Raw genomic sequence first — 144,179 nt, 5'->3', positions numbered from 1 at the left:
TCAAGTCGCTCTTGAACATGACACTTTCACTTCATCTCTATGACTACTTGGGTTGGGTTATCTGTTTGATGGTTATCATACCTATGGTATATCATACCATCCATTACTTTGTTTTGGGCCAATGCTGCCAATTCATTCAGTGTCGCTGACATGTTCAAGAGAAGTCACTCAGTTAAAATTCATCCTTTGCAATACTCATAAACCTTCATTTTCATGACCGCCATTCCTAAACCTTGTGTTGTCAGTCATATTCCATCTCCAAAAATCATTACACTCGTTTTGTATCATTGATGTGGGATACATCAAGGCCCTCCTATGATGAGTCACTTCTTGTCGACATCAGCACATTATCCAAGAAGTTGACTTAGAAAAACCCCTTCAGTACCTTGAGACTTGCATACATCAATGGCAAGTTTCTCGCTTCCGGTAATAGGTTGACATCATTGGCCTTCGACCAAAATACTTTGCATGGTGTTCGACATCAAAACATCCATTCACAACATGTAGAATGTACTGCAGTACCTTGAGGATCATTATCATTATCGGTGATTTCTCTCACGTATGTGAACAACTTACATCATTGGCTAGTAATCAGACAATGTCTTCCCATGTTCAACTTCAGATCACATATTTGCATGGTTAGACTCATACTTGAGCGAACGATTGAACGAGAAAGAAGACCCCGGATCTAGTTGTGATTTTAGGAAATGTACCAAATCATCCATACAATGGCTATACATTGATGGTCATCCTATCATGGGTCTATATCTGTAGATGATTGTCTATGTACTTGTAATGAAAGTTTATATGCTGAGCATGGGTATGCCTTCCCTTGGAAATTCATGAGAAAAAATCAAAATATCATGATATTATGTATTGTAATCGATGCAGGTCACCATCCACTTCGGAACCTCCTCATCACATCGTAAAGCATATAACTCGACATTATTATTTTTGATTTCATGCTTTAGGGGGCAGCTATTACAGATCTATTTGGGCACATCACTCCCATTATTCAGATCAGTACTATTGGGGCTCATTAAACCCTAATTCAGTTGCTACATGCCCTAGACAAGTCAACACTTCGAATGCCTCCTTCCCTGAGAGTTTGTTGGCTTGAATCCCTCCATAAATTCCTCCTTGAGGGACCAGTGTAGCCTTGGATAGGGGTAAGTGCACTTTAGTGCAGGTAGGCCCATGTCAGGGTGCTTTCTACAGAACTTAGGCCCACTTTGATCTGTGTTGAGCAAGATTGAGCGAAATTCACATAGGGTTTTGGGAATATTATTATCTTCTGGAGCCATCTAGAAGATTCCCACACTTATCATCTCTTATGAGCTCGAAATTGGATAAGGAATGAGTTAAGTAACCTCCTATCCTCTCATCTCCTCCTCCATGGAAACTAACTCTTAGTTTGGAAGGTCATTCAATACCCTCATTTATGACCAAAACACCATCATATGCCTATAAATTGAGCACTCATCTAAGTGATCAGGGGCTGGACTTTGAGATTTGTAAGGAGATAGTGTTGGTGTGAGGATTGAGATTATAAGCAAGTATTGTTATGTTGCCGGAGTGATGTGCTATTGATGTGATGTTGGTTGGAACCCAAGCTGGAAGAGTGAAAATGGATTGGACTTCATGGTTGTAATTCTTCCTTCTACTTAATAAAGTTGTTTACACCTTTTTCCATATGCTTATCTTGATATATGATGATTATATGTGTAAATGCTTTCGATTCCATTTGCTTATAGTAGATAGATCTCTCACTTTGATTGGTTTTTGTCCTTTTTTTATGATTGCAAGTACTTGTCGAGCGGATTAAGTTCGAGAAGGAGCAATGAGAGCCATACAAAGGAGACAAAGGGAAAGCAAAAGATAACAAGTGGTCCCCTTGTCTTATTTATCTTCTATAGAAAAAGGTTAAGTGATTTAAATCTGTTGTTCCAGGTGTAGCTACCCACCTAGGGAAATTTTGTTTATCCATAAATGCAAAATTCCACATAACAAGGGGCACATCCTTTGAAGAGTCATGTCAAGCTTACATAAGTCGACTTTCCAGATTGTTAACTTTTGACATATTTTAACTTTAAAAATAAATTTCTCTTTAATGGTAAATAATTATAGGGCATATGAATACTCATTAGAAATCTCTTGACCTACTCTACAAGTTGGTGTAAGCAATAGTTCTCAGATATTATTCTAATGTCAAAATTATTTTTTTCCTTTGAGACTTTAGGGTTTGGAATCTTGAATAGTCATGGGTTTATGGATTTATGGAATATTTTACGGATTTAGAATAGGGATTCTTCAAATAATACATCAAGGGTTCCTTAGATCCTTTCTAGGGATTCATATGTTTAGGGCATCATGGTAATGTAGTCTTAAGGTTTCATCATTTAGGACATAGGGCTAGTGTTATATTTGGAATATTCATTTGGGGCTTAGGTTTTTATTTGTGAGAATTGGCTTAAGGTAGCAAGGTTAGGTCTACAATAATTCTAGGGCCATTATTGTCACAAACCTATTAGGATTAAGGAATCATTCATGTTTAAGGAAATGGCTTCATCATTAAATAAAGAACAAGGACATGGGAATCATGAGCATATTTAATAGGTATTTTCTCTTAGAGAATTTTCAACAAGGCTAGGGAACCTAGGGTTTATGCTAGGGTTTCATAAATGCATATAAGGAATTGCCATCATCAATGACACATAGGGATAGCTTCAACAATGCTAGACATGACATCATATTGACATCAATGTCAGCCTTATCCAATAATCTCCCCTTTGTCATTGATGGCAATACTCTCCCCCCTTTGAACATTCTATCCCCCTTTGAGATCAATGTCAACTTCTTCATATGGTGCTCCCCATGTCATTGTGTTGATCCCCCTGTCATTATGTTGCTTCCTATTGTCTTTAGAATTATCTTTCTATATTTTTTCTTTTGGAGTATCATGGGATATATTGACATCATTCCCACCAACTCCTTTTGAGTGGATTATCCATTTAGCGATCTAACATCATTATCTTTTTCCCCAAGGAAAAATCGTAATTTTCATTAATAATTTGAAAATTATATTTCTAGATGCTTGAAGAAGAATATGTTGTAATGTGTGGAGGTCCACCTTCAGATGTTCTTGTACAAAAAACCCCATAGGGTATTCTAGGAATAATTACATAATTACAAGTCAGATATAGATATATACATAAAAAGTTGTACTAGATGCAAAAGTTTGTCTGTAGCTCAAAATACCCATGAAATTAGGGCCTGACAACCCCTTGTATCCTCTGATCAATGTATGGGTGATGGAAGTACTGATAGAAGTCTGGTCCCCTCTGCTCTTGGATCAGCCATAGACCCCTAGGCTGGATCGCGACCTCCTTGGATAATCGGTCGGAAACCTAATTATGTTCCCTGTAGATGTGATGACAACAGATGGAATCAAAATGTGATTTCAAAAGTAAAGCATCATCCAGAATATTCCTGAGTGTGTGCACATGACAGATAGATATGTTGTTGAACCAGTTAATGATGATCTTAGAGTCACCAAATATTTGTATATGCCTACACTCCTTCTCTAATGCAAAATACAAAAGATGTCTGAGGGTGATCAATTCTACAAAATTGTTAGTTCTGATGCCCAAACCCATCTGAATTTTGAAATAATGATTATTAGATAGATGAAGGAGGACTCCTCCTCCACAGTCATTCTCCCAAGAAGATCCATCAAAATAAGCCCATGGAAGGCTCCTGTTAATGGCTCCAGGGATGATAGTTCTCTGTGATGCAAGTCTTTCATCATATGTGATACTATTGTATAGAGATATAATATGAGAAGAAGCCTAAGTCCATAGAGGTTCAATGCCCATAAAAATAAATTTGTTTCTAAGCATCCAAATAGACTAGCAAACCAGAAGAGGGAGGTTCCTAATTTTAGAGGGATGGGTAGATGTCCACCATGATTGCCATGTCTCAAGGACGATGTCCCCCTACCATCTTAAGGTAATAGAGAGTGAGTTGAGAACCAGAGACTAGAAAGGTAAAATGGAGAGACAGTGAAGGAAAATATGGTCAATTGTCTCAAAATCATCTCGACATAGAACGCACCAGGGAGGACCATCAAATGAGTGCTTCAATAAGTTATCTCCTTTAGAGGCTTTATATTAGAGGAAAATCCATATGAAAAGTTTGGTTCATGGCGGGGCCTTTAGTTTCCATAATACACTCCACCACCAGTCCATAACAGGGGCTTGTGACCAACATAAATGATAGTATAACCATCCTTAGGATCATAATTTCCATGCTTGGCATGAACCCATATGAGTTCATCCTCCCCATTAGTAATCCTAACATGTGATTCTGCAAGTGCATTGATGTGTTTGAGCGAGTCTAAATTCCAGATGTCAGGAATGTCTAATTGTAAAGAAGATTTCCATGCCTATGAAAGAATATTAATGTTCATTGGATCTGCTATTTGTGCAAGGTATGTTATATCAACATTAGATAATAAATGTATGATATCAAGAGGAAGCCTATATGCGTTACAGCAGTCGGATCATGGATCCATACCAATGCAAACTGGAGAGCCAAACCTTATTCTCCATGCCAGTCCATCACAGATGTAAGATATGGAATTTAAAACAACTCGCCAGATGGTTGAGATACTTGAGAGGTTCCAATAAGGGAGTCTGGCCCAATTAAGGAGGTGAAGAGGCCAAATATATTTATGATAATCCACCTTTGTCCATAAAATTTTAGTAGTGAGGAATTGCCAGCCAATATTGGAAGTAAGTGCTTTAGAGAAGGAATCAATATTCTTCATACCCCAACCTCCCCATTTCTTAGGTAATGAAATCAGGTCTGATCGAAGCCATGCATAGATGTGGCCATGTTGTTTTCCTTTCCATAGAAATCTCCAACACATCTGTTGAATTCTCGTCAAAATCCCCTTAAGTATCCAAGCCATGGACATCCAATACACTGAAGTGGATTCCAATATTGATTTGATTAGAACAAGACGCCCTAACATAGAAAGATATCTGTGATGCCAAATATTCAATCACCTTTCAATCTTGGTAATAAGGCAGGTCCAGTTAACAATTTTATAATGAAGAGGTTTGAGTCAAAGCCCAATATATTTGAATCCATCATCAAATGGTAAGAGTATATAGAGAAATCTCTGGCAAGAATAATGAATCTCATGAGGTGAGCATCTAGCAAATGAAATAGTAAATTTCCTGTAATTACACTCCATACTAGTGGCTCGGCTAAATAATTGAAATATAGTGAGAAATTTTGATGAATCACCAATACCCCCATTAAGAAAAATTAAAACATTGTCAACAAATAGGAGATGTGTAATAATGCAATTATTGGTGATCTTGGTACCTTGAAAATGGCCAAGCCTATGTTCTTTAGATATGAGTTAGCTCAGGCCTTCCATAACAAGAAGAAAAAGTAGGGGGGATAGGGGACAACCCTGCCTAAGGCCATGCTCAGCATGGAAGAAAGGGGAGGTTGATCCATTTATAAGAACACTGTATGAAACCTTGGTAATGAAACACATAATCTAGTTGATGAAGTCCAGGGGGAATCCCATATGAGTAAGGAGCATTCTCAGGTATAACCAACTGATATGATCAAAATCCTTAGATAAATCTATCTTGAGGATCATTCATTTAAGTCTCTTAATCTTGATGGAGTGTAGGACCGCTTTTGTTGTGCCAATAACATCATGAATTTGACTATGGTTTAGAAGGGAAAATTGTTTAGGTTAAATATGGGCAGATAGAATAGGTTTGAGGCGATTAATGATGATCTTGGAAATAATCTTGTAAATGCAGTTATAGAGGGAGATGGCTCGAAAGTCATTGAAAATATAAGGGGAATCAATTTTAGGTATTGAAGCAATGAAAGTCAAGTTGAATGTATCGTACATTCGACCACTGATTCGACATTCCTCAATGAATTGAAGTAGATCTTTCCCAAGTAAATCGAAAAAATTCAAGTAGAATTCAATCGTCCAACCATCCGACCAAGGGATCTTATCCTTTTTCAACCATTTTAATGTGCCCTCCAGCTCTCCCATAGAAATAGGCTTGTTGAGGTCCTCGACTGCATCATGATCAATGAAACAAGGAAAGAGACTAGCCACCCTGATAATCTTAGCAAGAGATTATTCTTGAGGGGCCTTGTAAAGCTTAACAAAATGTGATGAACTAAGCGATGCAAGTTGATTAAAGGTGTGAATTCTCTGGCCTTCCTCATTAGTCATCTGCCATATGGTGTTGATCACTTGACGCCCATTTGCAAAATGATGATAGAACTTCATATTATCTTCCCCAGCTTGTAACCAGATGGCATGACTCCTGAGTCGCCTTGTTCCTTCTCTGTCTTTTAGAATCCTATTCCTTTCTACCTCAAGCTCATTGAGATGGGATTTAGCTTCAACAGATGAGTATCCTCTCCCATCAACATCTTCCAGACTGGCAAGCTCAAGTTCAATATTGAGTAGATTGAGGTCATCCTTCTTCCTCTTGTCTTTGGCCCAATCAATGGTTAATCTCTTAAGTCTAAGAAGGTTGTTGGCAAATCCTTTAGAGATAGATCGACCAGAATCAGGGGGGTGAGCCTTCCAAAAGTCCGAGACCATTTTGATGTAGTCCATGTCTTTTAACTAGGTAGCATTAAACTTAAAGGGGCTTTAGGCTTGCGGGCATGACCAACAATCTCAAGATAAATGGGGGAGTGGTCAGATAGTCCACCTGATCCAACCCATTGTTTGTAGATAGAGAGAGACCCAATAAGAGGTTCTTTGATGAGAAAATGATCCAGTCTTCGAGCTAGCATGGCCTCTCCAGTCCTTTTGTTCCTCCAAGTAGGTTGAGGTCGAGCCAAGGGGATGCATATGAGTTGATGATTGTCCAATATAATTTCCAAAGTCTTTGATAAGGGGTCAATCTGAGCATTGTGTATTGAAAATATCAACAAGAAATGATAAAAATAGAACCCAGAATATTCTATGTTTAATTTGTCCTTGAATTAAAATTGTGAATTAAAATTCGAATTTAGTCTCACCAGCTACTTGGAAATAATTTATTAATTCATTGTCGATTAATTAGTTGGAGAAATTCAAGTTAGAAGTCTTTCTGAAGTCATGCAACAATTATCCCTTAACTAAGGAGATAAGATTGAGTTATATTTGAGTTGTAATTAGTTAGCTCAGCTTACTGAGTTAAGTCCAGTTAAATTAGTTCCAAACTGTTTGAGGAACTAATTGTGAGTTATCAGTCAGTTGATGCATGCATGCACTCAACAAGTGTACTATAGATAACTGAATATTCCCTCGTCAGAAACTCATGCATGTCTATTCCGAGAAAGATCCAGTTGAACTAAATGTCAAGGACAGTGTACTATCAGTTGCATGTTTTCTCCTATAAAGGAAACTCATGCATGTAGTCAAGAAAGGTTCCTTGAGGATTGCATAGTTTTCATAGGGTGTGAGATCAGTGTTCCACTTGGTAACAGCAGGATCACCCAAGAGAAACTGTGCAAGGAAATAGGAGCTTGGAGGGTAGAGAAGAAGGCTTGTGAGAAGCTGTTGTGACCACTAACAACCCCCATCCTTCTTTAGTATTAGCAATAACACTAAAGAAGTGGGGACCCTTAGTAAAAAATTCAAAAAATTTTATAAAATTTTTTGTATTATACTCCTCAAAAAATACATCGCACGGAGAAGAGTGAAACATTTCTTTATGAGCACAATAAAAAACTGCGAAGAAGCGACGCGAAATTCATCGCATCGCATACATTAAGAAGCACCCATAAATGAAAATCTTAAGAAATCTCTGATGGCCGATATGCGACATCGCATATCGCAACATCACATAAACAACACACAATAACTTAACAAATTGCAACGATAAATGCGATCTTGCGATAAATGCGATCTTGCGATAAATGCGATCTGCGATTTTGCGATGCTGCGGTGCTGCGATCTGCGCGATTTTGTGCTAAACTGATCAGGAAACTCTGCGATAACACATCTTGATAATGCGATCGGCGATGATGCGATGCGAGTCACTGAAATCACCCATCTCAAATTTTCCTCAGCTCAGCGTTCAAGAAAAGCTGTCCCTAAACCAAAAATTGGGCGTGCGCCTTAAAAGAAATTAATGAATGTACGCCAAAGTATTCATGAAGGATAGTTTTTTGTTTTTCGAAGAGTCAGTTCACTGTGGGTGTCATGATTTTATACATTCGTAGAGCTTAAAGCTTTCGTGTCAAAATTTATTATCACTACTCTTTTCCTTTGCGTGAACTGTAGGAATAAAAAATAGGAAACAACATGAAGCAATGTGCAGGAAACATCTAAGGAAAAAGGGAAAGTGTCAATGCTCAGAGAACAGAGAAGAGATGCCCTCATAAACGGATACCGCATGCAACAGAAATGCAGATTTCAGAGTATTACTGAACAGATGCTGATATCAATAGGCGATTCGACACTCAAGGTCAAAAGCTCACAAAAGCAGCATGTTTACAAAATTCTGAAGCTTATGCCCAATAAAGGAAAAAGCGCTAAAGGCGGAAAACGCACCAGAAAGGCCCGGATCAAAGAACGGAGGCAGTTTCTAGCGCTAATCGTGCATCGCTAAGAAAATTGTTCAGTAAGCAAAGTCCCTAACTTGCTTAGTCATCCACGAGTCCGGAAACCGAGATAGCAAAAGCAGAGGCAATTTAAGAGGAATTTGGGTTGTTACCAAGTATATACATAGTAAATTCGCCCAACCAGAAGATGATTCCCAAAAATATCTTCTAGTTTACTAAAAGTGGTGCCAGCGCTTGCCATTTCTATTTTCGTAGCCCAAGCAAAAGCAGAAGACAACCAGCCGACTCTTCCCAGGCAAATGTTACATGCTCGCAACACTAAGGAGCAAATGCAGAAATAGTTAGAAATTAGATTCAATTTTTAGAAATAAGTTTGCTTAGATAAAGGGCGGTCATTTAAACCGTATCCTAAATTTATGTAATTAAGTTATTTAGTTAGCAGTATTTAAACCCTTCTCAGGCATTTAGAGAAGGGTCCAGAAATTTGTCAAAAACTTGTCCTCAGAACATGCACTTTTGCACCCTCAGAGGAGGTTTTGATGAATGAATGGATCAAGGTTTATTAATGTTTGCATTTGATATCTGCTACTAATGTTGCACTTCTGTACTCTTGGTAGATTTTAGAACAAGTAGAGATAAATCATCGTTGCTTGAAGCTTATGAGTAGAACCAATCATAAATGGTACTTTTATCTCTTGGCCATTTCTGCTTATATTCTTAAAGTGATATACAGTTTTTAGTTGTTTATATGTTATTGCATGAATGTTTGAGTTACCATTTGGCACTTTTGTACGGTGGAGTCATTTATTTATGTTTGATATATGAATAACTTATTATGCGATATGCTGTTCACAACTGTTTTGCCTAACTTTTTATGCAAAGTGGTTCATCTTAATTTATTTCCATTCTTATGATAGCTGAATGATCTTTATTACCAGTTATTATTTGAAATCTCTTTAGATCGCATAATATAAGAAATACATCCCGGGTTAGCATAGATTAGATGTGCTTTTTTAATTAGATTACAATAGCATAGAATTAGATTAAAGTAGCTTAGATTAGAACCCTTAGATCAACATCATCCAACTTTGCACACACACACACCCTTAGATTGGGAAACTGGTCCCATTATCCCCAGTCGGACCCGCTACACCAAACAGATAAGGAGCTGCCAACCAAGGTCCGGATTGGGTGGGTATCCCCCTTGTTGTCGACCCGATTTTCGGGGCTTCAACATATTTGGCACTAGAAGGAGGGCCTGAACTATGAATGGCACTTAAATCAAAATCTAAATACCATTCTGAGAGTAAATCACCCTCATCATCGCCCCCGACTTCTCCAGTATATTTGAATTCAGAGTCAGAAGTCACTCGAGTATCAATCGCTACTACACACCCTGATATTTCAGACCAGTCTACCATTAAACCTCCTGGAGTTGAATCTCTGATTCACAAACTTCAGGGATTTTCCATTTCTCCTCAGAGGTCTGATAAATCTCAAAGCAGTGTGACTTCGCAGTACAATCCTGCTCATCCCCTAATCAGGTTAAAGAGTGAAAAATTTGGCATCCAGCCAACTGATTTGCCTCTTCCCACCAGGAAAAGAGCGAGGGAATCACCACAAGAGTCTGACAGTGAGACTCTTTCGTCTACATCGCCCATTTCAACTACCTCACCGCGAAGTCAATCACCCACACCTCCATTCCAAACCATCATCCATCCATCTACCGGGACTCCCACAACCCCTCTTCAATCATCTACGATCATAGTATCCTCATCTTCCCAGCCACAGAGATCATCTTCTGCAATTTTCTCTACTAGCAACTCAACGATGGCCCAGTCTCCATGGAACAACCCTGGGGCAGTTTTAATGCTTGCACCCTTGAGTCAAATACTGGCCCATCCTGAGAAATGGCTGCCCAAATTCAATCCAGAAGCAGGCATGCTAGCAGAAGAACACATAAACGATTTCATGCTTTCTATCAATCTCAACGGAGTTACTAACGAAGATGTTGTTGTTCGGCTTTTTCCCTATACACTGCAAGGGACAACCGGGTCATGGTATTTTTCATTACCCTCCGGGTCTATCGCAAGTTGGGATATCTTCCAGAATCAATTCCTTATCAAGTTTGATGATGACAGATCAACAACAACATTAATCAATGACCTATCCAATCTTAAGGCCCAAGCTAAAGAACCTATCAAAGATTTCGATTTACGGTTCAATAAAATTCTCAACAAAATTCCCACTGCTTCTCAACCCAGCGAAGAAGTACGATGTGAATGGTATATTACTGCTTTACCATCAAACATAGCAATCTTCGTGGATAGAGCGAATAAAACAACCTTAGTTGAAAACATGACAGAGGCGATAGCAGTAGAGAAACGCGTAATAGCCCTGGAAAAGAGATCCGCGATAGAGGAATGCAAGTCTAAAAAAGTCACCTTCAAGGAAGACTCCAAGAAGAAACAAACAAAAGACCCTTTCAATTTGGAAGGATTGCAGAAAGTATTAAAGACCATGTCTAATGAGATGGTTGACATAAAAAAACAAGTAGCATAAACTTCTTTAAAAAAGCCCTACAGAGCTTTTAAAAGAGGTCTTTCAACGGATGCAAAACCACCCAATGCCATCTCCAATGCTGAAACTGAGGAAGAGGAAGAGGAAGAAAGTGCCACTGAAGGGCAGACCGATGATGAAGAAGTTGTGGAATTACAAGGAATGTGGGATTTCATCCTCCCACAAGAAGAAGATCAAGAAGTATTTCCGGTTAGCACACGAAGCAAAAATCAGCTTGATCCTCCCCAAACTACCCCTAAGCAGAAGAGCGCAAGCCCTACAACAAAAGATAAAGTCGCAACAAAGAAAACAACTACTAAAGCGACTCAATCTAGCCCAGTCCGAGCAGATCAAACAACTCCATCAAAAACACTGATAGTGTCGGATGAAATGGAGTACAATATTATTGATGACATGAAAAAGACTAGGGCTAATATTACCCTTTATGAATTGAGCAAATTGAAGCATCAACAGAAGATAATGATGAAAGAATTACATGCTGTGCCTATTGTACCTTTGCCTACCTCTGTACTCTCTCAAGCTTCCCACAACATGGGAATACCTCCAACTAACGCAATCAATAATATTGATCCAAATGATATCGCCTTGATTGGAGGAAGATCAAGATCTCACACTCCCCCATTTCTTCTCACTTACGAGATTTTCAACAAAAATGTGCACAATTGTTTGGTAGATTCCGGTGCTTCATCGAATATTTTACCCAGATCAATATGTGCTAAGTTAAATGTTCAACCACAAAAATCCGCAGTGCGCATAGTTCAACTTGATCGATCTCAAGTCGAAGTGATTGGTGAAATTAATCAAGTAACCATAAGATTGTCATCTAACCCGAAGGTATGTCAGGTTATTGACATTCTAGTGGCTGATATCCCAGAATTCTATGGCTTAATTGTTAGCAGGGATTGGTCCAAAAAACTCCATGGATACTTTGCATCTGACTGGTCACACATGTGGTTACCCTACAACGGTAAACCGAATCAAATAAAGGTTGAACGAGAGTTACACCAAAAGTACATAGTAACGGAATTAGAGGGAGAAAATGAAGCAGTATCATAGGCAATTACTCGGTAGATTCTTTTCTCGGTAATTTCAATGCTCACACATCACCTTACTTAGAAAATTCAGTTTTGTCCCAAGTCGAAATTTTTTCCCAAACTGATAGTTCAAGGTGTGTTAATTTTGTAGATGAACCTGTAAATACATCTTTGTTTTGGAAATTATATTTCGATGGCTCTAAATCTAACGAAGGAGCAGGAGCAGGATGCGCTCTGATTAGTCCAGAAGGAAACAAGACCATGCTTACGTGCAAACTCGAATTCAATTGCACAAACAATACAGCAGAATATGAGGCCTTGGTGCAAGGCCTATACAAAGCAATCAGGTTAAACGTCAAGTATCTTCAAGTCTTCAGAGACTCTGAGATTATCGTCAAACAGGTACATAACACTATACATTGCCTATCAGATCATTTAAAACACTATCAATCTTTAGTACAAGATCTGACTGAGAATTTCATAGCATTTAATATTTCTTCAATCCTGAGACTCTAAAACGCAAGCGCAGAACTTTTGGCTAACGTAGCCTCTAGGCTTATTCCCTCCGAATACTTTAGTCCAGATAGATTCTCAATAGAATTCATCTTTAGACCGTCCATCCCTAACAACATTACAAATTGGAGAGTATTCAATGACGATCCTGATATTGTAAATTTCCTCACTTCTGAAGGATCCTACTCCAATCAGATAATTGACGAAGACCATCACGATCGAAAAATACAACAAAATAGCACTGATAATGCTATACCTAAATTGGTGGTTAAGTTAGAAGATTTATACGATTTGAAAAACTGGTTTAAAAGATCTACCAATTCAAAGCTCTACAGTCCAACTCTGAACTACGAATTAGTAAACCTAGGAACCGATGATAAACCACAAAATGTTAATCTAGGCATCGGCCTAGTCCTCGAAGAAAAACTAGCATATATTCGTCTTTTGAGACAATATAAAAATGTTTTTGCCTGGAATTACGATGAGCTAAAGACGTACGACACTTCTATCATTCAGCATACTATTCCTATGATTGACAACGAAAAACCTATCCAACAGAAACTGAGAAAGATCCACCCCAATTTAGAAAATCAGATAAAAACTGAGCTAAATAAGTTATTAAAACCGAGAATAATTTTCCCCGTTAGACATTCCAAACGGGTCTCCAATATGGTACCCGTTAGAAAGAAAAACGGAGATATTAGAATCTGTATCGATTTTTGGAATCTTAACAAAGCCTGTCAAAAAGACAATTTTCCTCTTCCACCTATGGAACAGATATTACAGGCAGTAGCAGGCTCAGAACTGATGTCTTTCTTGGACGGATTTTCAGGATATAATCAAGTGCTGTGCATCCCAATGATCAGTTGAAAACCACATTCAGAACTAAATGGGGCACATATGCATATCGGAAGATGCCATTTGGTCTGATTAATGCCAGCACTACATTTCAGAGAGCCATGGACATTGCATTTAAGGGTTTAGTCAATAAATCTGTAGTGATTTATTTGGATGATATAACAGTGTACTCCAAGAAGCGAAGCGATCATCTCAAAGATTTAAAACAAATTTTTCAACGATGTTTAAGGTATGGGATTTCACTTAACCCAAAGAAATCTTTTTTCGCATTAAGTGAAGGAAAACTTCTAGGATTCATAGTGTCAAAATCCGGTATTCACATTGATCCTGACAGAATCAAAGAAATCTTTGAAATATCTATACCTCATAATAAAAAAGCCATGCAATCTTTCCTTGGTCAAATCAATTTTGTAAAGAGATTTGTCCTAGATTTTTCACGAATTGTGTCTCCTTTGCAAACCATGATTAAAAAGAATTCAAATTTCAAATGGGGTCAAGATGAACATGAAGCATTAAACCTGATCAAACAAGCTATTATTAATGCTCCATCTTTAGCAACCCCGAATTTTTCAGAATCTTTTGTTTTGTACACATTTGCCTCAGAGAAATCATATGCTGCGATTCTAACTCAAGCCAATCAAGAAAAAGTGGAAGCTCCAATTGTGTTTTTAGCTCAAATTCACAAGGTGCTAAACTCAATTATTCAGACGTAGAAAAACAGGCCTATGCTGTTTTCAAAGCGATCAAATATTTCAGACCTTTCTTACTCAAAACCCACACTAAGATCATAGTACCATTTCCAGCGGTAAGAAATCTTCTAGTACAGAAGGATATGGGTGAGAAAAGAGCAAATTGGATCACTACTTTACAGGAATAAGACCTTGAGATTAAACCAGCAAACATTGTAAGAGGTCAAGGCTTCTGCAAAATGTTGGCTGGAGCATCCCAAATCTCTGAAATTTCATCCGAAGAGATACAAATGTATGAGGTAAGCCTAAATGATGCAGAATCATTGTATGCTGATATCATTTATTATCTTAAGAACGGGTATGCTCCATCACACCTGGATCACACTAAGAAAAGAGATCTGAGATTGAAAGCTAAACAATATCAGCTCATAAATGATATTCTTTTTAGAAAGAATTATGATTCTGTTCTTCTTAGATGTCTTGAAAAAACTGAAGCTGAAAAAGTTTTGCAGGAACTCCACGATGGACCAGCAGGAGGACACTATGTTGGAGATGCTACTGCACATAAAATTTTACGTGCAGGATATTACTGGCCTACGCTATTCAAAGATTCACACAGTTACGTGAGGAAATGTCAAGTCTACCAAACTACTGCTGGAAGACAAAAGAAGTCGTCCCTGCCACTACAACCGGTAAACATCGAGCAACCATTCAGCTAGTGGAGCTTGGAAATAATAGGTGAGATCGTTCCTCACTCTTCTAAGCAGCATAGATACATCCTCACGGCAACAGATTATTTTACTAAATGGGTAGAGGCAGTTCCTCTCAAGACAGCTAATTCTGAAAATATTATCGAATTCATAGATCAATTTATAATCACTAGGTTTGGATTGCCAACGGCTTTAATGTTTGATAATGCATCATACTTTTCTGGAAATGCAATGACTGAGTTCGCACTTAAAAGAGGGTTCAAACTAAAATATTCGGCCAATTACTATCCGCAAGGTAATGGGTTAGCTGAGTCAACAAATAAAAACCTAATCAGGATTATTAAAAGAACAGTTGACCAAAACCAAAAGAATTGGCATAAAGCTTTGGTAAATGCTTTATGGGCAGATAGAATAACAAAAAAAGCTTCGATCGGCACTTCCCCCTTTAATTTAGTTTATGGGAAAGAAGTGGTTCTTCCAACTCACTTAGTCATTCCCTCTTTGTCTTTAATACAATACATTGATGAAGTGCCTACTTCCTCCATACAACTAAGAAAAACGGAAATAATCAATTTAGAAGAGCAACGAGAACAAGCTAAGAAAACCCATGCTCATCATCAAGTGCTAATAAAATCCTCTTTTGATTCAAACATAATGACCAGAAAAAATTTTTAGATGGGAGATTTAGTTTTAAAATGGGATAAGGCTCATGAAGAAAAGGGCAAACATACAAAATTTCAAAAGATGTGGCTTGGTCCTTTTCAGATTGTTAAAGTCATAGGTCCATCAACGTTTGTCTTATAGGATCTAGCAGGTAGAAGGGATTCTTTCCTGTTAATGGTCAAATCCTTAAAGTATATTTTCCATAGAAGATTATTCTTCTATTTTGTAGAATAGTTTTGTTTTTTCTTTTCTTTTTCATAATAAAACCAGTTGTTAATGGTTACTATCGGTATTCGCGAAAAGACACCAATTCTCTTTCAGATTTTGAGCTTTTCGCTTGTATAAATAGAAATTTTTTGAAAATATGATCTTTATTATTGACAGATACAGTTAAAAACTTTAGCCTAGATATGATACTAGTTTCAACTTCAAAAAATTTGATGAAAGCAACCTTTAGCGAAGGAATTGTTTTATATCAGCACAATGAAAGGTATCAATAACAAAATAAAGATTCTTTGTAAAACTGCTGTTTTCAAACTCTATTATTGTCGTCCAGATCTTTCTTAAGGAAAACAATGATTTCCTCCCTGTTAAAGAAAATCGCAGCATTCAGAGGGACAATCCAAGAAACACTATATCTCAAAGAATAAGAGGTCTCATCACGAGCCGGATTATCATGATCACAGATATTATAACTTTGCTGACTTTTCCAAACACTGTCCATCAAAACAGGGCAATGACTCAAGATTGTTTAAATCAAAAGACAAGGGGTCTCATCACGAGCCAACTTGTTCAGCAAAAGTGTAAATCAAGTGAATGACTGTGTCATAATTTGGCTACCAAACCAAGACATTGTGTTACACTAAAAAATGTCACCATGACTATTTTCAGTTAGTATGGCTCCATCCACTGTCATACTATCCTCCTTGGCAAGTCTCATGCCTCTGCTCTTCATGTCAAACTCCAAGAAAGAGAGAAAAGTCATTTAAAGTTAATTATCTGTGGTACGCAGTTTCTCTTAGCCTTACCTGCGTGTACGCAACCCAAGTTCATAATACCTGTGTACTTGTACGCTCTGTATGTAAAGCAATGGGTGCGTACTCCTGTAAAGGTCAAAAAGCGCAAGTTTCACTCCAAAAAAGTTACTTGTGGTCATTTCTAGAGTCTTCTAGAAGCTTGTTTGACGTGTATGAAGCGCCTCCAGATGGTTCATGTATCCCTACCAAAGAGGAACTTATCCCATCAAGAGGGGAGCTATCCCATCCAAAGAGGGGCTTATCCCATTGATGGTGGACCTGAATAACTTCCTCTAGAGCACTATAAATATAGGCATTGGGCCAAAGGGAGGAGAGGTTGAAAGCTAAATATTCCTAAGGGTAGATGCTGCTGGAATTAGGACTTCCTTGTAGAAGCTTGTGAGGAGAGATTACCATCTTTGCTTGTTCTATTTGGAAGTGGGTGAGTTGATCAAAGTAAAGGAGAACTCTTGTGGACCCTAGGAGGGACTTGCACAACACCAAGGCTCAGGTTGTAATGGTTCCTTTTGTTACCTTTTAATACAAATTAGTCCATTCTTCTCAATAATTTGTTATTTATGAGTTGTTTCATATACGCCTTGGTCTATATGTTAAATATGTTTTATTTTATGTGATATTCAGGTGCTATTTAATCGTTTGATTGTTAGTGAATGCAGGTTTCGAAGGGAAGGAGGAGCTCATCCGGATCAATGAAGCTGGACTACTACAACAGCGTTGGGTTACAGGTAGGATCTAAACACTTGATTTCTCATATTGTAAAAGCATATTTAGAGAAGGATTGCTCTTATTTGTCTTGTTTGTCACTAGAAAGTCTTAGGCTTCTAGGGAGGTCGGTTGTGTCTGCACTAACGACTCATTCCGTGTGACAAATTGGCGACTCCGCTGGGGACTCCATGAATGTGTTTGAGTTCTCTTTGATTTGATATTTTGGTCTGAGAAAAATTGCTTGTTTTCTGATGTTTGGCTGTCTAACTGTGTATTTGGGTGGGTTAGCTTAGAGTCAATTTAGATTTTTATTTTTCTTAGCTTTGCCAGCAGTACGCAGTCTTTGAGTTTGACACAGTGCGTACTTGTACGCACTGCGTCTTTGTGCACAGGGCGTACCTATGCCTGTGTCAACAGATCACCTGCGTACCCCTGTCAAATTTGAGAAAATTTCATTTTTCCTCTTTTTGCTCTTTAGATTTTGTTTTTAAATTGTTTTTACTGCCCAGATCCATTTGTTTACTGTCAGAGATCTTCACCTGAACTTGTCCCGTTAGTGTCGAGGGTTTTGATGGAATTCATAGGGATTTTGCCTTAGGGTTTGATTTTTTAACCGGTCCTGTAGTGACTTTGGCGTTAGAGGTTGTCAAACTTTGGATCTCCTTGGTTTTGGTCAGTCCTCTTAGGAGTCGGGCCTGTCATAGAAGTCACCCTTGTGAGAGACCTACCTTTGTGTCTTCTCTTTGCGAATCTCGAAAAGTTTGTTTGTTAAAGCCTTGAATTCCATTCTTGAGAAAAAAGAACAAAAAGATTTCGATTTTGTTTTTTTGATTAGTTTATGGTTCTACATGAACTGATCCTTAGTTGCATTTTGACTGAGTAAAACATCCGGGAATTATCCTTGTAGGCTTTTGTCCTCATTATTTTTTCCTTTTAGGTAGATTTCCTTTTAATTTGCTTTTGATTGAATTTGATTTGATTGTTTTAGATTTGTTAAATTTTATTTGATAAATAGTTTTTATATGCTTTATTAATATAGAAAAAACACAAAAATTCTTTTGGAAAAAGTTTGCTTTGGTAGCGTTTGTAGACTTTTGGGAGAAAAAGGAAATTTCGTAGAGTAATTAGTGGTCATGAGTTGTGTGTTTTGAAAAGATAAAGAGATTGTTTCTTTGATTGTCTTTACTAAGAAAGTTGTTTTCTATAAAATTTGCATTTTCCAACTCTCTTAGTTAGGAGATTCATTGAAAAAAGAAAAGTAGTGTAAATCATCTTAGGTGCATCTTTGTAGTGGTTGCGAGTTGAGTCTACACACCACCAGTTTCATCTCCACTACCTTTTGTCTTTAAGAAAAACCATAAAATTAACGCTTAAAGTAAAATCAACTTAGTAACTTTTATTTATTAGGGCTCTGAAACACCAATTTAGATCAGGCTAGTGTCTTGGAGTAGGAGAGTAATTAACTCTCCAAGACAACAAAACCAAACAAGTAGCTTATCTTGTGATAGAATAAATCCAATTGTTTTATTTGTACTCTGGGAAAGCTCCTCTTAAAGGAGAAGCACGAGCTCGTGTCCGAACCAGTGAGGGGATCAATCCTCCCTCATTGGGAACGACGCCAGATACGCACGTATTAGAAACGGTAAACCTCGGATTAACGATTGTCGAGGAGCCAGGGTCACTTGTCTATAAACCTTGGATTATTGTCAAGGAGCCGGCAAGGGGATTGAGCTTGATACTCTGCCCTTGCGTGTTGTCAGAGTGTAGACTGTTCCCCCAGGTGCATTTGTTGCTATTGGTAACCTTAGTGACCATTATCTTTAAGATTCTACCGAGGTGACGGTGGAGGGAAGATCCCACTGTACCTGGAGCAGACGTCGGCTAGACTCACTTGGATTTTCCGGGGGGTTCACTTCACTCGAGATGGTTAAAGTGGAGGAACTTGTGCCGGTCTATTCATTAAGCAGGTTGCCGGGGTAACTGTTCCACCCGCCACTTCTGTACTGAATCCGGCGATGTTGGGTTTCATCTCCAACTAGCATTTTTGGTTCGGAAGGCTACTGTTTATGCTTGGTTTGATGCCCTAGATTTTTTAGGCGTGTGATTCAAATTTGTTTGGTTCTTTAGAGACTTTAGGTGGTTTGCTTTGATATTTTACTTTGTTTGCATGTGCAGTAGTTAAAAGTTTTTAACTGTGGCGGAATTACCGAGACAGTCCCGTCGACTTCGGGGCAAGTCTCTTGAGGTTGTTTCTATGGCCGAATTGTTGAGGAAATCCCGTAGACTTCGGGGTGAACCTCCTCAAGACGTCCCGAGTCATTACGAAGGTTTGAAGGTCCTTGTAACTCCTCCTAGTGGCAGTAGAGTAGGTTCACCTGAAGAAGGAGAGTCGTCTTTGGTAGTCCATCCAGATTACCAAGGTCTAGAAACAGGTTATAATCCTGAAGCAGTTGCAGTTTCCGAGCTTGCTGGTAGTTTTTCATCTACTAGTGATATAGGTGAAGAACCTGAAGTATCTGAACCTGTTACTCCAACTTCTAGTGTACCAGATTCACCTAGGGTAGAAAGAGTCATCACCGAAAATCTTCCTACTGGTTTGATAGCTATTGAAGAACTTGCTCCAGAGGAAGAATTAGGCGTATCTATCCTTGAAGATCAACCTACTATTGATCTAAGGGAGCGTGAATCTATCTTTTACAGTCCTCCTAGAAGTACTACTTGGTACCTTTCGTTAACCAATTATTTAGACAACTCAGGGATAGGTTTTTCTCCACCTCGTACTCCTTTTCCACTTGGAGGTATTTATACTCCTGTAAATATGTCTGGTCAGTCGTCCGTGTTCACTCAATCTCCTGAATCTTTTTTGCAAGGCGGTCCTTCTGTTCCCGCCGGGTATCAGTCACTTTCTAGTACCTTTGCGGGGGCATCTCCTCAACCCATTGATCATGGGTTATTAGCTGGAAACAATGGTAATAAACCGTTGGGTGTAGGGGACATTTACATGATGTCAGGTTCAGTTCCCGTTTCTCAACCTCAAGGTGGCCAATTACCGCCTGGGGGGCAGCCTCAATTAACGCCTGGGGGGCAACCTCAAGGTACACAAATCGTGTCTGGGGGGCAACCTCAAGGACAGTATGTACCCATAGTACAATACATGCCTCAAGGTCAACCCCAGCCTCAATATGTACCCCAAGGTCAACCTCAGTATCAATATTTACCTCAAGGGTATCAACCTCAAGGTCAAGGTCAACCCCAGTATCAGTATTTACCCCAAGGTTATCAACCTCAAGGTCAATACTCGAGTCAAGGTTTTCAACCACCTCAAGGTCAGTCATATGTTCAAGGTATGGGAACTGTGCCTTTCAGTTATCAATCCTATCCTCAATCCGGTTATGGATCTCAGTATCCTCAACCTGTTACGGGTCAATACCCCGGAATGATAATGTGGGATCCATCACAAGGTCAACAGGTGTTGCAGCTAAGTATATAGTTGGTACCTCAAACTGGACAACCCGTAGTTTCTGGTTCACCCCAGCAACCGCAACCTGTCCAGTCAAATGTTCAAACTTCTGTAACTTCGGTAGTTACTCAGTCACCAATTGCACCTAGTACTCCATCTCAAACGACTGCTGCAACTACTGCAACATCTACTGCACTTACTTCTGGAGTATCGACAACTCCGGTTTCTACTGTCTCTGCAACCACTCCTCAGACATCTTTACCGTTGTCCGGATCTACGATTCAAACCACGGTCCAGATGCCTGTAGGGCAGCCTGGTTTAAGTACTGTTGTAACAAGTCAACCTCAATTTACCTATCAACAGTACCAGGGACAGTACCAATTTGGTCCTGCTGTCCAACAACTAGTTTACCAGTATCAACTGTATCCTGGGTACACTTATAGCGAACCTCAACAACCCCAGTACGGTCTGGTTAATCCTGGTTTTCCAGGAGGATATAATATCCCGAATGTGATTCCTGTTCCAAGTTATCTTGGATATCCTCCTCCTGGGACTGGTCTTGTGACCCAGAGTTTTAGAGATCCTAACCGACAATTACCGTTTATCGCAACTTTGGATTTACCAAACTTGATGCGCCTAACGAACGATCCAATTCAATATCTTCCGTTCTGGCCGCCAATGCCAAATAAGTTGCCCAGTGATATACCCAAGTTCGAAGGTAAGTCTGGAGAGGATCCGTCAAATCACGTGATGACTTACCACCTCTGGTGTGCTTCAAATTCTATCTCGGATGATTCGATCCGCTTACTTCTTTTCCAGCGTACGTTCATTGGTCTCGTGACCAAGTGGTACATTGAGTTACCACGTGCCTCTTTTTACAATTTCAGCCAGTTAGCTACCTCGTTCCTAACTCATTTTCAGTTGCCGGTCAGATACGATAATGGTACTGAGTTATTAACTTCATTAAAACAATCGACGTCCACTTATATTTCCGATCATATCCATGAATGGAGACGTCGAAGACGTTTAGTGAAAGTTTTTATCCCGGACCAAATCTTAGCTGAATGGTTTGTAAAATCATTATTACCGAAGATTACTGAAGATGTAGCTAAGGCCGGAGTAGTTACTGAGGAGCAAGTCATTGCTCAAGCCCAGTACCTTGACTTAGTTTACACTCAGTCGGGTACGTTGCACGAGAAGATCCCAGATCTTCCTAAATCGAATCAAATCGCTGCTGCTCCTTCGGGGTCTCATGCTGCTGATGGCATGATTGGTACGGTAAATACTAAAAGTAAGAAGAAATCCTCAAAGAACTCTTCTCCAATAATAACCTTACCAGACTCCCCGACAGGAGAATCTTCTCCTGAAATTACCGCCGACATTCACGCTGTAGAGTCATCTACGGCTAAATCAAAAAACGGTGGTAAGAAGAAAGGTAAGAAGAAGGACAAAGCAGACAAGGCTCCAAAGGAGAAAAAAGAGAAGTTGGAATCTAACGACGAAAAGCGCAAACCTCGCTATCCTTGTTTAATTTGTGAAGAAGATCATTTCACAAGAGATTGCCCTCATCAGGCGGAGGTTGTGAAAATCGTTAAAGGTTCCCCAACTCCTGCTGTTTTGAAAGATCCATTTCCAAAGCAGGAGAGTAAAATGATAGGTTCTTCCTCGAGTGCCAGTGAAGAACCCATATTGATGATGTCTCATGTACGGATTGCGACTCGATCACAAGATTATGGTAGTAAAAGTCCTGTTGATGGATCGAAAGAAGCATAATCTTCTCGTTCAAATCCATCAACCTCAGCTCCCGGTTCCGATCCACTACAGATCGCGAAACCTAACCCTGACTTAGTAATAAAACCGCCCACCAAGGGTGTACTTCGAAGGTCTGCTTTCAATCCACATGCGAGAGCGGCCCAGAATTACAACATTGTTGAGGATTTGGCTGTTTCACCCTCAGCAATGTCGGCTTTGGAAGTGCTGCAATCATGCCCAGCACAGAGAAAATTACTTTTGTCTGCTATAGGAGCTGTTGATGTTCAGGACCCGAACCTGATAATCTTTGATCTAGAAAATAGTACACCGCGTCTCCCCCATCAGATGGCTTTCCAGATTCCAGTGATAGTAAAAAACAGGCCAATTCATTGGACTGTAATTGATGAAGGAGCTTCTACGTGTATTATGTCGATTCAGTGTTGGAGATTGCTTGGCTCTCCTTCACTGAACCAATCCCCGACGATTCTTAAGGCCTTTGATGGCCGTGGGTTCCATCCGTTTGGCATTCTACAGGATTTGCCTATAGGGGTTGAAGGAAAAACCGTTAGTCTGGATGTGGAGGTGGTTGATGCCCCTCTAGACTACAACCTTCTTTTGGGTCGTAGTTGGTCTTACGCTATGATAGCGGTCGTGTCATCGGTCTTCAGAGTTATAAAGTTTCCACACAATGGTAAGATCGTGATGATAGACCAGTTGGCTTACTTTTCATCCGACCCAGCCTCTTCAGAAAGTATCCAGCATGTCGGTAAAACGACTATCCCTTACAAGGATGTTGGTGTAGGATTAGTTAAAGATTTCGGTTTACTGGGAACTTTTCCTTTCCCTCCAATCAACGCAGACCCTTCATTCGCAACCATTCATATGATTACTTCAGACACTATTATCTATGATGATCCTTGGATTGTCCCATCTGAATCTGAGATAGACTCATTCGGTAATGCAATGCCTTTGAGTCCATATGAAATTGCTTATGAGGCCGTGCAGTCTTTTTCCGACTTAAGTTCAACCCAAATCGACCAAATGAATGTGGTCCGTGAAGAATCACTTTTCACATCGACCTCAGAACGGATAACGTTTCCTGAAGTTGTGTCATCTGACGAACAACTTCGCGAAATCCTAAGTGTAGATGATCTACGATGGGAAGATCTTCATCATCGATCTTTGTTTTTACCTGAGGGTGATGACTTTGAAAATGGTTTTTCATCAATTTTTACAGCTGAATATGTCAAGGACGCTCAGAATCCCATGAAACATCCTGATTCAGAGTTGAATTTGGGAAACATTTCCCAAACTATTGCCATTGACATCTCAGTTAAAATCGGAATCATTGAGAACATTCATATAGGTGCCTCGTGTACAGATGACGAAATTCAAACATAAAAGGTACTATTTCAAGAATTCTGCGATGTGTTTGCCTGGTCCTATGAGGAAATGCCAGGAATTGATCCCTCCATTGTTGTTCATGAAATCAAGACTTACCCGGACGCTACACCCGTTCGGCAACGTCTGCGTTAGATATACCCTAGGAAAGCGGCGGTAATTAAAGCAGAAGTCGAGAAGCTGTTGAAAGCAGGTTTCATTTATCCGATCCCGTTAACGGATTGGGTATCGAATATTGTTCCGGTTAACAAGAAACAAGGAACAATAAGAATATGTATCGACTATAGGGATATAAATCGTGCTTGTCCAAAAGAAAACTATCCCACACCCTATATCGATCAAATAATTGATGATTGTGCCAGCAACGAAATATTTTCCTTTATGGACGGTTTTTCCGGTTACAACCAAATCAATATTCTACCTGCCGATCAACCAAAAACGGCTTTCATTTGTCCTTGGGGGACATTTGCTTACTGCAAATTACCTTTTGGACTTAAGAACGCCGGAGCCACTTTCCAATGGGCAATTTCTTATGCGTTTCACGACATCAAGCACATTGTGCAACCTTATCTCGATGATTTGCCTGCTCTTTCTTTACATCGAGCTCATAACCTTGTCCACTTACGCGCTATTTTTATGAGGTGTCGGCATTATCGAATTCGGTTGAACCCACACAAATGTGTCTTCTGCATAGAAGTGGGACGATTGCTAGGATTTGTCGTTTCAAAAGCCGGTATCCACGTCGATCCCTCGAAGGTCGAAGCTATCATCAAATTGCCTCCTCGTTCGAGTTTGCGCCAACTCCAAATTTTTCAGGGGAAAGCAAACTTTTTACGTCGATTCATTCCTAACTACGCCGAGGTTACAAAGGGTTTCACCCGGTTGTTGAAACAAAACGCTCAATTTTCTTGGGATGCGATAGCTCAGAAATCTTTTGATGCACTTAAGCACGCATTGACCCATGCACCGTTGTTGCATCCTCCCAACTACAACCAGGACTACTTTTTGTATCTCGCCGCCTCCCACTCCACGATTGGAATGGTCTTAGTTCAGGAAGACGAATTCAGAATGGAACATGTGATATATTATCTTAGTAGGACGTTAAATCCCACTGAGCTAAAATATTCGCATGTGGAGAAATTGGCCCTGGCAGCTGTTCAAGCTGTCCAGCGTTTTCGTCATTACATTCTTCTCCGTAAAACTACAGTGATCTCGGATTGCAACCCTATGATCTATATTTTGACTAAACAATTGCTAGGGGGCAAGTACTCCAAATGGATTGTTATCCTGCAGGAGTTCGATTTGGAGTTCGAGAAGTCCAAGTTTAAGAAATCCTTAGTTTTTGCGGAATTGATGTGTGACTTCCCGCGTACTGACACGGAAACTGTGGTAGAGGAACCCATTGCGGACGAATCTCTGTTTCTCATCAGCACTTTAGATCAGTGGTGTGGAGATATAATCATCTATCTCCAAACCCAATCCTTTCGGCCCAAAGCTTCAAAGTCGGAACGTCGGAAAATTTGTTTCCAGTCCCAACAGTACAAAATTATTGGAGATACTCTTTATCGTCGTGGGGCGGATTTAGTTTTTCGTCGTTGTTTAACTCATGAAGAGGCAGAAAGGGTTATGAATGACTACCATTCTGGAGCATGTGGCGGTCATATGTTTGGGTATGCCACAGCTCAGAAGGTGTTGCGTGCTGGCTATTTCTGGCCGTCCATGTTTAAAGATTGTATCATTGCGGTCCGAAAATGCCACAGCTGTCAAGTGTTTGATCACAAGATGCGCGCACCACCTGCTCCTCTCCACCCTATAATTGCCGTTGGTCCTTTTTCTAAATGGGGTATCGATTTTATTACATGTAACCCTCACTCGACCGGGGGGCATGCGTATATCATCCTTGCGGTTGATTATTTTACTAAGTGGGCCGAGGCGATGCCTACATTCGAGGCAGATGGCAAGACAGCTGCGATTTTCGTATTCAATCATATTATTGCTAGGTTTGGTGTCCCACAAGCGATAATCACTGACCATGGAAGCTATTTTCGAAACATTATGATGACCGAACTTACAAGCCAGCTTGGTTTACGTCATGATAGTTCTACTCCTTATTATCCTCAAGCAAACGGTTTGGTTGAATCCATCAACACAGTTCTAGTCATCATGATCTGATGAATCATTGGTATTCATCGGTCGAATTGGCATAACATGTTATTTTCAGCGCTTTGGGCGTACCGAACCTCAGTAAAAACATCAACAGGGTTCACTCCTTTCCAACTAGTTTATGGTTTGGAAGCAATGTTGCCCATTGAATGCGAAATCCCATCACTTCAAATGGCTATCGAATTACTCCCAGCTACTTCTAAAGAGAAGAAGCGTCCGTTATACTTAGCTAAATTAGATGAGACTCGACGTGACGCTGCTTTGGCAATCGAGACTCACGCAAAAAGGATGAAAGCTCAGTATGATCGCAACGTGACCCCTCGTAATTTTTCGGAAGGAGACCTAGTGCTATTGTATGATCAAGCTAACGATAAATTAGGTGCTGGAAAATTCGTTCCCATGTGGCATGGGCCCTACATTGTCAAGCGAAAGCTAGCAAAAGGGGCCTATGAGCTGGTAGATTTTGATGGGGACTCTTTGGGTAAGCCCAGAAATGGACTTTACTTAAAGAGGTATTATGCTTAAATGGTGGGTATGGAGATTCAGTTAAGTTTAGTTAGGTTAATTTTTTCTTTCTAGCTGGTATGTTTGCTTAGTTTAGACAGTGTGCTTAGCTTAGAGAGTGTGTTTTTCGTCGTTATTCTGGCTTATCTTGGTTTTACTCTTGATATTGCAGATGTTGACGCCTCTCCAAACGTACATTGGATTTGCTGATGGTGCTTGTCGTAGTACACGGAATATCTCTTCCACAGCTTGGGTTATCTATTCGCCCTCTGACGAGTTAGTTTCTATGCATGGGGTGAGCCTCGGTCAAACAACAAACAACATTGCAGAATACAGTGCAGTGATTGAACTATTATCTGAATCTATTTCATTTGGGATTCGGAGTTTGATAGTGAGGTTAGATTCTAAACTTGTTGTATTACAGCTTAATAGAGTCTATGCCATTAGAAATCCAGTGTTATTAAGATTGTTTTTGAGGGTGTGTCTCTTGGAACGTGAATTTGATTACATTGAATATCAGCATATTCCAAGGTCTTTAAATACATTAGCAGATGCAATGGCGTCTCGAATGTTAAATAGACATTTGTAACAATCATAAATGTAAATTTATAAACATTTCATCACACATGTTTAACAAAATAAGCCAGTAATAATGATATATATAGATAGGAGTGTGTCAAAAAATATACATTGTCTTCGATCATAGGTTGAAAAACACCTTATGATCGGCAAAAATGATAAGTACAAAAAACCAAAAATGTCATATGTGTCTACAAAAGTGACTAGCCAATCACTGGTGGTGCTCTCTATACGAGACCACTGCCCGCGCTACCCTACACAGGAACCTCCTGAAAGGTCTCGGGACTGCGACCACATAGCACTGAAGTCAGATAGGAATGTCATCCATAGTCGTCTCTGGTATGCCTGCCGTGAGACGCTCTAAGTCCTGTTCCAGCTCGGCTAAAGTCTGTGCGGCCACATCCTGTGGGGCCGGTGCTGGTACAGCTGGTACTCTTATCTCAAAAGCCCGGAGATTGGCCAGACGCTGTGGGCCTACATCTGCATTTTGAAAATTTTTGCTGTCAGTTTTGAGACGATATATAAAAAAAAATAAAATAGATAATTTAAAAAACTTGTGAAAAATGAAGTACCTCTGTCGTCCCATTGTTCTCCCTGTGGAAGAACCATGTCCGGATCATTGCGAAAATCCATTCCGGCATAAGCAAAATCCTGAATCGCAAAGACCTGGCTCTCCAGCTAGTGAAAGTAACCATCAGGAAATCGAACAACTGCTGCTCCCTCATCAGGATGTCGGGCCATTACCACAACCCATCTCGTCAACTTAGGCTCCCGAGGAGGCCCAACTGGAACTGTAAGATGCTAGGGGATCAGCATTGGAACTCTCTCTAGGGCAAAGCTCACAACTAAAGGCCCATTTGCAAAGGTCTTCAGTTGTCCATTCTTTGCCCTGGTTAGTTGGCCCTTCATATTGGCCAACACAGCATCGCACCAGTTGAAAATGGTGCCTCGGAAGCAATCTATATCCATCCGCATTTGGGAACCAGTGGCTATGTGTAAAGCGGCAGCGCCGCAAAGTCTGGTAACTGTAAAGGCAATTACCATAAGTTCAGGTCGGGATATGTATTTGATTTCTATCCCCTTATCCTGGTTTTGATTGTTGCACCACTCTAGCCAGAGACTAGCAAGGGATTGGCCACCCGGCCTAGTCCCGAATAGAGAGAGTTGCTCGCCCCTGTTAGGCAAGCCAGTGAGAAAGTATATGTCGGAGGACTCTATCTCGAGCTGGTGTTCTCCGATGTAAAAACATTGATCCTGAATGTTCCACCTTTCAACCAGCCACTCTAAGAATGGCACCTGGGCCCTCATGCCAGGTATGGCCCAGTACTTGTAGAGACCGCATGCCTTTAAAGCATCAATGGAAGGTTGATGACCTATTGCGGCCAAATCGACATCTTCGTGTTCTCTTTCATGCCAATCTAGCATGGTGGGCAGTCTACACACCAAAAAACATTGATTAGAATTCATAAAATAAAAATTTGATGGTTGATTTTTGTGTTTGGGGTTTGAAAATCCGCTTTGCGCGGAGTACGCACCCTGCGTTCAGAAAACAGAGCGGCGGTACGCAGCTGTTCTGAAGGTGGGCTGCGTACTCCGACCTTTTTCCCATATACGAAAAAGTCAGGGTATGCAGGTCGCCCATGGGGCACCTGCGTCCCCCGAAAAGCGGACCCTAAAACCCAAAACCCTCTAAAAAATCAAACTAAGACTTGAAATGAAATTCTAAATGGATGAAATTGAAGAGGAGGATGTTGTGAAATACCTGAAAGAGACGGCGCTCGATTCTGACGGTCGGATTCTCCGCAAAGTCCACGGGAAGTTTCTTGCCAAAAGCCCTTTCCTCAACCTCAACAGTAAAATGGTAAAAATGACATGGTAAAAAGTCTTTTTATAGGTTTTTTGGATGAATGAATGCTAAATTTGTTTATTTTTCACCATGGAAGGATGTTTTTCAATGTATTTTTGCCCATCTTAAACAGGTATGAGTAATGTGTTGTTTTTGTGCAGGACAAAAGGACTTTAGGGTAAAATCATCATTTTTCACGAACCAAGAAATCAGAGTCATCTTTTAAGCCCTTTTCTGACTCCTAAAACATGAAAATATTTCCGAGCGTTTCTTTTATACTCGTTAAAATGGAATTAAAAGATGGTCCTCTTATAGCCCTTGTCTGACCGTGAAAACACGAAAAGATTGCCGGGTTTTTGCCGTTTCAAACTCGATATTGGAAATAAAACGACGTGTCCTTGATCGCTTTTTACTTTTCAGGTCAAAGGCACTAATCATGAAAGTACTCCTTGGTCGTAAGATCAAGCGGTTCTCTCAGGTATTATTTTATACTTTTTCAGGCTTGGGAGACACAAACTTACGAAAAAGTTCACCTTGGAGTCTTCTTTAGTTTTTTCAGACTCTCTAAAATTGAAAAACGACGAGTTTCTCCTATACTGAACTCGTTAAAATTTCACAGTAAAGGACCTGTTCGATTACAAACAGGAACAGACCACTCCTTCTTAGGGTCCGAATCTAAACTAAGTTGGACTCATCCAAAGGATGAGCTTATAATCAAGCATATGTTATCCTCCTCAAGCTTGTAAAAAATAAAGAGGTACTTGCCAGAAATGGTGGGGGAAAAGAGAGAAGAATGAACCTATTTGTTATCCTTTGTTACAGAAGAACCTTATCACCGCTCTTGAACACGACACGTTTCATTCACCTGGGTTGGGAAATCCTTTGCCTTAAAGCTGATAAAACCACTTTGAAAGTCTTCAACTGTTTCTGGGTATTAACTTTGGGTCAATCGCCACCAAGCCATCTGTCATGTCGTTATGTGTTCAAGAGGTCTCTGCAAATAAACCATTCATATGCAAAATACTTGTCATCCATTTGACCATCCCTGAGTCAGTCCTTACAGCAACATTTCTTCAACTTGAATAATGATTTCGTGTTGTGGGCTTGCCTGCGACGAGTCGCTTTCTATCGACATCAGCACATTATCTAGAAAGATGACTTAGAAATCGTTAGTATCTTGAAGTCTGCATGCATCAATGGCAGGTTTCTCGCCTTTGACGACAGTTTACATCATTGACTTTCGATCAAAGGGTTCCGTGACGTGTTCAACATCAACTCATTCATTCACATTTCATGGATTGTACTAGGTACTTTGAGAACCATTGACATTACTGGTGGTCTCTCTCACACTTGTTAACAGTTTACATCATCGACTGGTAATCAAGTGGTTTCTACCATGTTCGACATCAACTCATTTATTCACATGGATAGAATCGTACCAATTCAGGAAGTAGAGATGAAGACCCTGGATCTAGTTTCCACCATCCAGGCTGCGAGGAGTTTTGTATTCATTATATAGTAGACTAATCATAAATAGATGGTTGCGTCCATACTGTGTCTACAAAAGTCTATGATTGTGATGTACTGCAAAATCATTCTTGTATCAGAGCAGTAGTTAGATTGTTAGTTAAAGTTTTCAATCTGAGTATGGGAATGCCTACCTCAGCGATGATATCACCTTATATATGTATTTTGTGTTGAATATTTGCAGGTTCTGACCGGGCTCTCCACAAGATACTCCTTGAAATGATAAAGTACTTCACCCTTCCTAGATCATAAAAACCCTAATCTACTACAGGCTTCGCACTTTAGGGGGCAATCTGTTACACTAAAAAATGTCACCATGACTATTTGTAGTTAGTATGGCTCCATCCAATGTCATACTATCCTCCTTGGCAAGTCTCATGCCTCTGCTCTTCATGTCAAACTCCAAGAAAGAGAGAAAAGTCATTTAAAGTTAATTATCTCTGGTACGCAGTTTCTCTTAGCCTTACCTGCGTGTACGCAACCCAAGTTCATAATACCTGCGTACTTGTACGCTTTGTATGTAAAGCAATGAGTGCGTACTCCTGTAAAGGTCAAAAAGTGCAAGTTTCACTCCAAAAAAGTTACTTGTGGTCATTTCTAGAGTCTTCTAGAAGCTTGTTTGACGTGTATGAAGCGCCTCCAGATGGTTCATGTATCCCTACCAAAGAGGAACTTATCCCATCAAGAGGGGAGCTATCCCATCCAAAGAGGGGCTTATCCCATTGATGGTGGACCTGAATAACTTCCTCTAGAGTACTATAAATACAGGCATTGGGCCAAAGGGAGGAGAGGTTGAAAGCTGAATATTCCTAAGGGTAGATGCTGCTGGAATTAGGACTTCCTTGTAGAAGCTTGTGAGGAGAGATTACCATCTTTGCTTGTTCTATTTGGAAGTGGGTGAGCTGATCAGAGTAAAGGAGAACTCTTGTGGACCCTAGGAGGGACTTGCACAACACCAAGGCTCAGGTTGTAATGGTTCCTTTTGTTACCTTTTAATACAAATTAGTCCATTCTTCTCAACAATTTGTTATTTATGAGTTGTTTCATATACTCCTTGGTCTATATGTTAAATATGTTTTATTTTATGTGATATTCAGGTGCTATTTAATCGTTTGATTGTTAGTGAATGCAGGTTTCGAAGGGAAGGAGGAGCTCATCCGGATCAACGAAGCTGGACTACTACAACAGCGTTGGGTTACAGGTAGGATCTAAACACTTGATTTCTCATATTGTAAAAGCATATTTAGAGAAGGATTGCTCTTATTTGTCTTGTTTGTCACTAGAAATTCTTAGGCTTCTAGGGAGGTCGGTTGTGTCTGCACTAACGACTCATTCCATGTGACACATTGTTCTTTAAGAATAAAAAAGGAAAAAGTGTCAATATGGATTTTTCTTTGAAGGTTGTAGATAACCTTAAACAAGATAAAGGATCATTGCTGGGTAACAGGTAACCCTGTCAAGGCTATGGACGCCTGCTGGCAGCAGAGGCTCTACCTACGGCAAACGAGCATATTTTAAGGCTAGCACACAGAGAAGACTTTATTTTATCTTTACAAGACCAAGTAATGGCTAATATAAATACAAGGACAAGCCTGAGGAAGCAAACAATTAGAATAGAAAGAGGTTGAAACAAAATATCATTGATAGAATAAGGCATAATGTACTCTATCTGTCCATAACAAAGTTTAGATTTATGAAAAATTTTCTGTTTTGGAAGTTTAAAAAATTCAATAGAAAAGTAGAGATAACTGGTTCTTCCAAGTGAATCGCCATTGTTGTGACCACTAATAACCCCCCTCCTTCTTTAGTATTAGAAATAACACTAAAGAAGTGGGGACCCTTAATAAAAAATTCAAAATTTTTTATAAAATTTGTTGTATTATACTCCTCAAAAAATACATCGCACGAAGAAGAGTGAAACATTTCTTTATGAGCACAATAAAAAACTGCGAAGAAGCGACGCGAAATTCAGCGCATCGCATACATTAAGAAGCGCCCATAAATGAAAATCTTAAGAAATCTCTGATGGCCGATATGCGACATTGCATATCGCAACATCACATAAACAACACACAATAACTTAACAAATTGCAACGATAAATGTGATCTTGCGATAAATGCGATCTTGCGATAAATGCGATCTGCGATAAATGCGATTTGCGATTTTGCGATGCTGCGATCCTGCGATCTGCACGATTCTGTGCTAAACTGATCAGGAAACTCTGTGATAACACATCTTGATAATGCGATCCGCGATGATGCGATGCGAGTCGCAGAAATCACCCATCTCAAATTTTCCTCGGCTCAACATTCAAGAAAAGTTGTCCCTAAACCAAAAATTGGGCGCGCGCCTTAAAGGAAATTAATGAATGTATACCAAAGTATTCATGAAGGATAGTTTTGTGTTTTTCGAAGAGTCAGTTCACTGTAGGTGTCATGATTTTATACATTCATAGAGCTTAAAGCTTTCGTGTCAAAATTTATTATCACTACTCTTTTCCTTTGCATGAACTGCAGGAATAAAAAACAGGAAACAACATGAAGCAATGTGCAGGAAACATCTAAGGAAAAAGGGAAAGCGTCAATGCTCGGAGAACAGAGAAGAGATGCCCTCATAAACGGATACCGCATGCAACAGAAACACAGATTTCAGAGTATTACTGAACAGATGCTGATATCAATAGGCGATTCGACACTCAAGGTCAAAAGCTCACAAAAGTAGCATGTTTACAAAATTCTGAAGCTTATGCCCGGTAAAGGAAAAAGCGCTAAAGGTGGAAAATGCACCATAAAGGCCCGAATCAAAGAAGGGAGGCAGTTTCTAGCGCTAATCGCGCATCGCTAAGAAAATTGTTTAGAAAGCAAAGTCCCTAACTTGCTTAGTCATCCACGAGTCCGGAAACCGAGATAGCAAAAGCAGAGGCAATTTAAGAGGAATTTGGGTTGTTACCAAGTATATATGCAGTAAATTCGCCCAGCCAGAAGCTGATTCCCAAAAATATCTTCTAGTTTACTGAAAGTGGTGCCAGCGCTTGCCATTTCTATTTTCGTAGCCCAAGCAAAAGAAGAAGGCAACCAGCCGAATCTTCCCAGGCAAATGTTACATGCTCGCAACACTAAGGAGCAAATGCAGAAATAGTTAGAAATTAGATTCAATTTTTAGAAATAAGTTTTCTTAGATAAAGGGCGGTCATTTAAACCGTATCCTAAATTTATGTAATTAAGTTATTTAGTTAGCAGTATTTAAACCCTTCTCAGGCATTTAGAGAAGGGTCTAGAAATTTGTCAAAAACTTGTCCTCAGAACATGCACTTTTGCACCCTTAGAGGAGGTTTTGATGAATGAATGGATCAAGGTTTATTAATGTTTGCATTTGATATCTGCTACTGATGTTGCACTTCTGTACTCTTGGTAGATATTAGAACAAGTAGAGATAAATCATCGTTGCTTGAAGCTTATGAGTAGAACCAGTCATAAATGGTACTTTTATCTCTTGGCCATTTTTGCTTATATTCTTAAAGTGATATACAGTTTTTAGTTGTTTATATGTTATTGCATGAATGCTTGAGTTACCATTTGGCACTTTTGTACGGTGGAGTCATTTATTTATGTTTGATATATGAATAAATTATTATGCGATATGCTGTTCACAACTATTTTGCCTAACTTTTTATGCAAAGTGGTTCATCTTAATTGATTTCCATTCTTATGATAGCTGAATGATCTTTATTGCCAGTTATTATTTGAAATCTCTTTAGATCGCATAATAGAAGAAATACATCCCGGGTTAGCATATATTAGATGTGCTATTTCATTAGATTACAATAGCATAGAATTAGATTAAAATAGCTTAGATTAGAACCCTTAGATCAGCATCATCCAACTTTGCACACACACACACCCTTAGATTGGGAAACTGGTCCCATTATCCCCAGTCGGACCCGCTACACCAAACGGATAAGGAGCTGCCAACCAAGGTCCAGACCGGGTGGGTATCCCCCTTGTTGTTGACCTGATTTTCAGGGCTTCAACAGAAGCCAGGTTTGCCTATGAGCATCCAAGAGGATTGTACTGAGAGTTGGCTAGCTGTGAGAGCTAAGGATTCATATAATTCTGATGTATTTCCACCTTGTATGATAATACAAATAGTGGGTTTTTTAGCTGAGGCTTTCCCATGAGTATTTTCTGTGTTTCATGTGCATTGATTCTTCTTCTTCTGGTTATATGTGTTCAGCTCAATCTTGCTCAATATTTAATCTTCCACAGATTGCTTGATAGTAGAAGTAGATGATAGTATATTGCATTATTGAGTTAATATACAATCAGATTTTCTACATAAGTCTAACAGAAAGATTTGTAGAGAATTTGAAGAATTTCTACATTGTGCCCCTAGGACTCAACATGGCCAATAGAAAAATTGAGATCTCCACCAAAAATAATCTTGTCATCTTGCAAGAGAGATAAATTGAGGAAGTGGTCCCAAAAATCAGCCCTCTTGTTGGCTTGTTGGGGCCTGACCCAGTTTCAGAGGTGATTTAGCCAAACAAATCCTGGTATTACTGGCCCTTTCAGAAATAGTCCATGGAGTGCGGACTGAGGTCTCACCGAAAGTAGTATGGGAGGGTGCTAGAACCAGGTTTCCACACCCTGGGAATTTCCGATGGGTTCCAAGTGGTCCATGGTTCAACCCTGCATGACCTTTGCTGCACACACTTATCCATACCTCGCAGCCTACGCTACTTCCTTCGCGCAGCTCTACTTAAGGGATGAATGCTATTTTTGGGTAGCACAAGCCTAGTGGAACGAGTATGGGGTGTGAAGCTCAAAATTTTGGGTAATATTAGGATAAAAGACTCCGCATAAAGCGTGGAGCGCGAACTATAGGAGGTTGAGTTAAAGGGTAGTCCACCCGAAAATAATATAAAGAAATAGTAATAGAGTCGGCCCGCGAGGGATCGTGGGCCAAGGGAAAGTATAAATAGAGCGTGGCTCTATGAGGGAAAAGTAGTTCTTTTGGAGGATGGAATGTAATGGGTGAATAGTCTGAGAGCAATTGTAAGTCCGAGTCGAGGGAGTAGGGTAGAAGGTAGAGGCTCTGCAGCTGTGTGTGCAGAGGCCTGGAAAGTCCGCAGCTGTATGCATGGACCCCTGTCGCTGAGTGTGCAAGGTGGATCTAGATGTATTGTTGAAGATTGATAATAAAGATAAGTTTCTTTTGAATTCTGTGTTAATTTTGGTTTTACTCTTTTATAATAAACGAACTGTTATGATCTCGGCATTTGCTACTATTGAATACATGTGAACTGGGTTAATCTTGATGCGTGAAGTAACCAAAAGTAATAAATGTTTGCTTAAAGACCGTTTAACTATATCAAACTAGTAATAAGTGATTCAATCTATAATAAGTGTGCTAAGGGTATTCCGATCTGCATGGATCTGATGCAGTGCGAGGCTGCAGAATAGCGCGTGAGCCCCAAACCACATATAAGACATCCCCAGGGTGTGGAAACCTGGTTCCAGTACCCTCCCCTGCTACCTCGGGTGAGACGTCAGTCTGCGCTTCGCGGGTTGTTGTCAAAAGGGTCGGTAGCTGCAGGATTTTTTTAGCTAAATAATTCTTCCGAACCTGGGTCAAGCCCAAATAAGCCAACAAATGGTTCCATTTCCAGGACCAGGGTCTGCCTAAGGGGTGTTTGGTGTGAAAGGCAGGGATGCTAGAGAAAAGAGTGACGAAAGATCAGGATGATAGTAATGGTGAATGCCATCTAGTTACCAGTATTCAAAGGAGGAGGCAGTGAAGATCCGGAAAAGTTTTGGTTTGTATTGAATTCAGTATGGAACGTGCAACAGATCATGGATGATAGTATCAAGAAATCCATCTTATTCATCACACTGCAAGACTGAGCGCTAACATGGTATATGAAGTATTCAGGCATCAACCCAACGATGGGGATAGCGGACATCCACATGGAATTAAAAAAGGAGTTTAGCCGGCCAAAATCGGAATCGCAGTTGGTCGTGGGATTCAAAGAGATCACAATGATGCCTAGTGAGACCCTGTGGGATTTGGATCAAAGGTTAAAAAGCACTATTCATGAAGCCAACATGACCCTGACGGATGCACAACACCTTGCTTGGTTCATCACATCACTAATGCCATATTTGAAATCGGCTTTGTCACAACAGAATATCTCAACCCAAGCAGAAGTGTTGGAGGCAGCAATGCAGCTGCACGAAACCTCGATACAGGACCCAGGGTTGGGAGTTCAAAAAATCTCAAGCAGAGGAACATGATATTTGAGAAAAATTCACGCCGCATAGTTGTTCTGCTAGATCCAATTGAGGGACCCCGCTACACGGAACCTATGCGCGATGACGAGCAGGACGAAGCATTGGATTGCATCTACCAAATTTCTGCACAAAGGCTAATAAAGGGTATGGTAATGGAGGAATGGAAAATTTCACAGGGTTACGTGGAACCATACACCGATGATTTAGAGGAAGAAGACAAGCAATGGAAGAACATAATGAATGGGGCAACTACTTTAAACTGCAATATACTAACAAAATCCATGTACTGTGTTAAAGCTCAAGACTGTGAGATGCCAGTTTATGACGGGCTCACAATAGTAAATGAATTCCTGGAGAAGTTTGAGAGCGCAGTACCAGAGTACCAGTGATTTGATGCGCTCAAATGGGCATTGCACATGACACCGACACGATGGTGGGGTACCCATGAAGAAACCTTCACAAATTGGTGGAGCTGTAAGCGCATTATGTAGATATGATTTGGGAAGCCAACGCTCCAACTAACAGAGAAATATGATGGGCGAGAGAATCCCCACATACACCTGAGCAAATGGACCAAAGCCTATGGCGAGGAGCCACAACCAGAACGGGTGCACTTATTTTATCATACCTTGGATTTCATCCCAAGGAATTGGTATACTGAAATAGAGCTCCAGGATGGCACAGGGGAATGGGATATCTTGTGCGAAAGGTTTCTGTCAACATTTCTTTTTGAGGATCAATGGATGGATACAGTGGATGATGCATTAAAGCTAGTAAAGACCACAATTTTCAAGATGCCGCTAGAACCGAAAGAAGTTGTGCAACCAGACTGGTCGTGACAGCTAAGTCGGGCCTTGGAATGTTACAATGTAAAAGTAGAAGGTGACGAGGATGATCCGTGCGACATCAATATACCAAAATCTGAAGGAAGTCGAGAAGTGCGTGGCCCTGAAATAGAAGATCTAGGTGTCGCAGCACCATTAAAAATGAAACAAGTGAATATTAGAACAGAGGAAGAATCGAAGTATGCTACGCTCGGGGATTACTGGGATGACGCTACAGTGGTTAAGAAACACACTGATTGGACCGTCTTTGGCCTGGTTAAGAAACATACTGAGAGCTTACGATTAATGTTGGATACTTGCCTTCGACACTAGATTGTGCTCAATCTAAAGAAGTGTACATTCCTTGTTCCTTTCAGGAACTTACTAGGCCACTTAGTTTGTAGGTAAGGCTTGATGGTGGATCCGACAAATGTCATACTAGGTCTGCAAGCACCCCGCACTGTCAAACAGCTACATGCTACACTAGGACACACTGGGTACTACCGGAAGTTCATAAAAGGTTATGCCCAGATCACAACTCCAATGGAACAGTTGTTAAAAAAGGATGCCACGTATTGTTGGAACAAGGAATGTAACAAAAGCCTAGAATTGCTGAAGGAAAAAATGGCATCTACCCCTATCTTGATCTTTCCAAAATGGGACGTGGAGTTCCATGTGCATGTCGATGCATCGTGTATCATGCTAGGAGTAGTACTTACTTAGGAAGGAGCAAAGGGAGCTGACCACCTGATTGCGTTTGCAAGTCGAAGGTTGTCGAAAGCTGAGAATAATTACTCTACTACTGAGTGAGAGGGATTGGCGATGGTGTACGCACTCCAGAAGTATCATCACTATTTTCTTGGAGGACATTTTAAAATGTATACTGACCACTCTGCGCTAAAATACCTAGTGAATAAGCTTGTGTTGGGGGGGCGCATCTGTCGATGGTTGTTGTTGTTTCAGGAATATGATTTTGAGGTTGTTGTAAAGCCGGGACATCTGAATGCAGGTCCAGACCACTTATCCTGGATTGAGACAGGCGAGGAACCCACGAGTTTAGAAGAAGGACTCCCAGACGACCAATTGTATACAGTGCACATTGAGGATGGCCACTTTGAAGATATAATCTATTTTTTGACTACCGGCACTGCATCGCAGGGGTATTCTCTGCAACAGAAGAAGGAATTGGTGACATGAATAGCATATTTCACTGTGATTTCCGGCCATCTCTACAAAATGCGCCATGATGAGATATTACATAGATATGTACCAGAGTTTGAGCGAGAATAGATCCTTGCTGAAGCACATGGAGGGGTTGCTGGCAGACATTATGTGGGCCGTGCCACAACCCAGAAGGTTCTTCGCGCCCGATTATGGTGGTCCACCCTACATCAAGATTCAAAAGCATACTGTCGGGCTTGCGATGTATGCCAACGAACAGGCAAGCTGTTGCGAAGGGATGAAATGCCACTTCAACAACAGGTAACACTATAGCCATTTGAGAAATGGGAGATCGACTTCGTTGGGCCTATTGAACCGTGAGGGAAGATGGGCATGTGCTATATTATCACTTCAATCGAATACTTGACCCAATGAGCAGAAGCACAGCCAGTTAAGGATTGCATAGCCACAACAGTGGAAAAGTTCTTGTTCAAGAATGTGTTGACTAGGTTTGGGTGTCCTAAGATTCTCATGAGTGATCGAGGAATGCATTTTTTGAATGAAACCATCAGTGCGCTCACTGAGGAATTCCAGATATATCACCAACAGAGCACACCATACCATCTGCAAGAAAATGGGACCATTGAGGCATTCAACAAAAATTTGGAAACCGCGCTGACTAAGATCTACAATGCGCAATGGAATGATTGGGACTTGCGCATCCTTGTTGTGCTATGGGCATACTGAACCACGTGCAAAAAGTTGACAGGCTAGACACCGTTTCGACTAGTCTATGGTAAGGAGGCTGTGATGCCTATGGAATATATCATGCCCAGTCTACGGATTGCAGCAGCTACAGGAATGGCAGATCGTGGGACCTTGGAGGAAAGGCTCACACAGCTCGACGAACTGGACGAAGAACAATTTCTGGCGGGATTTCATCAGCAGGTACAAAAATAGCGTGAGAAAGCATGGCATGATCGCCATATCAAGGTACGCACGTTGAATAAGGATGATCTCATATTGTTAAATGACAGTAAGTTCAAGAAATTCCCAGGTAAACTCCGCATGCAATGGTTGGGACCTTACGTCGTTAAAGAAGTAACTGATGGGGGCGCAGTTTAGCTGGCTAAGCTCAACGGAGACCCCTTCCTGGGAAGAGTGAATGGTAGTTGCCTGAAGCTCTATACAGGTAGGCTGACCACCTAACTAACTGTTCCAAGGAGAGTCTCACTGCTCCGACCAGTTGAGAGAGAGTGAGGGATGATAAAGCAGTCTGGGGGAAAGATGCACGGGTATTAGGGTGCGCATACATTTTGCCAACAATCATGGGCGTGGCTCTACAGACAAAGCTACACAGGTGTGCCGCTCAAAGGAATGATGACCGTTAATACCACTTTTCATGACAAGAGGGCTGCATTATGGCAAAAGGGAGCGGGAAGGTTACATGAGCTGGAACAAGTGGCAAACCAGGAATTTGAAGTTTGCAAGGCTTATAAATCACCATGGGGAATCTGCTAGGCAGCCTATGCTTTAGAAATACAGATGGAGTTGTTCATCATCTCTGCACCAGGCATGCACCCGAAGGTAGTAATCTGTCTGAGGGAGGAGCAGGGCTCTCTAAGGAGTCTGGTATTGACAGCTATGGGTATCTCGCAGGCTGCAACATCACTAGTAGGGGATGTACCGGAAAAAAGGGAATGCAAAGTAGAATTGGTCCAGATGTCATCGCCCCGCCTAGGGGCAGGATGGCACACTACAATAGAACAACAAAAGGATGGACAGATAGTGACCATGGGTGCATATGCAGTTAATAAGGCACCTCTAATGGTTCTCGATGATTGGGATCATGCGGACAACAGCTAGGCTATTGAAAAATTGCAACACATGTTGCAGCGGACAGCACGAAGAGAAGATACGATGGTCAGAAAGGGCTATGGTGGTACTAGGAGGTACCATATGCGGCTCCCCCACTCATGCTAAAATCCTCAGAGGGGGTGTTTTGTATTAACTGAGCAGAGCAAAATGAGCATCATCGGTTGTGAGATGTGGAAGAAACACCGAAGCAGGAGACGGATGAAGCATTACAGGAGACAAAGCAGGAGTAGCCAGATGACGAGTGCCACTCAATGGGAGACGAACCACAAATCCAAGGCAAAGTGTATAGCCACACTAGCAAGTGACTCAAGACGAGTCATGATGATTGTGTTGGGGGATTGTTGGGTAGCGCAAGCCTTGCAGAATGAGTATGGGGTGTGAAGCCCGAAATTTTGGGTAATATTAAGATAAAAGACTCCATGGAAAACGTGGAGCACAAACTGTAGGAGGTTGAGTCAAAGGGTTGTTCGCCCAAAAATAATGTAAAAAAATAGTAATATAGTCAACCCGCAGCAGGATTGCAGGCCAAGGGAAAGTATAAATAGAGCGTGGCTCTATGAGGGAAAAGTAGTTCTTTTGGAGGATGGAATGTAATGGGTGAATAGTCTAAGAGCAATTGTAAGTTTGAGTCGAGGGAGTAAGGTAGAAGGTAGAGGCTCTACAACTGTGTGCACAGACCCATGCAGCTGAGTGCGTAGGGTGGATCTAGATGTATTATTGAAGATTGATAATAAAGATAAGTTTCTTCTGAATTTTGTGTTAATTGCGATTTTACTCTTTTATGATAAATGAACCATTATGATCTAGACATTTGCTACTATTGAATACATGTGAATGGGGTTAATCTTGATGCGTCAAGTTACCAAAAGTAATAAATGTTTGCTTAAAGACTATTTAACCAGATCAAACTAGTAATAAGTGATTCAATCTGTAATAAGCGCACTAAGGGTATTCTGATCTATGCGGATCTGGTGCAGCGTGAGGCTGTAGAACAGCACGCAAGCCCCAAACCACATCCAAGACATCCCCAGGGTGTGGAAACCTAGTTCCAGTACCCTCCCCTGCTACCTCGGGTGAGACCTCAGTCCATGCTTCGCTGGTTGTTGCCGAAAGGACTAGTAGCTATGGGATTTGTTTGGCTAAATAATTCTTCCGAACCTAGGTCAAGCCCAAATAAGCCAACAGTTGTGAATTTACATTATCACCCAAGAATTCACTAATATTCCACTATTAGTTGATTAAATTAGCTTATCTGTATGCTTTCATTTATACTTAACAATATTCACCATTCATAAAACAACGTGCAGTAAATAGATAGCATAATTGCACACGATATCAAACATGTAATAAATAAGAACAGATACATGGAATTCAGATAAAATTCTCTTTATTATTCTTCTTACTTGGTTACAGACTGAACTCCACCCCGCGCACTTAGCTGCAAGGGTTTGCGCACTCAGCTGCAAACGCTACTAGGCCTATGTGCACTTAGCTGCAGAGCCTCTTCCTACTACTATGACCCAAGATCACTTAGAATTTTCTTTTTGCTTCGCTATCTCATCCTATCCATTAGATTCCCTATCTCCTTATTCCTTTTACAACTTAGAGCCTCACTCTATTTATACAATCTCATGGCCTGCGGACCATGGGTAGGCCAACTTGACATTACATTACGTTACAAAACTTAGGGCAGAAAACCCTATGACTCAACCTATACTTTGCGCTCCGCGCCCGCAATTCACAGAGTCTTACAATACACTTGACCCAAAACTTGTGATTTTAGCCCCAAAACATGCTGTGGGGGCATTACATGCCCAACAGGCCCCCAACACAAACATCGTGACTCATCGTCAAGTCACTCTGTTGGCGCGGAGATCTTAGTGTGAAGTCCCTCCAGTTGGTTCCGAATGACCTAAATGTCAACAATGCGCTGAGCTACTTATCTACTGAACCTGTTGCATTATTTCTTCTGAATTCTCTATTTCCAGTGTGTTGTACTCCATCTGTGCATGCATTCCTTGAATCTGTGTAAGCTTTCCTTCAACCTTCACCGTGATTGTGAAGGCTTCATCAATTGACGGCTGGAAGTGCACTTTTAGAATTGCTTCTTTGTGGCGTGCCGCATCCACCTGCTCCTTTAAATCCTTGGCCTACTGCATCCTTGCAAGCCACTGACTAAGGACTATTTTCTGCACAGTCCCTCTAATGTTGTCATACTGTTATTGGAGTTCGCATGCCTCGGTCTCTAGCTGCTAAATGTTGGGGTCCTCCTGCAATGTAGTGAGGACCTCCAGCGCCTGCCCAACATGCTAGTACAATAGTGCACTGCACCTCCAATCTCTTCCATCCCTACTGTAATAGCATTAGTGCACTATTCTCTGACTTTCGGGGGAGTGGAAGGTTGCACCTTCAACCACAGCTCGACGATTTGGAGATTCAGCTCCAGCTGCACCCTTGTCGTCTCTTCTCTCGTCGAAGACTCCACTTGCCAACTTGTGGATTCATACTTCTACTGGTAGATCTGCTATGATAGCTAGCTCTTGGATGCGCCGAAAAGTGTCATCTACTGTGTGCACCAAGAGTTGATTCTGTGACACCAGCTTGTCGCGCTACAAGCTAACCTGTTCTATATTAATCTTCTGCTCGCTTAGAACCTAGACTGCGCAGCTCTCTCTAGCATAGAGTTCTACTGTTATCCCATCCTGCAACTGATAAAGTGTGTCGCAGGGAAGGGAAACCAAGTTAAGGCTAATGCCTTTCATTGTATTAAGTGCCATCTGATCTGTTGTGCTCTCCGAGACTAGCGCTCCCTCTGGCAATGTTATCATATTGGCCATCTTCACGCAGAGCATTTGTTCTACTGTTGTCGTGCCTGTTGTGATGTGGGTAGACAAGGTACTCTCCCGTGAGGGACGCACTTGTAATTCCTGCAGTTGCGCCCTTAGGTCCCCCAACACATTCTGCTACTCCGACATGACTTCGTGGAGCACTTCCTTGGTGACATCGCGAACCGTCTCGCCGATGTTGTAGAGGTCACCTTCCGTTAATGTGATCAGGTCGATGGCCAATTTGGAGGCCTTGACCTTTTTCTGTGAACCTGATCTCTCTGCGACACGCGGCCTTTTGAGTGGGGTGGAAGTTGTGCCTGGGTCTGCGCCCTCTCCCGCAGGGTCTGTGTCCTCTGTCTCTTCTTCTGTAGACAATTCTTGGCCTTCCCCAACTTACAATGTTGTGGCCCCTACTGTCTGCACTGTTGTTGCTTCTTTGGCTGCCTTTTTCTACCCCGCTACTGCTTGTGCTGCCTCGTGGACTATCCTTACCTCGGTTGCCACTTTTTTGTTGTGCTTCTTCTTCGCCAGCTGTGTAACATGTAGCTTGGCCTCCTCCTTTCTTTTCTGTGTTGCCGCCTTTTCCAATTCTGCTAAATCCAAGGCGCACCGCTGGGGAGGCCATGTATCTAACACTGTAAAATTTACATCATCCATGGCGATGAATGGGAGCTTGGTCCACTGTTGTGTTGGATCTTTCCATGCCCTAATGTAGACATTGTGCATGTCCGCCTTCAAGTTTGCAAAACTCTGCAGACTATTGTACACTATGGGGGACAAGCGCGTCCTCCTATTGATCCATATGTGAATGCTTACCTCCATGAGCACCCAAAAAATATTTGTATCATGAATCTGCTTCATGTCCTTGGTAGCCCAGAGCAACGCGTACTTCGCCACCTCGGGTAAGTCACGCTCAATCTCCGGGAACTGGCTGTCCTCTAGTAGTTCACCCACAACCAGCAAGATGGACAAGAGAAACCACGTGTAGTGGAAGGTCTTACCCTACTCTTGGGCTTCCTTGTAGTTGATCAAAAATTCCTCACAGAGGAACTTGGCCCAGTTGAACTAGACCCCCTTTGCGCATTGTTCAGCCAATGCAATCATCGGCGCTGGTACTTCATTAGCACGGCATTTTCGCATTACCTTGCTGGCCAGGAGTTGGGTGGCTACGTACACCCCTTTATCCTTGATAATGGTGATGGCATAACCCCTCTTTTTCTTTTCCAACTTGTATTTGGCCTTCATGGCTTCCGCGAGGGCCAAATCGCTGCTTTTTCCTGCTATTGTCGTGGGGTCTTTTCCCTTACAGGGAAGCTGGGAAATTCAGTGGATGAGAGCCGCACTAATGGGAATAGGCTCCTCCAGCCATAAGTACCCATTGTGCACTAGGCAAAGCAGCTACCTGATGACAAAAATGGTGATGGGCATGCGGTGAAAGTGTGGTATCCATAGCAGATGCAGCATCCTAGCCTTCTCCACACTGCGTAGCCATTTTCGTGGCTCTAACAAAATTACTAGCCCCTCTGTGGTTTGCTTCATGAGGCTTTCCATCTCTAAGTGTGGGAACTTCCCGCTGTCGACAAGGTCCCAATCTTCAAACTTCATTGTGGAAATGCAGCCCAAGGGCAAGCCCTCAAACACAATTCCATTAGGAAGGAGCAGGGTCTAGAGTGCGCTCTTCGTGGCATCCAGATATTTTGGTATCTTGGTCTTCCCTTTTCACGAAGGAACGTACTCAGGAAATTTCGCTGCAAAGCGCATCGGCTGGATATCCTCCTCTACTTCCTCTGCTTCCTCTACCTCAGTGATCAGAGCCTATAAGTCCTCCTCCTCTTCATCTGACTCAATGGTGACAACCTTGCCCTTTTCTTCCATTGAGAGCTTACCGAACCCCGGATTCCTTAGGGACATGCGAACTAATCCCGCGGCCTGCTTATCTTTCTTCAGTCTCGGCGTCCAGGGTGATTTCAAGATTTTCGGTGACCCCCCAGTCTCTTCAGAAACATCATGTACCGTGTGGGTCAACGCGGCCTCGCTGGTGGTTCCTTCCTCAAAGCCCAAACCTGGCCTGGTAGCCGTCATCTTGTCTGTCTTGTATGCAGTCTTTCCCGAACTTAGGGGCTAAGATGTCACTCAATGCTAAACACTCCGTGTTCTAATCAACTACTCAAATCTCAAGTGAACAAGTGTTGTCTCGTGCCTAGCCTTTGGAGTTTTATAGCACCTTTGGAATTCAAATTCGACCGTTCCCCCCAATTTCGGGTCATTAATGCTTTCTTGGCGGCAGATTTTCCCAAATATTGTCCATAATTCACATCTTAAATGCCTGCCACCTGCTCCATTTGGCCTTAAAGCGGACATCTCATCATGAATAGTGACACCAATGGTCACTTCCCAGCTTATCCGCGCGGTAGCACTATCCCTCATGTGCGGGCGCGAAGCTTGTGATATGTTGATTCTGTGTGTAGGTCCCTTATCGCGCAGTTCCAAAATATACTTCTTTATAGTCTCGCGCTCTCTTTCAACTATCTGGAGCGTTGAGACAGTACTTCCTATGGCTAGTCAGAGGGTCGCAACATTTGTGTGAGGCTTCAGTATGTCTTCCCGCATAGTCCGCGCGGAATCCTCAATTGTCCTCGCGACAACTAGCACCACACGTTCTATCATATATAGTGTGCTCCTATGGTTATTGCATTTGGTGAGATGCGGTCGTAGCCATGGCAACAGAGTCATAAATTCTTGGCGATAATCTTCTAATTCATTAGTATGATCATCCACACCTTGCCTTGTCACCCTTGGTCTATCGACGCGACATGCTTACTTGATCTCATTTTCCAGCCTCTTGACCACTACATCCATCAAAAGGCTTTTCTTCCTCAATCATACCCAGTCTTTTTTGAGTTTGTTAAGTCTAATGTTCCCTCACCAAATGGCTTCCTGAAGCCTTATGTGTTCGACTTTGTGTAGCTGTGTGATTTCTTTGTCCTGAGCTTCGCGGACTATCACATCTGCAGGTGCTATTACATGTGAATTGCATTTTTCATTTTCTTTATAAATTACGGTCCTTACTCCATTCCACACCTTTGGAATTATTTCCACGGTTAGGGTTTTGCACATGGCCCCGTGGGCCCATCGGATCGTTCGTACGCGCAGGTCCTAATCAGTGCATCTCACCTGGTGAACCTTGTTCAATACTTCACACACCCTATCAAATGCTTCCTCTTGGATAATTGGTGACACATGTCACCTTTTCTGCTACTGTGTTTTGTCCTGATTCTCTATTCTGGGAGTGGTGTGCGCTGGTGCAGGCTGTATGGAATATGTTTGTACCCATTGGGAAAGGTGGGCATGCAAGTTGTCCTAGCCCTGGTGACTGGCTCTCATCCTGAGTTGGGGTTTTCCAAATCATAGGTGCATCATCCTTCTGCATCCACGCCAGTCCTCAAAACTTCTTTGATGTGTACCCCACCATCGTGCGGGCCTTGTGCGTAGTGCTCACTTCAGAGCAATGAACTACTCCTGTTCTTATACTACGCTATCAAATTTGTTTAGGAATTCATCTACCGCTATCAACCTGTCATACCTAGGCAGATCCCTTTCTTCTGTTGTTACACAGTGCAGTGACCTTATCATCATGTTGCAATTGAGTGTGGTTACTTCATGTAACTGGTTCTGCCATCATTCTACTTCTTTATCCGAATCCGAAGTGTAGGAGTTGTTGCGCTCCCATGAAATCCTACCATCTGCTGTCAGATTCACCCAATCATCTTCTCTCGCGGTTATCTTGTAAATACAGTCGAGGTCATCATCATTATCATTGTCGTGCACCGGTTTAGTGTATCGCGCTCCTTCGGCTGGATCTAGTGGTACTACTACGCGTAGTGACTTGTTTTCAAAGATCATTTTGCGCTTCTTCAGATTTATGACTCTGTTCATATTTGTGGCCCAGTTTATTCCTAGTAGCGCGGGATAGGGATTACTATTATCCATAATCTCTATTACTTCAAAATCTGCCTACGTGCTCGCACCTTCAATATCTATTGTCACCCCTTGCAATCTTCCCATGGGCAATATCTTCTGTTGGTTCACCATTCGTAACTGAATAGGAGACCATTGTAGCGTGGGTCTACCCATGCGTTCCCATGTTTGTTTTGGAAGTACATTTGCGTTCGATCTGAGATCCTGGATTACCTGATCCATTTCATGCTCACCAACTTGCGCAATCAACCTCATTTTCCTTCCTGTGTGCAAGGCATTCTTTCCAAGTTTCTGGACCATGCACGGTCCTCCTGACCCAGCGCACCTAGTGATAAGTTCTTGTAGTCCTTTTACTGCCTTGCTGTGGCGTAGTAGTTTCATGCATGTCTCTAGAAAGGTAGTGAGCATTGAAGGATCCATTCCTGGTTCTAGTTGATCCTTACTACCGGAAGTGGAGGCCTCTGCGAAGCTCTTCTTGGCTTCCATAAATGTCTCATTCATGCATTCTAAATCAAATTCAGGTTCCTTTGTAGGAGTCTTGCAAACCCACGCACTTTTTTCTGACTGCTTACCTTTATCCTCACCAGTGGTTGTACCGCTCCTGAGCATCATGTTTACATTCGGGTCCTCTTCACGCGGCTCAGATCTCATCATCTGCAAATTCTGAGTTGGAGGGGGCTGAAGTACCCCTTTTTCGCGCAGTCTTGCTATCAATGTAGGATAATCTTCTGCCTCATGATCAAACTGAGTACAATATAAACATGATTTCCTTTTTGGGTTTGTACAATCACAGGCATAGTGTCCTGGCCCTCCGCAATTGTAATAAATTAGTTGTCCGCGACCCCTTCCTGGTCCCATTCCACCTCGACCTTGACCACGCCCTTGAAATCTAGCACACGTCATTCTTGCATTTGGATCAAGAGCTCACGTTTCGGTCTGTACCCTGTAGGCAGGATTCTGATCCATCATTAGTTCGTAGCTTCTACAGGTGCATTCATTATGTCCTACTGACCTACAGAAGTTACAAAACAATTTTTGGGACGTCTGCGTATACTTCTACAATAGATGACAATTATTTGTAGTGTGTTTTCCTCCTATGTGACAGATCGTGCACCATAATGTGGGTGTCGCGCTTGGTCTTGCATGTGCCTCTAGTCTTAATGGCATCGACCCTCCTCCTGCCAAGTAATTCCAGAAGACAAAACAATAATCCTTGTCATGCCCTTGGACTTTGAATTTTATGCACCATACCTCCTCATGCACCTCTGGCCGTGATGTCCTATCCTATTTTAAGCTCTGCATCTCCAAACACAAATTTTGCAGTTGCACGTGGATTTTTTGGACTCCCAGACCAGGGTCTTGTATAGGGGTCTCATGCAATCTCATTGCCATCTCCAAAGCTTCGACCCGGGCTGGAAAGTTTTTGTTGTGACAATGTCATCCTTGACTGTGATGTTAGTGATGCTACAAACCACGCATGGTGCTGCCCATCCGTCAACGTCATGTTGGCTTCGCGAATCATACCCTTCAGTCTTTGGAATAGATCCCACGGGGTCTTGCCCAGGAGCATTTTGATATCCTTAAACCCAATGATTGAGTATGTTTTCGAATTTGGTCTGCTAAATTCCCTATTCAGCGCGTTTTGGATATCTGCGATCCCTACGTTTGGATGGTCATTAGAATGCTTGATGTACCATGTCAACCCGCGGTCTTGAAATGCACTAACTAGTGTTTCCTTCTTGATATTATCATCTGTTACTCCTTGTGCTTCCCATACAACTCTTACCACAAACCAAAATTGTTTTGGATCCTCGTTTCCTACTCCCCTAAATACCGGCAATTTTATCACGCTTTCCATATTAAATTATGGTGGTGGCAGAGGTGGTGTGGGCGAAGTTGGAGGTGAAGATGGTGAAACAAGTTGTGGTGTGGATGGGGGTGGTATGCATGGAATTCGTTGTCTTATTAGACTGATCGCGCTCCTTGGCGAAACCCTCACGAGCTCCTCCTCGCTTTCCCGTGGAGGTGAAATCAAGGGACTAGTCTACAATTCTTCGTTACTTTCGTTTCTATAGATCCTCCCGCATCAATTTATTCGCATAACCCTTTTTTCACACAGTATCATTTTAATCCAAGTGTTCAAATACTTAATGTACTTACCTCGCGGTCCTTTGAGGAAACGTTGTTCCGCCTCGCTGTAACTGACTATTGTGTCTACCGTGAACTCAGTGATAAATCCTCCTATAATTCGATCGAGCCAGTGGTCCATAGCGTGTGCGAGCTTCTCTTCTGATGCTTCTAGTTTGCGCACCAATTCAGGAGTCCACACAATTGGCTTATCAATCCTACACATTCCCTGACTATCTGCTAGCTTCGCGATCCACTCATACAACTTAGAGGGAAAGGATGCAAAGAAAATTTCATGGATTTCCATATATAAGTAGCGCTCCAATCACTGTTCCTTTAATACTCGTGGATTTCTATTTTCCTGCACTGTGAACTTGTGAATCTTCTTATCCAACCACCCTTCAATTTCTTCCTTTGTTGGATTCCAGTGGCATGACATCAGACATCCCTTATGCAGTTCACGGTCGCAGCAATGGAACCATTTGTTGGCTTGTTGGGGCCTGACCCAGGTTTGGAGGTGATTTAGCCAAACAAATCCTGGTACTACTGGCCCTTTCGGCAACAGTCCATGGAGCACAGACTAAGGTCTCACCCGAAGTAGTATGGGAGAGTGCTAGAACCAGGTTTCTGCGCCTTGGGAATGTTTGATGGGTTCGAAGTGGTTCGTGGTTCAACCCTATGCGACCTTTGCTACGCGCACTTATTTGTACCTCGCAGCCTACGTTGCTTCCTTTGCGGAACTCTACTTAAGGGTTGAACGCTGCGCTTCTATGTTATCACCCAAGTCTTCACTAATATTCCACTATTAGTTGATTAACTTAGCTTATCTGTATGCTTTCATTTATACTTAATAATATTCACCATTCATACAATAGCGCGCAGTAAATAGATAGTATAATTGCACACAATATCAAACATGTAATAAAATAAGAACAGATACACGAAATCTAGATAAACTTCTCTTTATTATTCTTCTTCCTTGGTTACAAAATCGACTCCACCCTATGCACTCAGCTGCAGGGGTCCACGCACTCAGTTGTGGATGCTACTGGGCCTCTGCGCACTCAACTGCAGAGCCTCTTTCTACTACTACGACCCAAGATCACTTAGACTTTGCTTTTTTCTTCACTATCTCATCCTATTCATTAGAGTCCCTATCTTCTTATTCCCTTTACAACTTAGAGCCTCACTCTATTTATACAATCCCATGGTCTGCGGACCATGGGTAGGCCGACATGACATTACATTACATTACAAAACTTAAGGCTGACAACCCTATGACTCAACCTATACTTCGCGCTTCGCACCCGCAATTCGGAGAGTCTTACAATAGACTTGACCCAAAACTTGGGATTTGAGCCCCAAAACATGTTGTGGGGGGATTCCATGCCCAACACCTCTTATGACATGGGCCATACAAATTGATCAATCTTAGATCCTTCCCCAATTCAGATGAGAATATATCTGCACCGATGAAGCCAACCCTGCCCTAGATATTTAAAATCTTGACAGATATGGGATTGAAGTCAAAAGAAATTCCCCAAGATCGCCCTCGAACATCTAGGGCTTGGAATTGCCACCCAAGGACAAGGGATTCCAGAACAGGGATAATCAGGTCAATAAGCCCTAGGGTTTCTTGAAGGAATATGACATCCACCCATTCAGTTTCCAAGAGTCTTTTAAAGGCTTTTTTTGAGGTCTAGCCATCCCACGACAATTAAGGGATAACCACTTCATGGGGGGGGGGGGGGATGACAGGGTGTTCTATGCTCTAAGTACCTAGTTAATAGATAGTTGTCTACCTTCAGCCACATCTATACCAGCTTGATGGATGTCTTTAGAAATGGTGGAATGTTTTCCAAGGGTAGTCTTGGAGAGCTTGGGAGGAGGGATGATACCAATACCACAAATTTCCAAGGAAGAATATTTGTCCAAGGAGAAAAGATTGTAGGAGTGGGATGGACGCAAAGCATCTGATGCCTCAATCAAAGGGACAGATGGGGGACGATCAGGGAAGGAGAGAGGCGTGTAGGAGAAAATGGAAGGAGGAATAACTGAGGGACAAGTCAGAGGAGGAAATGAACATGTAGAAGATATGATACTCTAAGTCATAAAGGATGACAGAAAAGTTACAAAAAGAGAGAGATATGATACAAAAATACAGGATTAGGGTTACTCGATGAGAATGTTGCTGCAACCACTGCACGAGACCTGGCAAGAGGAGGTGAGGGAGGGCGGACTGGTGCATTCACTTACCTTTTCTCCTGAACCTTTGCCTTTGTCTTATTTCCAGGTGCTCTGGGTGTTATCACTTAGAACCATAGTTCATGTATGTAATGTTGTCCACAAGGTTCATATAAAGGTTTTCAGTTTTGTGAATAGGTTTATATGTGTGTGTCACTTTGAAATGTGAATTTCAAAAGGTATTGATGTAAGTTCGTGTAAGAAAAAATCGTTAGATACCCTCCATCATTGTCAGTTAAGACATGTCATGTCATTAGTACTTTGCGCAGTTTCGCAGCGCATGTTTGTTTGGTCCATTTAGCTGCGCAATGATGATTCCGTCTTTTCGCAGCGTACTGTTTATCAGCCATTTCGTAGCGCGTTTTGTTAAATTTGAACTGTCTGCGCTACGAAATCGGGGTTTCAGGGTTTTTGTAGCGCTTGTTCTTGGAATGTCAAATCTGGGAGGGGTGAGTCATAGGTCCGTTCATGTTTGTCAGTTGATGTCATCTCCCGGTCATGATAAATCATCATTCCGCCATAAGGTCCAGAGTCATGCATATGAATGTCAGCTTAAGGGATTTTATGAGGTATGGTTATGTCATAATGTGTTTTCATAATGTGTAAACATGTTTGCTGTATGAGAAGCCCAAGTTCTCATTTAAAGGGATCATTGCAAGCGAGCCTGCACTCCAAAGTCGAGATTGTTTTCGCGCTGTAGCTGCCATTAGTTTCCTGTGCGAAAATATCCGAAGCAAGATGGAAAAGAGGGAACATCGATCCGGTAAGTGTTTGAGGACAGAGCCGGAGGGGTTAGATGTTACTCTCGGGGATGAAGGTGTAGCAAGAGCCTTTCGAAATGCTGGTTGCTGGAGGTTCTGCGAGAAATTGAAGGGAGGACATGCAGAGGTAACGAAGGCTTTCGCATTGAATTTTACTGGACTGAATTCAAAGGTGTCAATGTTAGAGTTTCCTGTGTCTCCTAAAGCTATTTCCACTGTCACTGAAATTCCGAGGGGTGGTCATGAATGGTTCAAAAACTTTAAGTTCGACATGAGTCCCTGTAAAGAGTTTTTGAAGGAACCTTATGTAAATGAGGACCTCACCAAAGCGGTGCCAAGGAGTTACATAAAAGAACATTATGCTATGCTCCTCACATGCATCCAGAAATACCTGACATGCGAGGGAAGGTACAATAAAGTTTACTCCTACCACTTCAAACTCTTGTTGCATTTCATAGCTAAGGTTTCAATAGACATACCTTTCTATTTGTTCAGAAGCATTAGTAAAATGTGTGATAAAATCCAGTTAAAGAAAGATGGTTGTGAAACATCCCTGTTTCATCATGGTTTAGTAAAGTTGCTGGTGTTGGATGCTTTACAAAAGATTGGCAGAGATTGGGATTCATTTGTGTTTATGGCCGGCTTCCCAAGCAAAACAGGCCTCACTCCATTGCCTGTGAGGGAAAGGGAAGAAAGGAGTGAAGAACCCACTTTGGCTGAGCTTAGGAAAGAGGTGACTGACCAAAAGAAGCCTAAAACCAAGTTAAGGAAATCAGAGAAGTCTGTGGCAGCAAAAAAGACACCTAAATCATCAGCGCAGGAAACTCCTAAGCCATCATCTAAAGAGACACCTAAATCATCAGCAAAGGAAACTCCTAAGTCATCATCTAAGGAGACACCTCAGTCATCAAAGCAGAAGATCCAGAAAAAGAAGGATGAAGCTAAATCAAGTGAAGTTGAAAAGATTTCAAGGGTGAAAACCAGAGGTCAACTAAACAAAGAGAAAGGTAAGTCAATTACTGTGGAAGAAAGCCCTATTTCAAAAGGCAGTTTAAATGACTTACTTGAAGCTATTGAACTTGAGCAAGATCAGCCAATACAGATTGAACCAATAGAGTTTGAGCAAGATCACCCAGTGCAGCCAATGCATATTGACCTCACTCAATCTTCACCCGAAAGTTCTAAAAAACCAAGAGCTTCAAAAAGATTGAAATTTGAAGAGCCTAGTAAAGAATATGCTTTCAAGCCACGTAGACCAGTCACAAGAAGACAAATGAAAGAAGTGGAGAAAGCGCAGAAAGAGAAGGCACCTTTAAAAGTGCCTAGTACAGATGTACTTGAGGTTTTGACCAGAACAGTTCAAGCAGCCAAAAGTAAAAATAAGGGTAGTAGGGTCATCATCAGCCAAGGTGGAAATGTCATTGCTATCAAGCAACAAGCAGGAACAACACAAGAAGAAGTGCCTCAGATTAAAAATGTTTCTAAGGAAAGGGCAGTGAGATATGAAAATTATAAAAGGGCTGTGATAAAAGGCAGAACAAGTTTAATGAGCCAAACTGACTCAGTGTCTGATGCATATGTGTGGACGGTGCTAGCTCTGAAGCAGGCAAAAATCATGAAACAGATGAATACAAGCTTAAGAGCAGAAAACAAGGTTTTGAAGGAAGAAATTAGCATTTTGAAGAAGAAGCTAGGTAAACTAGCTGATTAATCCAAGGGGAAATTTGCTTTTCAAGTTTTGATAAATTTTGGCTGTCATCATTTCGAAACTTTTTGGAGCCCTTACACCTGTACAAAATAGCTGAAGAAATCACGGAGTTAAGTCATCAGTGCTTTAAAGGTCATATGCTTTGTTTTGATTACCTACAGCAGTTTCATAGCGCGCTACGAAACTGCTATAGATGACTATTTATGTGAAAAAAATGAAATTGATGCTGAGGTCAGCAAATCTTAAAAGGGATGACTCGAGGCCAGCATGGAGATTATACAAGGCTATCTAAGCATTCAAAAGGTGACAGGTGTGAGTATGTAAGGAAAAGGTGAAATTTTTGTCTTTGGTTAAAGTCTTCCTAAAGTTACTTTATAGCCGAAATATTAGGGTTCTGGTAGGGTTACCGAAATTTTGAGTGGTACACCTGTTTAGTTCACAAAGTGTCCAGATCATAAGGCATATTGAATTATGCGTGGTTATTAGAAGAAGTAAATGGCTTGGAGCATAGTCTTTTAATGCATGAAGACTAATGGGAGGCAGAGACCGTGAACATAGGACACAGATCCTCATCAGTTGATGAGTCATCCACATATCAAGTATCCGAAGCTGCTCATTCAGTGAATGTTCCTCCAGCATGTCTTGGCTATTACTGAAGTGATACAGGTGTCAAATTTCAAGAAAGCATCAATGCACACGAGGAGATAGACTTAGAGTTTCAATGGGAATGGGACTCTATGTTTTCACAGCGCAATACCTTTGTAATTAATTAGTTTGTTTAGATATGGATAAGGCAATTAATGATAGGATTTCGAGCTCCCTTCATGCTTGTTGAGGAGTCTCAAGTAGTTGTATTTTGGTTTTCCTATATATAGAAATGACTCTGATGTAAAAAAGGTTGGACATTTTATACAAAAACAGAGTTATTTGGGCCAATGTAAAGACTTGTTACAGTAATAGTAAAACAGTGGTTGTTTCTTCTCAAGATTCTCAATGGATTATTTTGTTCAAATATGATGGTGGTGTTTTCTCTTATATGTTCTTTTACAGCCTTGTTATAACATAATCACTCAGAATTCATTTCTAATGCTCTGACTTCCTGTATGTTTGGCAAGCTGTAGTTTGTGTGAGATATGTTTGAACATCTAATGCAAAGAGCCTTGACTTCCATGAAATGACTGTGCTGTTGTTTATTAAATGTGTAAGACTCCATAGCCCAATGAAGACCGATTTGATATGTGTTCAACCAGCTTTGTTTTCATGAATTTGTGAAGAGTTAGCCATCTGTTGTTGTAATTGATTTCTATCAAAAGTCTGTGAGAGAGCCCTCTCTGACTAGGAAGGCTAATTCCTAGTCTAAAGTCTGGTTGAAAGAGTTACATAGAATCTTACTTGGTTGCAGCCCTTAGTACTGATTTTGTGATAACACTGGGCACCCGCGTTTCCTGTGAACTTGACTTATTTGCCAATCCGATGTTATCAGGTGCATTTTCCGAGGAGGAGGTTGATAGAACCAACAGACATTCCTTGTGCAAATGACCCACATTATGACATTGTCTGCATCTAAAGGGAACCCCTTCATATTCAAGTATCTGGATATGAGTAAAATGCTTCCAAAGTAATGTTATTTTCTCCTCCAAACCATCCCGAGTGCCCAAATGGACCAGAATATAGGCCAACGACATGTTTCCTGAGACATTATAAGATTTTTCGTAATCCAGATAGGTTCCAAGAGCATTTCCAATGCGGGTGAAGATGTCTTCAGACCAAAAGTGAAGCAACAGACTTGGTAAACGAATCCAGATGGGTCCAGCCCTCAATTTCTCCTTCTCCGCTCTGGATCAAACATGGGACTCCACTGATTGAGTAGGACAAGAGCCATTTCAATGTGCCAATATTTCGAGACCACCCATGAAGTGTAATCCACTCACTAGAAGCAAAGAGCAAACCACCCACATGAGAGCGTAGTGACCGATGGAAATTCTGAAAGTATCTGTCCCCAAATTTCACTCATCCATTGTCATAATTACGCTATGGAGTATGTGCGATCATGAACTCTCCTGACCAAACCATGTTTGTAGTATCAATAACATCCCCCATCTATATCCCTTCTCCAAAGTTGAGGGAGATTCTCTTGCTCTTGGATTTTATGCACTTGGATTTCTTCACGGACTTGGAGGACTTGTCTTCCTAAGAAGTGGAGGAGGGTTTGAGGGGAGTATCCTAAACATCATCAACCCTAGGATCAATATTTCAAGCAGATAGGTTGATAGGAGGGCCTTCAAAACAACCAGATGAGAGGGGAGCAGAGACTTGATGGGAAAAGGGTGCAGGTTAGATGGAGGAGGTCCAATAGGGGGAACTGGGGAAGGGAAAGGATGACCTGCATCTGATGGAGGGAAGCCAATAGAAGGGAAAGTAGAATCATTTCTCAACAGATAAGAGGGAGTAGTGGAGTCCAAACAAGTAGCCAAGAAGTGTAGGGATGTCGGAGAAGGGGGAGGATAATCAGAACCCAACTAGGGAATCGATTCTATACGCGAGGAGTAGGTTGGTCGCGAGGAACTAGGTCAGGTAGGGTAAGCTGATGAGTTGGCCCTAGGGTAACCATCATTTGTAACCAGAAGAGTAGAAAGCGATGCAACCAGCAAGGGAGAAGGTGAAGTTGTAAAGATGGGCACATAATCATATGGGTCATCCGTATTGTCTACCGAGTCCTCCTCCATACCTACCGACAAACAGTGATGGGAAGATGAGAAGTGATACCGATCCTGATGGCAGGTGCCATAAGGTGCAAAAAAGAGAGTGTAGATGAGTCCCCGAGTCTATCGCGGTGCAAGGAGTCAGAGCCCCCTCTGGCAGCTGCAGCTAATGGAAATCTTAGCCTAATTTGGTGTCCACACCATTATCTTAAGGAGGGTTATACTATATATATATTTCCCCAAAATCAAGTTTCCTTCTTGTATATTCTTTAGGTACATTATCAATTGTCCTTATTGTTGTGCATCTTAGAGAAATTTTTTCTAAGAAAATAGTTTGCCATTTGTGGACATTATCAATATATTTTGATCAACTTTTCATAAAGAATCCTTCAACAGTTTTGTATAGTTGATATCAATTTGATTGGCCCTTCTACTTTGGCTACACATCATTTCTCCCTTGTGTTTCCTTTTCCTTCATGCCTCCACTCATTTTTCCTTTGGGTGAAATCTACATTTCTTCTCATGACATATTTTTCTTTTTGTCTTGTTGAGAAGGTTGAATTATGTATTTCTTCCCTTTTGGTTGTCTTTTTGTTATATTGTATCCTTAATAGTGTCCTTAACTTCTTCAAAGCTTTCCATCTCTGAATCTCTCTTAGACTTATATTCCTTTATGCCTTCATGAGGAAATTTCAAACCCTTTCTATTAAAAAAAGAAAGCTTGGGCTTTTCTAGCCAACCCTCTAGCAGCCTTAATTCTTCATCAAAATTTATCAACACTCATTTGTTTTCTACTTGGCTATCTCTATGAGCCAATTCTACTCCTTGTTGAAATTTTTTTATTTGTCATATTCATTCTTTAATTGTTGCTCATTCACTTTTGTCATTTTTCTCTATTTAGCCACCTTTTCAACCTCTATTGTTGATATTATGACTGCTGCTACATTTCTCTGTGCCTATCAACATCTTTAGATCAGAATTCTTGACTTTAACTCCCCCTAACAGTGTTCATATTTTCCTCTTCCTGAAAGGAAGGAATTTGTTGGTCTTTGCCTATGGATGAATATATATTTTTTCAGAAACAGAAATTGATGCCTTAATCATTCAAGGCACACTTAGGCTTTTCCTTCTTTGGTTCAACATGTTTCCTCCTCCAAGCTTTTGTGACTTTTATCTATGTTGGACTAGAGATTATTCAAATTGTCTAGATGCCCAATTTAAATTACAATTTTGAGCCATATGTCCATATTATGACACTTAAAGCACTTAGTCTAAAACATGAAAGAGAGGGCATAGCTTTTGTTGGTGATTCTTGGAGTATATTTATGTATTTCTTTCTAGGGAATTGATGGGAGTCCTCATAGCTATATTTATTATATGCCCTACAATCCTTTACCATGTGCCCAACATTTTTACAAGAGTAACAATATCCATAAAACAAAGTTTGATACATGGGATATGATGATTTCCTAGGTGCACCTCTGAAGTTGTTCTACCTTGAAGCTCATTGATGGAATTTATTGCTATTTGTGGTATCACATCTTCTCGAAATATAGGTCCTTTTGGTTTAATTATGACTCTTTTACTTGTTGATGATAGAGTTCGGTATATTTGAAGTATTTTCACCACTTTCATACCTCTTCATTCTTTCCTTTTGATACTTCAGGGGGTACATTATTTTGGTTAAAAGGCTCACCTATATAACCAAGACTTTATTTGTCCAAAGGTGATATTAGATGGCTGAGTATGTTATCCAAAACTTAAGAACTCTTCAAGTTCTTGTTCACCAAATCAACTTCTTTTCTTAGAGTGAAAATCTCCTCTTTCATCTTTTCACAGTCTTCATCTTTCCTTGCTAGTTGGTTCTCCATTTATTCCTTCATTCTTATTGCTTCACATGTTTGTAATTTGAGAGAGATGACTTCTAATTTCATACTAAACATTTCCTTATCCCTTTCCTTTAACCAACAAGCCATGATTTTCTTTTCCTTTTTTTCTCCTTTTAGTAGGACCAATTCTTTCTTTAGTTGCTTATCTTTAGCTCCTTGAATTTGTTTCCTTGTTTCTTCTAGTTGATTTTTTAGAGAAGTGACTTATTCTTTATACTGGCCAATTTCTACTTCAGCTTTTCTCAATTATTCAGACCTTTGTTTAAAATAATTTTTCGATTTGTCTACTTGAGGACTCCAATCCTCTAGGGCTCCAACCTAGTCTTCTTGAGGACTCCAATCCTCTAGGGCTCCAACCCTCTATTTCAATTCTTCAAGATAGGTACAAGTAGTGTTTCAGGACTTCCACTCTCTTCTATAAAAACTTATGATAGTCTTTCCAAGATTGCTTCAACAATGCCCTCAATAAATATCCAGAAACACTTAGTTCATCAATGACAACTTTAGTGACCTTAGTAGGTGTCTCCAAGACTCTTCATGATACCCAAAAAAAATACTCCAAGGTCACTCCATGAGGGCTTCAATCATGCCTCAAGGTCTCCAAGAATGCTTCAAGATCAACTTCTAGTATGCTTCCAATTGGCTTCAATAATCTACCCCAAATATGATCTTTGAAATGGTCTCCAACAAGTTCTTTAAGAAGTCTCAAGTATTCAAGATTCCTACTCCAGAGCGACTCCAAAAACCTCTTCAAACCCTGCTTCAAGAAGTCTTCATGAAAATGATCCAAAGGGATCTTCAATAGATCTGCACACTGCTCTTACAAGGTCCTTTAACAATACTATGGTAGAGCTCCAACAATTATTTCAAAGATGATTTCAACAAGTCTTCAAGATATACTCCAAAACCAAGTCTTCAAACACTCAACATGTCAAGATACAAATATATGTCAAGTAATCCTTCAAAATTTTCTTCCTAATCAATATGTTTGCACACCAAATCTTCTATGGACTATCCCAACAAGGTGTCTTTTATGATACTTGAATGAAACCTTAAATAATGCAGATATTGTCACTAAAAATATGCTTCAAAATTCTCACATATAACCTCACAAATATTCTCTAAAACATGCCAAGGGTTCCTTCAATTTGTTCCAAGTAATATCCAATGCCTTTTTTTTAAAGTGAAGTCAAGATTTCAAACACAAGTTCCAAAAGTATAGGTCTGATCTGCAAGACATATTCACTGTAAGGAAATCCTAATATTGTTCTTCCTGCATAATATTTTACTATAGAATAATCCTAACCCTTTGTGGAGGAGAAACCACCTCTGCAATTTTCGACATAAGACTTGGCATATAACCTTCCTTGCATACCTCTTACTTAGTTACATGAATCTCATTCCTATGAAAACTTTACCTCATAAATTCTCGGTATTTTTTTGCCAACTTAGATCCTCAACTCAATGTCTTGTGGCTACCATAGTTCGGATCCTGAGCTCAGGTCTGTGGTCTCCTCAATATCCCAAACACGTCCTTCTTCTCCATATCAAGTATGCTTCTATAGGTCTGCTTCTTCTCATAAAATATTCCACGGATCTGTAATACAAGTGTCTCTCTAAGTCTAAAAAAGAATTCCTTCACAGGTTTGTAAATATCTCTTTCTTCTTCTCTTCACTGTCTTGTGCTTCTTTTCCTTTCTTATCCAAATTTTCTGAGATTAATTCATACTCATCCAAAATACACATTATGATATATATATATATATATATATATATATATATATATATATATATATATATAGATATATATATATATATATATATATATATATATATATCTATATATATATATATATATATATATATACATACATACATACATACATACATACATACATACATACATGTATGTATGTATGTATGTATGTATGTATGTATGTATGTATGTATATATATATATATATATATATATATATATATAATCATTTTTCATATTTGTCATGTCAAGCCTACATATGTCGGCTTGCTAGATTTTCAATTTTTGACATATTTTAACTTTAAAAATCTAATTTTCTTCAATGGTAAATAATTATAAGGCTTATGAATACTCATTAGAAAGCTCTTGACCACCCCTACAAGTTGGTGTAAGAAAAATTGATCAAATATTGTGGTAATGTCAAGAGTAGTTTTTTCTTTTTAGACTTTCAGGTTTGACATCTTGAACAATTAGTGGTTTATGGATTTATGGAATCTTTTAGGGATTTATGTGCATGGCATTAGAATAGGGCTTCTTCAAAGACTACATCAAGGGTTCCTTATAGCCTTGGTAGGGATTTATATGTTTATGGAATCATTGGTAATGTAGTGCTAAGGTTTCATCATTTATGATTTGGAGCTAGTGTTAAGTATTTGGCATATGCATTCTAGGCTTAGGTTTTTATTTGTGAGCATAAGATTAGTGTAGCAAGAATAGGTCTACAATAATGCTAGGGTCATTATTGGAATGAACCTATTAGGATTAAGGCATCATTCATGCTTAAGGAAACGACTTCTTCATTAAATAAGGAGAAAGGACAAGGGTATCATGATTCAATACAGATTTTCTCTTAGAGCATTTTTAGAAAGGATATGGCACCTAGTTTTTATGCTAGGGTTTCATAAATGCATATAAGGACATATTGACTTCTAGGGATTTGCATCATCAATGATACTTAGGGCTATATTCAACAATGCTAGACATGACATCAATGGCAAACTTATCCAACAATATCCCCCTTTGTCATTAATGGAAATACTCTCCCCCTTTGACATCAATGGAAACTTCTTCATATGGTGCTCCCCTTGTCATTGTGTTGCTCCCCATGTCATTTTGTTGCTTCCTCTTCGCCTTCATACTTCTTTTTCTCTCTTTTTACTTTTGGAGTATCATGGGATATAATGACATCATTCCCACCAGCTCCTTTTGAGTGGATTATCCATTTAACGAGCTAGCACCATGTTGATGCCTCAAAATTCATTGCACCAACATGGGGAAAAACCACCCAGTCCAGACATTAAAGCAACTCCTTTTCCGTTTGGGGTAGTGGCTCCGACTAGTTAATTTAAGTCCAATTACCTTTTCCTAATCACTATCAACTTTAAATATGCCTTTAATTTCTAATAACTAGGGACATCATATCAATTCTTCTAGTTGATCAGACAAGAAGAATGACCCTTAAGTTGTTTTTGTGGAACAACCAAAACAATATAAAGCTTTTCCTCAAAGAGAGGACTTCTAAGATGTTAAATCCTTATACTACTAGTGTAACCCCTTACTTTTATTAGTAAAACCTCATTATTATATTGTTCTGCCAATGTAGTCCCCATATTGTTATTATTGTGCCCCATAGAAGCCCACTATTGTTATTATTGTGCCCTTACATTATTATTGTTATGTCGGCTCTGATTATATTATGACCCCTTAGACTCCTATATATAGAAAGGAGGTATTGTCATTTGTATCATGCAAGAATTGTTCATTTGTGTAATGTAAAGGAGGTTTCCCCTTAGAAGAGGCTTATTTCTAAGGCATTGATCTATCTTTTCTATCTTTTTGTGAGCTAGTTTCCTAACATTTGGTATCAGAGCTTTGGATTCTAGGGTTTCACTCCTCCAAACAGGTCATCGTGGAATTTTCACTATAACCTTTTTTTGTTAGGATATTCCGACACATAGGATATAGTTAAGATCAACTTGGTCTAGTTTAGAGTTAGGTATAGAGTTAGGTAAAGTGTCTTTCTTTACCGTTGTACATATTGTAACTTACAATCCGACGGTCACGATATGTAGTGATCCGACGGTTCACTCTCACCTCGGTATTATCGACACTTGATCCGTGGCTTGACACCCGATTGGTCCATGAGTTCTATTTAAAGCGCATGGAGGGTCATTGTTCGAGTAATCCGTGCATGAGAGAAGCTTATGTAAATTTTCATTCTTTGATTAATAAATTGTCTGTACCCACGTTGGGACAGGCCGTGGACTGTTTCCCTCCTTGCACTCTGAGGGTTTTAACCACGTCAAAAATACTGGTGTATTGATTTGAGATCTGGTTGTGAGCGGTGTCCTTTTGGTATTCTTTCTGAGGAACTTACCCTGTAAATTCCTACATGGTATCAGAGCTATTTGAGGGCCGCGTCCGTTGGTGATCCAAATCTGAAGCCGGTAGAACTGCATGCGGCTGTCGTTTCCTAGATCTGCTGTTTCTGACTGCTTTCGGGCCGAGAGGACTGCTCTGTTGCGTTCGGAGCATCTGTTTCAGTGAGGAACCCCTTTCGTTTCACGCGAAAAGGTTTCCGGTAGCCCTAGCTGCGTCATTTTTCAGATCGGGAGGTATACAGTGTTTTTTTTTGCAGTTTTCTGTCATTTTCTCTCTGCTTATTTCGGTTTCGGTTTATTTAGCCTTTTTTTTTCCCGGATCTATACCTTTCATTTCTGCGTATGCTCTTTGCCCTGTGACTCTGTGCGATCTGGGCAAATCAGAAACAGAAAGAAAGGATTTTTCTCATGCGTATGCTCTTTTCCCTGCACCTTAGTGTGATCTTGGAAAATCAGAAACATTGAGAAAAATATTTAGTTTTTCGGTTAAAAGCTAACTTTGAGATTTTTTTTTTTAAATTCTAGTTTTTTGGCTAAAGCTAACTTTGAGCCGTAAGGTTCGTTTTTCTTTGCATATTCGTGTTGGGTTTTGTGTTTTGTGTTTTGTAGGGGAAAAGAGCCTTCCCAAGGCAAGCACGCAAATCGAGGCCCCCCCCCCCCCCCCTCTCTCTCTCTCTCTCTCTCTCTCTCAAATATTTTGTATAGATCAATTGGTTCAAAGACTTTTTAAGAGAGTAGAGGTCTTGGGTTCAAGTCTCCATTTTGTGGGGGCGGATTTTTTCATTCCCGCACATTCGCGCACTTTGCCGGCAACGTCAACAATTTTTTTTTAAAAAGCCATAACTTCTTCATCCGGAAGCCTTTTTCAGAGCCGTTTTTTTTAAAACCGCCTATTTTTTCGAGATCTATCCATTGGACCACTTACTTTCAGCATCTTCAGCTTCAGGTTTTTTTCAAAAAATGGAAAGTCCATGCCAAGTCATTCTTGACAGCACTAACTACTTCCAATGGGTAGCCTACATGGGAGATTTACTTAGAAGTAAAGGTCTCTTCAGAATAGCCACAGACCAAGAGAAGAAACCCAAAGATGAAGACAAGGCCGAAAAATGGGAAAATAGACAAGATCAAGCACGTGGTTTGATAGGAATGTCTGTTTCTCCTGATCTTAGATTCCACATTGCAGAAATTGAAACTCCTCATGAAGCATTAGAAAAACTTGCTAAAGTTTTTGGGATTAAAAATGAAATTAGAGCCCATCAACTTGAGAATGAGTTTCTTACTTTGGATCCTAATAATTTTTCTTGCATTGAAGATTTCTTGTCCAAATTCAAGACCCTTAGATATCTCTTGGAAGGTGTTAAAGTTAAGAAAGAAGATGGTAACCTTATTTATTCCATCCTTACTAAGTTGGGACCAGCCTACTCTGTATTTGTTTCCACTTTCCATTCTACAAGGGAAGCTTTCATTTGTCAAGGCAAAGACTACAAACCCCCTTCCTTTGACTCCTTTTGTGATTCCTTAATAAGAGAACAAGAAAAACTCTTACACCTTGGTCTTCTTAATCTTGGAAACTCTTCCTCGAAAGCGTTAGCCGCCCAGCAGCAACCAAATTCAAAGAATCCTAAGAAGTCTTATCCTCAAAGGAATGGTCCTAAACCAACTCAGCCTCAAGATGAAAGATCATTTCAGCAAAATGACAAGACCAATAAAAACAAATGGAAGAGGACTGACAGACATTGTAACTTTTGTAATCGAGATGGCCACTTAGAATCTAAATGCTTTAAGAAGATGGAAGCCTTGGAAGCCGCAATGAAGAAACATAACATCCATGTGGAGCCTACTTCAACTTCAACTTCCGGAATGGCACTTTCTGCATGTCGTTGTCAATCATCTCAGTCTGGTTATGCATTAAATGTATCTTCTTCTTCTTCTCATTCTCATGAGTGGCTCATTGATTCTGGAGCCTCTTATCACATGGCCAAAAACCAAGCCATGTTTTCTTCTTTAAATGATTGTAACACCAAAAATATATATGTTGGTGATGATAGATCTCTTAGTGTTGTAGGGACTGGAACTGTTCATCTAGACAATGGTCAGTTTAATGATGTATTATGTGTTCCAACCTTATCCTGCAACCTTCTATCTGTCTATCAGATAACTCATTCAGGTGAAGGTAAAATTGTTGAATTTTCACCTCATGATGTTGTAATCAAGGATCTAAAAGATCCTAAACAGATTCTAGCTACTGGTCTTGCTGATGATTCCACAAGGTTGTATAAGTTTCACAACTTTGGGTCATCAAATCTTCCCTCAGTATTTGTTGCTCATAATGATGAAGTGAGCAAACTTTGGCATGAGCGATTTGGTCACTTAAACTATCGCTCCCTTCAGCATCTATGTAAAGAAAATATGGTGACAGGTCTTCCTATGGTATCTTGCAGAGATGGTGTTTGTTCCGGATGTGTACTCGGAAAACATCATCGGGACAGTTTTGACAAACGTGCCTCTTGGCACGCCTCAGCCCCTTTACAGCTTGTGCACAGTGATTTATGTGGTCCTCTTCCTGTTGCTTCATTCTCTGGTTGCAAGTACTTCTTAACCTTCATTGATGATTTCTCCAGACGCACTTGGGTATACTTCTTAAAACTCAAGAGCGAAGTATTTAACACTTTTTTGGCCTTCAAAGCCTTTGTTGAAAAACAATCTGGACATCAAATTCTTAAGCTACGAACTGATAATGGTGGAGAATATGTTAAAAACACATTCATCAACTTTTGCACTGAAAATGGAATTCAAATGCAACATACTGTTCCATACACTCCACAACAAAATGGTGTAGCTGAAAGGAAAAATCGCACCTTAAAGGAAATGGCTAATTGTATGCTGCAATCTAAAGGACTCAGTCTTAGTTTTTGGGCCGAAGCAATTAATTGTGCAAATTATATAATCAATCGCACTCCTACTAAGGTTCTAGAGAATATCACTCCAGAAGAAGCTTGGAGTTCCATTAAACCAGATGTAAGTCACTTTCGTGTGTTTGGAAGTGAAGCATGGGCCCATATTCCAGATGAAAAGCATAAAGCTTTAGAACCTAAGAGTGAGAAATGCACTTTTGTTGGATATTCTGAAGATGTAAAAGGTTATAGACTTATTCCATTTAAGTCCAAAAATGTTATCATTAGAAGAGATGTAAAATTTGATGAAAATAAATCGGCCTGCGAGCCTAGTCCGGCGGATGTGCCACCTCTTCCTATCTCTTCTACTTTTGAAAACATTTCTTCTTCAGATGATGAAAGTGAGGATGACAATCCTCCCCCACCTTCTCAGGATCCTCAACTTCCAAGATGGGTCCGTGCTACTCGAGATGCAGCAGGTGATCTTGCCGGTGATCCTACAGATCAGCGACGTACACGTTCTCAGTTTGAAAGAGCCTCTTCTTTACTGGCTCAAGCTCCAGTAAATCATGATCCTGACACTTTTGCAGAAGCTTCAGGCCATCCACATTGGGAAGCAGCTATGAATGAAGAATATCAGTCATTGATGACAAATGATACATGGGATCTTGTTCCTCTACCAACGGGACGAAAACTTGTAAGATGTAAATGGGTTTACAGAACCAAGTATGGACCAGATGGCAAAATTGATAAACATAAAGCTCGTCTTGTTGCTAAGGGCTTTTCACAGGTTGAAGGCATTGACTACACTGAAACCTTCGCCCCTGTTGCCAAAATGAACTCTATCCGCCTTGTTCTTTCCCTTGCTGCCTCTTTAAAATGGGAAGTCCATCAAATGGATGTTAAATCTGCCTTCTTGCATGGGGACTTGCAGGAAGAAATCTATATGGAACAACCCATTGGCTTCATACAAATAGACTCCAGCCTTGTGTGTCGACTTAAGAAATCCCTTTATGGTCTCAAGCAAGCTCCTCGGGCTTGGTATGCCAAAATGGATAGCTTTCTTTTAGAATCTGGCTTTTCTAGGTGTCATTCTGACAATACTGTCTACACCAAGAAAGTGGGTGACTCTCTTATCATCCTTGTTCTTTATGTTGATGATCTTATCCTTACTGGTAGTGATCCCAACCTTATAAACCATGTGAAGTCTATCCTTAAAAAGAAATTTGAAATGACAGACTTAGGACACTTACACTATTTTCTCGGTCTTCAAGTCTTGCAATCCAAGGAGGGTATTTCCCTTTCCCAGTCCAAGTATGCTTGTGATATTCTTCGTCATTTTCACATGGAAGACTGTAAGCCAGCCCCTTCTCCCTTTCAGTCTGGAGTCAAACTTTCAGTCTCTTGTACTTCTCCTGAAGTTGATGCTACCTTATACCGTCAACTTGTAGGAAAACTCTTGTACTTAACCCATACTCGTCCTGATCTTTCCTTTGCTGTTGGCCTTGTTGCTCGTTTTATGCAAAACCCCCGTGAAAGTCACTGGAAAGCAGCCAAAAGAATACTTCGTTATGTTCGAGGTACAGTACAGTTTGGGATTCATTACAGTGCCAAAGCAGCTCCTCTGTTAGTTGGTTTCACTGATTCTGATTGGGCTGGTGACCCTGATGATCGGAAGTCTACTGCCGGTTATGTCTTCACTCTTGGTTCAGGACCTATTACATGGGCTTGTAAGAAACAGGCTGCCATTTCTCTTTCATCAGCAGAAGCAGAGTATCGTGGTGCCGTGGAAGCTAGTAAGGAAGCCTTGTGGCTTCGTCAGATCCTATCAGAGTTTGGCTTTGAGCAGCAGCATCCAACCTCCCTTTGGTGTGATAATCAAAGTGCCATTCAGCTATGCAAAGATCCAGTCCAGCATCAGCGCAGCAAACACATCGAACTACACATGCACTTCATCAGAAAACTCATTCATGACCATGCTCTTGAAGTACAATATTGTCCAACAGATGATCAGATTGCAGACATCTTCACAAAGGCTCTCACAGAGGCGAAGTTCACTAAACTTCGATATATGCTTAGAGTTCAGGAAGTTGTCACTAAGGGGGGATAGGCTCTAGTGCCTCCTTCCTTCTCCTATTATGTCATATTTGTAAATCCTTCAATCCTATCCCAAGTTGTTCTTAAGGGGGGATGTTAGGATATTCCGACACATAGGATATAGTTAAGATCAACTTGGTCTAGTTTAGAGTTAGGTATAGAGTTAGGTAAAGTGTCTTTCTTTACCGTTGTACATATTGTAACTTACAATCCGACGGTCACGATATGTAGTGATCCGACGGTTCACTCTCACCTCGGTATTATCGACACTTGATCCGTGGCTTGACACCCGATTGGTCCATGAGTTCTATTTAAAGCGCATGGAGGGTCATTGTTCGAGTAATCCGTGCATGAGAGAAGCTTATGTAAATTTTCATTCTTTGATTAATAAATTGTCTGTACCCACGTTGGGACAGGCCGTGGACTGTTTCCCTCCTTGCACTCTGAGGGTTTTAACCACGTCAAAAATACTGGTGTATTGATTTGAGATCTGGTTGTGAGCGGTGTCCTTTTGGTATTCTTTCTGAGGAACTTACCCTGTAAATTCCTACATTTTTGTGCAATGTTTCAGAAGCTAAAGAAAAACCCATTTGAGACAAAATCTCACTAAACTTCGTGTCCAAAGTTCAAATCTTTTATTGCTATATGATCTGAGGAAGTTAGGGTTTTTGCAAGCTCCAGAATTTCATCTAAAACAGGTCATCGTGGAATTTTTGCTATAACGTTTTCGCTACAAAGTTTCAGAACCTAACAAAAAAAATTGTTTGAGAAGAAATATGTTTGAACCATGAATCCGAATTTTAGATCTTGTCTCACTATAGTTTTAGATATATGATCTGAGGAATTTAGGGTTTTTGTAGACTCCCAAATTACATCCTAAACATGTGACTTTGGAAAAATCATCATAACATTCTCTCTGAGCATCATATTCAAATTTCATAAGAAGTTACAGAAAGAGGAAAGACTGTATTTTTTTTTGGGTATAATTTTTTGAACCTAAGGTTGAATCAGTGACATGTGGCATGACGTACAAGTTCACTATACTGAACTAGTATATAATTAGGTCATCGCGAGAGATTGGGAATAGATCTTTCTTTAGGAATCCAATTGTGATCAGACTTGTGGAGTTAGAAAGAGGACTCATAGGGCTATTACATACCGAATGTTCAAAACTTAAAGATCTGAAATTACATAGTTACAATCATTTCAAGATCGAGCTCCTAAAATAAAGAAAAAGCGAGATGAAGAAGTTTGATGGCAAGGATCTGGTAAATTGGATACTACAGATGGAGATATATTTTGATCTACATGGTGTACCACTGTTACAAAAGGTACGTATTGCATCTAATTATCTAGAACCGAATCAATTTTTATGGTATAAAGGCCTTTGTTCTCGTAAACCACTTGTCACATGGTCAGTTTTCATGGAGGAAATGATAGCACATTATGAGGATACAAAGAAAAACAACTTCTTTAGCGAATTGATAAATCTCAAACAAAAGCGTTCAATGGCATAGCACATTGAGGAATTTCAAAAATTGAATATAAGGGTAAATGATATTCCAAAGAAGAAAATGGTTGATATCTTCATAGGGACTTTAAAGGATAACATTCAACACGAGGTTCATCTTTGGGAGTCTGATTCATTGGAGAAGTAATTCAGGTTGGCAACAAAAATTGAAAGTGAAATTATGGAAACAAGGAATCCCACCACTCACGACTATAATTATGGAAGTGTTTTTTCTCCTAGCCTTCCACAACCTACAAGGTTTACACCACAACAATTGGAAGAAAAAGGAGAAAAAGGGCTTTGTTACAATTGTGATAGCAAATACACTAAAGGTCATAAGTGTGCTAAGAAGAAATTATTTTACATAGATTATGAAGAAGAGGAAGAAAAGGATCAAGAAACATCAAAAGAAGAGGATATACACTAGGAACTCACTCTAGAGAAACAAGTAATGAATTCGACCATATCTTGTAAATCATTGGAAAGAATTACCACTCCTCAAACTCTCAAGATAGAAGGACATATCAAGAAGAAAAATGTTGAAGAATTGAAAGATCACATAGAGCATCAAGAAATAATCTGACCATATCTTGTAATGCATTGGAAGAAATTACCACTCCTCAAACTATCAAGATAGAAGGACATATCAAGAAGAAAAAGGTAGTAGTGTTGATCGATTCAGGTAGTACCCATAATTTTATTCATTGTAAGATAGCCAAGGAATTGAATTGCTTCCTATATCCAGCACCAAAGTGTCAAGCGATGGTTGCAAGTGGAGGAACCATAAATTTCTCTAGAAAGTTCCATAATATCAAGCTATCCATGGGAGAATATGTATTGAATAGCCCAAGGTTTTCCATTCCAATGGGTGGTGCTGATGTTTTACTAGGAGTCCAATGGCTACAATCTTTGGGCACGATAGCTTTTAATTTTCAAGAAATTTTATTGAAATTTTTTTGGGAAGGAAAGGAAGTTGAATTGAGGGGTATCGAAGGGAAACCTGGAAAGATAATCCACTCTAACAGCATGACAAAGCTTCTAATTAAAGAACAATGGGGTGTAATTGCACAATTATGTTCACTAGAGGATCCCACATCGAAATCATGTATTTATCCAGATCTCCAAAATGTTTTGGACAATCATTCCAAGGTATTTGAGACTCCCAAAGGCCTCCCACCTATTCATGATCATGATCATGCTATTCATTTGATTCTAGGAAGTGTTCCTCCAAACATCAAGCCTTACAGATATCCATATGCCCAAAGGAGTGGGAACTCATTCAAAAGTTGCAGAGGATCTCAATTCAAACAGTATTGTGAGAACTTTCCAAGGAAGGAAAAATCATATTGGAACCTGAAGCAGTCACAGAACCGAGAAATCGATAGCTGCGAAATAGATCAGTTTCAGAGTATCTCATTAAGTGGAAGAACTTACCCACTAAAGATTCCACCTGGGAGGACAAGAATTTATACATAAGCATCAAGAACTACTCAAGTGTTGAGGACAACACTTTTTGAAGGGAAGGGGCATGTTAGGTCCCTATACTACTAGTGTAACCCCTTATTGTTATTAGTAAAACCCCATTATTATATTGTTGTGCCCATATAGTCCCCATATTTTTATTATTGTGCCCCATAGAAGCCCACTATTGTTATTATTGTGCCCTTACATTATTATTGTTATGTCAGATCTGATTATATTATGACCCCTTAGACTCCTATATATAGAAAGGAGGTATTGTCATTTCTATCATTCAAGAATTGTTCATTTTTGTAATGTAAAGGATGTTGCCCCTTCGAAGAGGCTTATTTCTAAGGCGTTGATCTATATTTTCTATATTTTTATGAGTTGGTTTCCTAACATAAGATAACACATGCGCGATTTAACTAGTATGAAATTAATCTATCCTATCTTGATTGAAGGAAAGAAGAATCCTTCTCCCAATCAAGAGCTAGTTTACTAAAAGAAAACATGAAGGAATCGAAATAAAATCTAGGAATTAGATCAAGGAGATAACTCTCAAGATCTGATTCTTTATTGATCTAAATACTAACAATCAAGCACTTAGTAAGTAGTTACATAAGTCTTTGATTGAATTATATTAAATTCCTAAATTATATGCATATAAAAACTTATTTATGTCCCAAGTTTACTTGTTATTTGAATGTGATCTAAAATGGTTGTCTTTAGTACATGGTAATAAAAATTAATCATATACTAAAAGAAATGAAAACTTTTAAGTTAATTCTTTTATTTAAATAGTTAATTAAAAGAATTGTTAAAGCATATATCGCCATCCAAATAAAATAACAATTTGCTGCTAGATGTATTAAAAAATATAGCACTGGCATATTCAGAAATGAGATGATGCTGGACTACATTAATAATATACATATAACAAACAAATTGGAAGAAACAATGGCTGTGAATTATACTAAAAAGAACATGAAAAACATTGATAAAAATACTCGATGTATCACACTTCTTTTGTAAAAGACATAGTCCCGATCCTTTCCTTTATTCCAAAGCTTCTCAAAAGTATAGAAATGTGACTCTTTGGAGCCACTTTAAACAAAAAATAAGAACCTCGATCCAATCATTCTATTAAGATGAGTTTCTGAAAATACAAAAATGTGATCTCCACTTAGCTTTCTTCAAAAAATTCAGGACCCGACCCAGTCTATTAAGACAAACTTGGAGATACAAAAATGCAAGCCACAAAGGCTTTCCTTCTCAAATTTCGGACCATTATTCGATTCATTAAGTGGGTTTAAATAGAAATACATTTTTTTAAAAAAATAACTGGCCTAAGCACAGTGCTGAGGAAATTAATGGAATCCCTCAAATCTCGAAAAAAAATAAATAAAAAATGTTTTCAAAGATAATCTTTTGAAATGCCATTCTGGCTTATTGGCCTTGTATTTGAATCAAAGAATCCTCACATTTGTAGATTCTGTGGAACTAATCTGCTTCTTTCTCTGCACAACTTTCTCCTCTTCATTTTCTTCATTGTTGAATTCTTCGTTTATACCTGGAAAACAATAAGCCATGGATAAGCAAACATAAATAAAAACTATGTTTTTCAAAAAAAGATAAGATCGAATGAAAATATATGGGTCATTTATTTAAATCACAATCGCATTGGAATCAGGGACAGAGTCCAACATAATCACAATCCATTGGAGTGGGATTGAGCCATATCTTAATCGCATCTCAAACAGGGACTGTATTAAAACAGGGAGCATTTCTTATCGAGGTCAATTCATAATCATAGTGGAAGAGATCGACTTGGAATCACAATTAAGTCGGGAACATTTCAATTAGATTTGTAATCAAACTAAATCAAATTGCAATTGCTTTGAAATGGTCAATCTCAAATTAAATGGAGGGGATCAAATCACAATCACAAATTAAACGAAGGCGGAAATAGCATGAGGCATGTGCATCTTGCGATTGCGATATTGCAATTGTGGAAGACCAGGGATGGGATGATCGTAATCGGGTCTATAGAGTGGCACAACACTAACTGTGCCTCTTGAAAGTTGCGATTGTGATGTACGGGTATGATGTGGTAGTTATGTGGGATATGATGTCACTGAGGACATAAAATTGCAATTGCAATTGGTATGGGTTGGGTGGCATGGCTTTTGATATATGCGGATGCGATATCTTTTAAACTGTGGTTAATAACCCTTTCGAGTCTGGAGTTGATCACAAATCACATTGTGGAGGGGCGGAGAGGGGTCAAGCCTATGTATATTGTGAATGTATGAATGTTTAGAGTGTCAATTATTTAAGTTGTCGGGTCTGATATCAAATCTCAATGAGGTCAAGGCTAGGACTTAAGTTCGTTGATGTTGCAATCCTTAGGACATGATGGATTATGAAATGAAATTAATATTATCGTCTGGTATGGCATTGAATATCGCAATCGCAATGGGCTAGCAGAGGGGAATTAACCATGGTGTTATGTTTATTTACGATGTGGGGAGGATAAGTCAAGGTTTTACTTTGCAGTGGATGTGACGAATTTATAGGTTACATTTGATTATCACGTCAGGTTTGGGGCTTATATTGCATATCGCAATCAACAATGCGGAGGAGTATGGAATTAAACCCGTGGATATTGCGATCATCCCAGATGCAATGGATTTATAAAGCATAGTTGACAGTTGCATCAGGTTCGGGCCTGAATCACATTTCATAATCTGTAATGCTATCGGGCATGGGCTTCACCATCGTGCCTTGTTTATTTGCGATGCGGGGAGCGGGATTTGGATAAATCAGAGTTTAGGTTATAATTCATGATTTTTATTATTTAAAACTCTAATATATTTCTTTTAATGTATTCCGCTTTTAATACTTAAGGCTTTTAAGCCTAAGTCTAAATCTTGTTCTCGGGGACTATTGCTTATTGAATTTGTGATATGTGATAGCTTTATCACATCGCATAGAGTCAAGGGTTGGAACGAGGGTGTAAGTTTTTTTTTTTTTTAAATTGCAAGATGCGATCAACGATGAAACCTTTATAAAAGGCATGCTTATTTGAATTGCTTAGGGGCAATAAAATTTGGATTTTTTATTAAAATAATTAAAATTATTTTATTAAATTTTTTATTTTTATTTTTTTGTGTTATAAAAATTTAAAAAGGGTCCCCTATTTTTTATATAATAATTTCATAGGAAATTTATATATATAAAAATGGGGGGTTGTTGAACAACACAACAATTGGCGATTCACTGGAAGAACCAGTTATCTCTGATAAATGATAATGAAATTTCAAAAATTCAGTAAAAATAATTTAGGAAGGGGAAACTACTTATTGAAATATTTAGATAAATAAAATTACTCTGATCATAAAAAACTCAATTAAATTGCAATCTCTTAGAAACCTTTCATAGATGAAAATACCTATTTATCCATATCAGTCATTAATTGGTTATAAAGATAAAGTAAGGGGCCTTTTACAACTTAGCCTTTTATTGTACTTATTTGTCACAGGTAGAGCCACTGCTGCCAGCAAGTGTTCATAGCTTCGATAGGGTTACCTTTTAACCACCAATGATTCAATATCCCATCCATTTAAGAGCACATTAGTTAGAGATAAATTCATTTTTCTTTCTTTGCTTTTTTTCTTTTCTTTTTTTTAACTGGTACCTAAAAGCCATTGTCCTGGTTTGGTGGAAAGTTAGTGATAATGCCATTCACTGGTAGTAATTAAACTGAACAAGTTGTCTCGTGATGAAACCCCTTGTCTTATAATTGAAACAATCATAATCCATTACCCTGATTTGTTGTTTAGTATTGGTAATGTCAGTTTTACTATTTCCCTATGATCATGGTAAGTAGGCTCGTGACCTATTATCTTTTAGTTTTATTATATTTTTGAATTACACTCTAAAAATTACGTTTTACCGGATCGGGAGAATCATTGACTCCTTAAGAGTTTTGGATGACAATTAGAGTTGAATATGCTTAGTCATAAGATAGTCTTTACTTTTTAAAGATAACCTTTCTTAACTGATAATAGAGTAAAAAGGACTTTATAATTTTTTGAGGTTTAAAAGATTTCACAACTTAATGGAAAAAATTACAGAGTTATATAATTTTATCTAATTTTTCAATTTTTGTAACCACTTCCTTAAAAATTTCTACTTTCAAATTGAAAAATCATAAAAATGGTTTCAAGAGATGTTTGTGAAAAGCCAAAGGTATGTTATTAACATTATTATCTAAAAGAAAAATGTAAATGTGATATGATAACAAAATTTTCTCAAGATACGATCATTCACAAGTATGATGGTAAAATCACCCAACACCAAATCTAAAAGGAAACCTCTAACAAGATTTTTTATATAAATTTCTTAACAAAAGAAGAAAAATATAATCAAGTAAACACTCCTTATGTTGAAATTTAGATGAACTTTAACTTGTAAAGTTATAAGCATTAAAGTGCAATTCAAATGAGGAAATCTTTGTTTGCTATGTATTATCTTTTAAAAGAAAAACTTGTAAAAAGCATTTTAACCATTTTCGAATCAAAGTAATGCTTTTTAAAGAAAAAGATTAAGGTTTAGAAATCCCCCATTTTGGCTGATTCGATGAAACTCATTACTGCTTCCTTTTGAAATTTGAGCTCAAAGTTTACTCTGGTGAAGGTGTGAAAATGCTTGTGAAGAGCTGCAAAAGAAAGTTACATATCAGCAAAAAACCAGAAAACAAAACTGAAATAAAAAGTAAAGAAATGAATGAAAGTGAGTGTATGAGACTTACCATTGAAGAATTTCATTTAATCTTACTGGAAAGGTATGACTTTCTCCAATGCAAGGCAACTAACTCAAAATCATTATTTATTAAAATTGTTGGCATTTTGGCACAGGTGTGGCGCTACGATACAGGTGTTGTCCTTGATGGCAACTCTCTTTGATGACAGATCTCAGTCCAGACTACAAGTATCAAGAGAAATTTCATATACGCAGGTTCATTAAGCCCAAGTTGCGTATACACGCAGGTACGCTATATACTAAGTCGCGGATACGCTGGTTTGCTATATACGAAGTCGCGTATACACGCAGCTTCATGAACAGAAAAGGGCGTATATGTCGGGAAGCTTCCCTTTGGTCCGTGGTAGTTAGTCCTCCGTACTTGAGCCTATGTCTTTGGACCAAAGTATCTCGACAGACGTGTTGATCCCTAGTTTTGAAGTTGATGGTATTGGATTTCTATGGATTTGGCCCTTGGTATTGAACAAGGCCTAAGACTATATAAGGAGAAGAAGATCATTAGGCAAGTACAATTAGAAAAGGCTTGAATATCTGAAAAAGAAAGAGATCTGGTATGCAGGTTCTAGGTTGCTTGATCTAAGCTAAGGAGAGATCACACCGGTTGATGGAAGACTAGATCTAAGGACAATCGGGATCTAATGGTTTGAAATGCACTATTATATGGTTGATTATGCGTATTTCTAGATCTGCATACTGACGTAATGTTATGTTCTGGGTCTAACTGATGTCTGGTACAGCTGCAAGTTGAGAGAATTTATTTTTAGATATGTACGCAGGTTGTCTTTGGTAAAAGCGCGTATATACGCGGGTTTCTCTCATTGAAGTAGCGTATATCTTTTGAAGTTTGATTTTTGGGGTTGCAGTTGGGTCTGACTGCTATTGCAGAGTTCTGTAGTCTGCTCTGTGTTCTGGTGACTAGTGTTGACAGGGTTTCGGTGGTTCAGTGATTCAAAGATTAATGATGCTAGTATTGGTTGTTTTGTGCTTCAATGATCTGTTATGAAAGTTGAATGAATTGTGGTCTTTAGATTGTAATGTTGTGCTTCAGGAATATCCAGTCTGAAAATGTATGAAAGGTGGTACCTGAAGGAAAGAAGATTGTAGGCCTACACCTACGTACTAGTATCTTAGCTAGTACAAGAGCAAAGGGGGTTGGAGCTCCCTTCCAAGAAAGTTTGGAGAACGAGAGAAGGTTGAAGCCTTCTGTAGGTTGTAGCCTGCGTACTGGCATAAGGCTGCACCAGTACAAAAGATTGTAAACTGAAGTTTCTTATTAAAGAAAGATAGTGACGACTTGCAGCAGGTGGTTTTCACCCACATTGGGTTTCCACCTTATATCATGGTGTTCATGTGTGTGGTTTTTGTGTGATGATCTGTTCTGTTATACTGCATCTGTTTTAATAATGTCCTGATGCATTTACTGAAGATAAGCTACTGAATCATAAGTTTTCTTGTTATACACTGGTTTCTTTAGACACAGTAGCGTGTACACGCTGTTTCACTTAACTGAAGTAGCGTATATGTTTCTGAGCATAAAATGAAAAAGTTTTTCTGATAATACTGATTCACCCCCCCCTCTCAGTATTATTTCCAACAAGTGAGTGTATGAGACTTACCATTGAAGAATTTCATTTAATCTTACTGGAAAGGTATGACTTTCTCCAATGCAACGCAACTAACTCAAAATCATTATTTATTAAATCTAATCTAAAGAAAGCAGTAAACTTTAAGAAAATAATGTCATTTTCAAGGGAATTAGATAAAATTGATTTTATCAAAAATAAAAATTAAGATATGCTCCTTTATCAATTGCGGTGATGGATGTTCTCTTTCAATTCTGAATTTATATCATCTACAGAATATGGAAATTGATTCAAAATCAAATGATGTATCAATTAAGTATATGATGAAGGTTTGAATCTCTAAGTATGGACTGATATATTAAAGATTTAAATAAAAGAGAATTCAAAATAAATTAATCATGATATATTAGCTTTACTTGTTCTATTTCCATAATTATGAAGGAAATTGTAAGAATTGGAACAAACATAGATAAAATCATGAGTAAGATCATTTGCTGCAAGATTCAAAAGAAAGCGTTCAGCTAAACTTTTCTTTTAAGATAAAAATCCCTTTAATAATTTAATTAACTATCGAGATTTTCGATCGGAAAAAGATGTTATAGGAACTTTCTTATGAGGAAAGTTAGAAAATATAATAATCCAATATGAATCTTTTGATAACATATTAAAGGATTATCATGATTTTAATTAATGGAAGCAACATTAGAAAATTCTCAAATTTTTCTAAAAGAAAGATATTTTCCTGAACATATGATAGTTTTATAAAAAGTTGGTTGCTTTCTTATCTTAACTTTTAAAAATAAAGCAAGGAAGATCTACAAAATAAACAAAAAAAATAAGAAATAAAGATAAAAAGAAAAACTAACAATAGACGAAAATGAACTTGTGAAATGCATACCTGGAAGAATTTTGACTGTAATTTACCTCATAGATTTTCAAGTTCTTCCATGTATTTCTCAAATTCCCTTTGTTCAATATCATCTATTTATTAAATCTAAAATGCTAAGTAATGAATTTTAGGATTACATTCACCTCAATTTCACATAGGATGACAATAGTAGTGACTATAACCTTCTCAGAAGTACTTGTGAATCAAAGATTGTCAAAACATAGCAATTCTCCACACATGTTTTCTAAAAGCGCTATTGTCAGTGTGATGGATTTTTGCAAAATAAAGACAATCATGCGATCTAAAAGTCTTTGATATGTTTTATGCCAAAAATGAAAAATAGATGTTGTAAATATTAGATTTATTACTTGCTTATTGAAATCTACAATGAAAACAAAAAGAATCTAATCTAAATTAATCTACTCCTAATTACTAACTGAATGGAGGGAAAATGACTAGGTATAGTCATACTTCCAATGTAACTATTCTCTCATTTTATTACCTACCTGTATGTATAATTTAAACTTTAGTAAAAATATGATACGAATAATCAAAATAAAATAAAATTTATTATTTACATCTAGTTTGAAATTATGTACAAAAATAAGTTTATTTAAAATTAACTTGTTAGTAAACCATCTATTTTGGAAAGCATTCTCTAAACAAATATCTATGGGATCATCAAAGAATGGATGAATATTTTTTATTGAGTGAAAATTTTCCAAAGGAGATGATGGAAAGACATGTTGTGAAGGAACATTCTCAAGATTTAGATTTGACTGATGATGAAATGATTGGAATGAATTTTTGAATATTGAATTAAATTTAAAACGAAATGATTGTTGATATTCAAGATTATGAGAAACCAATTCATCATCTTCACTTAATATATCTCGAAGATGTTTAATATTACAAGATTGAACATGCTTGCAAAAGGAAAAGAAAACAAAAGGAAAGAATGTAAAAACAAACAAATCATTATGAAAACTAAAATTACAAAATAATTTTACAAGGCAATTCTGGAACTCATCATGGATCTTAGTCGATGAATTTCCACTAGAAGGAAATTCCATGGAAAACTTATAAATGCAAGTTTCTAAAAGAGAATCAAAATGAAATACATTAGAAACTTGCAAAATTAACTCATCAAAATTCTCAAAATTAAGTTTGTGTTCAGAAAAAGGAAACAAAATTAAAGTGTGTGAATCTTCACAAGATATATTAGTTTTCAAAATTGGTGCACTTTGTACAAGATGTGATTCTTTATCCTCATTTTCATGATAATCATCATAAATTACCTTCTTCTTACAGAAATTAAATGTTTGACCTAGTAAACTAACAGAATCGGAAAATACAAAAGAAGAGGGTTTTGCAATTAAATAATTATCATCCAAATGAGTAATAGATGTAGAATTCTTAGAACAAGGCTTAGGAAAATTATCACTTGAAAGATTAAGATTATCAGCATTAACTATATTTTGATTTGAAAACACATCATGATAAAGAAAATAATGCATGCCAGAACATAATGACGGATGAAATGATTCATCTATACAATTTCTGCATTATATTCCTGGTTTATAGAAGTTCTTTCAAATGTAATTACATGTTCTAAATTTTCTTAATTTTCCTTTAAATAAAATAAACCAATATGTTCATTATCCAAGTCTTGTTGTAAATTAGATTTTATTGGAACTATTGATCGATCACATGTATCGTTAAAAATTGTTGCAATAACATTTTCAGATTCTGTATTTATAATGGAAACATTTGTTTCAGAACTGAGAAAATGAAAATTACAATTTTCTAAGAATAAAGGTTGTGATTCAATTACATGTTCGGGTTCTGTAAAATAATTTAATGATTCAAGGCTAGTTAATGAGTTAGATGTGTCTTGTTCTTCATTAATTGATTCATTATTTTCAATATTAGAAGAAACAAGAGTAGTAAAATATTCACTTAAATCTTCAATTAAGGGAAAATCATCTAAGTGAAATTTGTAACAAAGTGACCAAAATCTATTACAAAAATCATCTAAAGATTCATTATCATACATGTAATTATTGTATAACTCTAAACACAAACTATCGTAACTATAATTATGATGTGATTTTATAAATACCAGGCATAAATGCTTCCATGAATGAATTGACCTTAGAGGAAGCATCAGGTACTATTTGTGGATTCATCCTCTGAATGTTAGAGTGAAAAACCTGCAAATCTCATTATCAATGATTATATTAAAATACTTACATCTATTAAGAAAATCATAAATATGATTTAATGTAGAAATATTACTCTCACCGTCATACTTTAACTTTGATAAGGACTCAATCTGCTTCTTGGGCATGCCTTGTGTTGGCTTGGATGAACTAAACGCATGACCAAGTGTAGGAATTCATATGGGAGCCATGATTAGTTAAAAATTCATACAACAAAATTTAAAAAAATAACTAATTCAAGGCCCTCCTTCCAGTGCCAAAATGTTGATGCCTTGAAATTCGTTGCACCAACATGGGGGAAAACCACCCGGTCCAGACCTTAAAGCAACTCCTTTTCTATTTGGGGTAGTGGCTTCGACTGGTTAAATTAGGTCTAGTTACCTTTTCCCAATCACTATCAGCTTTAAATATGTCTTTAATTGCTAATAGCTAGGGACATCGAATCAATTCTTCTAGTTGATTAGGTAAGAAGAATGACCCTTAAGTTGTTTTTGTGGAACAACCAAACCAATATAAATCTTTGCCTCGAAGAGAGGACTTCTAAGATAACACATGCATGATTTAACTAGTATGAAATTAATCTAGGCTATTTTGATTGAAGGAAAGAAGAATCCTTCTCCCAATCAAGAGTTGATTTACTAAAAGAAAACATGAAGGAATCGAAATAAAATGAAGGAATTAGATCAAGGAGATAGCTCTCAAGATCTAATTCCTTATTGATCTAAATACTAACAATCAGGCACTTAGTAAGTAGTTACATAAGTGTTTGATTGAAGTATGTTCAATTCCTAAATTATATGCATATAAAAACTTATTTATGTTCCTGGTTTACATGTTATTTGAATGCAATCTAAAATGGTTGTCTTTAGTACATGGTAATAAAAATTAATCATATACTAAAATAAATTAAAACTTTTAAGTTAATTTTTTTAGTTAAATAGTTAATTAAAAAAATCGTTAAAGCATATATCGCCATCCAAATAAAATAACAATTTTTTGCTAGAAGTATTAAAAATTACAACACTGGCATATTCAGAAATGAGATGATGTGGAACTGTGTTAATAATATACATATAACAAAAAATTGGAAGAAACAATGGCTTTGAATTATACTAAAAAGAACATGAAAAACATTGATACAAATAGCCAATGTATCACACTTCTTTTGTAAAATACACAGTCCCGCTCCTTTTCCTTTATTCCAAAGCTTCCCAAAAGTATAGAAATGTGACTCTTTGGAGCCTCTTTAAACAAAAAATATGAAACTTGATCCAATCATTCTATTAAGATGAGCTTCTGAAAATAAAAAAATGTAATCTCCACTCAAATTTCTTCATAAAAATTAGGACCCGGACCAGTCTATTAAGACAAACTTGAGATACAAAAATTCAAGCCCCAAAGGCTTTCTTTCTCGGAATCTGGGCCACTATTCTATCCATTAAGTGGGTTTAAAAAGAAAAACAATTTAAAAAAAATTATAGGTTTGCACACAACGCTAAGGAAATTAATGGAATCCCTCAGATCTTGAAAAAAAAAAATAGTTTTCAAAGATAATCTTTTGAAATTCCATTTTAGCTTATTGGCCTCGCATTTCGATCAAAGAATCCCCGCATTTGCAGATTTTGTTGAACTGATCTACTTCTTTCTCTGTTTTCTTCATTGTTGAATTCTTCATTTATAACTGGAAAATGATAAACCATGGATAAGCAAACATAGATCAAAACTGTGTTTTTCATAAAAAGGTAGATCGAATGAAAATATATGGGCCATTTATCTAAATCATAATCGCATTGGAATTGGAGACAGAGTCCAGCATAATTGCAATTTCATCTCAAACAGGGACTATATTAATACAATCATATTAAAACATGGATCATTCCTTATCGAGATCAAATCATAATCACAGTGGAAGAGATCGAATAGAAAACACAATTAAGCTGGGAACATTTCAATCAGATTTGCAATCAAGCTAAATTAAATCACAATCGCTTTGAAAAAGAATCGCAATCGCAAATTAAACGGAGGGGATCAAATTGTAATCGTAAATTAAACGGAGGTAGAAATAGCGTGAGGCTTGCGGATCTTGCGATTGTGATATCGCAATCATGGAAGATCGAGGATTGGTTGATCACAATCGGGTCTATGGAGTGGCACATCACTAATGGTGCCTCTTGAAAGTTGTGATTGTGATGTACGAGGATGATGTGATAGTGACGTGGGAGCTAACATTACTAATGACGTTAGATCGTAATCATAGTTTTTATGGGTTGGGTGGCATGGCTTTTCATAGTCGCGGATGCAATATCTTTTAAACTGTGATTAATAACCCTATCGGGTCTGGAGCTGATCGCAAATCGCATTGTGGAGGGGCGGAGAGGGGTCAAGCCTCTGTATATTGCAGGCACGTGATTTTTTAGAGTGTCGATTAATTAAGCCATCGAGTCCGATGTCAAATCGCAATGAGGTCAAGGCTGGGACTTAAGTCCACAGATGTTGTGATCCTCAGGATGTGACAGATTATGAAATAGCATTAATATTGTCGTCGGGTCTGGCCTTGAATATCGCAATCGCAATGGGCCAGTGGAGGGGAATTAACCATGGTGTTATGTTTATTTACAATGCAGGGAGGATATAGTTTGGGGTTTTACGTCACAATCCATCACATGCGACGGATTTATAGTTTACGTTTGATTATCATGTCAGGTTCAGGGCTTATATTGTATATCACAATCAGTGATGTAGAGGAGTATGGACTTAAGTCCATGGATATTGCGATCATCCCAGATGTGATGGAATTATGAAGCAGAGTTGACAGTTGCATCGGGTTCGAGCTTGAATCACATTTCAAAACCAGTGATGCTATCAGGCATGGGCTTCACCACATGCCTTGTTTAATTGTGATGCGGTGAATGGGATTTGGATAAATCGAAGTTTATCTTATAATTCATGCTTTTTATTATTTTAAACTCTGATATATTTATTTTAATGTATTCCTCTTTTAATACTTAAGGCTTTTAATCCTAAGTCTAAATCTTGTTCTCAGGGGCTAATGCCTATTGAATTTTTGATATGTGATAGCTTTATTGCATCACATAGAGTCAAGGGTTGGCATGAGGGTGTAAGTATTTTTTTTAAATTGAAAGATGTGATCAATGATGAAACCTTTATAAAAGGCATGCTTATTTGAATTGCTTGGGGGCAATAAAATTTGAATTTTTTATTAAAGTAATTCAAATTATTTTATTAAAATTTTATTTTTCATTTTTTGTGTTATAAAAATTTAAAAAGGGTCCCCTATTTTTTATATAATAATTTCATAGGAAATTTATATATAAAAAATGGGGGGTTGTTGAACAGTACAACACACCATTATCTTATGGAGGGTTCTACTACATATATATTTCTCCAAAATCAGGATTTATTATTGTATGTGCTCTATGTACATTATCAATTGTCCTTGTTGTTGTGCCCCTTTCAGCAATTTGTTATAGGAAAATAGTTCACCATTTGTGGACATCCTCAATATAGTTTGATCCGCTTTTTCATTAAGAATCCTTCAAGGTTTTCTTATAGTTTATATCAATTAGATTGGCCCATCTACTTTAGATGCACATCATTTCTCCCTTGCAATTCCTTTTCCTTCATGCCTCCACTCATTTTTCCTTTGGGTGAAATTTCCATTTCTTCTGATGACATCTTTTTCTTTTTGCCTTGTTGTGAAGGTTAACTTTTTTCTTTCTTCCTTTTTGGCTATCTTTTAGCTATACAAATATTGTATCCTTTATAGTCTCCTTAACTTCTTCAAAACTTTCCATATATGAATCTCTCTTGGACTTATCTTTCTTTATTCCTTCATGAGGCAATTCCACACCCTTTCTATAAAGAAAAAAACTTGGGTTTTGTTAGCCAATCTTCTAGCAGCATTAATTCTTCATCAAATTTATCAACGCTCCTTTTTTTTCTACTTGGCCATCCTAATGACTCAATTCTACTCCTTGTTGTAAATTATTTATTTGTCATCTTCGTGCTTTAATGATTACTCGGTCACTTATGTCATTTTTCTCTATATTAGCCACCTTTGCTACTCTTATTGTTGATATTATGACTGCTACTACATTTCTCTTTGTATGTCAACATATGTAGATCATAATTCTTGACTTGAGCTCCCCCTATTACTGTGCATATTTTCCTCTTCCTGAAAGAAAAAGCTTTGTTTGTATCTATCTATCAATGAATATATATTTGTTCAAAAACATAAATTGATGCCTTGATCATTCAAGACACGCTCAAGTTCTTCCTTCTCTGGTTCAACATGTTTCTTCCTCCAAACTTTTGTGACTTTTTTCTATGCTGAATTGGAGATTCTTCAGATTGTCTAGATGCCCAATTTAAACTACAATTTCAAGCCATATGTCCAATATTATGACAATTAAAGCATTCTGCCTCAAACATGAAAGAGGGGGCTACTTTGTTGGCGAAATTATTGGAGTATCTTTATATATTTCTTATGGGGAACTAAATGGAGTCCTCATAGATATATTTTTTATACACCCCACAATCCTTTGCCATGTTCCCAAAATTTGTACAAGAGTAACAATATCCATAAAACAAAGTTTGATACTTGGGATATGATGATTTCCTTGGTGCACATCTGAAGTTTTTCTACCTTGAGGATATTAAATGGGATGTATTTTTTTTTTTGGTATCATACCTTCTCCAAATATACGTCCTTTTGGTATAATTATGACTCCTTTCCTTGTTGATGTTGGAGATAGGTATATTTGGAGTATTTGCACCACTTTCTAACTGCTTCTTATTCTTTCCTTTTGATGCTCCAATGGATACATTATTTTGGTTAGAAGTATCAATTTTATATCTAATACCTAATTTGTCTAATGGTGATATGTGATGGTTGAGCATGTTATCCAAAACTTGAGAACTCTTCAGGTTCTTGTTCAATACATCAACTTCTTTTCTTAGAAACACAATATACCCTTTCATCTTTTCACAGTATTCATCTTTCCTTGATAGTTGGTTTTCCATTTATTCCTTCATTATTGTTGCTTCACATGTTTATACTTTGAGAGAGATGACATCTGATTTCATTCTGAGGATTTCCTTATCCCTTTCCTTTAACTAACACGCCATGTTTCTATTTTCCTTTTTTTCTCCTCTTAGTAGGACCAATTCTTCTTTAGATTCCTATCTTAAGCTTCTTGAATTTGTTTCCTTGTTTCCTTTGTTTTGGCTTATAGAGAAGTGAATACTTCTTTATACTGGCCAATTTCTACTTCATCTTTGCTCAATTCTTCATACCTTTGTTTAACACAATTTTCTGAATTGTCTTCCTTTATTTTTGCTTTGTCTAATTTATTTCTCATGGATATGACTTCTTCATGATGTATCTTCTTATTTTGCTGCAATTCTTCCTTAATATTGTCAATCTCCTCACTCCTTTCTTGTATTTTATTCTTTAAAATAATAAATTCCTCACTTTTTTTGTCAAGGTCATGATAGAAATCTTGTACTTTGTTCTAGAGTTCCTGATTTTTCTTATTCAATCTGCCTATTTCTTTCAGAGTAGTCACAAGTTTTTCCTTGAGATCTTCATCATTTCCTTCATCTTCTAAGTATTCCTTGTTATTAGCATCTTCAATTCTATTTTTAGTTGTCTTCTTTGGTTCTAGATTATCTTTGTGCTATTTACCATCATATTCTACATCTGAGATCATGAGAAAAAGTCCTTTTGAATGAAGATATTGAAGCTTTTCCTGAAGCTCTTTTGTTGATGAACATTTCTCCACTTTGACCTTTATACAATTTGGTCTCAAGATTGTTTTTATAGATTTTGTATCAAACTCTTTTGACTCTTTGTATATTTCAATAGTCATTAATTCCCACATTTCAAGACATTGAGCCATCAAAACTATTTCCATTCTAAGTCTACATGCCTCATAGTTTGTTCGATTGAAAGAGGGAGATTTTTCAACGTGCTTTTCATCTAAATTCTTGATTGAGGAAGAGACATCTTCAAAAAAAATTGAGCCTTTCTTCCTTGAATTTTCCATTTGTGTTATAAGTATCTACCTTCCAGCTATTAGGTTATGGCTAAAGGTACTAGCTCTGATACCAATTTTTGGAAATATCGAGAGGGGAGTGAATCAATATTTCCTTTTACAATTGTTATTTTACCAGTTAAGATCCCTTAAAACAAAACACAAAATGAACAACAAAATATTTTTTTTATTAACAAGAATGGAGAGGACTCCAATCCTCCTTACAAAAGTTTAAGTACAATAACACTTTATGGGTCCAAGCCTAGATGAAGAGACCAATATTCAATCAAACCAGGATCCAACTTGTACTATACCACCAAGCTCCAACTTGGTCTACTTGAGGACTCCAATCCTCTAGGGCTCTAAGCCTCTTATCTAGCTTAGGATTCAACTTAGTCTTCTTGAGGACTCCAATCCTCTAGGGATCCAACCCTCTGCTTCAATTCTTCAAGACAGGTACAAGTAGTGCTTCAGGACTTTCAATATATTCTATAACAAGTTCTTATAGTATTTCCAAGGTTTCCTTCAACAATTCACTCTACAAATCTTCAAAAACACTTAGTTCATCAATGATACCTTTGGTGACCTTAGTAGGTCTCCAAGACTCTTCATGATACCCAAACAATTTTCTCCAAGGTTACTCCATGAGGGTTTCAATCATGCATAAAGGTCTACAAGAATGCTTCAAGATAAACTTCTATTATGCTTCCAATTATCTTCAATAAGATGCTCCAAATATGATATTCAAAATGGTCTCCAACAAGCTATTTAAGAATTCTCAAGTCTTCAAGATTTCCTGCTCTAGGTTTGCTCCAAAAACCTCTTCAAAACCTTCTTCAAGAAGTCTTCAAGACAATTCTCCAAAGGGATCTTCAATAGATATGCACACTACTCTTACAAGGTCCTTTAAATATGCTATTTTAGAGCTCTAACAATTCTTTCAAAGATTATTTCAACAATTCTTCAAGATATAATCCAAAAAAAAGTCTTCAAACACTCAACAAGTTAAGATAAAAGTTTGTCTCAAGTAAGCCTTCAAAAGTTGCGTCCTAATCAATAGGTTTACACACCAAATCTTCTGTAGAATGCTCCAATATGGTGTCTTTTAAGATAATTCAATGAAACCTTCGAGAATGTAGATATGTCACTCAAAATATTCTTCAAAATGCTCATAAATAACCTCACAAATTTTCTCTAAAACATGCCAAGGGTTCCTTCAATATGTTGTAAGAAATATCTAAAGCGTTGTTTTCAAGCGAAGTCAAGATTTCAAACACAAGTGCCACAAGTATAGTTCTAATCTGCAAGATATATTCATAGTAAGACAATCCTAAATATTGTTATTCTTGTATAATATTTTACTATAGAATAATCCAAAGCCTTTTTGGAGGAAAAAGTTCACTAAGTAACCAAATCTGCAAATTTCTTCATGAGACTTGGCATATAATATTCCTTGCATACCTCTTACTTAGTTACAGGAAGCTCGGTCCTATGGACACTTGACCTCAAAGATTTTTGGTCTTCAGTTTCCAACTTAGATCCTCAATTCAACCTCTTGCGGCTACCACAATTTCGATCCTAAGCTTAGTCTGTGGTCTCCTTAATATCCTAAACATGTCCTTCTTCTCTGGCTCAAAATCTACTCCTATAGGTTTTTGGCTCCTTAGAAAATATTCCTAGATCTACAATACAAGTGTCTCTCTAAGTATGAAAAAGAATTCCTTCACAAGTCTGCAAAAATCTGTCTTCTTCTCTTTGTTTTCATGTGCTTCTTTTCTTGTTGTATCCAAATTGTCTGAGCTTAATTTATATTGATCTGAACTACACATTAGTTTATATATACAATGATTTTTCATATTTTAAGGGAAACGTACTTCGAAGAGGCATGTCAAGCCTTCATAAGTTGGCTTTCTAGATTGTTAATTGTTGACATATTTTAACTATAAAAATCAATTTTTCTTGAATGGTAAAGAATTATAGGGTATATGAATACTCATTAGAAATATATTTACCTCCTCTACAAGCTGATGTAAGAAATAGTTCTCATATATTGAGCTAATGTCAAAAATATTTTTTTCATTTCAGACTTTAAGGTTTGACATCTTGAATAGTCATGGGTTTAGGGATTTATGGCATCTTTTAGGGATTTATGTGCATGGTATTAGAACAGGGCTTCTTCAAAGACCTCATCAAGGGTTCCTTAGAGCCTTTCTAGGGATTCATATGTTTAGGGAATCATGGTAATGTATTGCTAAAGTTTCATCATTTAGGACTTGGGGCTAGTGTTAAATATTTGGCATATGCATTTGGGGCTTAGGGTTTTATTTGTGAGCACAGGCTTAGGGTAGAAATATTAGGTCTACAATAATGATAGGGTCATTATTGTCATGAACTTATTATGATTAAGGCATCATTCATGCTTGAGGCAATGGATTCTTCATTAAATAAGGAACAAGGACAAGGGTATCATGAGCATCTTCAATATGGATTTTCTCCTAGAGAATTTTTAACAAGGCTAGGGAACCTAAAATTTATGCTAGGGTTTCATAAATTCATATAAGGACTTTCCAAATTCTAGGGATTTCCATCATCAATGACACATAGGGTTAACTTCAACAATTCTAGACATTACATCATATTGACATCAATAACAACCTTATCCAACAATCTCCCCGACCCTTTTTCATTGATGACAATATTATCCCCCTTTCAACATTCTCTCCCACTTTGAAATCAATGGAAACTTATTCATATGGCACTCCCTGTTATATGGAATTTGTATATACGAATAAACACATTTTCCCTAAGTGGGTAGCTACACTTAAAACAATAGAAAGAAAGTAGTTTAACCTTTTCTATAGTAGATAGATGAGATGAAGGAACTTACTTGTAGTCTTTCTCTTCCTTGATCTCCTTTAAATTGCTCTCATCGCTCTCACTTGAACTTAATCCACTTATTTGGTACCCGTGTCAATAGAAACGACAACAATCAAAGCATACATGATCTATCTACTATAAACCAATGGAATCGACAACATTGAAACATATAATCATCATAGACATGAATGAGAATATGAGAAAAGGAATACACAACTTTATTAATGTAGAAAGAAGAGTTTCACACAATGTGGTTCGATCCTATGTCACTCATCTAGCTTTCGTCCAACCCTCGTCACATCAAAATCACACCAATCCAGTAGCAACATTACTTGAAATAAACTCAAATCTCAAACCAACAGTATTTCTCTACAATATTCAACTTCTAACCCCCCCTGATCACTATGATGAGTGGTCAATTTATAGGGAAATGCAAGTGGTTATGTCATAAATTGGGCATTGCATAGTTTTCCAAAATTGGAGTTAGATTCATGGAAAAAAGGATGAGAGGATAGAGGGATACATTATCTATAGCCTATCCAAAGTCGACCTCATAGGATGAGATAAGAGTTGGGCATCCTTCTAGAATGCTCTAGAATCAAGGAATATTCCCAGAATCCAATGCCAATTTTGCTCATTCTCGCCCAACATAGGTCAAAGTGGGCCTAAGTGCATTGTAGTGTAGGCCTGAATGGGCCTACCTACTCTGCAACACAGTTACCCCTGACCAAGGCTGCACTGGTGTCCCAAGGAGGCATTTTAGCAGGGTTTCAAGCTAGGAAACTTTGATGGATGGAAGCATTCAATTTGATGACTTGTCTAGGGCATGTAACAATTGAATTAGGCTTTGTTGAGCCCTAATTGTATTCATTTGATTGTTGGGAGTGATGTGCCTAAATAGAACTCTAACAGTTGCTCCCTAAAGCATGAAGTCAAAAATGATAAGGTCGAGTGATATGCTTTATGGTGTGATGAGGAGGATCTGAAGCGGATGGTGACCTACATCGATTACAATACATAACATCATGATATTTTTATTTTTCATGAATTGTTGAGGGAAGGCATACCCATACTCAACATATAAACTTTTCATTACATGTACATAAATCAAATAGTCATTTATAGATATAGACCCATGATAGGATGACCATCTGTGTAAAGCCATCGTACAAATGTTTTAGTACTCTCCTGAAATCGCAGCCCGGATGGATGAAGCTAGATCTGGGGTCTTCTATCTCATCCAATTGTTTGCTCAAGTACGAGTCTAACCATGTGAAAATGTGATCTAAAGTTGAACATGGGAAGACACCGTCTGATTACCAGCCAATGATGTAAGTTATTAACAGACGTGAGAGAAATAACTGATATTGATAATGATTCTCAAGGTAATATAGTACACTCTGCATGGTGTGAATAGATGTTTTGATGTCGAACACCATACAAAGTCTTTCGGTCGAAGGCCTGTGATGTCAACCTATCACCGGAAGCGAGAAACTTGTCATTGATGTATGCAAGCCCCAAGGTACTGGAAGGGTGTTTCTAAGTCAACTTCCTGGATAATGTGCTAATTTCAACAAGAAGCAACTCATCGCAGGAGGGCTGTTGTTGGGAAAAGTATCCAATACGGAATGCCCCTATCCCACTCTAAGAGGTGATAGTGCCTTAGCAACAAACAGGTAAACTTATTTGAGTATTCTTCTTTATGACATGTAAGTGAGGAAGAAGGATCTAACTAACCTGTATCTTCCGCTAGTTTGTCGATCCAAATCACTCCTCTCTTCAGTAGCTCCCAGCTTCTTGCTCCTTCACCGGCCCGGCTTCACTGAATTCCTGCAAGATCACAAGAAAGAGAAACTACACAAAGATACAGATATACATTCATAAAAAGCTCAAGATCAGATTAAGCTAAACATGTAAGCATAACAAAACATCATTGGTATACAACATGTAGGAGAAACTCAAATAGTTTATTGATAAGATAATAAAGTCTGAGAGGAGATACAACCAAGTGAGTTCCGATCCAGCATCTACCTCCCAGCAAAGGAGTCCCTTCCTCTCCTCCAACAAAGCATAAATCACCCAATGTGCTAATATCAATCTCAAACCAACAGAAATTCTCTGCAAAGTACAAAATTCCAGCCTCCTGAACCTCTGGGTGAGAGATCCATATATAGATGTGAGCAGAGAGGATGAGTCAGCTCATGTTTTGACTTGTGGCTTCTCTCTGTCAGTTCTTGCTTCCACTTGGAGGTTGAGAACCTCTTACTCATCACTAGTCGAATTCATTGAGGCAAGTGTCATTGGAGAAGATTCTGGAAGCTTCCAGGGTCTTTCCACCTCGTTGAATGAACTTTCCATTTGTCATTTCCCGCTCAGCGCACCCTGGTAGTGCTTCTACCTGCGTTGCAGTGCACCTAGCCAGTGTAATCTCTGCATTTCAGCGCAGACAGCTAGTGGAGCCTCTGAATTGATCCTGAATTGACTGTTTCTGAGTGGTTTTTGGTGGAGAACTTCTGGGAGAAGCTGTCATTGGTTGACCTTGTTCCTCTAGGGGTAGGAACAACTCATTTAGGGACTTTGGATCCCTTGGATTATGGACATTTCATGCTCAATGCTGTAAGGCACAAAAATGTCTATAACAAGGGCCTTGATGTATCCCCCCTCAATGACATGAAATGAGTGTAATGATTTTGAAGACAAAATGTGACTAACGACACAATGTTCAGCAATGGTGGTCATGAAAATGAAGGTTTATGAGTATTGTAAAGAATGGATTTTACTGAGTGACTTCTCGGTGACACTGAATAGTCACGAAGATGAAGTAAAAGTGTCATGTTCAAGAGCGACTCGCTACCATAAAGTGATTTATCCCTTTTCCCATTTTCCCCAGTCATTGCTGACCAGTACCTCTTTATTTTCCAACAAGCTTGAGGAGGATAACATATGCTTGTATTATAATTCCACCCTTTGGGTGAATCCATCGCTATGTGATGTTTTAACGAGTCTAGTGAAGATAAAACTTGGTATTGTCATGATGGAAAAGTTTTTTGCTATTTGATGTTTTAATGAGTTTAATGACAATGAGAACTCGGTCCTTTTCATGTTTAGAGAGTTTGAAAAGGGATAAAAAGAAAACTCGATTATTTTTCATAAATTTTTCTCTCAAGTCTAAAAAATCATAAAATAATACAAGAGAGAACCTATTGACCATGTTTGATCAATGTATTCCTTTTTCTTAAGTAATCTACCTCAGTGTGGAAAAGGGTTAAACTTATACTGAGTAGATTTCATTTCCAATCTGTTAACGAGCTGAAAAGGACAAGCGCTCGGCAATCTTTTCAAATTTTGAATCTAAAAAGAGCTTAAAGAGGATTCCAAGGGGGTTCCTTTTCGATGTTTAACAAAGCTTGAAAAAGAGATAAAAGTATGCTCTATGGTCAAAAGTACAATTCATGATCATGCACGTCAAATTCACTATGTCAACTGTAAACCTGCTCAAAGAACCACCAAATGGATTAAACATATATGTTTCATTGGAAAAAATAGGTAAAAACTATAGTTTATTCATTTAATGAATATGAAATAACCATAAAACAAGAATTTACCAAGTCATTTTCACCATTTGACATTTACCATTCAGTTTTGTGCTCTGAACCAATTTTTACCTTGAACTTCAACAAACTGATTGCGGGAGCTTCTGTGGATCATTCTCCATGCCATCAAGACCAGGTAGGAGATCTACCTCTTCTCTTTCATTTAAGGTCATTCTTTTGCAGTTTCAAGTAAATGTTTTAGGGTTTTTGGATCCCTAGGGAAAATATACCTGACCCTAGGATCAACGCAGCCTTGCACATCGAAAACTATGCTACAGTGCACCCAAGCAGAAGGGTACCTGCTCTACAGTGCACTGTCTCAAGACCAGGGTTGCACTAGGCACAGTTTAGAAATTTGTTTCTCCTGTTTTACCAAAAAATCCTCCAGTTTTTTGCATGAAATGGATCCTAACTAAGCCTATGGTTTGATTTCAGACTTTGATCAGATTAGAATGGATATTACTTAGTGTGAAAGAGAACATGAAGAACAAGATATGGTTGCCCTAAATGATTTGGGTACTGTTGAGGCCCTCAAAGATTGTGGGTTACTCAAATACTTCAGGTTGTCCGGGATGAGGCAACAACTAGAACTATTGTAGTTCTTAGTTCATTCATGGGATCTAATGGATCAGGCTTTTCACATAGGGGACAAAGTGCTCCCTATATTGATTGATGACATTTACTTTCTCATAGGGTTGTCGAGACGTGGTGCCCCCATTTCTCTTTCAGGTTCTACTCGTGGGGGTGAATCAGTGAGGGATTACATTCAACAATTTTGTCGACCAGGTATACAGCCTAGAAAAGATGGAAATATAAGCATCCAATAAGTTTGTGATATTCCTTTACGGACAATCCTTTTCACTATCGCAAAGTTGGCAGGTAGTGTAACACTTCATATGGAGAATAGATCATACATGTAGTATGCGCTTGAGTGTCTTGAGCCAACTGTGTTCAACTGGTGTGAGGCCATACTTTCTTCAATGAAAGAGTAGCTAACTAAAGCAAAGAGTGGTAAGACGAAGAATTTCAGCTATGGCTCGATCTTAATCGCTTTTACTTTAGAGAGAATTCCATTAATGCAACCTCAACATGTGACACTGAGTTTAGTTGGTCCTAGAGATCCATGGATGCAGACATGGGAAGAGTTGATGGCTAGACATGTTGGTCAATCATCAATCACTTTTTCTACTACATTCTTCAGTTTTCTCCATCGAAAACATATTGTCATCAAGGAGAATCCATATGCAGAGATGGATTTTCGTGGAGATCCAAATTTGAGATTTCTAGTGGGTTCTTAATGGGGTTCTATAGGTAAATTGTTTTGACCAAGGGTTTTGATTTTTTAAGTTTTTACATGTTTTTGTGCTTTTTGATGTTTCCAAGAATAAACTAAAAATGTTCTCATGCATACAAATGTTGGCATTGTTTGATTAATGGGTCATCAATAGGAGGTGGGTGAACTAGCACGGAGAAATGTCGGAAGAGTAGTTCTCCAGGATTTGAATTTGACTGAGACACTGGCAGAGTTGTAGGATCATATAGAGGGGTTAATCCTCAATATACTGGATGTCTATATCGAGGAGTTACCGATGAGACTGCAGCACCATACTATTTGTGTACCTAGTTGTTGGATGAGGCTATGGCACATGATAAATCATGCAATGACCTGTTATCATGAGCATCATTACGTCTACTTAGGATGATTTATTGTATGCATTTTGAGTTTTGAGGTCAGATGACCAACATGTCTTGGACACAAATTTTGTAAAAACTTTAAACATCTACCTATTTTACTTTCAGTTTTTTTATATGTTTATGTGCAATCCTATTCAACTTTTGATGTGAATTGAAAATTTACCTTTTACATGTGTTGTAAATGCCTATTTCACACATAGTTTGCTAAAGAATCAATTAATGTGTTAAAGTTCCTATAAGTGTGTTGATATTGCATGTAATCAAAATGTATTTCCAAGAGACGAACTCTAAGGAACATACGATAAATAGTTGGATTTCGGATGGTATAAAGATTTGTAAGTTGCAGTACAACAAGTTGTGAGTCCATCCTAATGATGATTCGGCAATTGCCAAGCAAAATGGAATCGGAGAGGAGTTTGATCAATGCACTAGCGATATTGTTTGTAGAACGACTGATACAAATCCCTTGAAAACTCACTAACTCACCACTTGGAGCGAATATGGCCCATGCTGCAGAAGATAGGTTTTGCGTACTACGACTAGCACCATTGGCATAACCAACAAATGGTTCCAAAGATTCTGACATCTACAACAAATGCAAAGAGGATTACTTAACCACATAAAAACTCTAAAATTCACACTGTGACACACACACACGCAATCAAAGCATATATACAGTGTTTTTTACTACGAAAAATCAAGCATAGTAACATTTCAAATACAACCCGATTCAAGGTTATGACAATGGAATTCCATCATAATCAACTAACTCGTAAGCGCCTTTTGCCAAAACACGCTTGATAATATAGGGGCCCATCCATAATGGTTCAAATTTCCCTACTCCTAATTTATTGGCTTCTTGATCATAAAGCAAGACTAGGTCTCCTTCTAATAATGTGAGGCTTGACATTTTGGTCATATTGCGTCTTAATTCATTTCTTATGTGCTTCGTTGGCCGATGTGGCTTCACTACATGTTTCATCTATATGGATAAGTTCTAAGAAACGTGCTTCTTCATCAGAAGTGTTGGGTAATAGGTCAATTGCGAGTTTTAATGATGAAATTTCATATTGTATGGGCAAGATTGCCGCCAGACCATACACCAATTGAAAAGGTGTGAATCCAGTTGCGTTTCTTACCGAGGTTTGGTAAGCCCACAAAGCTTCGTATAGGATCAAATGCCAATTTCGTTTGTGAACTCCTATCATTCATTGAAGAATTCTCTTAAGGATTTTGTTGATAGCTTCAACTTGTCCATTAGCTTGCGGATAATAAGTAGTAGAGCTATCATGTGAAAGTCCTAACTTGGCAGTTAATTTAGTCATCATATGGTTGCAAAAATGTGAACCATGATTTGTAACTATAGCTTGTGGTATAGCAAACCGTGCAACCACATGGTTGAAGAAAAAAAGTGTAGTCGTCTCATCACTATTGTTTAATGTAGGCATCACCTTAGCCCATTTCGTAAGATAGTCCACGGTGACAATAATATACCCATGCCCCCCAGCCAAGGTAGCATCACATGTCATGAAATCAATGCCCCATTTTGAAATGGTCCAACAATGATGATAGGATGCAGTGGTGTAGGTGGTAATCAAGTTTTACGGTAAAAAATTTGGGATGCATGACAACCTCTGACAGCAATAATGTAATCATTAAATATGGTTGGCCAGAAGTAACGAGCACGAAGAATCTTTTGTGTGGTAGCATAACCAGATAAATGTCCACCACAAGCACCAAAATGGCAATCATTCAAAACTTTCTCAGCTTACTCATGCATGAGGCACCTCCGTAAAATCATATCTATACCGCAACGGTAAAGGGTGTCACGAAAGATCAGATAATCTTTGGCTTGATATCGAATACATCGTTGTTGTAAGCGAGAGGTATCAGGCCAGAAAGTTTGGGTTTGGAGATAGATCAATATATCTCCATACCAAGGGTCAGATGATGAAATCAAAAATAGAGACTCATCTGGAATTGATGGTTTTATTGTTGAGTCGATGGCGGTAGAGGGAAGGTCGCAAAGAAGCTAGGTGAAAAAGTAGAGATTTCTTTGACTTGGATTTGATGAATTCCAAATCAAATTCTTGCAAAATGACTATCCATTTCGAATATTTTCCCCCCAACAATTGACGTGACAAGATGTATGTCATAGGGTTGCAATCTGAAATGACAGTGGTCTTTCAGAGTGTTGTGGCCACAACTATCACCCCATTAAAATGTTCTTGGATAGCAAATTTTCAATGGGTCCCCTATAAGTCTAGTCTTTCATCTTTCCGAATGATTTGTTTCATCCTAGTGATTTTAACTCTATGGAGAGCCAAATCTTCCATTCACAAATGGGTAAAGCCCCTTTACAAATACCTCACTCAAGCCCTTCATTCCTATGTTTATCAAGATTTGTTTAACCCTTCAAAACCCTCTTCACATTATTATTCCCATCATAATGCCTTATAGCAGAAATCCTTCACAAAGCATGCATAAATCCTTTTTGGGGACTATTGCAATTAACATAACGTATTCATGGTTTCTGGACCCGATAGGTTTTATTAACCCAAATACATATATTTTCAGGTCCGGAACTATATCATGCATTGCTATCGGCCTTGTCCCAAAGCTTATATATATAGCACGCCTCTGCCTATCGGACCCACTGATCCTATTAAGCATATCATATATATATATATATATATATATATATATATATATATATATATATATATATATATATATATATATATGTATCGGGTTCGGTGTTAATCGCTTATCGCGATAGGCCTAGTCCAAGGTTTATGCATATACATGGCGTGCCACTGGCCTCCGGACCCAAAGGCATTATTAACCCCGTTGTATACATTTTTGGGTCCGGGGCCACATCACATATCGCATATCGGCAGGGCCTGGGCCTTATACACAGTCTGCGCGGCGATGTGGTGGATCCGCCAATTTTTATGAATTGGAGCTGATAGCATTTCAAGTCTGGCCTTATGGCTGGACATGGTTCTCCCCGTATATTCCTTTGTTTTTTAAAAAATATTGAAATCTTGGTTTTCAAAGGTAAGCTTGTATTATGGACCTGCCAACGGTATTAACTTATATATATATATATATATATATATATATATATATATATATATATATATATATATATATATATATATATATATCGATATATATATATATATATATATATATATATATATATATATATATATATATATATATATATATATATATATATGTTTTCGAGTCTGGGGCCATATCGCATATCGCAAATCGACGGAGCCCCAGGCTTATGTACATTGCGATATGCGATATGCCGGACCCCACAATATTTATAAGCGTTAATATATAACATTTGAGGTCTGGCTTGAGCGATCGGGGTGGGATTTCTTGTGTTTTTGTATGTTTTCTAAATTTTTCGAAATTACAGGGTTTTCAGTGAAAAAGCGGGCTTGTGGAGTCCCGATAGTGCAATTTTGCATTGAGGCGGTGGAAGACATGGGTCCTCTGACCTGAGAAGGGGCCGATACCCGATTGCGATGAAAGGAAACCCTCGAAAACTGTGCCAAGCCTATGGGTTGAGCGGGAAATTGTATGTTGACTGTGTATCAGGCATAAATCCTTTTCACACTTGTTTCGTAGTTTATAAAATGAATGAAGGCAGTGTTACGTTTGATTGAGAATTTTTGTTCTATTATTCACAATCATCAAGCTAATGATAGCTATCCTTGCAAGTGAGAAGCAAAGGATGCAAGAGGGGATTTGAAGGGCCATGTATGCGGAATCGTTGCGTTTAATGGTTTGGCCACAAGAATTCCAGGTCAGAACCCCACGCTTTGCCTGTATATTCTGTAACCAGAGCTGTCCCAGTCTGCATTATGGGAAGGCAACAGACAGTCACCCTTTTCACCAAGATCTGTTCTCTTCCTCAGGAAAGGAATCGATCTGGTCGTTATGATTTCTACGTGCCAACGGTCACGCTAACAATCCTACCTCTATGTACTCGATTTGCATACCTGAAACAGTCAGAAGATGAAGAGGCAGGGTAGACCTAGAGTCATGGGGCGTTTGCATAAGTATTACCTCCGAAGAGGAGAAAGGGCCTTTGATTTCCAGAAAAGAATAATTTTGCTTTATTGTGAATGAGGAGGACTGTTTTTAGGGGAAGAGGGAGCCTTTAGTTTAAGACTCATTGTATTGTTTTGGATCAAAGTGTTCTTACTGGCATGAATGTAAATTTGATTTATACTTATGTATATTGATGACTTACAGTTCACTATTAGTCTTGTTAAATTGAATGTGATTCAGTTTCATGGTTAACTTGTGAAGGGTCTTTGATTTGAAACTAAATTAAACATTAGTTGCAGTTTTAGTTCCATAGAAGAATGTGGATTCCTATATGAGTGATTGGATTGCAATTTAGCTTTAATATAGTTTGGTCCAACTGTGAATTCAATGATTGATTCATTTGGACTTGAATCTATGCATGATGTTTAACCTTCTTTGTCATGCTCCTGCTGAACATATATATGATGTTTAAACCTCTGTATTATGCTCTTGCACGATAGATTAGGATAGATAGGACTAGATTAGAGAAGTTAGAAGTAGTTTATATAGGATTTAATACATAGAGGTTAGTTGTTTTATTTTTGTTGATTTAATTGAAGTCTTCCTCCCGGAAGCAATCTTTCAACATGTTCAAACAGTTTACGAGGTTCCTCAAAACCCTTCGAAGCTAGCCATTCCAAATGAAAGTAGGTCTAATTGGGTCTTGCGATCGGGTTAGTTCCCCTTGTTTTCATTGCGCACATGTGCCATGTCAACAGGGAGCAGGATATAGTGGCGAAATCTCTATACATATTGAACAGTATCCAAAGCTAGCTTTTCGACATAAGAGTACTTAACTTCCATATCATTGAGATTGCGACTCAAATAATATATTGGATGTTTAGTCCCATCTTCTTCTTGGACTAAAACCATAGAAATGGTTGTATCTACAGCGGCGAGATACAGGAAATAATTGTTTTGATAATTAGGGGCATACATTAATGATGCTCGAATCAGGGTATCTTTGAGAGCATCAAAGGAAGCTTGCACAACCTGGTCCCAATGGAAGGGAATTCCCTTTTTCAAAAGATGAGTAAATCCTTTAGCCATTTCAACATAGTTGGGAATGAATCTCCTTAGAAAGTTAGCCTTCCCTTGGAGTCTCTGTAACTGTAGTAAATTTGAAGGTGGAGGTAGATCAAGAATTGCCTTAACCTTCAAACGGTCTAGTCAAATTCCTTGTTTAGACACTATGAAGCCAAGCAAACGACCAAAACAAACACAAAACACACATTTATGTGGATTGAGTCAAATTTTGTAGTGTCGGCACCGTAAAAAGATAGCTCTCAGATGTTGTGGGTGATCAACCCGTTTCCGTGAATGAGCAGGTAAATCATCTAGATAGGGTTGAACAATGTGTTTGATGTCGTGGAAGGCATAATTCATTGCCCTTTGAAAAGTTGCCCCAACGTTCTTCAAACCAAAAGGGAGTTTCCTATATGCAAATGTGCCCCAAGGACAAATAAAAGTAGTTTTATATTGGTCTTCTGGGTGGATATTGATCTAATTATAGCCAGAAAATCCATCCATAAATGAAAATATTTCACATCCGGCACAGTCATCAATTATCTGGTCAATAAAGGGAGTGGGATAGTTGTCTTTTGGACAAGCATTATTAACATCCCTATAATCAACACACACTCGTATTGTTCCTTGTTTCTTCATGACAGGAACAAGATTGGAAACCCAATCGGTAAGAGGAATGGGGTAAATGAAACCAACATGCAAATTTTTTTCAATTTCTACTTTTATGGCAACAGCCTTCTTTGGATGAACATGACGGAGGTGTTGTCGTACTAGTTTGACATCATGATACATTTTAATCTCATGTTCAACTATACTAGAATCAATACCTGGAATTTCCTCATATGACCAGGAAAATATATCGCGGAATTCATGGAAAATAGCACGGCAAGTTTCAAGTTCCGATGGAGAACAAGCTTTTCCAACATGAATTTTTTCTTCTAGGTTTGGTCGAAATATTGATAGAAATGGTTTCTTCGACATTTGATAAGTTTCGTTCGGAATTGACTGTGTCTATGAATATAGAATTCGAAAGGAAATCAATGATTGAAGGGTGATTTAGTTCATTTGGAATATCTTCTATGTGATCTAGAAGATGGGATCGATGACGATAATCTACCCATGGTTCTTCTTCTGTCATCATTAATTGGATGATTCCTTCATCGGTAGAAAATGTACGTGAAAAAAGGATCAGAGGAAGTACCATATTCTAAAGAACGATCAACCCATACAATTGGTGATGATGGATTTGGATTTTCCACACAAGCCAAAAAGATTGATTCCTATGCAAGCTCAATTGGGCTTAGCGGTATGGTTTCATTACGCATATCAACTTCAGAATCAGTGGAAATCTTCCATGAATCAGATGAAGTGGAATATATCATGTTATAAGTCTCAACTTTTGCAACTTTCGCCATTTGTGATGGTGATGGTAGCAAAAAGGTACCCATTAGGGAAGAATCTTTGAAGAGACCTACTCCAACATTTTGAAGAGATGTCGGGGGTCCATGAACTAACGGAATGCTTCCAGTTGTCTTTGAACTAGAGATAAAGAAGGCGAGTTAATCAAATACTATGATTCCTCCTTTATGAGGGAAAGTGATCATACGAAAGTATGTCAAAATGACAGCAGCCATAGCGTAAACCCACGGTCTTCCTAGTAAAATGTTTTAGTCAAGGGGTCTATCAATGACCTCAACTTCAACAGTTACAGTTTTTCCCCCTAGTTCTATCTACAGGTTACTTAAAATTCCACAAAGTGTATAAGTGCAATCATCAAAATCTTTTAACGTTGTAGGTGATCGTCACAAAGGTGGTGAGCCAAGTGTTTTCCAGAAATTCATTGACATGATACAAGTAGATGCACCCTCTTCAATAATGGTTCGATGAACGAGTTTATTCAAAGATTTTAACTATGCTAGTAATTGTGGTGTATAACCTGCATGGTTAAAAACCAGAAGATTGGAATCCGTTGGATCAATTCCACCAATCGCTGACAATAAAGCTTGCTTTTGGGAGGGACAATTTTGAAGCACCTCAAGCGTCGACATAACAGAAGGTGATTGATCTAGATCTTCTACTATGTTATAATTTTGTGCTACTCAAGCTCGAGGGTTGAATGTAGATTTATGAACAACTCCCTTAGGCAGTTTTATTGTTAACTCTGGTGCAATGGGTGGTGGAATGGAGTCAGAAAAAGTTGAAGTCGAAGCATTGGGTTGATCTGTAGCCTGGTTATTCGATGAAAACGATGGATTACCGTAATCTTTACTTTGTGTAGTCACCAAAACATCAGTTTTAGGCTTAGTGGAGAACGGCATAAGAACTTTTAAAGTGGAAGCATGATCTGTAGCAACCAAATGAGTCTCTGGATTTGGAAAAGGGTCTATCAACACAATGGATGCACCAGAAGTATTAAGAAGTTTTGAGACTTCAGAGCGGTGAGGACAGTGTCACGTAAAGTGATTCTCATTACATATTAAACATGGGTAACGAGGTTTCCTAGCCTGAGAAGAGGAATCAGATGATTTCTTTTGAGGAGGAGGTTTTTGTTTTTTTTTTAGCTTTCCCCTTTTTGTTGCTTCTAGGTTGCTTTTCATTTTTATCTTTGTTAGATGACACAACATTTATTTTGGAAGCAAGTGTATTATTAGGTGTGCTAGAAGTTTGATTTGAAATAGAAAGTGTTTGAACATATGGTCTTCTTACTGCTTGGGTGCTTGAAGAACCAATCAAACCATAACCGGCATGAGATTCCTTACTAGATGGAGGTGGTGGAACAATAAAATTTGGTCTGGGTGAATTTGGAATTTTTTCATAGAGCATACCAGACTGGGTGTAAATCAAGTCTAAGTATTGGGCACGAGCAATTACTTTCTCTTTAGTGACAACTCCTCCTTTAGCCACATCCTCGGTGATATATGGAAATAAGGATTTGATAAACCACTCAGCTAAAAGCTAATTAGGAACAAAAGTTTTGACCATTCAACGACAACAATGCCACTCATGAATATGATCAGAAATGTGAGTAGCAGTAGTCTGTTTAAATTTGGTCAACGGTTTCATTCCAATTTCATATCTGATGGGTCACTGGAAGTGGGTTAGAAATGTAGTGGTTAAGGATGTGAAGTTTTCAAATGAAGCTCGTGGTAATGCGATATACCACTTTGCAATAGTAAGAATTCACTGGAAAAGACGTAGTCTAACTGAGTCATCATTCATGAAGTTGGATGAACACCATAAATGAAAAGTCATAACGTGGTTGGATGGATCTTCTCCATGGTTTCCATTGAACTTAGGAATATCAGAAGGAAATTTATTAGGAATCATCGGCCACCAAGGTGCATAAAAAATGGGATCATTGGTAAGCGGATTTAAATCCGGTAATTCAAGTGATGCGACAAAAGGCAACTATTGATTTAGGTTGGGTTGAGCATAACCAGGGTAAGATGGAATTGCCTAGGAAATAGGCCTTTGCATACCAGCATAAGGAATCTGCTGTTGGTAACCTTGATAGGGGTAAGTTTGTTGAGAAAATCTAGTATAAGGTTGTTGTTGGGCACCAGGATAATTTTGTTGTTGTCCAAACCCATCATACGCTTGTTGACCAGGACCTAGGTAAACTTGTTGTTGACCAAAACTAGCATAGGCTTGTTGACCAATTCTAGGATAAGTTTGGTACTATTGGAATTGTTGTTGTTGATATTGTGGTTGCCACGGTTGTTTCCAACGAATGTAATTTTGACCAGGTTGTGAATAAATTAGACTAGTATAAGTCTGATTCATCCCAGTTAATGGTAAGCTAGCCTAAGGTTGTTGGATTCCAGGCACAAATGGTTGATGTAAAACAGCCTTAGAAGACTAAGTTTGTAGACCTGAAACTTGAAGGTCAGAGGTTGAAGGACCAACTTGCAAAGGTTGAGATACAATTTACTGATCTTGCAACTGCAGTAAAGTCATAATGAAAGGCGTAGTATGTATGGATGAAACAAATAGGATTGGTTGTGATGGATACACAAGATTTGGTTGAACGGGCATTGTAGGTTGCCACTGACAAACAGTCATTTCGGGCTGACCTAAAGACAATGGTATACTGCCATATGATTGCCCCCCAGAAAATGGAGGATAAGCAGATTGGGCATATTGTTCTCCATATGGAGGTAATCTAGTGTAAAGTGAATACATTGGATGGTAACCAGATGGACCAACTTTATATTGACTTGATGGATCAAACTGTTCAGTATTCGTAAGTGAAGAACCAGGTAAAATTCCTATGGACAACATGGGTGAAGACCATGGACTAGAAGCAACACCACAGTGAGTTCCAGATAATGATTGGTAACCCGGTGGGACAGATGAAACACCATACAGATGTGACTTAGGTGTTGTGGTAAACATTGAAGAACTGGCGACAGTAGATTCTGCCGCAGCTGTAATAGATGGTACAGTTTGGAATGTTGGTTCAGCCATAGTCAAATGACCCAATAAATGTCCTAATGAGTCAGGAGGAGTTTGAAAGTAAATAGGATCAAAAGGAGGAGTATAAGGATAAAGATAAAGCCTTGGTCCAAAATGAGTTGGAGTTCTGGGTGTTTCTTCTTCAGATTCCTCTTCAATAACAATCAAACCAGGTGGAAGGATTTCGCTGTTAGGTCCATAATAGATTTCTAGTGTTTGAATCTGTGACAAAGGGGAAGTCTCAACAGTTATAGATGTCTGAGGATAGACTAGTCAATCATCTTCTGGTACGAGAACAACTTCTGATTGTTCAACTTCAAGATTTGATTGTTCTGGTAAAAGAACACTGGGTTCAGGAAGAGCTTCTTGAACAACTTCTGGTTCAGAAGTAATTCTGGTTGAACTGTGATAGGTTCAAGATCAACTTTTGGTTCAACAGATTCAAGTTCAGAAGTAATTTCTTGTTGAACAAATTTGGTTTTAGGATCAACTTCTTGTTTGACAAATTTAGTTATCATTTCACTAAGTTCACTTTTAGTGTCCTCAGGTAGTTTTAAAGGTTCCACTTCAAGAGCAGATGTACCAGTAATTGTAGGAGTAACTGGGGTCACGGTACTTATCGATATAGGTGATTCTGGTAAATCAAATGAAGAACCTGAAGTTTGTGATGCACTGGACTCAGTTAAACTAGACCGCTTTTTCCAACTAGGTGTAGCTTCAGGGGGTAAAGACGGTTTACTTGTTGTCCTCTGTGAATGACGAGGTAAAGGTTGATGTTCCTCCACGATTGTTGATTGATTTTATTACAAAAAGAGGGTATTCTAGGAAAAAGGATTACCAAGCAACTGTGAACTGCAATATACTGCCTCAATAAACCAAGGAATTAACATATGTGCAAGCAATCTCCTCCAATGTTGTGTTCGGTGTATCATAGTGTACAAGGAAACTAACTCGGTTACCTAAGGATAGATAAAAACCTAATGTAGTCCTCCCATATATACCTAAAAGTACATGGAGGCCCAATCCATGTTAGCGCTGTCTAATACAAAACCGCACAGTGAGAGCATTCCTTTATACTTTTCGTACTATAACATCGCCCTATATACCTGAACTTACGTGGAGGAGCTACGATATACTTGCGTACGTGGAATGAGGTATCGCACTCAGAATTTATTGCAGGTAATTAATGACAGCTACTATGTTTAATGATGTTGGAAAACGTCTATAGCCTAGAACCTCTAAATGTTATGTGTTAAGTTACAATGCTCCATTAGGTAAATTGAGATAAATTTTAAGTTAATCTTGTTTAAGAGTTTGTCTTTCAAGTTCACCGCGTGATGTTTTTAAAATTCCTAGAATTCAACTATGATGAGAAACATTCTTTTCATTTGATTTGAAAAATGAAAACCTTAACTAAAAGGGATAGAGCAATCAAAATCTTTAATCAAAAAGCATAGAGCACATCTAATGCAACTTTCCCTATATTATTACTACAAGCACACACAAACCTTTAAATGCATAATGCATGTTTTTCTTTTCATTTCCTTTAATGTTTAGATGAACAAATGGAAACTAAATTCACAAACAATCAATCAATACTTTTCGCAAGAAATGAAGACTTTACGACACTTCCTTTTCAGAAAAGACTAATTGATTATAAGCTAACTTTGACAATCAATTGATAATGATAAAGAAATCACTTAAGAAACACTAAACAATCAAGGCCAAAGTAGGGCTAGGAGAGGAAATACAAACTGCTTTCAAAACCATAGAAAACATTGATCTTTCAGAAAACAAAATCATAAGCAATTTTGGGAAAAACTAAGCCAAAGGTGGGTTTTTTAGCCTAACAGGGGCTAGCGCATCCCACCATGGGAGAAAGTGAACTTCAATACACTGTCTCTAAGCCAAGGGTGCTCTGCAGTGTACTGTGTTAAGACCAACACTGCACTGATGCCAGAGAACCCAATCAGGAGACATCTAATCACAATTTTTTGACCAAATACACTACAAAATGACTGAAATAAGATCAATGAAGTCAAGAAAAGTCTACTAGGGTTTAATATGATGAGCATAAACTACCAGGAATGACAGTCGATCCCCAAAGAAGTCACCAATTTGCTATATGGAATTTGTATCTATTAATAAACACATTTTCCCTAAGTGGGTAGCTACACTTAGAACAACAGAAAGAAAGTAGTTTAACCTTTTCTTATAATAGATAGATGAGATGAAAGAACTTACGTGTAGTCTTTCACTTCCTTGATCTCGTCTGAATTGCTCTCGTCGCTCTCACTTGAACTAAATCCATTCAATTGGTACCTATGTCAACAGAAACAGAAACGACAACGATCAAAGCACACATGATCTATCTACTATAAACCAATGGAATCGATAACATTGAAACATATAATCATCATAGACATGAATAAGAATATGAGAAAAGGAATAAACAACTTTATTAATGTAGAAGGAAGAGTTTCACCCAATGCGGTTCGATCCCATGTCACTCATCTAGCTTCTGTCCAACCTTCATCACATCAAAATCACACCAATCCAACAGCATAACATTACTTGACATGAACTCAAATCTCAAACCAACAATATTTCTCTACAATATTCAAATTCTAATCCCTCTGATCACTATGATGAGTGGTCAATTTATAGGGAAATGAAAGTGGTTATGTCATAAATTGGGCATTGAATGGTTTCCCAAAATTGGAGTTAGTTTCCATGGAGAAAGGGATGAGAGGATAGAGGGATAATTGATCCATAGCCTATCCAAAGTCGACCTCATAGGATGAGATAAGAGTTGGGCATCCTTCTAGAATTCTCTAGAATCAAGGAATATTCCCAGAATCCAATGCCAATTTCGCTCATTCTTGCCCAATGCAGGTCAAAGTGGGCCTAAGTACACTGCAGTGCAGGCTTGAATGGGCCTACCTTCTCTACAGCATAGTTACCCCTGACCAAGGTTGTGCTAGTGTCCCAAGGAGGCATTTCAGCAGGGTTTCAAGCTAGGAAACTTTGATGGATGGAAGCATTCAATTTGATGACTTGTCTAGGGCATGTAACAACTGAATTAGGGTTTGATGAGCCCTAATTGTACTGATCTGATTTTGGGAGTGATGTGCCCAAATAGACTTGTAACACTCCCCTTGTCATTGTGCTTCTCCCACTGTCATTATGTTTCTTAGTCTTACTTGTAACACTCCCCTTGTCATACTTTTATTTATCTCTTTTTTATTTTGGAGTATCATGGGTTATATTGACATCATTCCCACCATCCCCTTTTGGGTGGATTATCCATTTAGCCATCTAGCACCATTATCTTAAGGAGGGTTCTACTACATATATATTTCACCAAAATCAAGTTTCCTTCTTTCATGTGCTCTAGGTACATTATCAATTTTCCTTATTGTTGTGCCCCTTTGAGCAATCTATTCTAGGAAAATAGTTCACCATCCGTGGACATCATCAATATAGTTTGATCCACTTTTGCATCAAAAATCTGTTGTGAAGGCAATCCCTTTAGTGTACAGAAGTAATCTATCTAGTCCTATAATAGGATCCAGCGATAGTAGAAAAACACATGTAGAGTTTCCTAGTTCATTTCAGAAAATACAAAGTAAGACAGACGACCTACCTCACTCTAATGCTAAGCACTCATTGATGTCATCCTCGATCTTCTCACTTCCAAGTTCAACCCTCTTTACACAATTGTGGATGAGTACCTACAAGGAAGATCAAACAAAAGAGACAAGAGCATACATACCATAATTCATTCTAGCATAAACTATATGACAGATCAAGGAATATCATACTAAATGAATAATGATTTATACACTTATGGAAAGCAAAAACATGATGTATTTATTAATAGAAAATGAGAGAAGCATACAACCATATGAGTCTTGATTTTGGAAGCCTCCTTTGGATGAGTATCCAAATCCAAGCCAAGACCTTCAAGTAATCCTTCTCCTTAGTAAGATGGGTAGCATTTAGGCATAGTTTTAGCACAGGAATGCAACCAAGCAATGACCAACCAGTTGGGGATAGAAGGGATTTCATTTATAGGCATAGAGAAGGAGTCAGGGATCCACAAAAGAGGGAATAAGGTCCACATATTAAGGGGAATATCCCTAAAGGTAGGATAAAGGAATCAAAATGGGACAACTCGACCATATCCTTATTCAACAATATCCATCTCATCGTTCTCGAGGCGTCTAGTAAGAGAAGCTTCTCCTCCACTTTAGGAAAAACTGTCAGAAGATGTTCAATGCAGGTTTTGTTATCAAAATATACATTGGTAGCACTAGGTCAATATGCTACAACAAGCCATCAGCATGGGCCAGCAGTGCTGCAAAAAGCATTATTCCTGAAAACTAGGGTTTTAAGAAAAATTCTTCATAACTCTCTCAGGGAAACTTTTATTCTCTTCTTCAAGGATGCTTCTGTATGTATTTCATTGTGAATACACTGATAGCTTTCATCATTTTGACATTTTAGGATATGGGACGATAATTGTGAAAAAATATTATGTAATTGATTCCCCCTAAAGCATGAAGGAAGAACAAGGAGTGTTGCGTGAAATTCTTTACAAGTCAAGGCAAGGACCCAGAAAAACACCATCAAGGGACCTATAAATCAAGCATGATACAATATATCTGACATCTTTGATGTAAATATGCCTAATAATACATCTCTGAATAGGCATCTAACAATACATGAATCCACGGTATGGGTGCAGCCATCTGAATAGAAGAGATCATGTGCATGGACACAACCATCCAAATAGAAAGGATCATATGTATGAACCCATAGCATGGACGCAGCCATCCGTATAAAAGGAATCATGTGTACAATCATGAATAACTAATAACTTCATGCAACATATATTTATCAGAGGAAACCCAAGGTCTTCATCTCTACCTTGATCAAACTAAATTATGAATCTTACCATGTAAATAGATGTGTCGGAGTCGAACATGATAGAAAACCACCTTATTACCGTTCAATGATGTGAACCGTTAACAGGCACGAGAGAAACCACCAATAATGAAAATAGCTCTCAAGTTACAACAACACAATCCATGAGTGTGAATAAGGAATTTGAAATAGAACACGCGCATAATCATCTGATCGAAGGCCAATGATGTGAACTTATCATCGAATGCGAAGAACTTGACATTGGGGCATGCAAGCTCCAAGGCATTGAAAGGGAGTTTCTAGGTCATCTTCCTAGATAATGAGTTGAAGCCGACAGGAAGTGATCTGTCGAAGGACGGCCATAATGTTTCCCACATCATCAACGTGAAACAAAATATGGAATATAGTAGGTAAGAGTGATTTAGGATTGTAGCAGAAAGGTCAGACAGGGTATAATTGGTAAAAATGTAGATGGGACTTCTCTTGAACATATCAACGATGCGACTCTCGAGTTTGGCAACATTTGACTCAATTATAGGATCATAGGTCATGATGACAATAGGATATAATCATATGAAAGCCAAATGGATTCCCAAAACCCACGAAGGAAATAGAGGAAGTGAGGATAACCCAAACCCGACATCAGCGACAGATAAGTGTCGTTCAAGAGTGACATGTTGCCTTATACAAAATACAGGACGTGTTCATTTTCACTTTTCCTCACTATTTCTAGAGGGTACCTCATTATTTTTTATCGAAAAATTGAAGAGGATAGCATATGGTTGTCATATAAGTTCATCCTTTGGATGAACCCATCCTAGTAAGTTTTAACGATCCTTAAGAAGGAGTAACTCGATCTCATCATGGTAACAAGTCCTGCGTTGTTTAAGTTTTACGAGTACAATAGAGGGGTAACTCGACATCCTTTTCATGTTTAGAGAGTTTGAAAAAGAGGAAAAAAGGAAGCTCCAAAGATCCCTTTTTGTAGATAGCCTCTCGAATCCGAAAAGGTAGGAAACAATATTCAAGAGAACCTCCTAGCCATGTGTGACCAAGGTATTCCTTGTTTGTAAAATAGTTTATCTCAGTCCAAAAAAGGGTTAAATTTATACTGAGTAGACGTGATTTCATTTACTTTAATGAGTTAGAAACAACAAGTACTCGATGATATTTTCATATTTAGAGAGTCAGAAAAAAGCTAAAAGATGACTCTAGGGGGTTCCTTTTTCATTTATTTTTTACAAGTCCGAAAAAGTGATAAAATAAAAATCGTTAGTTCAGTCAAAATTAATCACTATCATCATTTATCCATCACTTGTCATTGCACAAGTGAATGAACATTACCCGTTACAAGGAAAAATATTAAAATATAAGAAAAAAATTGCCCTAAATGGTAAAAACATTTCAAAAAACTTATAAAAAATCAAAAAGTAAAAACATATTTACCATTTTACATTTGGTAATTTGGAGAGAACTTTTTACCCCAATTCTCCCCGATCTTCAGGCGATTAGTGTGACCAATCCAGGACATCGTTTGATGATTTGTTTGCTATAGGTAAGGTCCTTCCTCTACATTTTGGTTCTATTTTTAAGTGTTTTCATCCATATAGTAGATGGTAAGGAGGGCTGGAAATTTTTTTATGTCGAGGGAAATCAATGCAAGTTTTACCAATCGGACTTGTGCTACTCACCCTAAGCTCAACTATGCCATCACGCTAGAAGCACAAAAAATTTGGGAAACAGTCGCTCCAGCACAAAGACATGGAAATTTTTAAAAATACTCCAAGATTAATGGCCGTTTCTTAAATTTTCTTCCATAGAAGCTGATAAAATATTTGTTTATGGATGTTCCACAAGTTATTCACTGAAAAATGGCTATTGAATGGAAGGAAATAAGGCATGAAGAAGAAGATCATCAGGCAGCCCAAGATCCAAATTTCATAAGGACTCTTTGGGATTGTGGACTACTAAAATTCTTCCATATCCCTGGGATTATGACCCAAATGGAATTACTACAACATTTAGTTGGATGGTGGGTAGTAGAATGCCAAATGTTTATCATAGGAGACCAAGAGATTGAGATAGATATTGCAGACATCTATTTCATTACAAGTTTGTCCAGAAGGGGACAACAAATTCAACTATCTAGTTCTCATACTGGGGGAGAGAGTACAGATATGATGATAGCGAGACATTTCCCAGGCTCTTGAAAAACAAAGAGTGGGAAAATCGACATAAAAAATATCACAAATCTCCCGTTGCGAACAATTATTCATACCATGGCTCAAATAGATGGATCTCAGGCTCTACATGAAGCAACTAAATATCACTTCTAGTATGCCATTGACTATCTTAGTCCCACAGTTTTTAACTAGTGCAAGGGGTTGTTGGTCAACATGAAAGACCAACTCACAAAATGCAAGACAAGGAAATTGAAACAATTCAGCTATGGATCTATCTTGGTGACATTCTTCCTAGAACGTGTACCATTATTCATGTATCAGTGGATAGAGGTGGAGGCTCTAGGGCCTAGGGATCCACGACTACTGAGGTGGGGTGATTTGATGCCTCACCATGGAGGTGGTCAGCAGATGTATTTATCCCCAACTTTCTTTGGATGGCTACGACAACAACTTATCATGGTAGATGATTGGACTTATGCTGGTACAAACATTCGGGGAGATCCCAACCTACCACTTCCACTTGGCACACAATGGACTGATGTAGGTAAAAAACTATTTTTTAGGTTTTTCAATTTTTTTATGTTTTTGTTTTATGTGCACTAAGATTTGAGACTTATGCTTTTGCAGATGTTGGAGCAGAGAGACCTCCAGGGGTTTCTCTGATAGCTAGGAGGGTGGCTTGACAGATTGAGGAAGCACCTTATGAGGAGGGACTTGATCCGATAGTAGAGGTGGAACACAACCTGGAAGCCTTGACAAGAGGCATTCCAGAGTATGCGTTTATTGATGAGGTGCCATTGTGGTATCATATGCATACTGTAGGAATTTTCAATTCAAATTAACCTAATGCAATTCAAATGAGGTATAAACCAAAAATTGATTTTCAAGGCAAATTAACCTAATGCAATTCGAAAAGTAAATTTGAAGTAAAAGCTAAAACAAATGCAAATGTTCTTTCTTTATGATTCTCAAAGGAACAAACAATGCTTAATCAACAGCAAAATCAGTATCCCAATGGCATAGACAAGTAGCAAGCAATAAATCCAATTGACCTAAAACCCTAAGGACTCAATCAGACTTCACTTCCACTACTCAAAAGCAATGATATGGATTTTTCAAATCAACAAGAAAATCAGTCGCAATCAGTCAAAATACTGACAAATCCAAAGCATACAGAACAAGAGGATACCTCAGAGGTTAAGACACACTGGACCCTACTGACAAAAACCCTAAAATTTCTCAAGTTTCAGGGATTAGTGCGACTGTTACAGTCAAAACTCGTGCTAACATGGCTTTCGATGCTACTGTTATTGAAAAAAACGTGCTGGGAGAGCGTTGTTCTAGGGAAACATGCACTGGACAAGAAATATTTGAAAAAATAAAAAGAATTTCAAAGAGAAGTCCAGACTTAACACTCTAAAGGACTGAACACTCAAAGTGTAGACCCATACATAATCTAAATGACTGATTACTAAACGGTTGGCCAAACTGATCAAATATACCAAATACGAAAAGGAGGTTGAAATGGATATAGGATCCCTAGTGGAGTCATCATTTTGTTGTGAAGAAAATCCCTTCTGTGGACATAAGCGATCTCTCTAGTCCTATAAAAGGATCTAGCAACAAACTAGACAAACATGTGTAGACTTTCCTAGTTCATGTCTGAAAATACAAAGTAAGACACATGACCTACCACACTCTGATGCTAATCACTCATTGATGTCATCCTCGATCTTCTCGCTTCCAAGTTAAAACCACTTTACATCGTTGTGGATGAGTACCTGCAAGGAATATCAAACAAAAGAGACAAGAGCATACATAGCATATTCATTGATCTGAAAATGAAGATCTTAGATTAATTTTAAGGTATTGCATACTCATGTGCATGGATTTTCCTATATTATTTGTTGCAACGGATTGATAAGATTGTGAATAACATAGACAATGAAGCGATTAAAGAAACTAAATAGACAAACACACATAAACACAACAAATTTAATATGAAGTTCACCCAAAACTCTTGGGCTACATCTCCTAGTCCAGCCTTCAGTGGTGGCCTCTCTATTATGTCTTCAAGAGCAGAATTTTACAAAGTGTGAGCTCAATTTGAGTCTCAACACAACAGATGCAAAAAATAGGAGTTTTGCTTGAATCCCTCAAGCCTCTCTGAGTACGCAGACTCTTTCTTTCACTCTCTATCTCTGTTTTCTCTCTGTCTCAGTACTACCCCCTATTATGTCTTTGCTAGTCTATAGCTTTAAAGCCAATCAGTGTTATCTGTTCATTTCCTCTTCTCGGGCTCTCTGGCTCCCGGTCTTTGTCTACTCGAATTCCCTTCTGAGCATTAGCACTTATCGCATAACGTCTTCAGGGAAGGTGGCCACCTATTCCACAATGGAAGGTACTATCGGGCCTTTGAAATCCCCAAAAATAGTGTTCTCTGTTAACACAGAGAAACACTATAAAACACAGGAAAACTCACCAATATACCATTTTTCGGACTTCAAAAATCCTTAAATCCGCTTTATACTTCTATCAGGTCCACCTGTAATCGCTTATCGCATGTCGCAAGTGACCGTTCTGTGGTTTCCCTTTGTATTAAAAAATACATTAAAACACTAAAAATATCGCAAAACGGCTTTATGGCGGACTTGAAATATTTATGAAGTGTCATTTAAAAACGCTTTTAGGTCCGGTTTCATCGCATCGGCGCTTCCCTTCGTATTTCATTTATTAAACGAAATACATGAAATACATAGCGAAACACCCTTTTACGAAACTAAAAATATTTTAAACTTGGTCCATAATCCTGTCAGGTCCGGCCATCGCATCGCATATATATGTATGGCCTTGCTCCTTGTAATGCTCCAACGTGATATTGCAATTGCGACTTATCGCAATCGCATATCACATAGACCCCTGGGCCAATTTGTAACTACTCCTCTATATTTGTCGATTGCAATATCGCACGTTAACTCAAGTTGTCGATCTGCGCGCTTGATCAATGATCCTCGTTGACCGTGTTGATCGCAATCGCAACTGTCATGTGATAGCCCCTGATTGCCTCTGCTTGCCACCGCCGACTGCAATATGCCGATTGGATCTGGACCATTGATCGGCTAGATCTGATGGCTCCTGTGCATTGTTCCTTTGACCGCCGATAAGCATGTTTTCCACTATTTCTTCATATTTTTGGGTGCCGATAGTGTTATCTGCCATTTCTAGGAGTTCTTCTTTTGCAATATTTTCAATCTTTTAGAAGATTTTGAAGACTTAGAGGGTTTTTGGATCCATTTTGGATCATGCCTTCCCACTGAAAAAGCTTTTGGACCACCAAAAGTTGGTTTTCAAGCATCGATCAAGTGAGGATACAGCTTCCTCACTCGTCCAATTTCCACCCATCGTGCACTACTTGGTTTTGAACCTTTGATTCCAATTCTAAGGTACTCAATATCCCCTCTACACATAGTTCTCACCTTCCTATCCAGAACTGTATCTTCCTATAACTCGTTGAGATATTCAGGCAACAGATCATCAATAGAAGGCAACTAACTTTTCTCTTCGGGATCTTCAATTAATGAAGGTTCAAATAGTCTCAAATTTTCTACATGTACCACTGAATAGATGTGCATGTAAGTTGGAAAAACAAGGCGAAAAGCATTCTCACCGATTTTCTCAAGTATCTTGAAAGGCCCATACCTTATTGGCTTCACCTTCTTACCTTCACCTTGCATTTTGTCTTTGCTAATGTACAACCAGACTTGATCACCAACTTGGAAGCTATGCTCAATTCAATGCTTATCGTGCCTTGCCTTGTACATGGCCTGGCTCTGTTCCAGCTGTTCCTGCACTGCCTGGTGAATTTCTTGGACCTGTTCAATGAACTTGGTTGCTTTGTCGACATCACTGTGTCCATCAACTACTATGTCTTTACTAAAGACAAAATCCAAGGGAGACCTTGGTGTAAAAACAAAGCAAGTCTCAAAAGGAGATCTTTGTGTAGAAGAGTGTTTAGCACGGTGTAAGCATGTTGTAAATAACACAAATGTTCATCCCAAAGCTTGGGATGCTTGCTTCAATAACCCCCGGAGCAATTGGATCACTGTCCTCTTGACCACCTCTGTTTGGCCATCTATTTGTGGATGAAAAGATGTGCTCTTCTTCATTCTGGTGTCCATTAATTCCCACAGACTTGACCAAAACTTCCCAACAAATCAGGAATCTCGATCAAATACAATGGAAGTGGGTAACCCAAAATGAACCCAGACATGTTGAAAGAACATCTTCGTTGTTTGTTCAGCTGTAATCTACTTGTTACAAGGTATTAAAATACACATTTTGCTGAACCTATCCATAATAACATATAAATAGTCATGACCTTTTCTAGATTTTGGCAATCCCCCAACACAATCCATGGAAACACTTTCCCAAGGACGAGAAGGAACTGGAAGTGGATTTTACAGGCCTAATTTTCTATTGCCGGGCTTTCTTTTAGCACACATGGTACACCTTTTAATATATCTAGAAACTGTTTCATGAATTCCTGGCTAATAGTAGAATCTTTGCAGATGTGCAACTATTTTACTTGCACCAAAATGACCTAATATAAGAGAAGTATGTGCTTCCTGAATTATGTTAACTCTTTCAGTTTGTGGAATGCATAACTTTCCCAAATGATACAAGAGTTGGTCCTTAACATAATAATCCAATTCTTCTACTTGTTTGTCGTGACTTAAAGTTGCATATACATCTTTAAAATATATATCTTGAGCATTTTGTTCAATGTAGCTTTCATGCATTATTGAGTTATGCTTAAGTATAGTAGATGCATTTATGATTGGTGTGGACAACATATCTGTAACTTTATTGTGTATGCCTTTCTTATATCAGATGACAAGATGAAACTGTTGTAGAAAACCCTTCCACCTATTGTGTCTTGATTGCTGCAATTTAGTTTGTGAGTGCAAATACTGAAGTGGTTGATGATCAATATGGATGATTGTTTCTTTTCCCATTAAGTATTGTTTCCACTTTTTCACACTCTGTACTAATGCATACAATTATTTATCATATGTGGGATAATTAACTACTATGTAATTAAATGTCTCATAATGATATCATATGGGTTTACCATGTTGCATCAACACTTCTCCCATGGCATAGTCATTGGCATCTGTTTCAATCTCAAATGATCATTGAAGATCTGGCAGTGCTAGTACTGGTTTTGTACTAATGTTTTCTTTTAAGGTGTCGAAGGCTTTATGTTTTTTTCCTCCCCACTGAAACACCTTGTTCAATCCTGTTAAAGCATGTAAGGGAGCTGAAAGCAAGGAAACGTTAGCAATGAAATTTCTCCAATATTGTGTTGCTCCTAGGAAGCTCCTAACTTCTGTAGCAAATTTAGGTTTAGGCCAGTTTACAGTGACTTTGACCTTAGAGGGGTCTATCTTCAATTCACCACCCCTACAATATGACCCAAATAATTTAAAGATCTTTTTCCAAATTCACATTTTGATAACTTAACATAGAGATTTTCTCTTTTCAAAACATCTAGAGTCTACTTTACATGCTTCAAATGTTCTTCCCATGTTTTACCATAAACAAGAATGTCATCTAAATATACAACTACAAAATCATTAATAAAAGCTCTGAGTACATCATTCATAACTCTCATGAAAGTGGCAGGAGCATTAGTTAAGCCAAAAGGCATAACCAGCCACTCATACAACCCTTGCTTTGTTTTGAAAGTAGTCTTCCATGCATTTTGTTATGCTACTCTGACCTGATGATAGCCACTACACAAGTCCAACTTGGAAAATTAAACTGCTTCTTTCAGCTGATCTAATAGATCATCAATGCGAGGAAGAGGATAACGATTCTTGATCGTTATTTTATTTAGTGCTCTGTAATCAATGCACATCCTCCACGAACCATCTTTCTTCCTCACCAACACAATTGGAGATCTGCATGGTGATGTGCTTGGTCTTATGAACCCTTTCTCAAGCAGCGCCTGTACCTGCTTCTTGATCTCTACATTCTCTAAAGTGGATAACCTGTACATTCCGATGTTAGGCAATGGAGCATCTTGCTGCAAATGAATATCATGTACAATTTCCCTTTTGGGTGGCAAACCTTTAGGTTCTTGAAATTGGATATCATATTCTGAAACAACTTTTTCTAAATCAACTTTCTGTTTAGCATCACAGCCCTCAAATACATTGGTTTTATCAGGATTCTTTTCTTTTACAACCATTAGTAAAAATTGTTTGCATGAATTTACAATTCTTTTCATCTACCCTGAATTTATGAGAGGGTAATTATTTTTTATTTTATGAGCTCTTACAATATACTCTATTCCATCTTTAGTGACTTGATACTTATTTTCAGCTCTATAGAAAATAGATTTTCTATCATACAAGTAAGGACTTCCTAAAACAATTCCACATATATCCAAGGGAACTATATCTAACTCAACCTCATCTACAAATGCTAACCCAATAGAAAACCTAAGTTTACATTGTCTAGTCACTTGTAGCTTTGCTTTATCACATACCCAACCTAATGGATATGGTTTCTTGTGAGGTGTGGTTAGTAATCCCAACTTCTTTACAATTGCTTCAGAAATCAAGTTTACTTGTGATCCACTATCAAATAAATTATCAATCTTTTGATGCTTGGAAATAACTCTAATCTGAAAAAGCTCATGTCTTTTCCTCTCATTTTCTTCATTATCAATAGATTGTGCAGAATTACTAGTAGATGCTTCAAAATTTTTACCTTTTATACCTATGGTTGTGACTATTGTTTCATCACCTGAGTCTGACTCCAAATCTTTCTTAATAGCAGCAGCAGTCTTCTTCTTCTTGCCATCGAACTTCTTGGGTTTCAGCTCCGGATGCAAAGACCAGTAATGTGCATCATCATGTCCATCCTTCTTGCAGTGAGTGCATGAAAGTTTGTCTTTCTGTATAGCGTTTTCCTTCCTCTCTTTCCATTTCTTCTTCTTCTTTTCCTTGTTCTTGCTTGCAATGGGTTTTGATGATCCCCCAATCTCTGGGTTCACATTCTTGCCTCTAGCCTCTAGATGTGTAGCCTAAACTAACACCTCATCTACGCTGGTAGGGTTAAACATGAGAATGGTGTGCCTAAAATAGCTATGCAGACCACCTATATACTTCAACAAAGTTTCAAGTGAGTCTAGAGAAATGCCTAGAATTAAAGATCTTTTTCTAAATTCCTGGGTATAGCTTTGTACACTTTGCCCCTTTAATTGCGAAGAGTTTGCCAACTCATCATTGCTTGCTGCATATAAGCTAGTGGATAGAATTGTTTTTTAATGGCCAAAACAAATTCACTCCAGGTAGAAAGAATTTTACCATGCTTCTTCAAATCATCTTGTGTCCTGCCTTCCCACCACACTAGGGCAGTTCCTCCAAGGCGAAGGCTGGCCAGCTGAATCTTTCTCCTTTCTGAATCAATGTTCTACACCCTGCAATATACATCAATCTGTCTAATCCAATTATCTAACTTTTCTGCATTGAATTCTCAATCATATATTGGCAAATCAAACTTTATATCTAATTTAATCAAAGATGTTTTCTTCTTTTTATTTTCAGGGCTAGAAGGAGGTGTTGATGGAGGAGGCTCTTCCCCTTTCCCTTTGCCTTCTGAATGGGAAACTAGAAGAGGTTCCTCTACTCCTTTGCCTTGTTCGGGTGTTGAGGTGCTTTCACCTCGACCCTTCTTAAATTCCCGATACATCTCTTCTACCATGGCTCTCATGGTCATGAAACTGTCCATGAACTAAAATTTTGATTCCAATGGGACTTGTTCTGCCATTTACCTCCTAGGATAGACTCTTCCAATTTCTAGGTTAGCCTCAACTATTTCTCCTTCACCTAATTTGAGCTTTGACCTAGTTAGCATTCAACAATCCAGCACAAGCTTGTCTAACCTTAGAAAAACTAAAGTTGTGATACCACTTGATCTGAAAATGAAGACCTTAGATTAATTTTAAGGTATTACAGACTCATGTGCATGGATTTTTCTATATTATTTGGTTCAACGGATCAATAAGATTGTGAATAACATAGACAATGAAGTAGTTAAAGAAACGTAATAGACAAACACACATAAACACAACAAATTTAATATGGAGTTCACCAAAAACTCTTGGGCTACGTCTCCTGGTCCAGCCTTCAGTGGTGGCCTCTCTATTATGTCTTCAAGAGAAAAGTTTTACAAAGTGTGAGCTCAATTTGAGTCTCAACACAACAGAAGCAAACAACATGAGTTTTGCTTGAATCCCTCAAGCCTCTCTGAGTACACAAACTCTTTCTTTCACTCTCTGTCTTTGTTTTCTCTCTGTCTCAGTACTGCCCCCATATTATGTCTTTGCCAGTCTATGGCTTTAAAGCCAATCGGCGATGTCTGTTCATTTCCTATTCTCGGGCTCTCTGGATCCCGACCTCTATCCACTCAAATTCCCTTCTAAGCATTAGCACTCATGGCATAACGTCGTCAGGGAAGGTGGCCACCTATTCCTTAACGAAAGGGACCATCACGCCTTTGAAATCCCCAAAAATTGTGTTCTCTATTTACACAGATAAACATTGTAAAACACAGGAAAACTCACCAATCTATTGTTTTTCGGACTACAAAATTCCTTAAATCCACTTTATAATTCTATCGGGTCCACCTGTAACTGCTTATTGCATGTCATAAGTGCCCATTCCATGGTTTCCCTTTGTATTAAAAAAATACATTAAAACACTGAAAATATTGCAAAACGACTTTATGATGGACTTGAAATATTTATGAAGTGGCATTTACAAACCCTTTTGTCTCCAGTTTCATCGCATTGGTGCTTCCCTTCATATTTTGTTTATTAAATGAAATATGCAAAATACATAGCAAAACACCTTTTTACGAAACTGAAAATATTTTAAACTTGGTCCATAATCCCGTCGGGTCCAGCCATCGTATCGCATATATATGTATGGCCCCGCTCCTTGTAATGCTCCGACGCGATACTGCAATTGCAACTTGTCACAATTGCATATTGCATAGACCCTCGGGCCATTTTGTAAGCACTCCTCTGTATTTTCTGATTGCGATATCGCGCATTAACCTAGGCCTTCAATCTGTGCGCTTGATCAACGGTCCTCGTTGACCCACGTTGATCGTGATCGAAACTATCATGTGATAGCCCCCGATTGCCTCTGCTTGCCACTTCCAATTACGATATTCCGATCAGATCTAGACCATTGATCGGCCAGATCCGATGGCTCCTGTGCATTATTCCTTTGACCGCCAATAAGCCTCTTTTCCACTATTTCTTCATATTTTTGGGTGTTGATAGTGTTATCTGCCATTTCTAGGAGTTCTTCTTTTGTGATAGTTTCGATATTTTAGAAGATTTTGAATACTTAGAGGGTTTTTGGATCCATTTTGGATCATTCATTCTAACATAAACTATATGACAAATGAAGGAATATCATACTAAATAAATAATGATTTATACACTAATGGAAAGTAAACACATAATGTAATAGAAAGTGAGGGAAGCATACAACCATATGAGCCTTGATGTTGGAAGCCTCCTTTAGATGATATTCCACGTCCAAGCTAATACCTTCAAGTACTCCTCCTCCTTAGTAACATGGGCATAATTTAGGCATAGTTTCAGCATAGGAATGCAACCAAGCAATGACCAACCAGTTGGGGATAGAAGGGATTTCATTTATAGGAAATGAGAGGGAGTTAGGGATCCAAAAAAGAGGGAATAAGTTCCACATATTAAGGGGAATATCCCTAAAGTTATGATCAAGGACTCAAAATGGGAGAACTTGATCATATCCTTATCCAAAAATATCCATCTCGCCATTCTCGAGGCTTCTAGTAAGAGAAGCTTCTCCTCCACTTTAGGAAAAATTGTTAGAAGAGGTTTAGCATGGATTTTCCTATCAAATTTGTGTTGGCATCACTAGGTCAATATGATGCAACAAGCCATCAGCATGGGCCAGCAATGCTGCAAAAATCATTGATCTTGAAAACTAGGTTTTTAAGCAAACTTCTTTAGAACTCTCTCAGGGAAACTTTTCTTCTCTTCTTCAGGGATGCTTCTGTATGTGTTTCATGGTGAATACACTAATAGCTTTCGTTATTTTTATTCTTTAAGATATGGGATGGGAAGTGTGATAAATATTGTGTAATAGAATCCTTCAAGAGTTTCTTATAGTTGATATCAATTCGATTGGCCCTTGTAATTTGGTTGCACATCATTTCTCCCTTGCATTTCCTTTTCCTTCATGCCTCCACTCATTTTTCCTTTGGGTGAAATTTCCATTTTAGTACAACACAAGGGTTATTTCCACCAAAATATTGGTTAACATCATAAAGAGATAGGATAATCATCATAATGGGTGTCTAGGGCAGTGGTCAGGAGAGTCCAACACCCTAGCCCTTTTTACCACCAGCAGGTTTTCCCCTTGCCTCCTCTAGATATGGAATCAAGATCACTTGGGAGGTTGTTACTGCTACTGCCACCCTTCGAAGAGCTAACTTCCTCTCATGATATGGTGTCCTAACTGCATCCACCACATCCTCTCTAACAATGGCCCACCCATCCTCTCTAACAATGGCCCACCCATCCTCTAGAATACTTAATAATAGAGGTTTTATCTTCTCACATACATCTGTCTCGCTCTCCTCATAGGCTGCCACTTAGGCCCACAAATTCTATATCTCCCAAGGAGCTTCACCTGGTCCTCCCTCTCTTGCGATGACCCACATGATTCCTTATGAGTCATCTACATAGTTGTGGGCCCAAAACACTAAAAATAGGTCATATTGTACCCTAATGTATGGAATTCCTACCCTAACTAGGAAATTCAAAAAGGTGTCATCAATATGACTCACTTGGCTATCAAAGTTCATTGAATGGATGATCTAGAAAACCACAATCAATAGCAATAGGGTGCAAGTACAATAAAATGCAACCTCACGAGAGTGAAAATGAAGTGGAATAGTGGGCCCCATCCCCCTTATATATTCCCCTCTTTCCATATTCCTAGCACTTGTATAGGAGCCCATGAGATCCATTTTCAAATTTGTTCAAGTCATTTGGATCATGTCACATCACACTTCATCATCGTAGCTTCACTTCAATTTGCTAGAAGTTTTCATTTGCAAGCATTTTCTACACTCAGAGTACACATCAAATTTGCCTTATTTTTTCTTTGTTACATTTACACATTTTGTAGTTTATTAATTATATCTTAGGGATGCTCTCATGAAGGGTCTTGGTTTTAAGCTTGCAAGTCACTTTACACTCAACGTGGAACCTTGCCCCTAGAATGACAAATCAACTTCCAAGGTATAATTTCTCACTAACATGATAGGCTTCCCCATAAAGTAATGCATGACCTCATATCCATCCCCCTAAGATATCCATAGGCTCCTCTCATATTCAACTCCATTTATCATCACCCTCTATGGACACGTGGTAAACACATGTTGTGGTCTATTGTTCCTTTCCCTCCACTGATCACCTCATTAAGTAGTTCCCATTTGCATTACTGGCATCCATTTGCATCTCTCTGTTTCTTGAGATCCATCCACTTGCATGACATGAAATATGACCTCATTCCTCTTCTCATCTCATGGTTTCTGAACTTCCCCCAGGTACCCACTCATTCAATCAAAATGAATGCAACACCGCATTATGCATTTGGCCCCCCACACCCCCACATTGAAATAGAACATTTTCATTATCACCCCCATTTCATTTACCCCACACCAAGACTAGCCAAAGATGCCCGCACCCTCTATGGTTCTTCCCCTGCACCATCACATAGGTTACTGCACACTTGGGGAACTCATCTCAGTGTTGGTACATTTCCAACCATTTTTTAGTTCTTTTGGAATGTGTACAAAGATTCTTATGGAAGCAGGTTCCTAACCCATATTTTTATGTCCACTACTCAATAGCAGTCCCCAATTACCCTCAATTAGATCTCATTTTACATGCTTCGTCTTCCCAATATTTTATTCTATGTCATTTCCCAATGTCACTTCATACCAAACCATCATATTGTTGCTGACCCATCATCACCAGTGAGAACAACCATCCATTCCCACCCTGGATGTCCTCTTGACTCCAGGGGCATATTATCCTTTACTTTTTTTTCACTTTTTCCACTTGCTTTCAAGCTCCAATATTGGGAATTTCACAGTATCCATACACATTTTCAACCTTAGTTGATATGCCTTTACCACCATTACATGATCTAGTACTTTTATCAAGTTCAAGAAAATTTCCTAGAAAACCTCCTTTCCATAACATCACATCTTCTTTCTTGTAAACATCAGCCACTATCTTCCAAGATGGAAGCAGTACCTTGGTATTCCTCCTCTTCTTGGGTTGACCCTTGGTGGAGCAATGGGAAACATCATTTCCCATTGATTCCATAGAACCCTCTAATGTTTGACACCAAATCATTTTTCACATTAGAGGAAAGTCACACTCAATGATAGTTGCAACTCTTTCATTTGGCCAAAGACCCATGCATCAAACAAGAACTCCCATCAATAATACCCTTTACCTTGTGCATGGGGAAATTCACAATAGAATTTTTTTAGAGACGCCCCTGAGAGCGATGCAGTCATCTACTTCAACATACAACAAATGAGATTTTTTAGCATATTTTGACAGGACCCATCCTGTGTATCTGTAACATGTTAATTCAAAGTCATTATCATGAGCATGGGACATTCCTGCCTCGTACAATTTTTTTTTGAATATAATCCTCTATCAACATGGTGCCTTATCATCCATGGGGTCTTGGATAGATGGTGATCGGGTGCTCTGTTAAGGCACTCCTTAATGTGAATTTACTAGTTCAATTCCTCGTCCCAATCCTAATGATATATTGGACATGATGAAGATGTAGTCCTGCCAAGCTTACAAAAAAAATAGTTAGCCCTCTTGGGGTAGCTCAATTGGAAATGGTTGTGGAAATGAAGTTTCACCGAAATGGAAGTCTTGGGTTCAAATCTTGTGTTATCCCCCCAATTGGGGTGAGAATTTGGACATGATGAAGATGTAGTCCTACCAAGATTACAAAAAAAAACATGGTGCCTTATCATCTCTTTTGAATTATCCCCTCAATTTTCTCCATACAATACACACACTTTCTCCAGAAGCCAGCAGGGCTCATCATTAGGCATAGAAAACATGATGTATTTTGGATATATGTTTGATCTTAACTTTATACATCAAGGGGAAATTATTATCATGGAAAAATCATAAACTTCGTTTTACATGTCAGCGTACACTCAACATCAAGAAACAACATGTATAAGTGTAGTAATTGGGACTGGAAACATCATGAAACAAAAATCAAAAGTCCCTTAAGGTTCATTTAGAACATTAAACCATGCAAGGGCTCCAAAATTGTTTTGCGCAGATTGGTATGGGTTTTTATTCGATAGCCGTGTGGATCCACCAAAGCAAAAACTCAGCAGTTCGTTGGAAAAAACACACCCATCGAACCTTCTTTGCTTGACAACACAGGGTTTACCTCCCATTCTCTCATCAATCTATGTGTACATGGGTGAAACCTATCCTCCACTCACCCCAATATAATTAATGAGCCAAGGGGAGCCAAACTATTGGTTTTTGCCTTTAAATACCAGGCAGACTGGGGCCAAAAGAGAGTAGAAGATCAGAGCAAGGTTATGCTGCCAACATTTCCGAGTGCATCCAACATTGTGTTGCTCAGACATAGAATTCAACATTTCATAATTATTTCAGTGATTCTATGAGTGGAGAGAGTGTCCTTACAAAAGGATTGGAAAGAGGGACCTTCCTTTATAAGGGTTTTAGAGCACCAACTACTCACCAAAATCTTAGAGCACCAACTACTCACCAAAATCTCCCTGTCATGTTTATAGAGCTTCTATTTGTACTTCTACTACCAGATTAATAAAGCGGATATTGCTTCACATTTAATTTAAGTGTTTATTTCTATTTCTATTTGTGTTTATTGACATATCTTCTATTATGTTTTATTTCCCATTTAGTTACTTGACAGTTTTGTTTTGTACTAACCAAAATCTTTGTGGGCTCTCTTGTAGGTAGTAACCAATCTGCAAAGAATAATTAGATTTTGGTACACCCTTATAGCAGATTCACAACCACACATGAAAGAAAATATCACTACAACCTTTGTTCTAGGATTCCCATATTTACAACAAACATTTGGGATTGAATTCGATGCAGGTGACTATTCCATGGGAGCGGTGTTAATACAAAGGAGGAAACAAGTTTGTTCAAATTATCATACCTTAACTAATGCAGTTGGATATTATCCTACTTATGAAAAATATTTGTATGCTTTGGTTCAGAGTGTGAAGCAGTGGAAACACTATTTGGTAGACAAAAACATTATTATCCATATGAATCATCAACCTTTGTAGTATCTCCAATCACAAAACAAGCTAATGTAAAATTTACAAAGATTGATGCACTCTTGGTCATCTTTAGTACCATACTAGAGATGAATATTTTAAGGATTTTTATGAAACCCTAATCTATAGGACCAAAGTGGAAGAATCAGATTTTCCTTTGCAAGATGAAAAAATCATTAGTTCAAACAATTAAAAAAAGAAATGATTCAATATTAACATACAAACTGATAGTGACATTGTAAAATTGCACATTGTTGAAAGGACACATCTTTAAACTCATATATAATCATTCATTATAGAAAGAGTATCAATCAAACAAACTAGTATATTCATTTCCAAGAAAACTTAAATTTTGTCAATTTTAACACTTACACATGTTTTTCATGTAAAAAAACAAAATTCAAATTGAATACATATTTCAAAATGACTTCCACTAAATCGTTCAAAAGAAAATAAAAAACATTTCTCCTACAAATTTTCCAATGAAACAATCTATTTAGTCTTGAATTCCATGCATTTAAAAGAAATGTGTTCCTTGTTCTCCACACACATTTGTTTTACACACCCGTTCTCACAAACAGGGGTGGTGAGACATCGATTTCTACGTCAGTTAATAGAGTTTGGTCTTCGACCATGGAATTGCATGTAAGCACTTATAGCTTAACAACAAGTCAATAGATCATGGTTAATGGCAATAAATAGACAGGAAACTCTTACGATAGACATAAAATTTGATGTCGTGCCTCGAGACCTCTTATAGCACGCTCCTTAGGCTTGCACCCTAAGTCTCCTGCTTCTAAAAACCTTACCAAGTCCTAGCAAAATTATCTAAGAAGATGAATTTATTAAAGGATTACACTCATGACTATAGCTAAACTTTATCTAGAGTTAAAGTCACTACGAAAGGAAAACTTATGTAGAACTTAAATTTGTGCTAAACAAAGACATGTGCAAAACTAATATATGTGTTGAGCTGTAGACATAAAAATACAAGTTCATTTGTTTCGCACAAACTAAACCTAAAACCAAATACTGAAGCAAAATTTTTAAGACAAAGTTTGTCTAATTAGCTCCATGGTACATAATGATATCTGCAATAGTTAAAGTAAACTTTTCTCTTCAAATCATCTAGGAACAACACTTCTTGTGTGTTTTAGTACATAACGTTTCAAGTCTACATGAATGTTATGTACCAAAAAGAACAAAAGAAGGATTACCAACATTTCTAATGGCACTTGTAAACTTCTTGTCTCTTTATATAGCACCATCATTCTCTCCCATGTGACTTCTATGAGATGGGACAACCTAATACATACAAACTTAATACAAGATGATTGCAATAAACCTCAATATTTTAAACATGTCTCATCCACTTAACTAAGCAACTCATTAAATCTTGTAATCGTGATAAGTGGCATATAGGAAAACTATAGTACACTGAGACAACATGTGGATATAGAGTACATAGTGCTTGAAGAATTTGACAAAGTTGAAGGTATTTAAACAAACTTTGTGTCTTATGAAAAAATAACTATACTGCCACATAAAATACTAGTAGAAAGAAAATTTTTCATTGAATTATGTGCTAGAAACTATGACAGCAAAGATGGAAATGTCAGCGATGCTAATGGAATATCAAAAGCTTATTCTTCAAATAGATAAAATGGACAAGATGTACTTTAGATATAATTATTTGATTCATCTGTTGGAAAATTACAAAGAAAAAGATTCCAAGGATTATATGCTAAAAATATTGGGAAAACGTAGACACTAGTGTTTTTTGCTATGAAGTTATTACCATCATTTGGAAGCAAAAGTCATCGCAGAATATGAAGACAATTTCTAGTACAACTAGCTTGCACTAAGACAATACATAGAGCACAAGGCTTGACTTTAGAAATACTTTCATTTAACCCAAGTAACATTAGAAACATGGATTAGTGTACACAATTCTTTCGTGAGTGAGAACCATGGATTCGTTGTTCTTGCTCGAAAATTTCACAAATGAAAATTTCCATGTTAACAAAAAGATAGACACAACAATGAAGCATTTGATTGAAAATGCATCTTGGAAGAATTCTTGTTGTAGATTAAGTTTATATCGAACAAAGGCATTTGTACAAGTACACTTTTAAGGGTAAGTTTCATAACTCCCTATAGTGCGCCCAAACAAAGATATTTAGTTTATAATCGTGTTGGAAAAGGACCCCAAATATTTACCCTTCAGTGTAATGACTTCTCTGGTCATCAAATTCCTTGTTCCATTACGTGAGAGAAATCAAGCTACTTCAATGCATGGAAGACAGATAGACCTAAAAATATCTACACTCGGCTTTAAATTATAAATAATAAAGTAAATAAATTAATAACAACTCACAAATGATTGTTTCTTTTTGAAACTAATAAAATAATGCAATTATTCCAAAAACAAGTAATAGTTTCATAATAGTTTCAAATTACTACCATTATGGCCATGTATATTTATGAACCACTAACATCAGCAATCACAAAAATATTCGAAAGTAGTCAACTACCAAGCTCTCTGGATGTAGGTAAAGTCTATAAGGAACAAATGCATGTGAAGAAGTACATAGATATGATGGCAAGTTTTACTACGAAGTGGGCCCAAAAGGAAATATTTAATTTATAATCATGATGGGAGAGTAGCCCAAATATTTACACTCGAGGATAATGATTTCTCTAGTCATGGAATTCCTTCTTGCATTACATGGAGAGAAATGAAACTAGTTTGATGCATGGAAGACAAATATACACCCCAAAGTAGTTATACTTGGCTAAAAATTATAAATAATACAGTTTCCATAAATAAATTAACAAAAATAATGCAATTATGACAAAAACATGTAGTAGTTTTAGACAATAGTTCCAAATCGCTGGCATTCTGGAATTGAATAATTTTGTCCAGTGATCTGAGGAGCCAAACTAAATGCCATGAAATATCCAATTCTTTTGTATCATGCAAACATTCAATGTTGCAGTATTGTTGTTTTTCCATGGAAAGATTTAAGATTGTTTTTACAAAGCTCAGAGTAGTGCAAGGTTTCATAGGTTTGTTGTTCACGATAACAACAAACTCATGTAAGTAATTTTATGCATTTCAAATTTATTACTTTTCTTCACTTGTCTACATTCTATTCGATTTGGGACATAAGTCAATAAATTTTTGGTTCATATTTCATGCAACTAGATTATCAAGGCAAAAACAAAACACACAAAACATAAAAATAGCACGTAGTTACTAGTTTGACGAATTTGTATTTGTCTGTGTTACTAATGACTTCATAGACTTCAATCTTTGCATATTTTTTTTTCCAGTCTCTACAACTTTGCTTCATAATAAAAAATTCCACAAAACTTCATATAATGTTAAATGATGCATCTAAAGTATGTGCGGAAGAAAGGAGATAAAATCATAAGTTTGACTGCTCCACACAAAATAACACCAAAAACAAATATTTATATTATAATTATCTTACAAACCAACACAAATATTTTCATTTGCAAATGTATAACATGGAAAGTATATACAAGGACTTGGATCTTTTAAATTGTATATGTACAATTTAAGCATGTCACTAGGCATGTTTTGAAGGGTGTACCTAAAGGGTCACCATTATATTTTGTTTTAATGGTAGCTGAATTATATAGTGATTAATTGTTTTTTGAAAAATGCATGTGCACTATTTTTGAAAGCTCAATGTGCTTGTATATTTTGATTTAATAATAACAAAGATATCTTTTTTGCTAAACAAATAAATAAAAACAAAACAAAACAAACTTAGGCATGTCACTAATGTACTTGAGTCATGCACATCTAGTGTTAAAAGGATGCAGTGTTTCTATTTATATGGGTATCAGAGAGGAATCACTACTCAAATTTACTCATTTGCATCATTTAACATAAAGAAAAAAGTTACCAACTTAATGAGAACTTCACCAAGTTTTCATTTTTTTTATAGGTCACAAGAAATCATGATTGTCATACCGATTTTGAAAAATGTTGATGTGACATCAACCTTTTTTTTGGAGCATATTTTTGACACTTTAAATTTTCTTAAGTATGGAAAATTTTTTAAGTGTTAGTGATTTTCATGCTGATTTTGAAAAGCGTTGATGCAACATCAAAAAAAATAAATCTCGGGCTTGTTTTTAACACTTTAAATTTTCTTTTGTATTAAATATGGATTTTTATTAAAATTTTGGTAATTTTCATGTTGATTTTGAAAAGTATTGATGCAACATCAACATTTTTTTGGGCGGGAACATATTTTTGACATATTTTCTTATGTCTTAGATATGCAATTTTTTTAAAATGTTGATTATTTAACCATTTTTCAAGTTGTCTTTTTTTTTCCTTCGTGAGATGTTTTTTTTTAGGTTTTTCAAATGTGTATTTTTTGTTTTTCTTTGCAATGTTTTTTGGTAATGAAATTTTAAATTTTTTTGCAAAGTTTTAAAAAAAATAATAAAATTAATAATTTCAAGTTATGACTTTTTATATATTTATGTATTGTTAATTCATACTTCAATACAAATAAAATAATTGTCACTAAAAAATAATAAATTTAAACACTTGACAAAAAAATACACATTTTGCATATAGATTCTTTTTTTCTATAAGAAAAAACACACAACTTTTATTAATAAAAGTTGTTACATTTGCAAATGTTCTTTGTCTAGTTCCATCTAAATGCGCTACATGCCACATTGAAGTTACAACATATTTGATCTATATCTTTCCTCTATCCCTTTACTAGAGATTCTATCTGTATTTTTAAACAAAAACTTGTTAAGTATGAAAAATTAACCTATACAGAATTCTGTTGTGTCTCATATCTTTGTGACAATGCAAAAGATTCATGATAGCACAAAAAAAACAGAGGATCATATCAATTGCCCTAATGATATCGCTCCTTTTTCCAGTGTCGCAAAGACATTATGGCTAAAAAAAAAAAGAATCTTGGAAATCCATTGATAATAGGCTCTCAAAATATAATAAAACCTTACTATTGAATGTAGTCATTTTGAATAAAAGTGAATTTTATCTAGCCTAGCATAATATTTCTTCCCTCCTTGGATATACCATCTGCCACTTCGTTTTGGACTCGGTAAATGTGTGAGAATGATATCCTCCTGAACTGCTTAATCAGTAGCCTAATCCTCTGCTTCCAATTTTTCAACATAGGTGACTCTCATTTTGATCTCTTTTCAACCCGATCAATTATCACTTTGGAGTCGTCGAATATGTCCAACTCCTAAAGAACCAGCCAATTAACATAGGATAAAATTCCCTGAAGATACAATAGTTTGGCTCTATTATTAGAGCCCACCCCACTATACCTATTAAAATAGTAAAACTCATATGGATTCAATGATATAACCGCCCCACTGCCACATACCTCTTTAGAAGAAGCCCCATCAAAACAACCAATTAGGTATCTTTCCCACACATCCTTCATTTGATGGTTGTGACTAGGTATCTTATATTTAACAAGACCTCTATCCCAGAAATATGTCAAGGCCTTCTAACAAGTGTCCCTCACTTTAGGAATCACTTCATTAAAAGTCCTATCATTCCTAGCTCTCTAGATACTCCACAAGATATGGAATGATAATGACCTATATACTCCATTCTCCTTGAACCACAGAGAAAGGTTGTCCTCAATGGATGATCTATTCGAGTTGGCGCTTAAGTTTAGTAATCGGAGAACCATAATCCACATAGAGACGACAAAAGGGAACTAGAGGAAGAGGTGTGTGGTGTCTTCGTTGTTGAGGAAACATAACAACATCTTCCAAGACCCAAAAATCCCCTTTTAATATTTTTCCCATGTCAGGAATTTGTTTAGAAAAAACCAACCATATAATGATCTTCACCTTTTGAGGAATATCCCAACTCCAAGTTGTTCGAAACCATAGAGCTTTGTTGCCCCATCTTCATGCCTGTGACATGTGTTTATAAATTTCTTGAACCTATAATTTATCTCCTCTATGGCATCCATTCCAAACCAATGAATCCTCCCTTGAAGAGAGATAGGAACCCACCAAACATAATTAAAGGAAATATTCCTCCCATTCGTCAGCAATCAAACTTGATATTCCCAATTGACTAGCTTCTAGCCATGATGAACTACCCAACTTTGTTGCTTGCATAATATGGATTTGATTTAAAAAGTAAAAACCACTATTGTGTAATTGATTGGGTAGTGGAACCAAAAGTATATTGTTTCCAATCATACCTTTGATAAGTATCAACCCAATATCCACTTGTGATCCATGTCTTATGTCCCATCTTAAGTTACCAAATAGGAAATGCTTTGTCAGCATCATATTTCTCCATGATAGGGATGTTACTTTTTTCTCTATAGTGTCTTCATCAATCCATCTTTTCATATGATGATTTTTGAGGTATTTAATTTTAATGATCTATTGTCATAATCCATCTCCATGTACATCCCTCCAAAGGTTATTCGTCAGTAAATCTGAATTGAGGCATTAAAAATATAAGATACCTCAACTTCTTGCATCCACCTATTTAGTTAGCTCCTTGAACCGAGCTAAATGGGTTTTCTATGCTTTTCCATGTCTTACCCACAAGAACCTAGTAATAATCGAATTAATTCTCTTAATAGTCACTTTTAGAATCTTGTATATATGCATCCAGTAAATAGAAATATTTTGAAGCACAAATTTTATCATGACTAATCTACCTCCCATAGTCAACCATTTGTTGGACCACTACGCTAACTTATTCTCAAATTTATTGATAATCCATTCCCAATCTTTAGACTCATATTTGTTAGGCTTCAAATTAAAACCTAGGTATTTAAACCAACATCTAATGAAATGAATTGAACATCAAATACCATGGAAATTTCCTGAATTTCTGGATTTTCTAGGTTCAATGTAATAAGTGTGGATTTGTCTTTTCTCATAATAAGACCCAAAGCCTCAACAAATCTTGTTAGAATCCAATGAAATGCGAACCATTCTATTTTAGTTGATTTCCCTATCAAAATGATGTTATCAACGAACATCATATGCGTAAGTGAGATCCTTCTGGATAGTCTACTACCTGAAATAATGCCTCTGGAGTGCCCTTCATTAATTATTCAACTTAAGCCATCCATAATAATCAAAAATAAAAGTGGGGACAAAGCACAACCCTATTGAAGGCCATGCGAAGCCTTGAAGAAATTTGTAGGAATCCCATTGATAATAATCATGAAACTTACAGTCGTTATGTACTCCATAATCCAATCTACTAATATAAACCTTAATCCAATATTGTGTAAGACCAGTTTAAGGAATTCCCAATCCACGCAGTTGAATGCTTTGATCGGGTCAATCTTCATTAGGCATGCTTCTAAATGACATGTTTTAATGGAATGGATACACTCTAGAGTAATTTCAATTGCATCATGAATATGCCTTTGATCTAGGAACCCAAATTGTTCGAAATAAATGTGCTTTGATGGAGAAGGTTTAGTATGGTTTCTAATGAACTTTGAGATCATTTTATAAAATGTATTTTAAAGGGATATTGAGTGATATTCAAAGAAGGAGGAGGTATTCGACACCTTCAAGATAAGAGTTAAAAATGTTGCGTTAATAGATCCCATGATCTTACACTGAAGGCATGATTCCTTATCCATCATTGAAAGTTCATCAATCATAATCTCCTGGAAGTGGAGGAAAAGCTCCAATGACAATCTGTCTAGTCCAGGGATTTTTTCCTTAGTTAAAGCTTTAAGGACCATCATAATCTCATCTTTAGTAACATGATTTTCTAAATAGTCATTATCTTCCTGTTTGATGATTTGCGGAAATATATTGATGACCTCCACCTATTTATCAAAATAATAACCATCATGGGATCTATATTGTGAAATGTAGAAGTGAACTACTTCTCTTTGGATGTCCTTTTGTGTATAGACAAGGGTTCTTTAATTGTCTAAGGAAAACCAAATTGCATTATGTTTCCTTCTGAATGAAGCTTGAGTGTGGAAAACCGAGACATTTTATCTCCCTCAGCCACCCATGTAGCCCTACTCTTCAACCTCCACTCCTCTTATTGGGCTTTCAATATTTGATTTTGTCATGCTTCTAGAGCTAGTATATTCTATTTAGTGGCAAGAGAGAAAAAATATGGATCCAATGGATCTAATAGAGCTTTAATCTAGATGTCAATGCAGATCAACTTGTTTATTATTTCCTTTCTCTTTCTCTTGACCCAATTCTAGGCCTTCCTACTTCAGCTCACTGAGCTTATAACTGATGGATTCTATGCAAGATAATCCACACCTAGTGGTATCTTTAAGGGCCCAAAGATCGCAAACCAAATATTCAAAATATTTATCTTTGAGATAGTTATGATTAAATTTGAAAGGAAAGGCTTGATGATTAATGTCTCCAATCCATTCCAAGAAAATCCAGAGATAGTTTTGTTACAGGGAAAAGTGTCTAATCAGAACTGCTTATCCCACTAAGGTGTGATAGCTGCCTTAGAAACAAACAAAGTAAAGCTACTTTCATTTTTCCTTTATGAAGTATAGATAGAGAAGAACAAAGAAGACCAACCTCTATCTTGCGCTAATCTCCTGGTTCGATTCCTCTCTTTCTTGATAGTCTTTCGCTACTTGTTCCCTTGCACGCCCAGCTTCACAAAGTACCTGTAAGATCACAGTAGCATAGCACTATACGAGAACATGGATCTATAATCATAAACAATCTAAGATCAGATGTAAATTGACCATACAAATGCAGCAAGCATAAATTACACAAGAGTATGGAGGAAAACTTGAATAGCTTTTATTGATAAACAAGAAAGAGCCAAGGGGAGTTACAACCAGTTGTTCTTACCCAGCATCATCCTCTCAGCAAGGAAGCCCCTCTTCACCTCATACAAAGCTTACATCACCCAACAATCTAATGTTTGTCTCAAGAAACCAACAGCAATTCCTTACAATATGCAAAATTCCAGCCTTTGGATCTCTGGGATGAGGGATCCATATATAGATATCTGTAAGGGAGATGAGTCAGCTTGTGATTTGATTAGTGTCTTCCCTCTGATAGTTCTTGCTTCCACTTGGAGATTGATGATCTCTTACTCATCCTTGGTCGAATTCAGAGAGGCAAGTGTCACAGGAGAAGTTTCTGGAAGCTTCCATTGCCTCTCCACCTCGCGGAATGACACTGCCATTTGTCATTTCTCATCCATCGCACCCCATAGAAGGGCTTTTTGAAATGCAACGCACCCACACAGTGTGTTTAGGTGAGATGCAACGCACTTTGCCTATGGAGCAGCTGAAATGATCCTGTTTTGACCAATTCTGAGCAGTTTTTCATGGAGAACTTCTGGGAGAAGCTGTAATCAGTTGACCTTGTTCCTTTAGGGGTTAGAACAACACTTTTAGGGACTTAGGAGCCCTTGGTTTATGGGCATTTCATGCTTGGGGTTGCAGTGCCCAAAAATGTCTATAACAGGTTTGAAATGTAAGATGAATGTGTCCAAGAAACCATTTGTCCCATATTACCTTCCAGGAGGGATTGAACCATAAAGCGATGTAATCGCTTCGATCTGCCCTTTGAACCTACTCGACCATTCCTCCAGGTTGGGCCAATTTGACCGGAATTGATATCAATCAATGACGTTTGTGTGAAATATATTTGAAGAATACACATTTCACAACTTTTTCGCCAAAAACAACCTGTCAAGTAAAGAAATTTTATGAAAACAATTAATCAAAAATTGAAAAAATGACAAATTTTATGAATCTTATGTCCAAGATGATAATATTTGAAGTTTTAATGATGATTCAAATAAAAATTTTAGTAAAAATAATGAAACAAAAAAACAACTTTAACCCAAAAAAAAGTGAAATAATAAAATAAAATAAAATAAATAATTGAAAAAAATAATAATAATACAAATAAGTTAAAATCAAAATTTATTTAAAAATAATATATATATATATATATATATATATATATATATATATATATATAACTTCTCTAAAAATATATATAAAGTGTTATTAAAAATTAAAATAAATAAATAAAAACAAAACATATCAAAAGTAAACAATATTCTAAACATATTGAAAAAAAAACCAAACCAAACCAAACTATAAAATAAATTTAAAAAAATCTAAATAAATTATTATAATATAATACAATTTTTTTAAATAATAAAAAAAAAAAAAAAAAAAAATTAAAAACAAGTATAATATGTGTAGTACCCTCCTCTTATACAAAAAGTAATCGATAACAATTATTGAATGTATGAATAAATTCATAAACTTAATAATGAAACACATTTGAATATGATGAATAGAAGTAACGAAGTAATTAATGGACTGGATAACCTTTGAGCAAAATGGAGATAGGTGCATAGATAGTTTTGGATGAAACATTAGACCCAACATCGCTTGTGCACATTTTATTCCACCTTTAACTTATGACACTGAATAAGGAGGATAAATTACAATGCCTACTATTTTTATATTAAATAATCTCTATATATGATATAAATAATTGCTTTAAAAGCTAATTATTCTAACAAACTATTTATTTAACTTTAAATTTATGTTCATGCTAATTCAGTGACAAATAAATAATCGATGATAGAATTTCTATGTCAAAAAAATAAAATTGATATTAAGTCTCTCATGTTGTCTTAATCGTGTGGCAAAGAATTCATATGTAATAAAATATATAATATAAAAAAATTACAATGTCTAGTATATTAAAATAAAAAAATTAGTTACACAAAGGCTTATGTGTGAGCACAATTATTTCTAAAATTTATTTTTTTATTTTACATTTTTAAGTTATGATTGAAATTGTGAAGACAAAAAAGAAAATATTATTTATTGTAGTGTTGATTTAAATTTTATTTTTTATATTGCATCATGATTTAAAATTGAATTATAAAAATATATAATATAGGTAAGGTTTATTGAGAAAAATGATTTAACCAAGTCCATTCAATAATAAAAATCACAAAGGGAAAAATACAAAGAAAATAGAAAGAGAAAAAATAGTGTGTTATGCAACGTTGCTCCTTTTGTTTTTTAAATCCGCTAATTTACATGGTTATGAAAGCCAGAAACGTAATTACAATTGTTTTTTTGGAAGAAAAAAAATATTAATTATGGAAAAATCCATAAATTTGGAAAAATAAATAAATCGATAATTAATTTATTAGAGGTTTTTTTTTTATAATTTTTAATTCTGAAAATATGATTTTAAACCACATAAAACTAGTCATCCACCAATATAAAATTAGAAATTCAATTTTCAAAAATTCAAAAAACAATTTTTAATTTCTAAAAAAACAAGTTTAATATTTAATTTTACCAAAACTTTAATAAATTTTAGAAATAGTTTCTAAGAATTTGCAAATTAATCAAGAGTCAAAGCATTTTGACCCAAACTGATTACAATATACTCTGCCTTCTGCAGGTATAAAAATTATTAAGACAAGAGAGAGTGTGTTGTTTTTAGAAGTTGAGGATTCCAGTGAGAGTTTATGTTGATTTCGATAATCAAAGAGGTTCCTCGCCTTGGTGCCAAAAGGTCCATTTGAATGCCAAAAGGTGGCATAGGCCCTTTGGCGTTGAGGCAAGAAAGGAGCACCTAGTCGATTCCCAGAATCGATGTAATTCATCACTTAAATCCTTAGCTTCTAAAAACAATACACTCTCTTGCCTTCCCTTACTACGGGGAATATGGAGAAACATACTACCTTTGATGGCTCTAATTCTAGGGTCTACCCGGTCACTTGGACAAGATGTACTTTAGACATAATTTTTTTATTCGTCTATTGGAAAATTACAAAGAAAAATATTCCAAGGATTATATGCTACAAATATTGGGAAAATGTAGACACTAGTGTTTTTTGCTATGAAGTTATTACCATCATTTGGAAGCAAAAGTCATTGCAAAATATGAAGAAAATTTCTAGTACAACTAACTTGCACTAAGACAATACATAGAGCACAAGGCTTGACTTTAGAAATACTTTCATTTGACCCAAGTAACATTAGAAACATAGATTAGTGTACACAATTCTTTCGTGAGTGAAAACCATGGATTCATTGTTCTTGCTCGAAAATTTCACAAATGAAAATTTCCATGTTAACAAAAAAATAGACACAACAATGAAGAATTTGATTGAAAATGCATCTTAGAAGAATTCTTACTGTAGTTTAAGTTTATATCGAACAAAGGCATTTGTACAAGTACACTTTTAAGGGTAAGTTCGTAACTCCATATAGTGTGCCCAAACAAAGATATTTAGTTTATAATCGTGTTGGAAAAGGACCCCAAATATTTACACTTCAGTATAATGATTTCTCTGGTCATCAAATTCCTTGTTCCATTACGTGGAGAGAAATCAAGCTACTTCAATGCATGGAAGACAGATAAAACTAAAAATAGCTACACTCAGCTTTAAATTATAAATAATAAAGTTATCGTAAATAAATTAATAACAACTCATAAATGATTGTTTCTTTTTGCAACTAATAAAATAATGCAATTATTCCAAAAACAGGTAATAGTTTCATAATAGTTTCACATTACTACCGTTATGGCCATGTATATTTATGAACCACTAACATCAGCAATCATAAAAATATTCGAAAGTACTCAACTACCAAGCTCTCTGGATGTAGGTAAAGTCTATAAGGAACAAATGCATGTGAAGAAGTACATAGATCTGATGGCAAGTTTTACTGCGCAGTGGGCCCAAAAGGAAATATTTAATTTATAATCATGATGGGAGAGTAGCCCAAATATTTACACTCGAGGATAATGATTTCTCTAGTCATGGAATTCCTTCTTGCATTACATGGAGAGAAATGAAACTAGTTTGATGCATAGAAGACAAATATACACCCCAAAGTAGTTATACTTGGCTAAAAATTATAAATAATACAATTGTCATAAATAAATTAACAACAATTAATACATGATTGTGTGATTTTTTCGTAGCTAATAAAATAATGCAATTATGACAAAAACATGTAGTAGTTTTAGACAATAGTTCCAAATTGTTGCCATTCTGGAATTGAATAATTTTGTCCAATGATTTGAGGAGCCAAACTAAATGCCATGAAATATCCAATTCTTTTGTAACATGCAAACATTCAATGTTGCAGTATTGTTGTTTTTCCATGGAAAGGTTTAATAATGTTTTTACAAAGCTTAGAGTAGTGCAAGGTTTCATAGGTTTGTTGTTCATGATAACAACAAATTCATGTAAGTAATTTTATGCATTTCAAATTTATTACTTTTCTTCACTTGTCTACATTCTATTTGATTTGGGACATAAGTCAATAAATTGTTGCTTCATATTTCATGCAACTAGATTATCAAGGCAAAAACAAAACACACAAAACATAAAAATAGCACGTAGTTACTAGTTTGACGAATTTGTATTTGTTTGTGCTACTAATGACTTCATAGACTTCAATATTTGCATAATCTTTTTTCCAGTCTCTACAACTTTGCTTCAGAATAAAAAGTTCCACAAAACTTCATATAATGTTAAATGATGCATCTAAAGTATGTGCGGAAGAAAGGAGATAAAATCATAAGTTCGACTGCTCCACACAAAATAACCCCAAAAACAAATATTTATATTATAATTATCTTGCAAACCATCACAAATATTTTCATTTGCATATGTGAATCATGGAAAGTATGTACAAGGACTTAGATCTTTTAAATTGTATCTGTACAATTTAAGCATGTCACTAGGCATGTTTTGAAGGGTGTACCTAAAGGGTCACCATTATATTTTGTTTTAATGGTAGCTGAATTATATAGTGATTAATTGTTTTTTGAAAAATGCATGTGCACTATTTTTGAAAGCTCAATGCGCTTGTATATTTTGATTTAATAATAAAAAAGATATCCTTTTTGCTAAACAAATAAAATAAAAACAAAACAAACCAAACTTAGCCATGTCACTAATGTACTTGAGTCATGCACATCTAGTGTTAAAAGGATGCAGTGTTTCTATTTATATGGGTATCAGAGAGGAATCACTACTCAAATTTACTCATTTGCATCATTTAACATAAAGAAAAAGTTACCAACTTAATGAGAACTTTATCAAGTTTTCATTTTTTTTATAGGTCACAAAAAATCATGATTGTTATGTTTATTTTGAAAAGTGGTGATGGGACATCAACCTTTTATTGGAGCATATTTTTGACACTTTAAATTTTCTTAAGTATGGACAATTTTTTAAGTGTTAGTTATTTTCATGCCGATTTTGAAAAGTGTTGATGCAACATCAAACCTTTTTTTTCTCGGGCTTGTTTTTAACACTTTAAATTTTCTTTTGTATTAAATATGGATTTTTATTAAAATGTTGGTGATTTTCATGTTGATTTTGAAAAGTATTGATGCAACATCAACATTTTTTTGGGCGGGAACATATTTTTGACACATTAAATTTTTTTATGTCGTAAGTATGCACATTTTTTTAAATGTTGATTATTTAACCATTTTTCAAGTTGTTTTTCCTTCCTAAGATGTTTTTATAAAAGTTTTTCAAAATTGTATTTTTGTTTTTATTTGCAATGTTTTTTTTGTAATGAAATTTTCAATTTTTTTGCAAAGTTTAAAAAAAATAATAAAATTAATAATTTCAAGTTTTGAATTTTTATATATTTATGTATCGTTAATTAATACTTCAATACAAATAAAATAATTGTCACTAAAAAAAAATAATAAATTTAAACACTTGACAAAAAAATACACATTTTGCATATAGATTCTTTTTTTTCTATAAGAAAAAGCACACAACGTTTATTAATAAAAGTTGTTACATTTGCAAATGTTCTTTGTCTAGTTCCATCTAAATGCATTACACGCCACATTGAAGTTACAACATATTTGATCTATATCTTTTCTCTATCCCTTTACTAGAGATTCTATCTGTATTTTAAACGAAAACTTGTTAAGTATGAAAAATTAACTTATACAGAATCCTATTGTGTCTCATATCTTTGTGACAATGCAAAAGATTCATGATAGCACAAAAAAAACAGACGATCATCTCAATTTTCCTAATGATATCGCTCCTTTTTTCAGTGTCGCAAAGACATTATGGCTCAAAAAAATAGAGAATCTTAGAAATCCATTGAAAATAGGTTGTCAAAATATAATAAAACCTTACTGTTGAATGTAGTCATTTTGAATAGAAGTGAATTTTATCTGGCCTAGCATAATATTGCTTCCCTCCTTGGATATACCATTTGCCACTTTGTTTTGGACTCATTAAATGTGTGAGAATGATATCCTCCTGAAGTGCCTAATCAGTAGCCCAATCCTCTGTGTTATAGACATATTTGGGCACTGCAACCCCAATCACATATGTCTATAAACCAAGGACTTATAAGTCCCTAAAAGTGTTGTTTCATACCCTAAAGGAGCAAGGTCAGTTGATTACATCATCTCCCAGAAGTTCTCCATGAAAAACTACTTAGAACTGGTCAAAGCAAGACCATACAGACTGCCTGGTGCTAAGGGTGTGATGCATCTCACCTGCCACATGCAAAAGGTGCAATGCATACTGGAAATCCCTTCTGTAGGGTGTGATGAGCGAGAGCAGACAAATGGCACAAGCATTTTGCTAGGTGGAGACCTTGAGAATCTTCTAGAAGCTGCTCATTTGACACTTGCCTCCCTAAATTCGCCCAAGGATGGGTAAGAGATCATGAAATCTCCAAGTGGAAGCAAGAACTATCAGAGAGATGACACTAATCAAAATCCCAAAAGCTGACTCACCCCCCTGAAAATATCTATATATGGATCCCTCATCCCAGAGATCCAGAGGTTGGAATCTGGTAATTTGCAAAGAAGTGTTGTTGGTTTCTCTTTGAAGACATTTTTGGGTGATATTTCTTTGTATGAGGTGAAGAGGGCTTTCAAGATGGGAGGATGGCACAGGGTCAGACTAAGTGGTTGTAATCCTCTCTTCTACTACTTTTATCAATAAAGCTATTTGAGTTTTCTTCCATATTCTTGTGTATCTCTGAATATTGTGTTGATATATGCATTTGTATGGTCAATATATATATATATAATCATTTATTGTTTACAGTAATAGATCTCTATGCTTTGATGGTATTATGTTGCTGTGATTCTACAGGTGTTCTTTGAAGCGGGACAAGTAAGGAAGCAACGGCAAGATTCTGTCAAAGGGGAAACGAAACAAGCAAGGAGCCAAGTGAAAGACTGAGGTTGGTACTCTCTGCTTCTTTCTCATCTATCTCTCGTAAAGGAAAACACAAGTAACTTTAGTTTGTTTGTTTCTAAGATAGCTACCCGTCTTAGTGGGACTAGCAGTTCTGAATAGACACTAGTTTTCCTGGTAACAAAATGGCGACTCCACTGGGGAGAAATTAGTTTGATTGCATGTCTCTATTTATTTGATTCATAAACCACAGACGGAGCCTGAAGTTAAGCCAGCTAGCCTTCGAACTTCATTTGCTATGCAAGTGCAAAGTAGATCAATGCTGCTTCAGTCAATATCTGGGTTTGTTTATGAACTGAACAATTGACTTGCAAACACCCTAAGTGCCCTAGAGGTAGCTCAGGTAACCTCATTAGATCAGCCCCTATACTTTGTGTTTACTGACTATCATTAGCTCGGCCTAAATCTCTGAACTAAGCTGCAAACTGTGACCAAAAACCAAGTTAAAGTCTCGTCCCTGGACCATTGCACCTTCTCTTCTTGGTAATTTGGATGCATCGCACCTCCCGTGTGCAGTAGGTGAGATGCATCCCTGTTTCCCTGTGTTACAGATGCGATGATCAGATAAGACTGTTTCTTCCTCCAGATTTTGGTTTTTTCTTCACTGTCTTCAGCTTTATTCAGGAGTTTTGTTGTCTATGATCAGTAGACCACTGTTGAAACCCCCTTCCTTTGCATCATCCATCCTCCATTGTACAAATATTTGTGAATGCTTTTTTGTATTTTTCACCATTCATAGTTCTCATTTACAAAATAGTAGCTTAATCGAACTTTCGTCTTTTGATTTGAAAGTATCACAAGTGTCGTTTTCAGTCAAGGAAAAGAATCCTTCTCTTTTTGATAATCGATTACATTTTTACTCTTGTATTTGATCTGAATTAATAGTATTTCAAGTGTTGAAAGCAGTTTTCAATTCAAAATCACAATGTTTCGTCTTGTCTCCTTTTCGTTTTTTGAAAAGAAAATCATTAGTACTGCTGCTTTGAAAGAAGATATAATTTAGATTTGTACTTAGCATTCTTTTTGTCATTCACACATTAAGAAAGCGGAAAACAAATACATGCATGTGCATTTGCATTTAGACCACTTTTTGATTTTGATTTAGGACAGTGCATCTAGTGTGTGCTCTCTGCTCTATGTTGAAAGGATTTCGGATTTCAGAGATCTGTGGTTTGTGTTATTTGAATTTCTGGTCGGAGAACCCACAGTAATGGAGTTTTTACACCAACGTTTCGAATCCCAAATGGGATCCATCATCAGGGAAAAAAGAAAGATGAAGAGAAAGATGATAAAAAGAAGAGCCAGAGGGAGGAAATAAATACTCATGAGGGCAGTAGGCAGATGTGGTGTTTCGTCTTCGAGGAGTGTTCTGCCAAGGCTGAGGTACGAGATCTTCCATTCCTGATATCAGCACCATGTTCTTTCAGTCTTGTCTGGAGGGAGCGACCAGTTTCACCTATGTAGCTTTTCCCACACGAACAGTCTATTTTGTAGACTCCTTTGAGCTTCTATTTTACCATGGGTCCATTTTATATTGGTGTCATCGACAAACCGCTTCCACCAAGCTGGTTTTAAAGGATAGGATTCCAAGGCCTTCTTCTCAAAATAAAGTTCCTTGGAATGTAAATACAGTTGACCTTAAGCAGACTTCAGCCAGCTTTGCGGTTTGTGGATCGGTGACACTTCTTATGACCTGAATGGCTTCATCAAGAGGAATCTTCGTGAATAAGGAAACCACGTCAAAGCTTACAAGGATGTCATCCTTTTCCATCCTTTCATTTTTAATAAGATTCACAAAGTCATGTGAGTCTTTAATGAAGGAGTCAGTATTTCCAACCAGG

Source organism: Pinus tabuliformis, chromosome 7 (genome assembly GCF_031772625.1).
Source record: "Pinus tabuliformis cultivar Carrire ecotype Pingquan chromosome 7, CPIR1, whole genome shotgun sequence".
Lineage (NCBI taxonomy): Eukaryota > Viridiplantae > Streptophyta > Pinopsida > Pinales > Pinaceae > Pinus > Pinus tabuliformis.
This window is presented reverse-complemented; position numbering follows the sequence as displayed.